Source organism: Bufo gargarizans, chromosome 7 (assembly GCF_014858855.1).
Source record: "Bufo gargarizans isolate SCDJY-AF-19 chromosome 7, ASM1485885v1, whole genome shotgun sequence".
NCBI classification, from domain to species: Eukaryota; Metazoa; Chordata; class Amphibia; order Anura; family Bufonidae; genus Bufo; species Bufo gargarizans.
In genome coordinates, this window is record NC_058086.1 from 23,925,487 (window position 1) to 24,044,519 (window position 119,033).

Below are 119,033 nucleotides of genomic sequence, written 5' to 3' on the forward strand. Positions count from 1 at the left end.
CCTTGTGTGTCCCCCCCCCCTCGCTCAGCTCTCTTCCCCATGGATATAAAGACACAGCACTTCTGACTCGCTCATTATGTAACAAGTCAAAATTAGCTTTTTTTTGTTCCTTTTTGTTCTTCTTTTTTTTTTTTTTTTTTATACCCTGTTGGCGAGAAGTTCGTAGCGATCAATGTACATGTAAAAATAACCAATAAATAGTTTTCTCGTGGCCCCCGCTGTACAAAAAGCATCTGCTGAAATCATCAGGCCCGGGGGGGGGGTGCAGCCAAACGCCAGTCCGCAAGGTATGTACAAAGTTTCAATTCCCATAGTAATGAAAAAAAAAAACCCCTCATTAATTTCGGAGGAGGGGAGGTGGGGGGGGCGATGATCGTTAGAGGTATAAATGCTCCGATATATATATTTTTTTTTCTGTCTATACAAAAATTTCGAGACGTTTTTGTGACTGGTCCTTGCAGCAGCCGTATGAGCGACAAAGGTCCCGGCGGTTTCCTGTGGACTCCGTTACGTCCGTGGTCGCAGATGAGGTTAACGCCATGGCTGGTTATCACGTAGCCAAGGAAGGATCTCGGGGGGGCTCGTCGTGGCGGCAGTGCAGGCACCGTCTTGGTGGAGGAAGATTTCTCTTCAAGGCTAAGATGAAGATTTCACTGGATGGGGGGAGGGGTAGGGGGGGGGGGGGGTCAAGGCAGTGTGGCAGAGGATGGCAATACAAGAAGAGGGTTAACCATACCAATGGGGTGGGCAGCCTGGAGACATTCCTGCGTTGGTCGAGGGTATCATGGGACCCCCCGGGGGTTCATTTACTTTATGTCATCTGTTAAAGAAAGAAAAATAGGATTTTAGTGAAGAATGAAAATCACATCAAAGCGTCATTTTACGTCCGACTCATATAAATAATGGTGGTCGGAGCTTCGTTTTTCTGACGCAGACACATCACAGACGTAAATGATAAGATTCTCTCTGCCTGCAGCCACCACTAGGGGGAGCTCCCTACATCTAGCAGTATACAGTGAGTGCTTTACTGCCCATGATACACCTCCTCTTCTAATAGCTGCTGAACTAGGCAGATTTGCTATGCGAGGAGCAGCAGCGGCAACCAAATTCATTGTCATCCAGCTTTCCCAGGTACAGAAATAACATCTCGCCATTGTCACAAGCTGGCCGCAACGTTGTTTTCCCAAAGGCAACTATTGAGGTGACGCTACTGAATTGACCTGCAGAGGATTTAGTATCTGCACCGCGGGTCATTTTACATCGCATTACATTTTTTTGCAGCTTTTTCTTAGAATCTCATCCCAGATTTGAAGCGCGTTAATTCATAGTGACCAATCCGCAGCATGTCCGTCCTGTGTGAACATGACTTTAATGCCATGCAACCACATGGAGGGGAACGTTGTGCTATACCTCACCCATTTAAATCAACGCAGGAGCTAGTTCTCCAGAACTACAATGTCCAGGAAGGCTGGGGGTTGTAGTCCGCAGCAGCTTGAGAACCGCAGGTAACAGATCAGCGTTGCAGTTCGCCAAACTGGACGCTGCTCTGTCTCTTATATGGTGGGGGCGTCTCCTGGATGATGTCTTTTATAGGATATGAACAGGGGTTATGGGACAGGAGGGTCTACGGTCACTGCCTACGTCTACAGCTGGGTGCCGTGGAGTAAAATTCGGACAGTAGTCAGATGTGGCAGCAATCTATCATCAGACTATAATGCTGTAACTGTGATTCCCTAACTAAATCTTTGCTAAAAACCTAGAATCTTGAGCGACACAAACATAACAGCATCTTTAAATGTAAAGTAAATGAAGAAAGCCGGAGACAAGACAACATGCCCATGGGGTGACTTCAGGACAAACTCTACCGCACTAGAAAAGGAAATCTGCAGGGTGTAATACACACGTCTGGCCACCGTGGGGCACTGTTACTTCAAGTGCTGAAGCCATAATCAAGCCTGCAACGGGTCTCAGGTATTTTCGGTCCCTGAACCTCCTCCTTAGGCCTCTTTCACACGACCAGGTTTTTTTTTTTTTGTTTACGGGCAGTTTTTTGCGTTCTGTATACGGTCCGTATACGGAACCATTCATTTCAATGGTTGCGCAAAAATAAAGGTATGTACTCCATATGCATTCCGTTTCTGTATTTCCGTTTTTCCGTTCCGTTGAAAGATAGAACATGTCCTATTACTGCCCGCAAATTGCATTCCGTGGCTCCATTCAAGTCAATGGGGCCGCAGAAGATGCAGACAGCACATGGTCATGTCCATTCCGCGGCCCTGCAAAAAAACATAGAACATGTGCTATTCTTGTCCGTTTTGTCAGTTCTACAGAGGGCAGGATGTTCCGTTCCTCAAAATGTGGAACGCACGCGGCCGGTGTCCCTATCCGCAATACACGGGCGCCGTTCCGTGGGCATTCCGCATCACGGATGCGGACCCATTCACTTGAATGGGTCCGCAAATCCGGATATGCGGAATGGAAGCACTACGGAATGCTTCCGTGGGGTTTCGTCCCGTACTTCCGTTCCGCATAAAGATAGAACATGTTAAAGTGAATGGGTCTCCAATCCGCTGCGGCTGCCCCACGGTTGGCGCTCGTGCATTGCGGCCCGCAGAACGGCCATGGCGCACACGTTCGTGTACAAGAGCCTCGAGGCCTCATGCAGAGATTACTATATGCTGTACCATTACATATTGAAATTGTGCATACTACAATTTAGACACATTTGGTGTCAGTATATACTGTACTTTTTTGCATGCTATTTAAAATAATACAAATTGAATATTTTTTTTACTGTGCAATCAACTTTCATCTCTTTTCATGAACTATGTATTTCCTTCATGAAATGCACGTCTGGTTTTACATTGTAACATCTGAGGGCGTTCCACCAGCTGGACTTGATGGCAATATGTTCCCCATAGAAATCAAAATCAATATGGGTTTATGGCGTGCACTTCCCAAGCTATGGGAGGGTTTCCATGAGCTGGCCCCACAATGATGGGCCCCCAGCAGATACACGTGCTGCCTCTATAGGATGTGAACCCTTGTGTTTGGGATATTTTTTATCTCCTTACCTTTGTTGTCTGCTTTAAGCTCCTCAAGAAGCAAGTCGTTCTGTCTGTTACCCAATACGAAGGCCAGGAAGGAGAGAATAAGGGCATTCAGGATCCCAATAATTGCCAATATGTAGGCCCAGCGCACGGAGCAGTCTCCCAGGGAGTACTTCCCAGTCTTGTCCCCGCACATGTCCCTGATTGTCTCTGCATCCCATCCATCTGGGAATATCATGCAGGCGAGCACCAGGCACAGGGCTGAAGAAAGGAAATAGAAGGAAACTGTTAGGAAGCAGATACTGTAAGTGAACACTGGGGATCTCACAAAAACATCATTATATCCTGTATTATACTCCAGAGCTGCACTCACTATTCTGCTGGTGCTGTCACTGTGTACATACATTACTTATCCTGTACTGATCCTGAGTTACATCCTGTATTATACTCCAGAGCTGCACTCACTATTCTGCTGGTGGAATCACTGTAGATACAGTCAGGTCCATAAATATTGGGACATGGACACAATTCTGACATTTTTGGCTCTATACACCACCACAGTGGATTTGAAATGAAACTAACAAGATGTGCTTTACCTGCAGACTGTCAGCTTTACCTGCAGACTGTCAGCTGTAATTTGAGGTATTTACATCCAAATCAGGTGAACGGTGCAGGAATTACAGCAGTTTGCATCTGTGCCTCCCACTTGTTAAGGGACCAAAAGTAATGGGACAGAATAATAATCATAAATCAAACTTTCACTTTTTAATACTTGGTTGCAAATCCTTTGCAGTCAATTACAGCCTGAAGTCTGGAACGCATAGACATCACCAGACGCTGGGTTCATCCCTGGTGATGCTCTGCCAGGCCTCTACTGCAACTGTCTTCAGTTCCTGCTTGTTCTTGGGGCATTTTCCCTTCAGTTTTGTCTTCAGCAAGTGAAATGCAGCTCAATCGGATTCAGGTCCGGTGATTGACTCGGCCATTGCATAACATTCCACTTCTTTCCCTTAAAACTCTTTGGTTGCTTTTGCAGTATGCTTTGGGTCATTGTCCATCTGCACTGTGAAGCGCCGTCCAATGAGTTCTGAAGCATTTGGCTGAATATGAGCAGATAATATTGCCCGAAACACTTCAGAATTCATCCTGCTGCTTTTGTCAGCAGTCACATCATCAATAAATACAAGAGAAGCAGTTCCATTGGCAGCCATACATGCCCACGCCATGACACTACCACCACCATGCTTCACTGATGAGGTGGTATGCTTAGGATCATGAGCAGTTCCTTTCCTTCTCCATACTCTTCTCTTCCCATCACTCTGGTACAAGTTGATCTTGGTCTCATCTGTCCATAGGATGTTGTTCCAGAACTGTGAAGGCTTTTTTAGATGTCGTTTGGCAAACTCTAATCTGGCCTTCCTGTTTTTGAGGCTCACCAATGGTTTACATCTTGTGGTGAACCCTCTGTATTCACTCTGGTGAAGTCTTCTCCTCATGGTTGACTTTGACACACATACACCTACCTCCTGGAGAGCGTTCTTGATCTGGCCAACTGTTGTGAAGGGTGTTTTCTTCACCAGGGAAGGAATTATTCGGTCATCCACCACAGTTGTTTTCCGTGGTCTTCCGGGTCTTTTGGTGTTGCTGAGCTCACCGGTGCGTTCCTTCTTTTTAAGAATGTTCCAAGCAGTTGTTTTGGCCGCGCCTAATGTTTTTGCTATCTCTCTGATGGGTTTGTTGTGTTTTTCAGCCTTATGATGACTTCACTGATAGTGACAGCTCTTTGGATCTCATCTTGAGTCGACAGCAACAGATTCCAAATGCAAATAGCAGACTGGAAATGACCTCTGGACCTTTTATCTGCTCATTGTAATTGGGATAATGAGGGAATAACACACACCGGCCATGGAACAGCCGAGAAGCCAAGTGTCCCATTACTTTTGGTCCCTTAACAAGTGGGAGGCACATATGCAAACTGTTGTAATTCCTGCACCGTTCACCTGATTTGAATGCAAATGCCCTCAAATCCATTGTGGTGGTGTATAGAGCCCAAAATGTTAGAATTGTGTCGATGTCCCAATATTTATGGACCTGACTGTACATTACATTACTTATCCTGTACTGATCCTGAGTTACATCCTGTATTATACTCCAGAGCTGCACTCACTATTCTGCTGGTGCAGTCAGTGTGTACATACATTACTTAGGCTACATTCACACTTGCGGCAGTGTGATCCGGCGGGCAGTTCCGTCGTCGGAACTGCCCGCCGGATCCGCCGATTTGGATGTTACTGAAAGCATTTGTGAGACGGATCCGGATGCGGACTGACGGATCCGTCTTGTATTTTTTTTTCAGGCTGGAAGGACGGATCCAGCATTCCGGTATTTTGAATGCCGGATCCGGCACTAATACATTCCTATGGGGAAAAATGCCGGATCCGCCATTCAGGCAATTCTCCAGTTTTTTTGGCCGGAGATAAAACCGTAGCATGCTACGGTTTTATCTTTTGCCTGATCAGTCAAAACGACTGAACTGAAGACATCCTGAACGGATTACTCTCCATTCAGAATGCATAGGGATATGCCTGATCAGTTCTTTTCCGGTATTGAGCCCCTGTGACGGAACTCTATGCCGGAAAAGAAAAACGCTAGTGTGAAAGTAGCCTTAACCTGTTCTGATCCTGAGTTACATCCTGTATTATACTGGGGCGACCATCTTGCCTGAGCTGCTGTTAACAGCATTCAGAGCGTTGCTTTACAGTAGCCACACTGTAAACCTGGAGGCCGGCTCATTACCTTCTATGGTAGATGTTGTGGGCATGCTCTGAGACCTGTGCAGAGATCATTGTGCAGGGAGGGGGGGGGGTATATAAGCTGTGGTATCACCTATTGTAAATGGTGGATCCTCCATTATCTATACAAAGGTGTTTCCTGTCATTGTAATCCTGCCTGCAATGATTATGAGAAGGCTGCTGAGAAGTGATCTCTACAGAGCAGGAACTGTCAGGCTATTATGAGGTTCAGAGTGAAAACTGCAAGATTTCAGGATCATTTTTCAACTTTAGATAATGATGTGGCAAATTAAAAATAACCAAAAAGTCTTAAAAACTTTATTTATACAGTAGGTGACATCATTTAGGCAGCTCAGACGTGTCTCAATGCAAAAGCCTCGTACAGGGGCTGTATAAGGTTAAAAATATTTTTTTTTTCCAGAAATAGCGCCACCCTCATCTGTGGGTCGTGTCTGTGCTGCATTCACAGTTTGTAGAAGAAAGCAGCCATGTTTATCTAATCTCATGTCCTGCAGGAAGTTGAGCTATGAGATGCTGTTTGATGTGAAACTACTGGTCTCCAATGCATATTTAAAATACTGCTACCTCTGCGCCTCCTGCAGTTACTCCAGACAGACACATGCTCCTGTGTAGCATTGCACTCATCCCTATTCACTTAAAGGACTTGCAATACCAGACACAAGGGGGGCTCTGTTTCGAGAATGAAGCTGCAATGCTTATTATTATATCCTAAAGCTTTGATTTGCAATTCAAACTGTAGCACAATAACGGATGGAACGTTCTGATCTTTTTTTTTTGCACACCTCCACTCCATGTATAGGGAGGAAGAACCCTCCGGGATATCCAGACGTCTTGATCTGCATATGGAAAACAAGTCGAGCTGAGTTTGGTTGCAGGTTTAGTTAAAGCTCTGTTCCTCTGCAGCAAATTAGCAGCAGCGGCCAACATTAGGCTTAATGAAAAGCGCAGTCCCCAGCCGCTCACAAGGACCGGCAAACACTTTCAATTTTAAGACTCGCTGCCTCCAAGACAGAATCTATTTACCTTTAATATATCTCTCTTAACATCGGGCTCCATTGGGGTCCGGCCGCCGGAACGTGCTCGAGGAGGAATCGCTTGTTCCGTGTAAAATCAAAGTTTGGTTCAAGGAATGCAGAATAATATAGAAATTATCTCCCCGCAGCCCCGGAATAAATTACTGCTTAAATTAATATCTCTCTCTCATATCTATCTATCTCCTATCTTCTATCCATCTCATATTTATCTATCTATCTCTGCTATCTATCTATCATCTATCTATCTATCTATCTATCTATCTATCTATCTATCTATCTATCATCTATCTATCTATCTATCTATCTATCTATCTATCTCCTATCTATCTATCTATCTATCTATCTCATATCTATCTATCTATCTATCTATCTATCAAATCAAATCAAATAAGCTTTATTGGCAGGACTAAATACATTGTAACATTGTAGCATTGCCAAAGCAAGTGGGAAATAATTGGGTAGGGTAACAGGGTTGGGGGATGGGGACACGTCCAGGGTGGGGATATAGGAGTCCATGGTATATCAGGCTCCTCTCAGTCTATGGCAGGCAGTAATATATTGTGCTGCTATCGCCGCTGTGTTCTCCTCTTCCCCCAGCAGTATGGAGAGTCTCTCTTCCTCCTCCATGGAGGTGAAGTCTGGGCAGAGATCAGACAGTCTCCTGAAGTCAGTCTCCCTCACTGCTGAGTATTTGGGGCACCGCAGCATAAAGTGATCCTCATCCTCCACGGCCTCCTGGTCGCACTGCGGGCACAGTCTGCTCTCCCTGGGCTTGTACTTCTGTCAGTGACGCCCGGATTCAATGATCAGGCTGTGGGCGCTCAGTCTGTACCGGCTCAGGGTCTGTCAGTCTCTAGGGTTGGGGAGTTTCTCCAGATATGGGGCAGTTTGTACTCCCTCTGCAGGCTCTGGTATACTGTCAGCTTCTGGGATGTTCTTATGTCGTTCCTCCAGACGCTGATATACTCTTCTTTGCTCTTGTGTATCGTCCTCTGGATTTCCCCCTTTGCCAGGTTATAATGGTTGGTGGCTTGGGCAGGCTGGGTGTGGGTGACTTGTTGCAGGGTGCTTTGTTTTTCTGGGGCTTCTTGTTGCAGCAAGGCTTTGTGATGGTAGGAGCTGTAGATAGTATCTATCTATCTATCTATCTATCTCATATCTATCTATCTATCTATCTATCTATCTCTCATATCTATCTATCTCCTATCTATCTATCTATCTATCTATCTTATCTAATATTAAATACAGAGATGTGAACAGCACAGAGGTGCCAGCGGTTGTGGAAACGATTCGACCTCCAAAAATACAAAAGAAAAAATTACACAGCGCTTCCCAAATGTGAGTAAAAAAAAGTATATTTCAATCACCAAACAGCTGTGGAATTTTTTTCTTTTTTGTCTTATCTATCAATCAATCAATCATCTATCTGTTTATTTAATATCTATCTATCTATCTATCTATCTATCTGTCCATCTATCTCATATCTATCTATCATCTTATTTGTTACATTTTTATTCCCCTCATACTTTATAGCTTTCAGTGCTGTACTGACTCCGGGGTTCCTCCTTATCATCAGTTTTTTATACTTTTTGCTCTCCTCTTGCAGCGACTTCCAAGGTCATCCTCGTTCTGTACCTTCTGTCTTATTTCCACCTTTGTGGAGCTTCAGCTTTGGATTTGCAATGTCGACTAAAACCCCCGGCTTCATTTATCACAGCCCATAAAGTGATGCTCTTTTAAGGGGCTGCACATTTCTGCGGATCCTGATTAATGATGGCAGTAAACGCCCGGCTTGTACCCTGCACACTCGTCCTCAGACGCTCCAACAGATTTGTCTTGCTCATTTTGGACTTGGTAACGCCAGTTGCCCCCCTCCTCTTTCTCTGGGGAGCTTTAGCAATTATTTGTGGTCATATCCTTTGAATCTCCTCTTTAGAAATCAATAAGTAACTAAATTGAAGGGTTTTTTTTGCCCAAGGAAACACATGGCGCCCCTGCTGGTCACTGCAGGAATTACACCTACCCACCTGCACTTTGCAAAAGATGTGATTACAGCCACACGATCGGATGTCCGCAAAACAGAGCAGAAGTTGTATCTGTTCTGTTATAATCCACTACTGATTTTGGCTTCCAAAACTGCATGCAGAAACCTGACCGTGTGACCATACCCTTAGACTACATGGACCCAGGGCTGTCTTTAACGCAAGGCAAAAGGGGCAGCTGCCCCGGGCCCAGTTGCTCCTGGGGGCCCAAGCCAACTGCCTCTTGAGCCCCGCTGGCCACTGGAGGACCTTTCATGGGTGCATACTTTATAAACTAAGTAGCAGGACATGTAGGGCATATATGGGGGATGATGTCCCAGCACTTAATATAATTTCTGGGCGCCACTCCGTTGTGCGGCTGTGGCCCCCGTTACATTCTCCCGCTCTGTAAGCATCGGAACACCAGGGAGGAGACATCAGCTTTTCTCTGTGGGCGTTCCTTCTCCCTGTAGCGCTGTCCAATTGCAGCGCAGAACGTCACAACCAGGGAGAAGGAACGCCCACAGAGAAAAGCTGATGTCTCCTCCCTGGTGTTCCGATGCTGTTACTTAGCATATAACGCGGGAGAATGTAACGGGGGCCACAGCCGCACAACGGAGCGGCGCCAGAAATAATAGTAAGTGCAGAGACATCCCCCATGTATGCCCTTCATGTCCTGCTACTTAGTTAATAAAGTATGGACCCATGAATGCGGCAGCGGCACTTGTGTTCTCCCTCTTGCCCAGGGTCCAATCAATATTAAAGACGGCCCTGTATGTGGACCACATTTTCCTATGTAAACCCTGCCCACACAGTGACCTAGTGATTAACATCGCCCTCAGGGTGCCCCAATAAACAGTACTGCCACTAGGGGGAGCTCACTCCACACACTGACTTTGTATTGAAAGCACTGCAGCTAGCTCCACCTAGTGGTGACTTTCAGCAGAATTTCTAGGAGCTTTGCCTGATCTGCAATCAAGATTGCATTACTATTCATTATATAGGGAATACTGAGATCGGAGTACCCCTTTAATGCCGCCACCAATGCTGTAAGGGTGATGTTGTAGCACTGGACTGGTCAGATCAGAGCCATCCAAGCGCAGCCCAATGCTGAACGGATTAACAAGTAAATCTCGCAGATACACATTATAGATAAGCCGGAGTTTTGCAGCCGCCGTCTTCTGCTCTGGGATCCACGCTCTATCCAGCTCACTTACTCTAATGATCTGCAGTGGTTTTTCTGCTATACGCAGAGGTCCTGCGGTCATTTATTGTAAAGGAGCAGATATAACTTTGGCTGGAGGAGGACAGAGCAGAACATACATCAGAGGAGCAGGTCATTAGCTCCACCATTCCTTAAAGTAACTGTATTGGCAGAGGTTTAATGCAGATGGAGTGAGAAGAGGCTCCGAACATCCATTACTCTGCCTGAAAGAGACACTTCATTGCTAACCATACAGAACATGCCATTAGCGTTAGGGAGGGATATACCGTGGAGACGCGGACTACAGACGAACTCTGCGTTTGTTCTTGGGGTTCACAAAAAATACATTTTTTTAATAATCTCCGCCTCCTTCTGACATGTAACTGACAAACAACTAAAATAGTCTTGTCAATCAACCTTAAAGGCTGTGTACACCTTTGGGATCATTTTTTTGTATTATTGCATTGTACTCATTTTAAGCTAAAAATATATTTTTTTTAATTGGTCTTTATTAAAAATATTGAACCCCTGTCTCTGTGCAGCCTTGAGTTTCTCTAGTAGCAAGCTCTGAATCTTTACTCTGTTCCGTCAGGCAGCTCTGCTGATGGCTCCTTATCTCTTATCTATCATTACTGATAAGAATGTGGCTTATATAAGTGTTTATGACCTTTTAGTAATTTAGAGACAAGGGTTATTAGATGACCGGCACAAAGTGAAAGCACCATTCACACAGCTAGACAAACAGTTAACTCCATGTGACAAAACAGCTCAATATATATATATTTTTTTTTAAATAGCAATTTAAAAAAGTATTTTTAGCCCAAAGAGAGTAAATTGCAATCATAATAAAAGGTGTACATAGCCTTCAAAACCACATTCCCTTCAAAACTGCATTGTTTTGTCATGAAATCGATTCATTTCCTAATATTTCTCTGTAGTAATTGAAGCTTCAAAACACCCCTGCATAGACATATAGAGTTTGGTGAAAACATTCTAGCTTCCTGCAGCCACCACTAGAGGGAGCTCACTGCACACTTTTTCTACCTCGAGCGCAATAAGGACTCTGTAAGTAGTGAGCTCCCTCTAGTGGTGGCTGCAGGAAGTCACAGTGTTATCTCTGAATGCTCTATGCAGGGGATTTGCATTTCTGTGTCAGACAAATGGAGTTTTGGGTACTATAAATATATATATATATATATATATATATAACAGATAATCTGTTCAGATGTTGCCTATTGGCAGATTTCAAGCAGTGATTGTGTTTAACCTGTCATACAGTTAATGCATCATTTTTTTACACCGTTGTATGGAATAGCATATTCTAAGGGAGTTTTGTGGCATGCTGATGTATACTAGACACTTTTTTTTGGCCTCCATCAGGATAAGGTAACACATTTAGCAAGCGCGTCACAGATGTGATGTGACTACACCCTAACTTTGCCTCCTCCTCGCCTTCCAGCAGCCTGTATTGCCCCTTTTCCCTGTTTGCAGTCTGTCTAAAAATTCCCAGAAACCTCTGCAGTCACCAAAACATCCAGAGCAGGCATCCTCAAACTGCGGCCCTCCAGCTGTTGCAAAACTACAACTCCCACAATGCCCTGCTGTAGGCTGATACCTGTAGGCTGTTCGGGCATGCTGGGAGTTGTAGTTTTGCAACAGCTGGAGGGCCGCAGTTTGAGGATGCCTGATCTAGAGTAATACAGTAAATGGGGGAGGAGGGGGATGCAGCTGAAGAAATCTCTGTGAGTGTAAGCCTGAATGCTGTGAGAGGGGGGAGGGAGCATCCCTAACGTTACACTACCATGATCTAATCCACTCTGCAGACACTAGGAAGAGAAAATATGCATTTAAAGGGACATAAGTGGTTTAATTTTTCTTCATTTGAATAAAATCTATTGTCATTTTTCCTTCTTATCTTCATTTCAGGCTTCGTTACAGAAATCGTTACCTATTAATTCTCAGAACACATCCCCCGTTCATAAATTACAGTCTTCTAATCTGGGCTGTAGTGGTAGGGAGCCGTCCTGTCAGTGCCCAGAAAAGGTCACAGTTGGAGCCGCATTGATTATTGTCATACCACGGGATGGATATATCACTTGCCCATTCCATCCAAGACCTGAGAATGAGATGTCTACCGTCGTCTCCGGCCTGACTTTTATAAATAATTAGAGCAAGGAGCCTCAGGAGTCAGCGGCCTGACAGGCATAATTATCATGTAATTATCTTGGTTCCTTACCTCCAGTGACCAGACCTCCCCTGTAGAGCGGGGGCCGGTATATCCGAAAGAATGTAATCATTTTTTTAACTATAAAGTTAAAACATGGACTCGCTAAATTAGTAGCGCAACCGTTCTATGGTTGTATCTGAAAGATTGGGGGGGAGACCAATACGACAGTTATTACAGCCCCCACAGGGGGTGGACACTCAGGTCAGTCTGCTCAGTTATAATGGGATGCAGCCAAGGCTCCTATAGGGCACTATGCTTGCTAACAGCCTTTTGTTCATACCCATATAATTAGATCAGGCGGGTGGTGCAGCATCTTCTAAGTACACCCCCCAATATCTCAAGACCTGGCTGCATCCAGCCTACAGGGACGGATCAGGAATTTAAAGGTCATGTACACCTTTGGTGGCAATTTTTTTAATTACTGCCTTGTACTCATTTTGAGCTAAAAATTATTTTTTTATTTGGTCTTTATTAAAAATATTGAGCCGGTTTCCCTGCACAGTTTTGAGTTTACCTAGTAGCTGGTTCTGAATTTACTCTCTGCTCCGTCGGAAATCTCAGCTGATGGCTCCTTATCTCTGCTCTTATAAACACTCATTAAAGCTCAATCCTTATCTTACTGATAGGAATGTGTTTATGACCCCTTATTGGATAACCGTCACAAAGTTAAAGTGAAGGTAGCACTCACACAGCTAGAAAAACAGTTAACGCTTTGTGACAGAGTGGCTCAATATTTTTAATAAAGACCAATTGAAAAAATGATTTTTAGGCCAAAATGAGTAAAATGTAATCATTAAAAAAAATTGCCCCCTAAGGTGTACATAGCCTTTAAAAAGGTTTTCTGTGATTTTAATACTGACGACCTACCCTCAGGATAGGTCATCAGTATCTGATCGGCGGGGGTCCGACATCCGAGACCTCCACCGGTCAGCTGTTCGATAAGGCACTGGTGCTCCTGTGAGCGCCGCTGTCTTCTCTCAGCTCACCAAGCACAGCGCCATACATTGGATAGTGGCTGTGCTTGGCATTGCAGCTTAGCTCCATTCACTTGAATGGGACTGAGCTGCGTCTAGGCCACGTGACCGAGGAATGTGACCTCCATGGCCTCTTCGTACTGCTGATCGTTAGGGATCCCGCAAGTTGGACCCCTGCTGATCTCATATTGATAACCTATACTGCGGATAGACCATCAATATGAAAAATCCGGAAAAGCCCTATAACCTGTCCTCGTATCAGTGTATTTCTCTAAAATCTTGCTGTCAATTATCCACTGAAGGGGTAAATACACCCTCTATAACCTCCCCAGGTAGACCTAGCACCCCCTCCCCAAAAATCCCACTTTGAAATTCATTTATTTAGAATTTTTTGCATTTCTCCTGCACGTTCAGGGTCTTCCGTTCTACTTCGGCCATAGCTCACCGCGGCCGCGCTGTATCTTGCATAGTCATACATCTATAAGCACAGGAGAGCAAAACTGTCCCAGCTCACAGGGATGCGAGGGTCGGAGAGCTGAGTACTTAGTAATCTGACCGTGCCTCGCGCCTCTCCATCCAAGGAACTAAACCCCATAAAACAGCACGGCTTAATAACGTAGATCAGTCAGCCTGTCACAGGAGCTCGGTCTGTGAGGAGTCCTACGAGGCAGGCGCTGCCGGATAACTGGTACGGAAGAGATAAGACCTCATTTTATTGCAGCCCGATGAACGAGCCAAAAATATATTAAAAGAACTGCCGCTCCACCCCCGACGCTGATTTATTTTTTTTCATCTAAATTCTGTGTTGATTTATTTCTTACTCCATCTTTAGGGTTCATGCACACGAACGTATTTTTTGTCCGTGTCCGTTCCTTTTTGTGGCCAGTATGCGGAACCATTCATTTCAAAAGGACCGCAAAAAAACCCGGAAATGACGTGTGCATTCCATTTCCGTATGTCCATATGTCCCGTTCCGAAAAAAAAATCGAACCTGTCCTAGTCTTGACAAGGACATGCAATGAATCCCAAAAAAATGAATGCAACACGGACATCTCATGGATGTCATCCGTTTTGTTTTTTTGCGGGTCCGTGTTTTGAAGACAGCAAAATACGGTTGTGTGCATGAGCCTTAATAGTAGTTAAAGCTCAGATTTTCTGATACAAAGCTCCAAATCCCCTGCACATTGAATTAAAGGGGTTTTCCTGCTCAGGATAGGTCATCAATATCTGGTGGGGGTCCGACACTAAGCATCCTCCACCGATCAAATGGTTTCGGGCAGCTGCCTATGCTGGAAGCAGAAGGATCCGATTGGTGGGGGTCCGACACCCAGCACCCTCCACAGATCAGTTGTCGGCCACAGCAGAAGCTACAGACTGGATGGTACCTTGTACTTCCAGTACCATCCACTGTATAGTCTCTGGCCCAGCCGGCTGCCCAAAAGAGGTAATCAGTGGGGGTGTGAGGTGTCTCCCCCCCAATCTGATTAATGAGCTATCCTGAGGACAGTGGATCAATATCATTAGCCTGAAAAACCCCTTTAAATGGTCACTAACTTTTCACACAACTTTGCATAAATGAATAACGCAGCATACGAAAGTTGGCAATATATTGTATCAGAGTAAAATCCTTCTTTCTCCACTTATCTGCTCCTTTCCAACATTTACTCGGAATTCTCTGTTACATCTGTCTTGGTCTCAAGACAAACAGCTCTCTGAGGAATCAAATTACAGCTGCCCACAGAAGTCTATGGAGAGGGAGTGGAGGAGGAGTTAGCTGCAGTGAGACATAGAGGCAGCAGCAACAACTAATAGTATTTAATATCTGTATGCAGTAATTTCCTGAGCTCCCCTAGTGGAGGATGTATTTAAACGTATGTAGTAATTTCCTGAGCCCCCTAGTGGTGGCTGTATATATCTGTGCGCATTAATCTCCTGAGCTCCCCCTAGTGGTGGCTGTATATATCTGCATGCAGTAATCTCCTGAGCTCCCCCTAGTGGTGGATGTATATATCTGTATGTAGTAATCTCCTGAGCTCCCCCTAGTGGTGGCTGTTTATATCTGTATGCAGTAATCTCCTGAGCGCCCTCTAGTGGTGGCTGTATATATCTGTATGTAGTAATCTCCTGAGCTCCCTCTAGTGGTGGCTGTACATATCTGTATGTAGTAAGCCCCTGAGCTCCCTCTAGTGGTGGCTGTATATATCTGTATGTAGTAATCTCCTGAGCTCCCTCTAGTGGTGGCTGTATATATCTGCATGCAGTAATCTCCTGAGCTTCCTCTAGTGGTGGCTGTATATATCTGTATATAGTAATCTCCTGAACTCCCTCTAGTGGTGGCTGTTTATATTTGTATGCAGTAATCTCCTGAGCTCCCTCTAGTGGTGGCTGTATATATCTGTATACAGTAATCTCCTGAGCTCCCTCTAGTGGTGGCTGTATATATCTGTATACAGTAATCTCCTGAGCTCCCTCTAGTGGTGGCTGTATATATCTGTATGCAGTAATCTCCAGAGCTCCCTCTAGTGGTGGCTGTTTATATCTGTATGTAGTAATCTCCTGAGCTCCCTCTAGTGGTGGCTGTATATATCTGTATACAGTAATCTCCTGAGTGCCCTCTAGTGGTGGCTGTTTATATCTGTATGTAGTAATCTCCTGAGCGCCCTCTAGTGGTGGCTGTTTATATCTGTATGCAGTAATCTCCTGAGCTCCCCTTAGTGGTGGTTGTATATATCTGTATGTAGTAATCTCCTGAGCGCCCTCTAGTGGTGGCTGTTTATATCTGTATGCAGTAATCTCCTGAGCTCCCCTTAGTGGTGGTTGTATATATCTGTATGCAGTAATCTCCTGAGCTCCCTCTAGTGGTGGCTGTTTATATCTGTATGCAGTAATCTCCTGAGCTCCCTCTAGTGGTGGCTGTATATATCTGTATGCAGTAAGCGCCTGAGCTCCCCCTAGTGGTGGCTGTATATATCTGTATGCCGTAATCTCCTGAGCTCCCTCTAGTGGTGGCTGTATATATCTGTATGCAGTAATCTCCTAAACTCTCCCTAGTGGTGGCTGCAGGTCAAAAATTCATCATGGACACTACACCATATTGACTTCCGTGGCCTCCTTGCCACCAATAGTATGAGCTTGTCATTCCTAACCATTATATCTGAGAGGAACCCCCCTCATCTACACTGGAGTATAGAGGTTCTTCCACAGACCGGTATTACACATGTATTATCCCTTCATGCTGCAGTACACGCCAATCTATTGCATGGTCTTTATGAAAAACGCAATGAGAAAAAAAGAATTAACCTTTTCACTCGGGGATCAGGCCGTATAGATTTGTTAAGCAGCCTCTGCCTCCTCCCTGACAGCTGCATTGTCAGAATCTCAGAACACAGGGTTTGTGCCTTCCCAATGCAAGGATTTTATGTCCATCTTGGAAACATATAGAAGACACGTACGTTACATCCGCTCCTCGGAAGCTGCAGTACGCCAGGTCTTCTTAACCCCATAAAGCCCTAAGATACATTAGATTAATGTCAGCCAAACCGGGTGGGACCGACAATCTAATGTGTATGGGGGTCCCCGGACTCTTCCCTAATGCTGGATGTTGGTGGGAGAGAAGCTGGTTTTCTCTGGAGAGATGTCTAGCGGTGGCTGACTCCCCTCTTCAGTCTAAACTTGAGTTACTGTAAGGGCTCATGCGCACGAACGTATTTTCTTTCCGTGTCCGTTCCGTTTTTTTGCGGACCGTATGTGGGACCATTCATTTTAATGGGTCTGCAAAAAAAAGTTGCTATTCCATGTGCATTCCATTTCCATATGTCCGTATTTCTGTTCCGCAAAATAATAGAACAGGTCCTATTATTGTCGGCATTACGGGCAAGGATAGGACTGTTCTATTAGGGGCCGGCTGTTCCGTTCCGCAAAATACGGAATGCACACGGACATCTTCCGTATTTTTGGCGGACCACATGGTCGTGTGCATGAGCCCTAAGGAGGGGACGGATACTGACACTGAAATCCGTCTGTCGGAGGTTGTGGGGGGGTCGCTGTTACCTTGTGGCTGTTATTCATTGTTACAGGAGAGGATGGCGATATATCAAAGCCGACAGACAGGGACAAGAGGGAGTCGGGCTCGCTCTCCTGTATAATCTGTCCTCCCTTCTGTCACATAGAAGACGAGAAAGGGAAAACCAAAGCTCCTCCACCGTCATAATAAAGGTCTATCTGCAATGTGCGGAGCTGAGCTGCAATACCAGACACGGCCCATGGACAAGGGTGGCGCCGTTTCTACTCCTGATCAATCCCTTTCAGTGATTAAAAATGTATTTTGTGACTTGATCTGTGTCTGGAAAAGCTGGGTGATGAGTAATAAGGTTACTATTACAGCTCCTCTATCACGCAATGAGTGTTTCTAAATGCCCGCTGGTGAGACTTCCTGCTCCAAATCAATCCTTTCTGGCTCCCGCCACTTGAACGTTTAGATATGAGAATAAGGGTTCATGCACATGACCTTATGTACTTTGCAGTCCGCAAAAAAAATGGATGACATCCATATTGTATCCGTTTTTTTGCAGATCCATTGTAACAATGCCTGTCCTTGTCCCCAAAACGGACAAAAATAGGACATACAAACACGGAATGCACACAGAGTCATTTCCGTTTTTTGCGGACCCATTGAAGTATATAGCTCCACATACGTACCTGTAAAAAAAAAAAAAAAAAAATGAACGGAAACGGAAAAAAAAATACGTTCTTGTGCATGAGCCCTAAGGCTGATATGTTGCCGAAATAATAATGTACCACAATGACTAAATAATATCGCCATACAGTGCCAAATTATAGATTACTATAGAAGCCAAATAGAAGTACCATAGAGCCAAATAATACCGCCAAGCAGAAGTACTATACAATATCCAAACAGTAATGGCATACAGTGCCAAATAGGATTAAAGATCCAAATACTACTGCCAAACAGAAGTACTATAGAATATACAAATAATACTACCATACGGTGCCAAATAAAAGTTCCACAGAAAATCAAAATGATACTCCCATACAGTGCCAAAGAGACGTACTATAGAATATAAAATAATACAGCCATACAGTGACATATAAGAGTACCATAGACAATCCAAATAATACTGCCAAACAGTGCCTTTATAGTGCCATAACTTTAGTTGTAATGTGCCTATAAATACCATAGTTGGTGCCATGATATCTGTCTGAGACAAGAGAGGACGATGAGATTACGACCCTGTGTCCCTACTATACTGTCACCCGGTGCCACATGCAGGACTATTGGTGTGTAAGGCACCCGGCAGGCGGTTTTAGAATATAATATGGAACTTGCTTTATACATGTACAATTATCCGTTTGTCCCTTGGATACGGCATAGAGCTGCTCTGTGCAGCCAGTTATGGCCATTGTGCACCAGAAGCCAATGCCACAAGGTATTATTTGCGCTGCGGTTACCCCGTAGCATCTGCGATTATCTACTGTCATGACTGGGAAGACAACGAGCCGCATCTCCTAAAGTAAAGTCAAAAGGCGATCGATATTAATGAAAAAAATTGTCAGTTTTATTACATTCTATTGATTTCTTCAAAGTTATGTGAACGTGGACTTACCCTTTAATTACAGAGACAGTCTTAAAGGGACATTACACCTAAACTCTAATGTACATTAAAGGGGTTTATCCGGGACTCACATTTTGATAGCCTATTCTGAGGATAGGCTATCAATATCTGATTGGAGGGGTCCGACTCCCGTCACCCCGTCTGATCAGCAGTATCAGCAGAGGGGGGGATTTTGAGGTTTTATGTTCCTGTAGAGCAGTGGTCTCCAACCTGTGGCTCTCCAGCTGTTGCAAACGACAACTCTCATCATTCCCTGACTTCCTTGTGTGTGATTTGCAACAGCTGGACTCCTCTCTGCCTGGGACTCTTGCAAGCAGAATTTGTATTGACAGATAGATTTAGGGTCCTACCTTCCAACATTTCAGTTGTGGTTTTCTCCAACTGTTACAAAAATGCAACCCTCAGGGCATGCTGGGAGTTGTGGTTCTGCAACAGCTGGAGAGAGCCGCAGGTTGCGGACCAATGCTATAGAGCAGGCATCCTCAAACTGCGGCCCCCCAGCTGTTGCAAAACTACAACTCCCAGCATGCCCGAACAGCCTTCAGGTATCAGCCTACACCAGGGCATTGTGGGAGTTGTAGTTTTACAACCGCTGGAGGGCCGCAGTTTAAGGATGCCTGCTATAGAGCAACGTATGAATTAAAGGGCATCTGTCAGCAGTTTTGTACCTATGACACTGGCTGACCTGTTACATGTGCGCTTGGCAGTTGAAGGCATCTGTGTTGGTCCCATGTTCATATGTGCCCGCATTGCTGAGAAAAATGATGTTTTATTATATGCAAATGAGCCTCTAGGAGCAACGGGGGCGGTACCATTACACCTAGAGGCTCTGCTCTCTCTGCAACTGCCGCTCCCTCTGCACTATAGGAGAAGTCAGGGCCAGGTGTGATGATGTTTTCACTGTCTGCTCCTGTTAAAGTGAAGAGGGTCTGGCAGTTGCAGAGAGAGCAGAGCCTCAAGGTGTAATGGTAACGCCCCCGTTGCTCCTAGAGGCTCATTTGCATATAATAAAACATCATTTTTCTCAGCAATGCGGGCACATAGGAACATGGGACCAACACAGATGCCTTCAACTGCCAAGCGCACATGGAACAGGTCAGCCGGTGTCATAGGTACAAAACTGCTGACAGATTCCCTTTAAAAAGGAGGCCCCATACAATGGTCTATGTTTATTTAATTAGGGACAGGTCCCCCTTAAGACTGACAACCCTTGTCTTTGGTCTCATGGTCTCTGCGGCCAGTTGTCAGCAGTGGTTCTCTTGTATAATTGGCCACGCTGCTTCACAGTGAAGCCGAACAAAGCCGGGTATCAGAGGGCTCCTTCAGGTGCGCTGTAAAGTCCCCCTTTTAATGCACAGTGTTAATGAGAGGAATTTTCTATAGCATCCTGCGATTAATCCTGCACGTAACCACTGAGCCGGTTCTGCTGGGGCTGCGAGGTTCTCTGTGTGCCTGCAAGATAAAAATGAATCCTCCTCACCCACTGCGAGAGGAGAAAAGGAGGCAAAGCTTCCCACGCATGGCCAATCTCAGGCAAGGCTGAATGCTCCTGGCATCAAAGCCTGGGATTAGATCCATGAACGCTCCAAATCTATATGAGCCTTTTGCAAAGCGTTCTCCAAAGATGATGATTAACCCTTTGGCAATGCAAGTCTCTGGCAGAACAGCCTGTGACCTCCTGAGGAAAGGGAGAGATCCCTTGCTCCCTTTAGCCCAAACATTCATTAAAGTAGAGGCGCCAAGGAAGATGGCGCAGTAGACAAGCGCTGTGCAACCTGTCGCCCTCTCGTGGCTGGAAAGCACAACTGCCATCAACGCATGCTAGCTGATGGCTCTCACGGCATCGTAGAAGTCAGCTGGGGGTCCACAGACTGCATGCTACCGCCCTACTGTAGTATCTGGAGGCGAGGTAGACAAACCGGGTGCACCTGGCAGACATCTGATGTGTTCTACATCAGGAATGCTCAACCTGCGGCCCTCCAGCTGTTGCAAAACTACAACTCCCAGCATGCCCTTATAGCTGTAGTCTGTCCAGGCATGCTAAGAGTGGTAGTTTTGCAACAGCCACAAGTTGGGTATCTCTGTTCTACATTATGCCACTTGCCAAAGGGTTACTGCTTTTTGGGCATTTATCTATAATATATTAGTCCCACCTCTGGAAACTGCACCTGAGCCCCATCTAAAGCTGCTGGGGGGAAAAAACATTGGCCGGACACACGGGGCTCTCTCTGTTCCCTCTGAAAATTCGGGAGTAACTTCGATATTTCGGGAACTCCATAGAAGTGAATGGAGATGTCTGCACATGCACGGCCACCGCTCCATTCCAGGCAGCGCGAGATGGGGGCCCCAATCTAAAGTTCGGCGGATGTGACATAAATGTCCAGATAGCAATAACCCTTTAAAGGGGTTGTCCGGATTTTGATGGTATATCCTTGAAACAGTAAGTAGATGTATTAAGAAATTACTAAACCCAGACAGAAAAATTCAAGAGTTTTAAAAGTGGATTTTTTACTTACAGGAACAAACTGGAAAAATACAAATCAATATTGCAAAATGCGTACTGTTCGCAGCTCTGGGTTCAGGGGTCCTGTATGGCTAAGCTCTTCTATCTCCAGTCCTTCAAATTCTCCAGCCATCGGGTTACTTTACTTATTCCACCAACTACAACTCCTTTGTTGCTGCGGAGCCTCACCCCGGGGAGTGACAGTATCCAGGTAGGAGCACCGTGACACAAACTATTAGGGCCACAACACACCACTCAGCATTCCTAAACACAGGGACCTGAGTGCACCTGGGGGGCCGCCTGCTGCAAATATGGAGACAAAGGAGTTTTAGTTGATGGAATAAGTAGAGTCCAGACTTGGTGAAGTTAAATGGTTTTTAATTGAATAAACTTGCACTAGACTTGTGTCATCCTAACAATGTTTGCTCTTTCTCTTGGCTCCAGCAGGCTAAGAGTAAACTGGAAGATGAACTCGAATACTTTGCTTTCTCTTTCTCTACTGGTCTAATCTCTGGCTTCAGTCTGGTCACTGGACTTTCTAGCAGTTCGGGTACCTTTAAGTGGGGTGCCTTTGGCTGTTGACCCCCTCTGAATACTCAGTCTTTGAAGTGCCTGGAGCCGGGGTGCTCCGCAAGCTGCTTCCCCAGGGCTTCTGCAACAGGAGGGGGGAACGCTCCCCTCACTACGCCATGTCTGGTCCCTTTGAACTCTCAACTCTACTCTAGCTTCCTGCAACTCTTCCCTTGGTGGGAAACAGGACTTGCCCACTTCTGCCCAAAAAAGGGGCGAATGGAATGAAAAGTTCCATTCTATCTAAAGATACTCTCTGCTAGATATACTGCCACCTACTGGACAACCAGGGACATTACATATGATAACAGCTGCATAACAATATTATTAAGGCACAGTATCAGAGGACCTGGAATTAAATATATAGATGACATTCTCTGCTAGCCATTAGAGATAGTAACTAGGAGTAGGAATGGTAGTACTACACCATTACACCATGAGGCTCTGTTTTGTTTGGAACTGATGCACCCTCGGCACAGGGGTGCACCTAGCCTTTCTGCTGCCTGAGACGAAAATTGAAACGGCGCCCCAAGCCCCCACAAAGCCAATTTCTTAACCTAACCCCTTTGCCACAATGAAAGCGCTCATTGCCCATGGCCCTTCCGCTGCCCCCTTCTGGTGCTGCCTGAGGCGATCGCCTCACCTGGCCTCATTGGTGGTGCACCCCTGACTCTGCCCTTTGATTGACAGGACCAGGTGTGATGATGTTTTCACTGCCTGATCCTGTCAATCAGAGGGCACAGCAGTTGCAGAGAGAGCAGAGCCTCTAGGTGTAATGGTAACGCCCCCGTTGCTCCTAGAGGCTTATTTGCATACAGTATATATGCCCTTTAAGAACTGATATAAAGGAGATTCCAGTGAGCGAATATAAAGCTGCGCACACCACACTGTAAATTAATTTAGTCCCCAGACCAGACCAGACCAGACACAAGTCCCATATCACCTAAAAAACACAGACCTCCTCAAAACACTGTCCCCTGACCAGACCATCTAAAAATTCAGACCCCATAAATAATATGCAGCCCAGACCTGACCCACTAAAAAGTACAGACCCCAGACCAGACCCCTAGAAGTGGGATGGCCAACCTGAGGCTCTCCAGCTGCTGCAAAACTACAACTCCCAGCATGCCCAGACTACCCACAGCTATCAGCCTACAGCGGGGCATGGTGGGAATTGTAGTTTTACAACAGCCGGAGAGCCGCAGTTTGGCCATGCCTGCCCTAGAAGATACACCACCCAAACCAGATCCTCCTGTTTCCAGACCCCAAATCATCTCTTGGACCAGAAATTCAGATTTTCCTCCACTCCCGGGCTGCAAACAATGTCCTCACACCACTTGATGCCAGGACGTCGCCTGCGGTGGAATCTGGGAGGAGAGGGATTTGGTAAGTATTCTCTATGACCCTCATGCTCTTGGGCTTAGGGGTCATTGATCCCTCCCGTGACCAGTTCCCGCCATTGTGCACATCCCACGTGAAGTATCGGGTTTCTGTAAAATCTCTGCCTGAAAGATCTAAACTATTACTGAAATCTACAGAAACAAATAGCAAAAAATGATTTGTTTGGCGACTAGCGGCGTTCCCTGCGATACGTTGCTTCGGCCCCTGCTTCCAAAAGCACATTATTATATAGATATCACTTTATCTTCTTTCTTTCTATGGTTTTATTTTGCACCTTTAGAAGAAGATGTCTATTGGCGTTGCCATGGATACGGCACAGTGAGAATTCTCGAGCTGGATACAAAGGTATCACAAGAGCGATCAAAGGCAACAAAACGATACTGTATAGCTGCCAGAATTTTTAGGGGTCAGCCTGAAAATCCAAAGTAGTTGTTATTATAAATTTTTTATAACATCATCATCTTCCATTTAGAGTTGACCCAAAGTTTGTGAAGACCCCTGGCATCCATGAAACATGTGGTGGTCATCGCTCCTATTTCTTTGCAAGGAGTAATACTGCCATATTGCTTCTAAATAATACCACAATACAGCTCCATACAGTAGGTACATATAATACCACTACAGAGAGCTTACAAGTGAGTACTTTATAACAGTGCCACATAGTGACCATGTAATAGCACCGTACAGCTCCTAAATAATACTAAACCCACAGCCATCCACAAGGAAGAAAGTTTAGGCACAAAATACTGTCATACAATGTTACATTAGTACCCTATAGTGAACATAATACAGTGCAATATAGTACTCAAGTAATACCACAGTATCTAAAATATACTACAACCACAGCATCTACAGGGAAGACGTTTAGCCATATAATACTGTCATACAGAGCTTACATCTCATTACTAGTGATGGACGAACATCGGCCGGGCTGGTTCCCGAACGCGCGTTTGCGGTGGGCCCCTTTGACTTTAATGGCAGGTGAACCTGAAAAACCTTCAGGTCATATTTGCAGCCACCAAATACTTACTAGAAGAGCACAAATAGTCCCACAACATGGACAGTGACATACCAGAGGGGGATCAATGGCAAAAATTCCCACAAAAAATATGTATTTTAATCAGGGGCCATTTTTATGCATCTTAAAGGGATACTCTCAAAAATGTGCCCTGCTGGAGCCTAGAAAAATGTTATTTTAGGCCACGGGAGTACAGGTCACAAAAATTAGGCATTTACCTGACAGAAAAGAACTTGTGATTATGTGGCTGGAGGTACATTAGGTGGTCACTGAATAAAATTTTTAATGTAGGCCACTGGAGTACAGGACCCAAGAATTAGGCATTCACCTGACAGAAAAGGCCTTTTATGCCGCTGTATATAAAAAAGACAAGGACCATTCTTTGTTCTGGGTGGTGGCGGATATTTGTGGGCTGGCATGAGGAAATTCAATTACACGTGGTCGTCACAGGTGTTGAATTCGTCCAAGATCCATGCCTCATTCATTTTGAGAAATCTGAGGTAGTCCACACTGTCGTGAGCTAGGCGAGTGCGCTTATTGGTCACGATTTCCCCTGATGAGCTGAACGTCCTTTCGGACAGGACACTCGACGAGGGGCAAGCCAAGAGTGCCATGGCAAATTGTGCCAGCTCTGGCCACAGGTCAAGCCTGCACACCCAGTAGTCCAGGGGTTCCTCGCTTCTCAGAGTGTCCACATCGGCCGTTAACCCAATGTAGTCGGACACCTGTCGGTCTAGGCGTTCCCTGAGGCTGGATTCGGAGGGCGGCTGTCGATGGGTTGGCTGCAAGAATGATCTCATATCCGAAGTGACCAACACATCTTCAAACCGCCCTCTTCTTGCAGGCGCTGTAGAATTGGTACCCGCACTTGTTTCGCTGTGGGTGGAAGTTCCTCTGCCAGCGCCCGTAACAGCAGAATGCAAAATCTCTCGCAGCAAGGTCTGGAAATGCTGCATTCTGCCAGCCCTCTGTGATGCTGGTAACATGTCCGCCATTTTGTGTTTGTATCGGGTGCCTAAGTACGTTGCCATCCAGTACTGGTCCTTGCCCTTTATGCTTTTTATACGGGGGTTCCTCTTCAAACACTGGGGCATGCAGGCCCCCATTTGCACTAAACTGGAAGCGGTGGAGCGCCCTGGCTCCTGCTCATCGCCCAGGAGAATGTCGTCCTTGGTCTCCTCCCCCCAGCCACGGAGAACACCAGGGATCCCCGAAAAGTTTAAAGTCCCCCTCAAACCCTGCTCTTCTTGCTCCTCCTCCTCCTCCCCCCAGACACCATCCTCCTCTGACTCCTCTTCAGACTCCTGCTGACTTGTCTCAGATGGAGTAGCCCCCCCTGGGAATTCATCCAGCATTGCGACTTCCTCATCTTCCAGCTCCTGCTCCTCGACGGCTTGATCAATGACACAACGCAATGCACGCTCCAGAAAGAAGGCGTAAGGTACGATATCACTGATGGTGCCCTGGCTGAGACTGACCAGATTGGTGATCTCACCATGAGCAGCCACTGGCGCGGTGAAAAGAAACCAAGCTCCCCAGAACCTGTCCTGCCGCAGAGTACGTACAGGTAGTCATTAACGGCACGTTTCTGCTGGAGCAGCCTATCAAGCATATACAAGGTGGCGTTCCAGCACGTCGGGCTGTCACAAATCAGACGTCTGACGGGCAAATGGTGTCACCGCTGAACGTCAACAAGGCGAGCCATGGCCATGTAAGATCTTAAGCCGGAGCCCTCAATCAGTATTTTTTGGGGGCAACACGTATATCACACACGTTGCAATTAGTTGTTCCAATAGTGTTTGTCCCTCTATATACCTGCAGTATCGCAGCAGAACCGCACACAACTGCTGCACAATACAAATGCACTATAATATACTTTCTATGTTATAAAGTATATTATAAGTATATAACACCCCTCAGTATATCACACCTATCGATAGCACACCTATACCAGTCCTTAAAAGGACTTTTGTGGCCCTATTAGCTAGCGTTTGGTGTCCCAAACAGCCTGTCCCTGCTCTACACTGGCTGCCAGATCGGGTTCTATTGCAGGCCTCAATCAATATTTGGTGGAAGTAGGTATATCGAACCCCTTAATCAGTATTTTGTGGAAGCAGGTATATAGAACCCCTCAATCAGTATTTTGTGGAAGCAGGTATATAGAACCCCTCAATCAGTATTTTGTGGAAGCAGGTATATCAAACCCCTTAATCAGTATTTTGTGGAAGCAGGTATATCAAACTTCATAATCAGTATTTTGTGGAAGCAGGTATATCGCAAGCCCCAATAATTTATTTTGCCACAACAGTAATATCACACCACCTGGTTTATTTGGGGCAACAGGTATATCATAGCCCTCAATCAGTATTTTGTGGAAGAAGGTATATCACACCCCTCAATTAGTTTTTTGGGGGGCAACAAGTATATCACATCTGATGCAATTAGTTGTTCCAATAGTGTTTGTCCCTCTATATTTCTGCGGTATCGCAGCAGAACCGCACACAACTGCTGCACAATACAAATGCACTATAATATACTTTCTTTGTTAGAAAGTATATTATAAGTATATTGCACCCCTCTGTGTATCACACCTATCGATAGCACACCTATACCAGTGCTTAAAAGGACTTTTGTGGCCCTGTAAGCTAGCGTTTGGTGTCCCAAAAAACAGCCTGTCCCTGCTCCACAAAGCAACCTCTCTTCTTTTATAGGGTGGGGGGGGGGGGGGTGACCATGTGCTGAAACGTCTCAATTGGCTGTCCTGTCCCACCTGATGGATTTGTCATGGGTCAAAGTTCGGCGCAATGCAAAAGAATATGGTGCCGGCGGACATCGCCATATGTTCGCATGTTGGGCGAATCGCGAACGCCGGGCGAACCGCAAGGCCACCTCTACTTATTACCCTATTGTGAACATTTTATAGTGCAATATAGTACTCAAGTAATGCTATATAGTGTAAGACTAGAACCAGAACATCCTTCAGGAAGTAAGCTGAGGGTAGCACATGGATCGTGGTGGAGCCCCAGGAGCAGCTGCCCTTTTTACCCGTGCTCAGTACCAGGTCAATATTTGTGAAGGCCTCTGAGGAAAACGGGGGCAATTCTCAATTTTTTGAATGAATGGTAGGAAGAAATGTAAAAATGTATTATGCAATGTTCACTGTATTAAAGGAAAAATACATTAAAAAACACATAAAACACATAAAATAGTAGCATACAGTGTATAAAACAATGCCACCACAATACCCATATAACAGGGCAACTTAGTGCCTATTACCACCACAATACCCATATAATACAGCTACCTGGGTCTCTTGGGGGTACTAGTACTCATTGTGAATCGGCTGGAATAAGGTAACTTACAGACAATGCTCCATCAATATTTAAGTCCTGGAAATCCCTTTAAATGACACGTGGTGGGCAGGGGCCCAGTTACAGATTTTGCAGATATTTCCACACTTGTTGCTTATTTAGCGCCAACATTTTCTGCAGACATTTCCATATCTCAAACACAAACCATGGCCTGGAAGCCATCATTATGATTTTGGGATGGTGGATGATACCTGCAAAAATATGGGGAGAACCTACAAACTCCATGCAGACTGCTCTGGCCCAATCTGAACCCAGGACAACAGCGCTGACATACCGTGCCGCCACATAGATTTCTGGGAGGGAACGAGAGGGTTAAGTGACGGTGAGGATGAAGATCTGACCAGGGATGAGCGCACTCTACAATGTACGGGATCGTCTTGTGCCGGAGAAGCACTCAGCACATTAACAGGAAAGAAATATCCATTCCCTCCCCCCTCCCGGTACCAAGACTTGAGCGCACAAGTGGTCCCTGAGTGGCGGCCGCATCCTGCAGGTAAGTCTGGTTGTTTCCGCTGCGCCTCCTCTTGGGCCGGGATCGGGCAGATGTTGTTGCTCTCTTAGCTTGAAGTGCAGCAAAAAGCTTTTTAGAATTTCCGGACGTAATTGTGTTTCGCCACACAGGGACGGCTAAGAGCAGGCAATTGTTGGATGCATCTCGACAATCAATTGTCTGTCCCAGACACATTATCTGAACCTGAGTCCTCCCGGCACGAGGGAAGATTTCAGCGCGGCAGCACTTCAGCCAAACTTTTTTTTTTTGGGGGGGGGGTGGGTCAATGAACAAACATCTTTTAAGTTTCTCCACCGAGGACTAAACGCAGGTGGAGTGGAGTTTGTTACAGTCATGGCATGCTGGGGGCAGGATTTCTGCTTCTCTTATATTCATTTATTATATTCTTGGGGGGGGGGGGGGGGATTTCTACTTTTTCTAAAATCCTCTGTGCTGCTGGGAGCCCTGCTTCTTCCCCGTCTCCATTTTGCTCATCACACTGCCCCTTTTTACGATACAGAGGGCACAGTCACACCTAAACCCTGGTGTCTGAGGAGGCCCAAAAGACCATTTTCTATAGAAGAAGACACCAGTATTATAAACGGCGCATGGTCGGCGGGAGCTCTGCTATAGATTTTGCATGGGGGCCCAAAAACGTCAAGTTTCTGGTATTTGGTGGGAGACTTATAACCCCCGCTTGGCAGGTCAACTTAACTGTGCCACAGAAAGAGACCAAATACATACTTATCTCGGCCCTTCCTCCGCCGCCCCCCCCCCCCCCCCCAGGTTAACTCCAGGGCCGCGATCGCCTCACCTCGCCTAATATGTGCTGCGGCCCTGCTCTAAACCCACCCGAGGGTTTGCAACAGAGCCCCATCTACCACCTATAATAATGCCTTTATAATGCTGGTGTCCTCTTAGGTAGTGGAGGGGCACTGGCGCCAGGTACTGAGTGCTACCTTTGCACCCCCCATAGCTATGCCCACCAGACATTTAAGGCATTTTACCATATATATTTTCAGTCCCCTATAGACCCGCAGCTTCTTCTGCTCCCCATAATGCATCCTGACCAGTGAAGCAGAAACTATTCCGTGCAGCCCAGAACAGCACAACCTACCATCAATAAATAATTAGCCGGCCCGGCTCTGGATTGTTCTCTACAACCGCTGGACGTTCCCTCTAATTGTAATACTTGTCGGAAACTCGAGTGTGCCTGTAATGGAAAACGTCTCGGCTGAAGCTACATTATCCAAGACACGAAACTTAATATGCCCTCCGTAATAACCCTCACAGGACTAACTGACCAGTAGAGTCAGAAGAGATGGGAACTGGGGTCTTAAAAGCACATTGATTTCAATAGCAACTGTGCAATGCTTCATGTCCCCAGAGGTGGCGCTGCAGGTAAATGAAACACCTGCTACTAGGTCCAAGCCACAGGACACCCTGTGATCTTGTGGATGGATTACCCTTCTAGAAAAATACGATTGTCCACATAGGGATTACTTCCTTTAGTCTGGGACTCAATGGGGTGGCTGCAACCTCACCCACCCACAGTGACCAATGGCTGCATGAATTTGCAGTAAATGAAGTGTTACCTTCAAATTACCGTTACCATTGACTGCATCACCACCGCCCTGCGGAGATCCACCCTCAGCATCGGGACAGTCAATGCTCTAAATGAGTACCATGTGAATATCAGCGTTCGGATCACGTACAACTGGAAACTCCACCGATCATCTGGCTGGGAGAGACTTGCACAATTCTGCTGCAGTGGCCACTACAGGCAACATGTGGTATTACAAGGAACCTGTTTAAATGGGTTTTCTGGGTGTTTAATATTGATGACCTAACTTCAGTATAGGACATCAGTGTCTGATCGTTGGAGGTCTGACTCCTTGCAGCTCTGCCGATCAGCTGTCTGAAGAGAGCATGTGGCCTCTTCCTAGGCAGTGATGTCACGTGGCCAAGGTGAGCTGCAATACCAAGTACAGCCACTATACAATGGATGGAGCTCACTCACTAGAGCGTCATCATGACGGCTGATCGGTGGGGTCCCGGGAGTCAGACCCCTAGCTGATCTAATATGGATGACTTATCGTGAGGACAGGTCATCAATATTAAAGGGTATTCCCATCTCGGACAATGGGGGCATATCGCTAGGATATGCCCCCATTGTCTGATAGGTGTGGGTCCCACCGCTGGGACCCGCACCTACAATGAGAACAGAGCGGGGAGAGCTGTGGCTGGAGGATTTCCTGGGGTCCGGATTTCCTGGGGTCCGTCCACCACCAAGCGCTGCTCCCATAGAAGTGAATGGGAGTGCACCGCACACGCGCGGCCCCTGCTCCCATTCATTTCTATGGGGCATGCGGAAATAGCCGAGCCAGTGCTCGGCTATTTTCGGCGGCCGCATAGAAATGAATGAAGTGCGGCTGTCCATGCGCAGTGCGCCCTCCGTTCATTTCCCCGCTCCGTTCTCATTGTAGGTGCGGGTTCCAGCAGCGGGACCCGCACCTATCAGACAATGGGGGCGTATCCTAGCGATATGCCCCCATTGTCTGAGATGGGAATACCCCTTTAAACACCTGGAAAACCCCTTCAAGTGACTGGGTGACCATGTGTAATAAGTGATGGGGGTCCCAGACAGCCTGATAGGACAACCCCTTTAATAATAGATTAATTAAAGATGAGCCTGTACTGTACCCAAGAGCGGCGCCGGGCACACTAACATTACATCTGATGCCACCTAGCAGCGTCTTCATGAATCTAGCTCATTACGATGTTTCCCGGATCTCCGCTCCCTTTGTACTTTTGTAGTCGTCACCATTTAAAGCGATGCGCAAAACAGACAGGCAATGGATGTGCATGTGAGCCGGAGATTAAGAAATCGCTGCCATTCTCCTCCCAGATCTCAGCAGAACTTCAGCCACGGATGTGAATCAAGGTGAACGCGACGTTTTCTTGCACGGATCACGGAAGGAGCTTTGTTTCTGGAACACAAATGTTGATTTCTGTGGATTGCGACCCGCCGGCAGAGCTCGCTTATTTGGATGCTCTGCTGCAGTATTTTGCATAATAGTATCACTCCAAGATACCAGGCGGAAAGCGGGCATCGCTGGCGCGCTCGGATTAGAATACATTACACAGGCGGCTAACGCCGAGCGCGGCGAGGAGCAGAAAGTCTCCCATTACACAATTAATTTCTGGGAGTTAAAAAGCTACCGAGACACTTTGTCGAACCTCTTAACTTGTCGAATGCCTGATAAAAGACATTTAAAAGCAAATCTCCAAATTTGGGTTCTTTTAGCTTGAAATGGGGCGTGTAGATTTTTTCAACCAACTTATTGCTCCAATGCGTCTAACGTAAAAAATGAAGCCCCTTAACAAATACACTTGATAAAAAATTCCCCCCGTTTTGCGTATACAGCCTATGCAGACTGGACTTTCAGTCCCCGTCCGTCAACTTCTGGCACGGATGGGGTTGCATGTGAGTCTGCAGCCAATGACTAGCCTTGGCAGTGACTTGCGCCCGAATGGCATGTCAGGGGTCATGTGCTGCTTGTGGACACAATACCGCTGAAGCCATTGGCTGTAGCAGAGCATGTGACCCTGTCCATGTGGAATTTGACAGATGGGAACTGGAAACCCATAGACTGACAGATAGAACAGGCTGAGGGGGGGGGGGGGGGCATTTGGGACACATAAAAAAATAAAACAACCCCTTTAAATGGTTTACGTCTGGGGGAAAAGAGCACAAATTTTCACATAGGGTCAGAGAGGGGTATTTTGCGGTATTTTAGTTGGATAGGTGATAACTATTAGATTGATGGGGTACTACTGCTATGACCCCTACCTGCCATGGGAACGGGGACCTTGTACCCCTCAAGACCCCCAAAATGAATGGAGCAGCAGGTCAGGCATGCACGCTGCCGCCACAGTGATCTCTGTGGAAGTTCTGGAAATAGCCGAGTGCTGTACTCTGCTTTTCTTAGGAATTCCCATAGAGATGAATGGAGCAGCCGTGCACATGCCTCACCTGCCACTCCGTTCATTTCGGGGAGCCCCAAGGAGCACAGGGTTTCCAGTCTCAATCTGATAGTTATCCCCTATCCGACTTCTCACAACTGGAATATCCTTTTAATAGAAAAGATTGGGCCACAATTCTGGCGTAAAAGTCTGTTTCAAACCAAGCCAATCAATAGTCGATAAGAAGTGTCTATCCTCGCACCCTCCTTATCATCCAGCCTTAAGCACTGTGATAAACTGGGTGCAGGTCTAGACAGCCTACCGCATCTATAGGATTAGTAAATCTGGACCACTGTATGCAGTAAGCTCACAAGCTCCCTCTAGTGGTGGCTTCAGAGAGCAAGAATGTCGTCATTTATCTCCATGTCCATTAAGGGGATCTCGAGCTGAGTATCAGATAAATAAGTTAAAAGGTAGACATTTACTTTCAGGGGTTTGATGTTCTAGGAAGAAACGTGTGCAGACCTGAGACAACAGGAGCCGATTTTTCATTCAGTCCGACAGAAGATTAAAATGTAGTGTGAGGCTATGTGTGTGAAGCTGTTTGGCTTTGCAGATGACAAGAAGAATGACAGAATGAAAGTGATTACATCAAAGGTGTGTGTACAGATGACTTGTAAGAAAAGCCAAGGACAAGCTTGGCTTCCAGCTCTTGATACCTTCCTATTTAATCCACATGTGATTCATGTGCCGGCTTCTGATGCTCAAGCTGAAATGTCTGGTAGATAATGATGGAGATCATAAGACTCCCGCCCCATAGGATGGCCCGCTCTTCTTCCCGCATGGAAAGGCTCTATATCACAACTATATGCAGTCATGAGAAAAACAAAGTCCACCCTCTTTGAATTCTTCAGGACACAATGAAAAAACATCTGGTCCTTAGAAGGTCTCACAGTTAGGTGAATACAACCTCAAATGAACAACCACACCCAACAGATTTCATAATTAAACAAAAATGAAGCCTAAGATGAAAAAGTCTTGTGTAAAAAACTCTGATGACCCAAGAGTTTGTAGAACCACCTTTAGCAGCAATAACTGGAAGTCATGGTTTTCTGTATGGCTTTAGCAGTTTCTCACATTGTTCTGGAGGAATTTTGGCCCACTCTTCTTTACCAGGTCATTGAGGTTTGTGGGCATTCATTTATGCAGAGCTTTGTGAAGGTCCCCCCACTGCAATTCAACTGGGTTGAGGTTTGGATTTTGACTGGGCCACTGCAGCCATTTAGTTGTAGATTTGCTGGTGCACTCAGCACCCTTGTCCTGTTGCATGACCCAGTTTCGGCCAAGCTTTGGATAGATGGCCTCACATCTGACTCTAAAATACTTCGGTATACAGAGTTGTTTATGGTCAACTCAATGACTGTAAGGTGCAAAACAAGCCCAAATTATGACCCTTCCGCCATCATGGTGGACAGGTTGTGTTTGGTTTTCGCCAAGCGTACCGATGTGCGTTATGGCCAACCTTCTCTACTTTGGTCTCATTTGTCCAAAGGACACTGTTCCAGAAGTCTTATGGCTTGTTCAGATAAAACTTAAAGGGGTTTTCTGAGACATTATAACTGATGTGATGACCTATCCTCTGGATAACCCATCTGTTTCTGACCTGGAACCCCTGCCGATCAACTGTTTGAGAAAGCACTGGCGCTCCTGTGAGAGCTGCGGCCTTCTCTAACTTTCCCTAGGCCAGTGATGACACGTTCATTGGTCATGTCGTCTAGGCGCAGCTCGGCCCCATAGAAATAAATTGGACTGAGCGCGATACCATACACAGCCGCTATACAATGGATGGCGGAGTGCGTGGCAAGCTGCGAGAAGGCAGCAGCACTCAGGAGCGCAGGTGCCTTCTCAAACAGCTGATCGGCAGGGTTCCTGGGTGTTGGACCCTCACCGATCAGATACTGATGAGATGACCTATCCAAGAAAACAATTGCATCTTCAAGATCATTGCTGTGTATTAACACACTCCTGAATGCTCTAGACCAGCAAACTGCCCAAACGTTTGCTATTATAGAAGTGGCCCCACTTGCTCATCATTCAAGGACATTTGATTAGCAGTACCTGGCTGCTACTTATCTTTTTTCTCAATTCCTATAAAGCAGTTGGGGTACGACCACAAGGAGCGGTCATGGCGCGGCTGCAACATGGCTGTGCTGCGGTCCAGTACCACGCGGTCGTACAGGCTGTGGTTGGCTCTGGGTTATGAAGACTCCACTGTGGGTCTGCATTGTTAATGGCCTCCCGGTATTGAAGCTACGGCCACATGGTACTCAACCACAGCTTGGCCACGTCACGATCATGAATAAACTGTGGTCGTATGACCGTGTGGTCGTAGCCGAAGGGAGGACTTAATTTCACACACAGCTTCTGCATTGTGGCCTGGTTTTTCTGGAATCTTTTGTGTGTTGTTGTACATCTGAGGATGTACTTACCTAATTGTGAGGACCGCCTTCTAAGGAGCAGGTTTTTTTTTTTATTATGTCCTGATATGTAAAACCATAGCGTTCACAGGGGATGGTGTTAGGAAGAGATTGTCATGTACTATATGACGTCTGACTTTCATTTTTAACATAAATTATGCGATAACCTCTTTAATCACTGATCGTGATCCCATCTTTTCCAGATTACTGAATGGAAAACAGGAGTGAATAACCAAACAGATTTACCATTCAGGAGTACGGGAAAGGTTGTGATAACCCCGATGGGAGTACCTGCATTACCAAGCTTTTTCAAAACACCTTCTAGTTATGCACACATACAGAAGTAATGTCTGTATTGCTTCATATCTTTACAAATTTGTCTTGCAGGAGTCTGGGAAAGATAGGACAACCCTGCTGGGATCTGTAATGGTGAGGATATTACTATTCATCCAGCTTTCCCCAAACCCCCTCAGAAGGCCCTCTCTGCCGTAACCTAACACTCACCTTTCCTCAAAACCCTTCTGAAGACCATCTCTGCCATAACCTAGCACCCAGCTTTCCTAAAACCCTTCCGAAGACCATCTCTGCCATAACCTAGCACCCAGCTTTCCCAAAAATCCTTCTGAAGACCATCTCTGCTATAACCTAGCACCCAGCTTTCCCAAAAACCCTTCTGAAGACCATCTCTGCCATAACCTAGCACCCAGCTTTCAAAAAAAAAACTTCTGAAGGCCATCTCTGCCATAACCGGGCACCCAGCTTTCCCAAAAACCCTTCTAAAGACCATCTCTGCCATAACCTAGCACCCAGCTTTCCCAAAAACCCTTCTGAAGACCATCTCTACCACAACCGGGCACCCAGCTTTCCCAAAAACCCTTTAGAAGGCAACCTCTGCCATAACCTAGCACCCAGTTTTCCCAAAAACCCTTCTAAAGACCATCTCTGCCATAACCAGGCACCCAGCTTTCCCAAAAAACCTTCTGAAGACCATCTCTACCATAACCTAGCACACAGCTTTCCGAAAAACCCTTCTGAAGACCATCTCTGCCATAACCTGGCACCGAGCTTTCCGAAAAACCCTTCTGAAGACCATCTCTGCCATAACCTGGCACCGAGCTTTCCCAAAAACCCTTCTGAAGACCATCTCTGCCATAACCTGGCACCCAGCTTCCCCCAAAACCCTTCTGAAGACCATCTCTACCATAACCTGGCACCCAGCTTTCCAAAAAACCCTTCTGAAGACCATCTCTGCCATAACCTGGCACAGAGCTTTCCGAAAAACCCTTCTGAAGACCATCTCTGCCATAACCTGGCACCGAGCTTTCCCAAAAACCCTTCTGAAGACCATCTCTGCCATAACCTGGCACCCAGCTTTCCCCAAAACCCTTCTGAAGACCATCTCTACCATAACCTGGCACCCAGCTTTCCCAAAAACCCTTCTGAAGACCATCTCTGCCATAACCTGGCACGGAGCTTTCCGAAAAACCCTTCTGAAGACCATCTCTGCCATAACCTGGCACCGAGCTTTCCCAAAAAACCTTCTAAAGACCGTCTCTACCATAACCTGGCACCCAGCTTTCCCAAAAACCCTTGTGAAGACCATCTCTGCCATAACCTGGCACGAGCTTTCCGGAAAACCCTTCTGATGACCATCTCTGCCATAACCTGGCACCCAGCTTTCCCCAAAAAACTTCTGAAGACCATCTCTGCCATAACCTGGCACCAAGCTTTCCCCAAAACCCTTCTGAAGACCATCTCTGCCATAACCGGGCACCCTGCTTTTCCAGACCCCTGAGTGATGAACCTATGGTCTTGCATTATACTGAAATTCTGTCTGTCTAGTGTTTGATGGATTTGGAGCTGCCAGAAAAGCGATACACGGCAGTTGGGGGAAATGGCGGTGACGCCGGGCGATCCCCAGGAAATGCATTCATCCTCTCTCATGTCTGGAAATATTATCTTTGTGATAATTGAATTTGTCACAGATCCATAAACTCGCATTTCTGGTAATGACACGGCTTCATTCTCATCAGAACGTGACTCACACACCGCTATCGTCACGGCGGAGAAATACGATCTGGCAATTGTGATATTATTATTATTATTTTTATTTTTATTAATAATAATAATAAAATTGTGATGGAACTGGTTTACAGCAAATATGAGCATTCAGTATTGTGATGCCAGCCGGTGTCACCCAGCTTTCCTTGAGTCCTGAAGAGTAAATATGAGCTTATGGGAATAGACACATAGTACAGCCGGAATACAGAATTATACTGGATAATATCGGAACAAAGAGAATATAGAGCAATGCTGCAGTATAAAGCATGGAGGATTACATCTATAATACACAGACATCATAGTCCAATTGATTTCAATGGCAAACCAGTTATGTAGACATAGCATCCCATGCTTAGTACTGCAACTCAGTGCCGTTCCCTTGACTGCAATACTTGACGCTGCCCATGGACAAGAGTGGCGCTGTTTCTGGAAGAAGGTGGCGATGTGTTTGTAATCTCTTACAACTACATATGAAACCGAAGCTCATGGCTGTGTCTCTATGTAGTACGGTATATCCCCCACGCCCACCGCGAGGAAAGTCTGCAGTGACTGGTTCCAGCATTGCCGGGAGGTCTATTGATCAGTCTATCGGGACGGCACATCTTACGTATCAGCTCCAATTTCTGTTGTGGCCGAGAAGCTGCAAATATCTAATTTATATTCAAATTGTTCCGTGTAGCAAGGTCACTGCATGACTGCTGCAGGGTGGGTGCAATTGAGTTGAAGTGTATTTGTGGCAGAGGTGATTGGAATAGAGAATGAGGGAGAGAAGGACGAGGGGATTTGGAGGGATGACGATAGATAGATAGATAGATAGATAGATAGATAGATAGATAGATATGAGATAGATAGATAGATAGATAGATAGATATGAGTGATAGATAGATAGATAGATAGATAGATAGATAGATAGATAGATAGATATGAGTGATAGATAGATAGATAGATAGATAGATAGATAGATAGATAGATAGATATGAGAAAGGTAGATAGATAGATATTAGAGATGATAGATAGATGGATAGATATGAGTGATAGATAGATAGATAGATATGAGATAGATAGATAGATGGATAGATAGATATTCGATAGATACATCTCCCCTGCTACATGTCTGCTAAGATTCACATTGGTGCTGAAACTTCTATAGTTCTGGAATTATGTTCATGAACCAGGAGGAACAGGCTGAACAATGGAGGATATAACTGTATTTAAATGTGGTTTTCTGGCACTTAGATGTTGATGACCTATTCTCAGGATAGTTCATCAACATCAGGTGACTGAGGGTCTGACACCCGGGACCCCCACCAATCAGCTGTTTTGGTCAGACGCTGGAATGATGACTACACTGTAGATGGAGCCTTCTGACTCTGTCCTCAGTAAATTGTGCAGGGGCGCCATCTGCTCAAAACAGCTGCCTGATGGAGGTGCCTGGCGTCGGACCCTCACCAATCTCAAGATCTATCCTGAGTACAGGAAAAAACTGAAAACCCCTTTAAGGGTCCATTCAGACGTCCGTAGTGCATTACGGATCCACAAAATGCGGATCCGCAATACACCCGGCCGGCACCCCCATAGAAATGCCTATTCTTGTCTGCAATTGCGGACAAGAATAGGACATGTTTTATTTTTTTAAGGAGCCGCGGACCAGATGTTCCAGGGGTGCGCTCCGGAAATACGGATGCGGAGAGCACATAGTGTGCTCTCGGCATCCATTCCGTCCCCATAGAGAATGAATGGGTCCACACCCGTTCCGCAATGTTGAAGACCCCTAAAGGTTCTGTAGTCTGGAACTGAGAAGAAGCCGAGGGAGAAATGAGAAAGGAAGATGATTCGAATGGTGGCAAGGAAAGGAAACAGTGAGCGTCAGACTTCCGGGAGGACGCAGCTTCTCTTCCGTTATTAATTAATATTATGACATTATGATTGCTGTGCCCGGCAGGTAGGCGTCCGCCTCAGTAGGGTGGGCACTGGGAATTAAAAATAGCAGAATCTTCAGCTCCTGTGATAACGGCAGGAGGATGATTCACAGAGATGATTCCGGAATCTCCACTGCAGACCTTCATCTCCCGCTGTGCATAATACACGAGCCGCTCTCGAAGGCAACATGTGGCAGTGCCCAGGGGCGGCTCCGAAATAAAACGGATTCAGGCAGCTGCCTATAGACACAAGGCGGGCAGAGGGCGAAACAAGCGGGTACAAAAGTATAGGAGATTTATGTTAAAAATGTGTTTGTTTTTTACAATATATCAATCATCTATTTATCATTCATTGCGTCATCTATCTATTGTATCCATCAGGACGTGGCTAAGAAGCTGGGAGCCATAGCAAATTTTTGAACAGGCCCCACCCTCACCCGACCAACTTTCCTGCAAACCCTCCTCCCGCGGCTAGTCAAGACCACCCATGCTTGCCATACAATCCCATGCCCTTAGTGCCCCCACACAGTAATGATGCCCCCCTAGTGTCCCCACACAGTAGTTATGCCCCTTAGTGCCCCCACACAGTAATGATGCCCCCTCAGTGTCCCCACACAGTAAATATGCCCCCTTAGTGACCCTACACAGTAGTTATGCCCCCTTAGTGCCCCCACACAGTAGTTATGCCCCTTAGTGCCCCCACACAGTAAATATGCCCCCTTAGAGCCCCCACACAGTAGTTATGTCTCCTTAGTGCCCCCACACAGAAGTTATGCACCCTTAGTCCCCTACATAGTAGTTATGCCACCTTAGTGCCCCCACACAGTAGTTATGTTCCCTTAGTGCCCACACACAGTAGTCATGGCCCCTTAGTGCCCCCACACAGTAGTTATGTTCCCTTAGTGCCCACACACAGTAGTCATGGCCCCTTAGTGCCCCCACACAGTAGTTATGCCCTCTTAGTGCGCCCACACAGCAGTTATGCCCCCTTAGGGCCCCCACACAGTAGTTATGCCCCCTTATTGCCCCTACACAGTAGCTATGCCCCTTTAGTACCCCCACACAGTAGTTATTTCCCCTTAGTGCCCCCACACAGTAGTTGTGCCGCCCCCACACAGTAGTTATGCTGCCTTAGTGCCCCCACACAGCAGTTATGCCCCCTTAGTGCCCCCACACAGTAGTTATGCCCCCTTAGTGCCCCACACACAGCAGTTATGCACCCTTAGTTCCCTACATAGTAGTTATGCCACCTTAGTGCCCCCACACAGCAGTTATGCACCCTTAGTCCCCTACATAGTATTTATGCCCCCTTAGTCCCCTACATAGAAGTTATGTCCCCCTGAGTGCCCCCACACAGCAGTTATGCCCTCTTAGTGTCCCCACACAGTAGTTATGCCCCCTTAGTGCCCCCACACAGTAGTTATTGCCCCTAAGTGCCCCCACACAGTAGTTATGGCCCCTAAGTGCCCCCACACAATAGTTATGTCCCCTTAGTGCCCCCACACAGTAGTTATGTCCACTTAGTGCCCCCACACAGTAGTTATGTCCCCTTAGTGCCCACACACAGTAGTTATGTCCCCTTAGTGCCCCCACACAGTAGTTTTCCCCCCTTAGTGCCCCCACACAGTAGTCATGCCCCTTAGTGCCCCCACATAGTAGTTATGGCCCCTTAGTGCCCCCACACAGTAGTCATGCCCCTTAGTGCCCCCACACAGTAGTTATGGCCCCTTAGTGCCCCCACACAGTAGTTACGCCCCTTTAGTGCCCCCACACAGTAGTTATGGCCCCTAAGTGCCCCCACACAGTAGTTATGGCCCCTTAGTGCCCCCACACAGTGGTTATGTCCCCTTAGTGCCCCCACACAGTAGTTATGTCCCCTTAGTGCCCCCACACAGTAGTTAGGCCCTCTTAGTGCCCCCACACAGTAGTTATGCCCCTTTAGTGCCCCCACACAGTAGTGCTCCCCCTTACATTAGTAAAGCCCCTGTGGTATGAATAAAGATAACATTAATTGTCACTTATCCCCGTTCCCCCGATGAACATCCCGCTCTCCTTTATCTCTATCACCACAGGGGAAAGGAAGAATTACTCAGTTCCCAGTGAAATCAATGGGCTTTCTATGTAAAACATGGACACGTTCGGTCCTCCAAAGCCAGGGACGCTCTTTGTAGCTAATAGATTACAGTCCTGAAGATGGTGACTCCCGCTTCTTTTATTAACCTAAATTTCCAATATGTTTTCTTTAACCATCCAGAATGACTGTATTCAGGCCGTTCTTTTACATATCTGTCAGCGGCTGGTTAAGGAGGCATCTTTGCCAGGGATGGAGTGCGTCTCGCGTCCAGGTGACGGGTCTCCCTTATCTGATCTTGCCTCATATTGACCTTAACCCCCCCCCCCCCGGGATTTATTTTAATCTCTCTCCCCGCAGACCCTCTCCTCACCGAGACCCCAAACAAAGGGAGGGGAGAAAAACCACTGATAAAATAAGATGATCTGTCTGCCTAAGTTGGTTGATTCTGGATTCCAGTTGCCATGGAAACTATCGGTAGCAGCGGCGCTATATAATCAGCTGTGCTCTCTGGCCGACTCCCGCTGCTGCATTCACTCCAGCTCCCTCCCCGCCTCCATTTATCTTCGGTCCATGTCTCCTCTCGCTTTGCTCCGATCCGCTTTTATTCTTCCTATTAATTCTCTTTTCCATTTCGGTTTTGATTGAGAAGAAACCATTCTGTCAGCGATCAGTGTGCGCCATGTAAATGTCAGGCTACCGGGGAAATAAATTCATCACAGGTAGAGGAAGCGCGCAGGTGACATGTCCTAACCACGCGCGAATACACCGCAATATATGGCGTGATGTACGCGCATACCGCTCAATATTCCGAATATATTAATGCTTAAAGGGGGTGTTCCATAGTGTACATTAGGGGCATATCGCTAGGATATGTCTGATAGGTGGGACCTGCACCCAACCCTGCGACGGAGGGCGCACCACGGACGCGAGGCTCCTCTCCATCGCTATGGGACTGCCGGAAGGCCCATTAAAATGAATGGGAGGCGCACCATGCAAGCGCGCCCACCGCTCCATTCACTGACGGAAATAGCAGAGCCAGCGCTCGCCTTTTTTAGGCGCTCCCATAAAACTGAATGGAGGGCGGCCGCGCATGCGCAGTGTGCCCTCAGTCACTTTGCGGGCTCCGTTCTACCATCAGACATTGGGGGCATATCCTAGTGATATGCTCCCAATGTCCAAGATGGGACAACCCCTTTAAAGGGGTAATCCGGTTATATCAGGGGCTGACTGGCAACTTTTGGCCCAGGGGGCAAGTAACACCCAGAGGCCCACTGAGCCCCCCCCCCCCCCCCCACTTTCGTCAGCCATGTAAATTACAACACAGTAAAACAAAATAAACTAGGCATGCTCCGATATATCGGCCGCCGAAACATATCAGCCGAAAATTGCATTTTTGGTATAATGCGAAAGTGTAATTTTCTGGCTGATACAGTGTTGCATCCGTGTATTCTCTCCTCCCCGCTGGGCGCTGCTCTGTGTCCCCCCCATGACACTTGATGACTTTTGCAGGAGAAACTGTATATTGTGTGGCACAGTGTAGGCTATATGTGTATAACATAAACATATTTTATTTGAAAACTTACAGTTACTTGACCCTTGGGGATCTCGGACGCCACTTCCACACTTTGGCCGGGGGCTCGGCGGAGCTGATGTTGTGTTTTATCCTAATGAGAAAGATTTCATAATAAGGATTTGGAGAAGGGGCAGAGGGATAGCAGAGCAGGGAGAGGCTGGTGCTGCTACTAGGGGGTCATACCATGGGGGAGTAATAAAACCCACCATAATGACCCCCCCCCCCCCCCGTAGAAATAATTTTCCTTATAATAGACAGTGCACAAAATACCCCCTTGTAATATCCCCAGTTGAGCTAATGTCCCCATAGTGCCCCCTATAATGTGCTAGTAGCCAGATAGGGCCCCCTATAATGTGCCAGTAGCCATATAGGCCCCCCTATAATGTGCCAGTAGCCAGATAGGGCCCCCCTATAATGTGCCAGTAGCCAGATAGAGCCCACCTATAATGTGCCAGTAGCCATAGGCCCCCTCCACTATAATGTGCCAGTACCCAGAGAGGGCCTCCCTATAATGTGCCAGTAGCCATAGGCCCCCCTATAATGTGCCAGTAGCCATAGCCCCTCCACTAATGTGCCAGTAGCCATAGCCCCCCACTAATGTGCCAGTAGCCATAGCCCCCCCACTAATGTGCCAGTAGCCATAGCCCCCCCACTAATGTGCCAGTAGCCATAGCCCCCCCCCTAATGTGCCAGTAGCCATAGCCCCCCCCACTAATGTGCCAGTAGCCACATAGGGCCCCCCTATAATGTGCCAGTAGCCATAGGCCCCCCATAATGTGCCAGTAGCCATAGGCCCCCCATAATGTGCCAGTAGCCATAGGGCCCCCATAATCTGCCATCAGCCCATAGTCCCCCTATAATCTGCCATCAGCCCATAGTCCCCCTATAATCTGCCAGTAGCCATAGGCCCCCCTATAATGTGCCAGTAGCCATAGGCCCCCCTATAATCTGCCAGTAGCCATAGCCCCCTTATAATCTGCCAGTAGCCATAGGCCCCCCATAATGTGCCAGTAGCCATAGGTCCCCCATAATGTGCCAGTAGCCATAGGTCCCCCATAATGTGCCAGTACCCATAGCCCCCCCCCATAATGTGCCAGTAGCCATAGGCCCCCATAATGTGCCAGTAGCCATAGGTCCCCCATAATGTGCCAGTACCCATAGCCCCCCCATATAATCTGCCAGTAGCCATAGGCCCCCCACTAATGTGCCAGTAGCCAGATAGGGCCCCCCACTAATGTGCCAGGAGTAGCCAGATAGGGGCCCCCCTATAATGTGCCAGGAGTAGCCACTAGCCAGATTGTGCCCCCCATCCCCCTCATAAAGTGCCAGGCCCAGGGCCAGTAGCCAGATAGGGACAGAAATAAAGAAGAAAAAAAAAAAAATGTCAGTCAGACTTATACTTACCTCCCTGCTTCTCTGGAATACTCCGGTCCCGCCTCCAGCCAGCACAGATCTAATCACTTTACGGCAGCGCAGCGGCTCAGTCAGGCCGCAAAACCAGCGCAGGTGACGCGATGACGTCATCGCGCCGATGACGTCATTGCGCCGCCTGCGCCGGTCCGGCGGCCTGTCTGATAGGCTGCCGGCAACACGCCTCCCCTGCTCCCCGTCTCCCTGGCTTAAAGTGGCAGTTCATTCCGGCCCGGCCGGCCGGCCGGGACAGCAAGCCAGGGAGGCCCGGGGGGCAATTGCCCCCCTGCCCCCCGGCCCAGTCAGCCCCTGGGTTATATCAAGTTACCCCCTAACTGGATAACTATTAGATTGATGGGGGTCCGATCGCTCCCATACAGATGAATGGAGCTTGACCTTGAGGGTCTCTGCGGAGTACAGGGTTCCCCCCGCCCCCCCCCCCCCCCCCCCCCAGGTCTCAGTGGTCGGATCACCACCATCTAACATTTATCCTGTGGATAGCGGATACCGTGATATGACTGTAATAGCCCTTTAAATGTAGTTATTTTTGGAAATGCTTCCCCTTTGGAACTATTGCTATTATTACTGTAATCACATACGAAGCTGCAAGAGATTTTTAATTTCCTTGGGTTGGTCTGCAGCAGGGTCGTAGCTAAAGGCTCATGGGCCCTGGTGCAAGAGTTCAGCTTGGGCCCCCCTTCCCTCAAACCTTTGTGCTGCATGAGGCAAAAATTGAAACTGCACCCCCCCTCCTCCATACCAAATTCTTAGCCTAACCCCTTCTGTCCAGCCAGAGGTGTAAATTGCATACACTTTCTATAATACCAGTGTCTTCTTATGTGGCACAAGGGTCTTTGGGCCCCTCAGGCTCCTGGGCCCGGTAGCGACTGCTACCTCTGCACCCCCTATAGCTACGCCCCTGGTCTGCAGATCTTCTGGGTCTGTTTATAATAGCCAAAAGTCTGCTGGCCAAGGGCGCACTATCCATGAGGTTAGTTGGGCACTCCACCTTAGGCTGTACTGTTCCATGACTACAGGGGGCAGCATTTTGGTATTAATACCATGTGTCGGACAGAACCGTATCAGTACTATACCGTACGCTACACATATTATCATCATAAAGTGCAGGGTTTGACCAGACGTATTTAAAGGGACTCTCTCATACAACCTCATTTTAGGTTGAAAGAGGCCCACTGAGCACCTGAAGCCAGACCTGCGCCAATCAGGTGTTCAACAGCCAAACATGCATTTTCCCTACAGTGGCCTCTACAGGGGAAATGTAGTATTACATGCTGGCTATTAAAATCAATGGACTGCCATATAATAGATGAAGGGTGTGTGTCCTCAGCACTGGCTGACAGCGGAGGACCCTGAGCCTCCACATATATATACTGTATAGAGACTACAATTATCGGGCAGTATATAGGAATCCAGAGACGCTATTCCTCACTGTAACAGACTTGCTACCCCTGACCCGGGTGCAGAATGCGTTATGTGTCAGCGAAGGACACATATTACACCACGCGGTGATCGTTTTATTCTCTTCCAGAGATATTATAACGTATTATAGTTTTGTTAGATTTTTTTCTACAAGGGATTAAGTAAAGCTCGCCTGCAGCTGTGCCCGCTGTATCAGAAGATTATGTATGTGACAAGCTGTGCACCCAGAGGGGTGACTATGCTGCTGAATATAATGCTATGGAGAGAACTGTGGGTGATGTAACCTCTTGGTCAGGTCAGTAAAGTAGCCCATACCCACTGCACCATCACAGCTGAAACTAGTGGACTAATATTCTGGAATGACCCATAGGCAAGGGAGTGTCATTTACCCTGACAGGCTGAGCACTCGGAGCTTTCACCCCAATCCCACAGTGGTTTCCAATAGCAACTAGCAGAATTATGAGTGCAGCTCTGGAGTATAATACAGGATGTAACTCAGGATCAGTACAGGAGAAGTAATGTATGTACACAGTGACTGCACCAGCAGAATAGTGAGTGCAGCTCTGGAGTATAATACAGGATGTAACTCAGGATCAGTACAGGAGAAGTAATGTAATGTATGTACACAGTGACTCCACCAGCAAAACAGTGATTGCAGCTCTGGAGTATAATACAGGATGTAACTCGGGATCAGTACAGGAGAAGTAATGTATGTACACAGTGACTGCACCAGCAGAATAGTGAGTGCAGCTCTGGAGTATAATACAGGATGGAACTCAGGATCAGTACAGGATAAGTAATGTATGTACACAGTGACTGCACCAGCAGAATAGTGAGTGCAGCTCTGGAGTATAATACAGGATGGAACTCAGGATCAGTACAGGATAAGTAATGTATGTACACAGTGACTCCACCAGCAGAACAGGGAGTGCAGCTCTGGAGTATAATGCAGGATGTAACTCAGGATCAGTACAGGATAAGTAATGTAATGTACGTACACAGTGACTCCACCAGCAGAATAGTGAGTGCAGCTCTGGAGTATAATACAGGATGTAACTCAGGATTAGTACAGGATAAGTAATGTAATGTATGTACACAGTGACTGCACCAGCTGAATAGTGAGTGCAGCTCTGGAGTATAATACAGGATGGTACTCAGGATCAGTACAGGATAAGTAATGTAATGTATGTACACAGTGACTCCACCAGCAGAATAGTGAGTGCAGCTCTGGGGTATAATACAGGATGTAACTTGGGATCAGTACAGGATAAGTAATGTAATGTATGTACACAGTGACTCCACCAGCAGAACAGTGATTGCAGCTCTGGGGTATAATACAGGATGTAACTCAGGATCAGTACAGGATAAGTAATGTAAAGTATGTACACAGTGACTGCACCAGCAGAATAGTGAGTGCAGCTCTGGAGTATAATACAGGATGTAAGTCAGGATCAGTACAGGATAAGTAATGTATGTACACAGTGACTGCACCAGCAGAATAGTGAGTGCAGCTCTGGAGTATAATACAGGATGGAACTCAGGATCAGTACAGGATAAGTAATGTATGTACACAGTGACTCCACCAGCAGAACAGGGTAGTGCAGCTCTGGAGTATAATGCAGGATGTAACTCAGGATCAGTACAGGATAAGTAATGTAATGTACGTACACAGTGACTGCACCAGCAGAATAGTGAGTGCAGCTCTGGAGTATAATACAGGATGGTACTCAGGATCAGTACAGGATAAGTAATGTAATGTATGTACACAGTGACTCCACCAGCAGAATAGTGAGTGCAGCTCTGGAGTATAATACAGGATGGTACTCAGGATCAGTACAGGATAAGTAATGTAATGTATGTACACAGTGACTCCACCAGCAGAATAGTGAGTGCAGCTCTGGGGTATAATACAGGAAGTAACTCAGGATCAGTACAGGATAAGTAATGTAATGTATGTACACAGTGACTCCACCAGCAGAACAGTGAGTGCAGCTCTGTAGTATAATACAGGATGGTACTCAGGATCAGTACAGGATAAGTAATGTAATGTATGTACACAGTGACTGCACCAGCAGAATAGTGAGTGCAGCTCTGGAGTATAATACAGGCTGTAACTCGGGATCAGTACAGGATAAGTAATGTAATGTATGTACACAGTGACTGCACCATTAGAATAGTGAGTGCAGCTCTGGAGTATAATACAGGATGGTACTCAGGATCAGTACAGGATAAGTAATGTAATGTATGTACACAGTGACTCCACCAGCAGAATAGTGAGTGCAGCTCTGGGGTATAATACAGGAAGTAACTCAGGATCAGTACAGGATAAGTAATGTAATGTATGTACACAGTGACTCCACCAGCAGAACAGTGAGTGCAGCTCTGTAGTATAATACAGGATGGTACTCAGGATCAGTACAGGATAAGTAATGTAATGTATGTACACAGTGACTGCACCAGCAGAATAGTGAGTGCAGCTCTGGAGTATAATACAGGCTGTAACTCGGGATCAGTACAGGATAAGTAATGTAATGTATGTACACAGTGACTGCACCATTAGAATAGTGAGTGCAGCTCTGGAGTATAATACAGTACTTAACTCAGGCTGACTACAGGATTCACTGATCACAAGAACGTGAGTCCCCTGGTGGATAGGTGACAACCCCTTTAGTGCTCAACACTAAGATCTCATTATCACCTTTATTGAATGCAATCGGCATAATCTCCATTTGGTCTCTGTGGTTGTTCGTGCCTCCCTTCCCCCTCAGATAACATGACATTATTATCTCAGAGACCTCATGCATATTTGTAATCGCCGGATTTCGTCTTCAGTCCATGGAAGACTTCTCCTGGATTTTTACAGACAATGCAGGACCCCCTCCCCCCTCCCCCCTTCCCCCGGGGCAGATAGAACCTAATTAAATTTGATACATTATTTTGTCTATTCAACTTGTAGTAGTGAAATTGTACCAAAATATTCCTTGATGGAATTTGAATAAATTTGCATATCATTATTTTCCCTTTGGGAAATGCCCCTCCTCCACCACAACCACCATCAATGAGAACTTTAGAAGATGACGTTGGAAATAAAGTAATGACATTATTTTACAAAGAACCGTAATGTATCTTGTTACCTAGCAACAGTTACTATTCGGTGTAATGCAGCCAGTGGTGCTCCTGGCCCCCAATACACAATCAGTGCCAGGGGCATCAGCCGCCATGTCATATGGTAAGCCGACTTGTGGCAGAGAAGTATTTGGTCCACCAAGACCCAGGGGTGACTGCAACCTCTACACCCAGCTACATATAATGGAAAGGAACCCCCCTCTGATGCTGGTTCCTGCCCCCTAATTCCAGACTATCAGGACCCAGCAATTGTTGCCCCCCACAGTCTTGTAGCCCTTGGACCATTTTTCCCTCTCTTGGTGAGGGGGCTTCTCTGGTCACATACCCTATGAGGAGGGGTGCAGGGGACAACCTCAACCTGCCCATAGAGGCAGGGCCGGCTCCAGGTTCATGTGGGCCCTCGGGCGGTAAAGCCTCAGTGGGCCCCTTGTGGCATTTTGCACAACACACGAGGCAATAAAACTGCCTGTATTGCTCAGCATCCTAGGACGGAAAGAAAACCGCAGCATGCTCTCCGGTCTGGGAATGCAACTGAACGGAATGCATTTTGGAGCGCTCCGTTCTGTTCAGTTTTGTCCACATTGACAATAAATGGGGACAAAATGGAAGCGTTTTTTTCCGGTATTGAGACCCTATGACGGATCTCAATACCGGAAAATATTAACGCTAGTGTGAAAGTAGTCTATTACTGTATATGGTGCCAAATACAATAGACAGAACACGCTACAGAGTGGATATATGTGAATCAATCCTTATGCCTGCCTCTCATTACTGATTACCACCGGACTGTACTGGTAGAGAGTATGGCAGAGAACTACAAGGCTCAGCATGTCCAACCTGTGTCATTACTGATTACCAAAGAACAGTACTAGGAGGGAGCATAAGAGCAAAGAACTACAAGGCTCAGCATGTCCAGCCTGTCATTACTGATTACCAGAGGACAGTACTAGGAGGGAGCATAAGAGCAAAGAACTACAAGGCTCAGCATGTCCAACCTGTGTCATTACTGATTACCAAAGAACAGTACTAGGAGGGAGCATAAGAGCAAAGAACTACAAGGCTCAGCATGTCCAGCCTGTCATTACTGATTACCAGAGAACAGTACCGGGAAGGCATATAAGGGCAGAGAACTACAAGGCTCAGCATGTCCAACCTGTGTCATTACTGATTACCACAGGACAGTACTGGGAAGGCATATAAGGGCAGAGAACTACAAGGCTCAGCATGTCCTGCCTGTCATTACTGATTACCACAGGACAGTACTAGGAGGGAGCATAAGATCAAGGAACTACAAGGCTCAGCATGTCCAGCCTGTCATTACTGATTACCACAGGACAGTACTAGGAGGGAGCATAAGAGCAGAGAACTACAAGGCTCAGCATGTCCAGCCTGTCATTACTGATTACCAGAGGACAGTACTGGGAAGGCATATAAGGGCAGAGAACTACAAGGCTCAGCTCAGTACGGATGGATAGTATAGCAGAGATACTATCCACCAGTATTTTCCTCTGGTAATCAATAATGACAGCCTTGACATGCTGAGCCTTGTAGTTCTCTGCCCTTATACGCCTTCCCAGTACTGTCCTCTGGTAATCAGTAATGACAGGCTGAGCCTTATAGTTCTCTGAGAAAACTACAAGGCTCAGCATGTCCAGCCTCAGCAGCCTGTCATTATTGATTACCAGCAATAGCATGTCCGTGCAACTAACGATCAGCAAAGAGAGAACTACAAGTCTGTGTCTTAAACCAGTTACTCGCCACTTCCTTCCATCACAGGCCAGCTCTGCGCCACACACTGCCAAGCCCCGCCCCCTCATGTGACTGGTCACCTGATCATAAAAAAACTCCTGGTTTCTTCGGCTCCTATGCTGTCCTCTGCTGATAAGCTCCGCCCCCGCTGTAATCTGTCCTCCTTCTCAGTATGTAATCTGTCTGTGCATGTAAATTACTGCTGATCCCACTGTACTCATGCACAGACACTCCGCAGGCCTGGAGATCCTGTGCAGTGACATCATGCGCAGGAAGCGCAGCAGCAGTATGTCTCCGCCCGGTGATGTTTAAAGGGACCACGGCCACCGCAATTTTGAAGTGAGGAAACGAGTGGGCCACCTAAGCAGCAATTGCCCAGGTGTGTGCTGACGCCGGCCCTGTACAGAGGGATCTCATCACCACCAATGCTCGTTCATACAATCAGGGGCGGATTAAGTGCACGATAGGCCTGGGGCTGTCTACCCAACTCGGGACCCTGCCTCCATTTCTGTATGAGAGGCTGCAGTGCTTCGTGAGCGTCACAGTCTCTTCCTAGGCCATATGACATCACATTCATCGTTCACATGGTCCTGGTGCAGCTCTGTCCCATCTGAGAGATTGGGTCTGAGCTGCAATACCAGGCGCAGTGCTATCAAATGGACAGCGAGGTGCTTGGTAAGGAGCAAAGAGGCTGCGGCGCTCACTGGGACATTGCGGTCTCCTCAAACAGCTGATTGGCGGGGGTGCCAGGAGCACAGATGTCATAGATGTTATCTGCAGTCCTATGTAACACCCCACATAACACAGTGAACTATTATGCAATGTGGGGTGTTACATAGGACTGCAGGGAACATCTACTACGTTATCTGTACACAGAAAGTTATCACCGTTATCTGGGCTGTTACATAGGACTGCAGGTGACAAACAAAAATTTTAGTTTCCAAATGTAAAATACATATGATTATGATAAAAAAGACTTGGAGGAGAAGATGAGATGCAGGTCACAGCAGTGAGCAGCTCTACATATAGGGGAATACAGCACCACATACCTCTTACATCAAGGAACATCTCCTGTCATGTAGACCTTCTCTTTCCTCCTCTCCTCCGTTTGACCCAGACCACCATGACTAATGCAGCCGCATCTAGTGTCTAACACAGACACATTCGATTTCTCAATTTTTCCATCAACCTCCCCATCCTGGTGTCCCGACAGTGTCATCCTGCTGCCACTCCCAATACTGTGCCCGTTGTGCCCCCCAATGCCCCAGGTACTGTACTGCTGAAAAAATAGTGACCCTAATAGACATAATTGGGGGTCATTTATCAAACTGGTGTAAAGTAGAACTGAAATTCCAAAAGAGCTGTCAAATAGGAAAGGTGGAATCTGATTGGTTGTTATGGGCAACTAAGCCAGTTCTACTTTACACCAGTTTGATAAATTACCCCAAATGTCCCTATAGTGTCTACAGCAGCTCTAATGTCCCCTAGAGTGCCCCCAGTAATTATAACACCCTATATTGTGCTCCAGGTAATAATCCCTGTATAGTGTCCCCAGAAATAATAGAATTGCCCCTACAGTGCCTCCCCAATAGCAACGCCCCCTCGCTGCCAAATATAGTAATTTTCCCCCCCACATAGTAATTTCCCCCACATAGTAATTTCCCCCACACTGTCCCATATAGTAATTTCCCCCACACTGCCCCATATAGTAATTTCCCCCACACAGTAATTTCCCCCACACTGCCCCATATATTAATTTCCCCCACACAGTAATTTCCCCCACACTGCCCCATATAGTAATTCCCCCCACACTGCCCCCATATAATAATTTCCCCCACATAGTAATTTCCCCCACACTGCCCCCATATAATAGTTTCCCCCACATAGTAATTTCCCCCACACTGCCCCATATAGTAATTTCCCCCACACTGCCCCATATAGTAATTTCCCCCACACAGTAGTTTCCCCCCACATTGTCCCATATAGTAATTTCCCCCACACAGTAGTTTCCCCCCACATTGCCCCATATAGTAATTTGCCCCCACATAGTAATCCCTCCTATAATAATTTGCCCCTACACAGTAATCCCACCATAAAAATTTCCCCCCACATAGTAATTTGCCCCCATACTTCAATTTCCCCCTGATGTACTGTCTCTTCGCATGTCCTCCTGTGTGTCCCCTCCCCATGTCCCCCAAAGTTGGCACATAAAATAATAATAAAAAGAATAAAAAACTAAAAGCTAAATACTCACCTATGTCCAGGTGCGCGATGGCAGTCGTGCACACTTCACTGGGCTGTGTCTCGGCACAGGCGCGATGACGTCATCATGCACGCCGCCGCCGGGATTTCACTACAGTATAGGTCTCAGGCCTACTTGGCCTGAAGACTATGGCGGTGATTGGCGGCGGGGCAGGGAACTATGCGCTCCTGTGCCCCGCCGCAGTATGTGGGTGCTGGGCCCGGGGCTGCCGACCCAAATGTCCCTATTGTAATCCGCCATTGATACAGCCATTGTTGGGGTGTATTAATGGGGAAAATAAGTACGTGTTATTTGCCGTTCTGCGGTGAATTATCATTGTCATATAGACATTGTTGCGCTGTATTAACCCCTTCAGGACATATCCATTTTCACCTTAAGGACCAGGCCAAATTTCTGACATGTGTCACTTTATGTGGTAATAACTTTGGAACACTTTTACTTATCCAAGCCATTCTGATACATTATACTTCATGAAGATAGTAAATTTGAGTCAATAAAAATTACCTTTATTTATAAAAAAAATCCTAAATTTACAGAAAATTTTGAAAAATTTGCAATTTTCTAAATTTTTATTTCTCTGCTTTTAAGGCATATAGTGATACCTCACAAAATAGTTATTACTTTACATTTGCCATATGTCTACTTTATGTTGGCATCATTTTGTTGAAGTATTTTCATTTTTTTAGGACGTTAGAAGGTTTAGAATTTTTGCAGCAATTCTTAAAATTTGTAAGAAAATTTCCAAAACATTTTTTTAAGGACCAGTTCAGTTCTGAAGTCACTTTGCGGGGCTTACATAGTGGAAACCACTGATAAATGACCCCAATTGAGAAACTACACCCCTTAAAGAGGACCTTTCACTAATATACAAACTAAAAACTAACTATACCTGTGGGCAGAGCGGCGCCCAGGGGTCCACCTGCACTTACTAGTATGCCTGGGCGCCGCTCCGTTTGCCCGGTATATGCTCCGGTGTCTCAGCTCCGTCTGTTGTATTGGACAGATTTTTTTGTAGGAGGCGTGTCCCTTGCTGCAGTGCTGGCCAATCGCAGCACACAGCTCATAGTCTGGCTATGAGCTGTGTGCTGCGATTGGCCAGCACTGCAGCAAGGGACACGCCTCCTACAAAAAAATCAGTCCAATACAACAGACGGAGCTGAGACACCGGAGCATATACCGGGCGAACGGAGCGGCGCCCAGGCATACTAGTAAGTGCAGGTGGACCCCTGGGCTCCGCTCTGCCCACAGGTATAGTTAGTTTTTAGTTTGTATATTAGTGAAAGGTCCTCTTTAAGTTATTCAAAACTGATTTTACAAACTTTGTTAACCCTTTATGTATTTCGCAAGAATTAAAGTAAAATGGAGATGACATTTCTAAATTTCCCTTTTTTGGCAGATTTTCCATTTTAATAAATTTTTTCCTGTAACACATCAAGGGTTAACAGTCAAACAAAACACAAAATCTATTACCCTGATTATGCGATTTACAGAAACACCCCATATGTGGTCGTAAACTGCTGTAAGGGCACACGGCAGGGCGTAGAAGAAAAGGAGCACCGTATGGTTTTTTTAGGCAGATTTTGCTGGACTGGTTTTTAGACACCATGTCCTATTTGAAGCGCCCCTGATGCACCCTACAGTAGAAGCTCCCAAAAAGTGACCCCATTTAGGAAACTATGGGATAAGCTGACAGTTTTATTGATACTATTCTGGGTTACATATGATTTTTAATCGCTCTACATTAAGTTTTTTGTTAGGCAAGGTTACAAAAATGTCCGTTCTGGCACAGTTTTTAATTACATTTTTTTACAATGTTCATCTGACAAGTTAGATCATGTGCTATTTTTATAGAGCAGGTTGTTACAAATGCAATGATATCAAATGTGTCTACTTTATTTGTTTGTTTCACTTTTACATAATAAAGCATTTTTTAAACAAAATCATGTTTTTGTGTCTCCGTATTCTGAAGGACATATTTTTTTTATTTTTCTGCTGATTGTCATGTGCAGGGGCTCGTTTTTTGTGGGAAGAGTTGACATTTTCATTGGTCCCAATTTTAGGTACATAATATTTTTTGATCATTCAATATTACACTTTATTGGGCAGGTAGACATTAACCATAGGGGGTAGATCATGTGATATTTTTATAGAGGAGGTTGTTACGGATGCAGCGATACCTAATATGTCTATTGCTTTATTTTATTTCAGGTTTACACAATAAAAAAGCATTTTTGTCTCCATTTTCTGAAAGCCATTTTTTGGACGATTGTCTTAGGTAGGGTGTTATTTTTTGCGGGATGAGGTGACGGTTTGATTGGTACTATTTTGGGGTACCGGTACATATGACATTTTGATCGCTTGGTATTACACTTTTTGTGATGTAAGGTGACCAAAAATTGCTTTTTTGGCACAGTTTTTATTTAATTTTTTTGTGTTCATCTGAGGGGTTAAGTCATGTGATATTTTTATAGAGCTGGTTGTTACGGACGCGGCAAAACCCGATATGTATACTTTTTTTTATTTATTTCATTTTAACACAATAAAAGCATATTAGAAAAAACAACGTTTTTGTATCTCAATTTTCTGAAAGCCATATTTTTTTTTTATTTTTTTTGGCGATTGTCTCATGTAGGGGCTCATTTGTGCGTGATGAGGTGACCGTTTGATTAGTACCATTTTGGGGTACATACAACTTTTTTGATCACTTTTAATATCTTTTTTTGGGAAGTGAGGTGGGCAAAATTTCAATTCCATCATAGTTTTTCTTTTTTTTTAAATTTTTTATGGCTTTCACTATGCTGGGAAATTAACATGACCCTTTCATAGATCAGGTTGTTGATATCAAACATGTGTAGTGTATTTAGTTTTTAATCAATTCTAAATGTGCGGCTATAAGAAGAAGTTAGATTTTTTATTTTTTATCTTTTTACTTTTTTTATAGTGTACTGCAGTGTATTGTGACTTTGCACTTAGGCCTCCTCCACACAAACGTATTGTCATTCCGTTTCCATTCTGTTTTTTTTTGCGGACCGTATACGGAACCATTCATTTAAATGGATCCACAAAAAAAAAAAACGGAAGGTACTTTGCAAGAGGCCTTAGCCTGATCAGGCTCCTGCCGTTAGCAGGCTTAGCTATACCATGGCAAGCCGGAAGCCTGTGAAGGTGTCCGGTTGCCATGGTAACCATCGGGACACTGCCACAACAGAGCAGCAGCCCGATGGAGAAGGGAGGGAGCTCCCTCCCTGTTAACCCTTTCCATACAGCAGCACTGATGTCGGCCATTTCAAGCAGAGTGTCAGATGTATGCTGACACTCTGCCAACCGCTCCGGCCATCCTGAAAATGAGGGAAGGGGGGGGGGGGGCGGGGGATCGCGTGCCCACTCGGCCATCCTGAAACGGGGCACATCAGGAGCTGAGGGGGGGGTAGGGGGGTGAAGTAATAAAATAACATTATATATATATATATATATATATATATCTACTGTACATATTTAACAAGGCTCTGATCCCCACAGTCACGGACTGTGGAGATCAGAACCTTTCAGCTGGCATTAGGATCGTGCGATTGGCTAGTCTGTACAGACTAGTCAACCAGAGCAATGAGGGCGGTCCCGGGACGGTTAGCTGAGATCCCTGGCTGTGTGTAACAGCCGGGGTCTCAGCGCTGTCACCATGTCTGCAGACATGGTGACAGTTTAATGCCATGACGTGTATACTCGTCATGGAGCACCAGGTAGCAGTGCTCCATGACGAGTATACATGTCAAATAGCATTAAGGGGTTAATAGCAAAAGTAAGTATATGTTATTAGCCGTTCTGCTGTGAATCTACATTGTCATACAGCCATTGTTGGTGTCTATTAATAGGAAAAATAAGTACTTCTTATTAGCCGTTCTGCAGTGAATTTACATTGTCATTGAGTGGTGAAATTTGTTTGTGATACAGCCTTTTTGGGGAAAATTGGTCGGTAGCTGTAACTATGGGCAAGGAGAATATATGTCCTTTACGGTCCACTGGGTAAATGTGGTTCCTGCCCAGCCACACCAGCAACTTGGCCAAATGACACTGCAACCGCCTCCATGTTCTCACGCTGTTGGCCCTGCGACAATGTCCGCCTCTGCCTTCTCATCCTCCCCCATGTACTCATCCTCCACTGCAGGGACAATTCACAGTGCCCCTCCAGCATACCATATGTGCAGGACACGGCGGTGTCACTCGGCTCTGCACCTTGTTTGCCTGTGCGAACGGAGTCACACAGGGGAGGAATTGCTCCGTGTCCTTCATCAAGAAATCAAATCCTGGCTTTCTCCGCAACAACTCAAAATCAGAACCATGGTCACCGACAACGGGAAGAACATGGTGTCGGAGCTGTGTCAAGGAGGGCTCAGCCACTCGTACATCGCCAAGCACACCCTCCTTGAGCTGCAGTGGCAGAACGGCGTCCCCCAACATAGGCAACGTTTCCACCGGTTGGAATTCCACCCTCCATATGTTGGGCCGACTATACGAACAGAGAAAGGTCATAAACAATTTCTTGATGATCCAAGCAGACAGGAGTACTCCCCTGTGTAACTTCGATGTCAGTCAGTGGCAGCTCATGCGTGACACCTGCCATTTGCTCGTGCCCTTTGAGGAGGCCGCTTTATTTATCAGTCGCCAGGACTACGGTATAAACAATGTCATTCCACTGATTAATATCCTGGAAAAGATGCTGGTAAATCTGTCTGGTCAGGGGACTGGAGACGTGGCGTCTACATCTCACGTCAACATGAGCCCTGTGGGGGCTGAACTGTAGGAGGAGGAGGACATTGGAGCACAAGCAATGTGTAGCGAAATGGGTGGTTTTTCTACACAGGTGACGGGAGAGGAGGAGCAGGAGCAGCTGGAGGAGCAAGAGGGAGATGAGGAAGACGAGGCAAAGTACCCAGACACACCGTGGCACTATGCAGTGGAGATGGAGGCAGGGAGTCCCTCCGAGTCACTTGCGCAAATGGCCCGATGCATGCTCACTTGCTTGCGTAGTGACAGCCAAATTGTCACCGTTCGCCAGAGGGATGACTACTGGCTCTCCATCATGTTAGACCCTCACTACCAGTCCAAAATGGGGGCCTTTTTTACACCCACTGAGAGGGAGGACAAACTGAACTACTATAGAGACATCCTATGTAGTCAGTTGGCCGCTGCCTATCTGCACCATCGTCCATCCTCTTGCACGTCTGACCGGTGGTGCCCTCTGCACTCAAGTTCCTCTACCATGGCTGTTGGGGGGGGGGGGACAGGAGCAGTACCAGCGCCATCAGCAGCAGCCTGAGTCTAGAGTCGCTGATGAGCAGCTTTATTCACCCGCATAGTGAAGAAACTACTCACCAGCAGCTAGACATAAAGCAGAACCTGAACTAGCAGGTGGTGGCATACTTGGAGTGCACCCTGCCACCCGTCATCGAAGATCCGCTGGACTACTGGGCAGCCAAACTGGATTTGTAGACGCAACTGTCCGAGTTTGCCCTGGAAAAGCTGTACTGCCCGGCCAGTAGTGTGGCTTCAGAGCGGGTGTTTAGTATGGCGGGGACCATAGTTACCCCCAAGGAGAACTCACTGCCCACCCAAAATGTGGAGAGACTGACCTTTGTCAAGATAAATCAGGCGTGGATCAGCCAGGATTTCCACCCACCATTGCCTGATGCATCAGATTAGATCATCTTTGCTGCCTCACTCAAACCTTGACAAAAGAAACCGGTTTATTCTGGCTACCTGCCTCAGCTACTATTCTGATGCTGCCACCCGCCTGATGCCAAGTGCTCCTTCTTACACCCACCATCGTCAGCGGGTCCTGTTATTGTCACCCACCTCCCCCCTCTGTCACTGGGTCACTCTGTGGTCTCCTCATGCTGCTGCTGCTGCCACCTCTACACTATGTCACCTTGCCACTCTCTGGCCTCCTCATGCTGCTGCTGTCACCTTCACACTGTCATTGTGGCATTCTGTGGCCTCCTCATTCTGCTGCCACCTCACCACTATGTCACTGGGCCACTCTGTGGTCTCCTCATGCTGCTTCCACCTCACCACTATGTCATGGGGCCACTCTGTGGACTTCTAATGCTGTTCCCACCCTTCCCACTCCATGACTGGGCCACTATTTTGCCTTTTTGGCCTGGATGACATCATCATTTATTTGACCTTTCTTCTGATCTGTCAGAAGGAAGGAAAATTGAGACGCACAACGAATCCTGTCTGTGTAGCAGCTGTAAGGCCTGTTTGGTCCCATCAGAATTGGCTTATGATTTGGTAGACAAAAGCAGGAGTGGGTACAAAACACAGAAGACTTGCAAATATTCCATTCACGCGTCATCTCTGTTTTGGATCCACTCCTGTTTTTTTTGGCATTAGCAATACTGATGGATTACTGACCAAATGCTGACAGAGTGAAGGTGGAAGCTCCACAGACAGGATCCGTTTTTTCTGGGTAATTGTTCTGACGGATCAGAGAATGTAGAAAATTAATCAGTGACGTCAACACAAACTTACCGCTGACACCCTCTCCACTCTGTCGGGGGGGGGGGGGGGGTTCTACTTGTATAAGCATTTAATAGAACAGGTTCTGTAGACATCTATGTGGAATTAGCGGACGACGGTGTAAAAGGAGTGCGCTTCTTCTTGACGCTAACATCGACCTGTAAGGCTGAGTTCATACTTGAGTTATTTGGTCAGTTTTGGCCCCGTGACTCCCTAAATAAGTGATGTGTGCAGTGATTCTGAGAGTGACGCCTGTCATCTGCGTGTCATACTGACTCACAGTATTATTTCACTACCACAGCAGACTCCCTATGCGTGTTACTGCAAGGCACAGCGTTCTACACCCCTATACAGGCTCTCTGCAGCCATGAAATAGCTGTTTTTTAACGCGATTCGCCGTGAATAAATTTGGATCGAATCATTTCGGATAATTCGGCAAAACAGGCTGAATCGAATTTTTTTTAAATTTGCTCATCTCTAATTATGAGAATTTCAACACCATATATCATTCAATCTGTGATTCCTACTCTCCTGAGAGCTCATATACTGTGTCCTTCAGTATTTTCCTGTTTGTCAGACATGTCACAGAGCTGGAGAGAGGATTTTCCTATGACACCTATCATCATTTCTCAAAGTAAATTCAATAAATTACCTAAGGGCATATCCATTACATCTGGGATTTTACGTGCAACTTGTGTCGCTAGGGAAATGAGGATAGCGAGTTCACTATCTTCCACTTCTACTTGTACAAGAAATTGCCACTCACACTCATCAGGCACACTGGTGGCAGAATTGTAAATTTGCCCCCCGCTTCTTTTGCAGAGCTACATGCAGCACAGATAGAACAGAGGTAAATCTGTCATGCAGCTCCTTTCAATTGCACTGGATCTGAGTTAAGAGCCTGCAGTCCTATGTAAAAAAAGATATAATGCGCCATCTCACAAGGAGTTCTGACAAATGGTAAACTCAGCTCGGCTACAGTCGTATCTGTGCTAGTATCTTTATTTTTAATTATATGATCTCAATAAAATCGCAAATATCTGGGCTCCGGTGGAAGCCGCCATATGTAGAGCATGTCTGTCTGGCAAACGTGCTATAGCTGAGGGGCAGTGTGTGTGGGCGGATAAACATAGGTTCAGCTATATCCATTTATAGTAGACTTTCCTCCCTCTGATTCATTCTAATAATTCCTCTGCTGTGCGCAGCCATCTAAATGAACATCCCTTTGTTCCACTGGCATTGCCGCTTCCATTTTAATTGTCCTCTTGACTGGGAGCCTCTGTGTAACAATAGTGCGGGACATCTTCATTTGGACTACAGCATACCGCCATCACAGATTGTATATGCCATGCAGTTTTTAAAGGGTTCTTTTATGGTACACTGCAAATCCTTCATAAAGGGGTCCTCTGTGAATAAAAACTATACAGACGCTGCCTCTCCATGATAAAGCTTCTGTCATATATTCCGATGCTTCATCCAAAGTCCTCTTTGTTCAAAACTTCAGAATAATACTAGCCGAAGTAAGTTATTCACGAAGTCGCGGGTGACTTCGTTGAATAACTTCAGTAGTTGATTTTTAAAGTCGAAAAAAACACTTTAAAACTTGAAACCAAACTCGGCTGTCTGCTGCAGCTGGTGACAGCTAAAGGATGGAACTGAGCAGGTGTGTCCACCTTAGTGAGGTGGACAGAGAAATTAGAAAAAGTGCAAACAGCAGGTGGCGCTATACAGATACATTTAATTGAATAAATCAGTGGCTGTGCTAATTTTTTTATTACATGCAATGACGAAAGTATTCAGATCCAGGTGTAGAATATTGTTCATGAAACAACCCCTTTAAGGGTGGGTAGGTGTGCATGCCGCAAGAGTCTATTACTGTCTGAAAAGTGCTGTTCTTACACCACTGAGTGCAAAGGTGCAAACTAAAGCCCAGTGCAAAATTTGTGCACCCCCCCCCCCCCCCACATTTGCAATATTGGAGTCTTCTCATTTAGCATAAACCCCATTAGGACCCGGGTGTCACTGCTACCTCTGCATCTTCATTACCTGTGCCCCTGACTGAGCTCTTCACTTTGGTGCTCACTGCATAGCTGCCAACATATCCTGGCACAGTTAAGCCCCGTCCCTAGGACTACCCTAAAATGTTTGGGAAACGCCCATAGACTGCCCACCGTTACATAAATGGCACCCTTTCCTCCTTGACGTTGGGTCCCACCTCTGTTAGCAAATATACCATTGGCCCCCTGCCCCCCCCCCCCCCAACCTGCAGCATTATTGGGCACGAGCCCCTTAATAATTTTGATGCATATTTTGGGAAAATGAAATCCATGGCAGCAAGGGAGTTGGACAAAAAGGGGGAAAAGTTGCACATTTTTGCACTAAATGGGACAAAAAGCGTACAAACTTGATACATCTCTCCTCCACTACTGCGACTTTGCAAGGTATTTTGTGCCCTAGGCAGCTGCCTGCTTGGATCTACAGGGTCTACGTCATCACTGCTGCTATTTAGGTGGACATTGACGTGGACACCAAGGTTGGAAGCACTTTCCTGATGGACCTCGCACAGAACAGCCTCTCGTAGGTGGCCTATAGATTCTTGGCCTGGGGACCTGGCACAAGTACAGTATACGGTATACGGGGTTTACGCAGAAAATGTCGGAATGTTGCTTTAAGTCCTTAGATCCCATAAGATCACATATTCATTCTTCCAGTACTGCCATAACGGTGTCTCTCCAGCTGTTGCAAAACTACAACTCCCAGCATGCCCACACTGCCTACAGCTATCAGCCTAGAGTAGGGCATGGTGGGAGTTGTAGTTTTACAACAGCTGGAGAGCCTCACGTTGGCCATCCCTGCTGTAGAAGATCGCCTGATAGAACAGGGACAATCTTCATTTGGCACAGAGCGCAGGAGCCACCGCAGTCCATGATTAATCGGCACGGCCGGATAATAGGCTCGTGTTTGCTCCAGCAGAGAAAGCTTTATCTTAGAGTTTGAAGCCCCGCTGACTCTGTGTCACAGCATCTATTCTCAGGAGCTGCTGCTGCTTCGCTGTAAATGCTGACGACAGCTAATTCCGTTAATTCTTTCTTAAAGCTTTCCCAATATAATGTAAAAAGTGCTCAAGTGTGCGCGCTGACAATACAGAGCCGCCTGTGCAGGGCTCCGGGCGTAGTGCAGACTCAGAGCCGCCTGTGCAGGGCTCCAGGTGTAGTGCAGACTCAGAGCCGCCTGTGCAAGACTCTGGGTGTAGTGCAGACTCAGAGCCGCCTGTGCAGGGCTCCAGGTGTAGTGCAGACTCAGAGCCGCCTGTGCAAGACTCTGGGTGTAGTGCAGACTCAGAGCCGCCTGTGCAGGGCTCCGGGTGTAGTGCAGACTCAGAGCCGCCTGTGCAGGGCTCCAGGTGTAGTGCAGACTCAGAGCCGCCTGTGCAAGACTCTGGGTGTAGTGCAGACTCAGAGCCGCCTGTGCAGGGCTCCGGGTGTAGTGCAGACTCAGAGCCGCCTGTGCAAGACTCTGGGTGTAGTGCAGTCTCAGATCCTCCTGTGCAGGGTTCCGGGTGTAGTGCAGCCTCAGAGCCGCCTGTGCAAGACTCTGGGTGTAGTGCAGACTCAGAGCCGCCTGTGCAAGACTCTGGGTGTAGTGCAGACTCAGAGCCGCCTGTGCAGGGCTCCGGGTGTAGTGCAGACTCAGAGCCGCCTGTGCAAGACTCTGGGTGAAGTGCAGTCTCAGATCCTCCTGTGCAGGGTTCCGGGTGTAGTGCAGCCTCAGAGCCGCCTGTGCAAGACTCTGGGTGTAGTGCAGACTCAGAGCCGCCTGTGCAAGACTCTGGGTGTAGTGCAGACTCAGAGCCGCCTGTGCAGGGCTCCGGGTGTAGTGCAGACTCAGAGACGCCTGTGCAGGGCTCCGGGTGTAGTGCAGACTCAAAGCCACCTGTGCAGGGCTCTGGGTGTAGTGCAGACTCAGAGATGCCTGTGCAAGACTCTGGGTGTAGTGCAGTCTCAGATCCTCCTGTGCAGGGTTCCGGGTGTAGTGCAGCCTCAGAGCCGCCTGTGCAAGACTCTGGGTGTAGTGCAGACTCAGAGCCGCCTGTGCAAGACTCTGGGTGTAGTGCAGACTCAAAGCCTCCTGTCCAGGGCTCCGGGTGTAGTGCAGACTCAGAGCCGCCTGTGCAAGACTCTGGGTGTAGTGCAGACTCAAAGCCTCCTGTGCAGGGCTCCGGGTGTAGTGCAGACTCAGAGCCGCCTGTGCAAGACTCTGGGTGTAGTGCAGTCTCAGATCCTCCTGTGCAGGGTTCCGGGTGTAGTGCAACCTCAGAGCCGCCTGTGCAAGACTCTGGGTGTAGTGCAGACTCAGAGCCGCCTGTGCAAGACTCTGGGTGTAGTGCAGACTCAAAGCCTCCTGTGCACGGCTCCGGGTGTAGTGCAGACTCAGAGGGCCTGTGCAGGGCACCGGGTGTAGTGCAGACTCAGAGGGCCTGTGCAGGGCACCGGGTGTAGTGCAGACTCAGAGCCGCCTGTGCAAGACTCTGGGTGTAGTGCAGACTCAGAGCCGCCTGTGCAAGACTCTGGGTGTAGTGCAGACTCAGAGCCGCCTGTGCAGGGCTCCGGGTGTAGTGCAGACTCAGAGACGCCTGTGCAGGGCTCCGGGTGTAGTGCAGACTCAAAGCCGCCTGTGCAGGGCTCTGGGTGTAGTGCAGACTCAGAGATGCCTGTGCAAGACTCTGGGTGTAGTGCAGTCTCAGATCCTCCTGTGCAGGGTTCCGGGTGTAGTGCAGCCTCAGAGCCGCCTGTGCAAGACTCTGGGTGTAGTGCAGACTCAGAGCCGCCTGTGCAAGACTCTGGGTGTAGTGCAGACTCAAAGCCTCCTGTGCACGGCTCCGGGTGTAGTGCAGACTCAGAGGGCCTGTGCAGGGCACCGGGTGTAGTGCAGACTCAGAGGGCCTGTGCAGGGCACCGGGTGTAGTGCAGACTCAGAGCCGCCTGTGCAAGACTCTGGGTGTAGTGCAGACTCAGAGCCGCCTGTGCAGGGCTCCGGGTGTAGTGCAGACTCAGAGCCGCCTGTGCAGGGCTCCGGGTGTAGTGCAGACTCAGAGCCGCCTGTGCAGGGCTCCGGGTGTAGTGCAGACTCAGAGCCGCCTGTGCAAGACTCTGGGTGTAGTGCAGACTCAGACCCTCCTGTGCAGGGCTCCAGGTGTAGTGCAGACTCAGAGACGCCTGTGCAGGGCTCCGGGTGTAGTGCAGACTCAGAGCCGCCTGTGCAGGGCTCCGGGTGTAGTGCAGACTCAGAGATGCCTGTGCAAGACTCTGGGTGTAGTGCAGTCTCAGATCCTCCTGTGCAGGGTTCCGGGTGTAGTGCAGCCTCAGAGCCGCCTGTGCAAGACTCTGGGTGTAGTGCAGACTCAGAGCCGCCTGTGCAAGACTCTAGGTGTAGTGCAGACTCAAAGCCTCCTGTGCAGGGCTCCGGGTGTAGTGCAGACTCAGAGCCGCCTGTGCAAGACTCTGGGTGTAGTGCAGACTCAGAGCGCCTGTGCAGGGCACCGGGTGTAGTGCAGACTCAGAGCCTCCTGTGCAGGGCTCCGGGTGTAGTGCAGACTCAGAGCCGCCTGTGCAAGACTCTGGGTGTAGTGCAGTCTCAGATCCTCCTGTGCAGGGTTCCGGGTGTAGTGCAACCTCAGAGCCGCCTGTGCAAGACTCTGGGTGTAGTGCAGACTCAGAGCCGCCTGTGCAAGACTCTGGGTGTAGTGCAGACTCAAAGCCTCCTGTGCACGGCTCCGGGTGTAGTGCAGACTCAGAGGGCCTGTGCAGGGCACCGGGTGTAGTGCAGACTCAGAGGGCCTGTGCAGGGCACCGGGTGTAGTGCAGACTCAGAGCCGCCTGTGCAAGACTCTGGGTGTAGTGCAGACTCAGAGCCGCCTGTGCAGGGCTCCGGGTGTAGTGCAGACTCAGAGCCGCCTGTGCAGGGCTCCGGGTGTAGTGCAGACTCAGAGCCGCCTGTGCAGGGCTCGGGGTGTAGTGCAGACTCAGAGCCGCCTGTGCAAGACTCTGGGTGTAGTGCAGACTCAGACCCTCCTGTGCAGGGCTCCAGGTGTAGTGCAGACTCAGAGACGCCTGTGCAGGGCTCCGGGTGTAGTGCAGACTCAGAGCTGCCTGTGCAGGGCTCCGGGTGTAGTGCAGGCTCAGAGCCGCCTGTGCAGGGCTCCAGGTGTAGTGCAGACTCAGAGATGATGGGGATTTCCTTCTGTCGTGAGGTTCGCATTCCTGCTCCAGGTGCTGTAGTTCTAGGATCCTGACTATGGAGGGCACCACCTGTACACCTGCAGACAGCGCATCATAATACTGGGCCATTGCCCATTTTCTGTTACTTTTTTAGGAACTGCAGATCCATATGCATTGGGTGGGTATTGAAAAAAACACAATTTTAAAGGGGTTATCCCACCATTAATATAAAAAAAATGCATCATATAGTACATGAGAATCTCTAACAAGGCTAGAACCAGCCCTGTACCTCACATGGATCCAGAGATCTCCCCATCCATTGCTCTGCTAGATTTATATCAAGCTGATAGCTCAGGGGTGTGTCCTTTTTACTCCAGCTCATGGGTGTGTCCTTTATGCTCCCTATTGCAGCTCAGGGGGAGCATCCTTTCTACTGCCACTCTCTCCCTATAACAGCTCAGGGGTTGTTTCCATTCTGCTGTGGCTTTATCCCGTATCATAGCTCAGAGGGCATGTCCTTTTTGATGCAACTCTCTCCCTATCACAGCTCAGGGGCTGTGTCCTTTCTGCTGTGGCTCTCTCTCTGTCACAGTTTCTAACAGTAGACACAGCTGGTGGCAGCTAATGGAATTGAGCATGTGCAACTAATGAAAAGATGAAACAGTAGGTTTTTAATTACATGCAATTACAAAAGTATTCACATCCAGGTGCCAGTCTGAAAAATGCTGAGTAATTTTCGTGAGAAAACCCCTCTAATCTAGGGTGGTGGTATTCCATGGGCACTATGTTATATCATGTAGTTAGCATTTTGGGCATGGTTGATAGGAAAAATCCCAGTTAAACCGAACCTCGAACAATGACCATCTTTCCTTTATTTTTATTACATAGTAATTTCTTAATTTCTCTTTCTAGCGGTCGGTGCTTCTAATACACAGACCCAAAGCCACCGCTTAGAAATAGAGTAGAATGGCATCATTTGTCCTGCCACCACAAGAGGGAGCTGAGGAGCACCCTGCATACTGATTTAGCACTGAGTTCAACAGAAGAGCTGTATGCAGCAAGCTCCCCCTAGTGGTAGCTGTAAGCAGCCAGAATTTTCTCCCTCTGATAAATGTATTTCATTGCAAATTAGGATTATATTAGGATTATACAAAGGGATACTTCTGTCACATATGGTAAGCAATATCCATTCATTTCAGAGGGGTGTAGCTGACACTGGGAACAGCCTGTTTTTAGGGATTGTGAAGGACATTTTCACATTATTCAAGGTGGGGGGGGGGGATCTGTAGAAGGCTTGTCTGGTGGGGTTAAACATTTTATATATGGGGCAGAATGGGTTAAAAAGTGCATTACTCATTACATATACTGTACATATATTCTGATAGTTAAAAAATAGTAGGAAAAATAAAAGGGGTTCTCCTGTGGATTTTAATAATATATTTTTTACATATGGGGCACAATGGGTTAAAAAATAAAGAAAATAAATGCAATACTCATCCGATCCCCGACGCTGCCATTCAGATGCATAAAGGGTTCCTGCCGCTTTCTACTTCCGGGTCCTGGCTGACGCTCAGAAAATGCCTGCTGAGCCAATCAATGGCTGACACTGCTCCCAGCTGCAGCCAGTGAATTCCTGTGTGGGACCAGGAAGCGGTGAGCCGCAGGGACCAATAAGCGTCAGAATGTGGGTTGGGAGATTGGTAAGGTTAGTAAGGCTTTTTGTAATAAATTTATATAAACTTAATTCTGCTGAAGAACCCCTTTAAAGGCTAAGTAAACCTTTTGGGGCAATTTTTTAATTATTGCATTGTATTCACTTTGAGCTAAAAATCCTTTTTCCAATTGGTCTTTAGTAAAAATGTTGAGCCCTTTTCTCTGTTTAGGCTTGAGATTCTCTAGCAGGCTGCTGTCTGTTTTCACACTGTTCCATCAGGCAGCTCAGCTGACGGCTCCTTATCTCTGATTTCTGACCTCCTAAACCCTCATTACAGCTCAATTCTTTACCATTAAGTAATTTAGAGATAAGTTTTATTAAAAGACTGGCACAAAGCAAAAGTAAACGTACCAGTCACACAGCTAAAAAAAAAAAAAACTGTTAACCCTTTGTGACAGAATGGCTCAATATGTTTAATAAAGACCAATTAAAATATATTTTTTTATCCCAAGATGAGTAAAATGCAATCATAAAAAAATTAAACCTAAAGGTTTAATAGCCTTAAGGTACATAGCCTTCAAAATTTATTTTTCAAGTTTTTTTTTCTATGTAAGAAAGATGGCCGCAGCCATTACAGGCAGTGAAACCGTTCGTTTCCTTAAAGGTAATTTCAGTTCGAGTTCAATTAGATAATAATTTAGACGCAGGTCAGCCGTGATTGCTAAGCAGACCCCAGATGGGTTAACCAGCAGTTAGGAGGGCGAGCGGAGCACGTACGGTGGAGTAACAGCCTCTCATATCTAACCTTTGTCAAACGTTGGGCTGCTGTGCTGGGAGAGGGCGGCAGGCGTCTGACGAAAGGTCACCCATGTAGAGGAAGTGGCAGCTGATGATCTCCCAAAGCGACTGCGGAACATGTCCTGACCTAACACGTGTCACATGTGCTTTGTTGTTTGTGTTGCATAAGTCTTCACGCCTCAGTCCTTTCATGACCCCCCGACCCACTGTGCCAAGACGAGGAAGGACTGACTGACAGGAAGTAATACCCCGAGAGCAGAGAATGATGGACGTGGCAAACGCATTCTGTCCGATGTGCGATATTCTGATTATATAAATGTTAGCACCGACTAAAAGGGAATTAAACGAGGACCCACCCCCTGCTCTGTTTCAGTAAGTACTTGTATTCCCCCTTAAAAAAATTAATCGGGAGAATCTCTGCTGTTCCTCTGTTATTCCTCCTGGAAGTTTAGGAATAATTCGGCAACTAGGTGTTACCATTCCGTTGCCAGGTGACTAATGTGAGCGAATTCAGTTGCTATGTATACACAACCTAGCAACAAGTGCGGAGTCCCTAGCAACCAGTCTGTGTCAGATCGCTTAGATGGACATGAGAAAACTCAAATCGTGCTAGCTCTTACTGTCGTAGTCGATGGATTAATTCTTTAACAAATTACATATTTTTCATAGATGGGATTTTCTTTTCTCTTATCTCTTAACACGCTAACGAACAGTAAGCCAAAGAACTGCCAAGTGGATCAGAATGACATCACAGGGAAGGGAAGTGCAGGGGAGACATAACTGGGCCTCTTTATTAAACCTAACGCCAAGGCTATTTGTTGGCCATAGCAACCAATCACAGTTCAGCTTTCAATTCTGAAACTGCCCTGGAAAAATGAAAGCTGAGGTCTGATTGGTTGCTATGGGCAACACAGACTATCTATTATCTATCTATCTATCTATCTATCTATCTATCTCATCTCTTTGAGGGCCCTGAATGTGGGGCTCGTCCCTCTATGAACTCATCCCGACTTATAGAAGGTCGGTTTGCTGACCACGGGACGCCCCTCATTATGAATCCTATTAGCTTCACCCAATAAACCCCACAGCCCAGGGCTGCCCATAACAGAATAAGCGGCGGAATAAAGGTGTCAGGGCCGCAGTTAATGTCATTGATTTGTAGAATTTTATTCGCCGTCTGCGCTGACTTTCCACATGGACTCATCTTTCGAGCTATTGATTGCCTCACCTGTAAATGATATCCGGTAGCGATTTACAAAAAGATATGTTTGAACAGAGGTCAGGTTTTCGGAGCGGCCTGCGTGCTCACAGCATAGCAGCTAATCAGCTCCAAAGAACAGGGAGGTTTTAAGGACTTTTAGGCCTCTTGCACACGACCGTATGTATTTTGCGGTCTGCAAAAAACGGATCCGCAAAAAATACGGATGACATCCGTGTGCATTCTGTATTTTGCGGAATGGAACAGCTCTCCCTTCATAGAACAGTACTATCCTTGTCCGTAATGTGGACAATAATGGGACATGTCCTATTTTTTTGCGGAATGGAAATACGGACATATACGGAAACGGAATGCACACGGAGTAACCAGTTTTTTTTGCGGACCCATTGAAGTGAATAGTTCTGCATACGGTCCACAAAAAAAACTGAACGGACGCGGAAAGAAAATACGCTCGTGTGCAAGAGGCCTTAAGGCTTGTTCACACGAACGTATGTGTTCCGTTTCCGTATTGCGGAACTGCAATACACGGACACCGTTCCGTGTGCATGCCGCATCACGGATGCGGACCCATTCACTTCAATTTTTGTAATAAATTTATATAAACTTAATTCCGCTGAAGAACCCCTTTAAAGGCTAAGTAAACTTTTTGGGGCAATTTTTTAATTATTGCATTGTATTCACTTTGAGCTAAAAATCCTTTTTCCAATTGGTCTTTAGTAAAAATGTTGAGCCCTTTTCTCTGTTTAGGCTTGAGATTCTCTAGCAGGCTGCTGTCTGTTTTCACACTGTTCCATCAGGCAGCTCAGCTGACGGCTCCTTATCTCTGATTTCTGACCTCCTAAACCCTCATTACAGCTCAATTCTTTACCATTAAGTAATTTAGAGTTAAGTTTTATTAAAAGACTGGCACAAAGCAAAAGTAAACGTACCAGTCACACAGCTAAAAAAAAAAAAAAACTGTTAACCCTTTGTGACAGAAAGGCTCAATATGTTTAATAAAGACCAATTAAAATAAAAAAAATTTATCCCAAGATGAGTAAAATGCAATCATAAAAAATTAAACCTAAAGGTTTAATAGCCTTAAGGTACATAGCCTTCAAAATTTATTTTTCAAGTTTTTTTCTCTATGTAAGCCCTGAGTAGAAAGATGCGGAACTGTAGTAAATAGTTCCGCATACGGTCCACAAAAAAAACTGAACGGACGCGGAAAGAAAATACGTTCGTGTGCAAGAGGCCTTAAGGCTTGTTCACACGAACGTATGTGTTCCGTTTCCGTATTGCGGAACTGCAATACACGGACACCGTTCCGTGTGCATGCCGCATCACGGATGCGGACCCATTCACTTCAATGGGTCCGCAAATCCAGAGATGCGGAACGTAAGCACGGAACGGAACACTACGGAAGCACTATGGAGTGCTTCCACAGGGTTCCGTTCCGTACTTTCATTCCACAAAAAGATAGAACTTGCTCTATATTTTTGCGGAACGGAAGGATGCGGACCCATTCAAGTTGAATGGGTCTGGATCCGTCCCTGAGCCTGCACGAACGTTCTCCGTGCATTGGGGACCGCAAATTACACTGCCCAATGCACGGAACGGAACACATACGTTTGTGTGAACAAGCCCATATACTGATGGGCTATCCCTAGAATAGGCCATCAATATCTGATTGGTGGGGGTCCGACTACCAGCAACCCCATCGATCACCTGTTTTTCAATAGATCAGGTGCCGGAAATAGGCAATGGAGCCACACAGCGCCACTGACTGTGCAGTGGACAGAGCTGGTTACTGCAGCATCCAAGTGAACAGGAGAAGGCAGCAGTAACAACCCTGGAAATTCCTGGAAAACCCCTTTAATTATCTCATCTCCTATTTTCACTAATATCATTGGATTTTTTGGCAGATACGGGCGAAACATGAATAACCAACCTGTAAAATAAAAAATGCAAACAGGCGGATAATTGAAAAAGTTAAGAAAAATGTATTCATCCATGTGGACATGATGTTTCTGCTCAACGTTAGAGCCTTTTTAAATCTGTAAAATAGTGATCTGAATAAAAAAGTGTCATTATTTAGAAGGTTGATGTAGCTGTCTGCCAATAAATTATCTATCTGTCTAATTATCTATATCTATCTAATTATCTATATCTATCTATCTATCTATCTGTATAATTATCTATATCTATCTATCTAATTATCTATATCTATCTATCTAATTATCTATCTATCTATCTAATTATCTATATCTATCTATCTATCTATCTAATTATCTATATCTATCTATCTAATTATCTATATCTATCTATCTAATTATCTATCTATCTATCTAATTATCTATATCTATCTATCTATCTAATTATCTATATCTATCTATCTAATTATCTATATCTATCTATCTATCTATCTAATTATCTATATCTATCTATCTAATTATCTATATCTATCTATCTATCTGTCTAATTATCTATATCTATCTATCTATCTATCTAATTATCTATATCTATCTATCTATCTAATTATCTCTATCTATCTATCTATCTATCTATCTGTCTAATTATCTATATCTATCTATCTATCTATCTATCTATCTATCTAATTATCTATATCTATCTATCTATCTATCTATCTACAGACCTTTATCTGAAAATGTTAACACTAGTGAGTTGAACTTGAAAAATATGGGTTTATACCTTAAAAGCGATTTTACTCCAGCAATAGATCATCCTGCCATTGAGGCTTTTGGTCTCGCAGTCAAACGCGACATTGAGAGTCTCAAACAGGAAACATCTCAGCAACCACTTAAATTTGCCAATATGACCTCAGCAGAGATGACAGCACTTAGAGATCTGGCTTCGGACCGCAACCTCACCATCAAGTCTGCGGACAAGGGTGGTGGGGTTGTGGTCATGGACACCAGATCCTATGTGGCTGAAATCAGGCAGCAACTTGCAGATACTAAGGTATATGAAAGGATTTACAATGATCCGAAGTTTGTGTTACTGAGAGAGCTCAAAGAAATACTGATTGGAGCTAAGGAAAAAGGCATAATTAATGAACATATTTTCTCATTTTTGTATTGTGATAAGCCGGCTACACCTATTCTATATACTTTACCTAAAATACATAAGTCCCATCGTCTCGGGGATGGATTCATTGTTTTGTAAAGCAGCCATTTTCCTTGAAAAAAGTCCTTATGTCCTTTCGCCTTGTCAGCAAGATCCCATATTAGAGACACTAATGACTTTTTGACTAAAATTGATGATCTATCTATACCTAAAGGGGCACTGTTGGCTTCATTTGATAGTGGTAAGCCTATATACTTCTATAGAACATGAATTAGGCATGCGAGTCATTGAACAGGTCCTGCATAAGACACAATACAGTATTGACTGTCAACAATTTTTGAGTTCTTTGTTAAGGTTCATCCTGACTCAGAATTATTTCTTGTTTCAGGATGACTTTTTTCTACAATTACGTGGGACCGCGATGGGGTTCAATGTGGCGCCGACCTACGCAAATCTTTACATGTCCCATCTTGAGGAATCTGTCATCTATGTGTGCCACCACTTCATGACAGAGGACCTCATGGCTTTCCACTGCTTTTTGAATACAATTGATCCCAGTGTCAAGTTCACACTGACACATTCTGATGAAACTATACAATTTTCAGACACTCAGGTTAGCATCCAGAATGACAAGTTAGTGACGGATTTATATGTAAAACCCACAGACAAAAACACTTTATTGCGGTTTGAGAGTCATCACCCAAAACCTATGATAAGGTCACTTCCGTTTAGTCAGCTCCTTAGAGTGAAGAAAATTGTGCAAGACCCATCAAAAATAGAGGATAGATTACAAGAAATGGGGTGTAAGTTCCAGACACGTGGATACCCAAAAAAACGTATTCGAGAACATGTTAATAGAGTCAAACCTCTTACTAAAGAGACCATTAGGGGGGGACTAGGTGACACCAAACGGTCCCAGTCTCGGATACCATTTGTTTCAGAGTTCAGCACTAATAGTGCGAGTATTGCTGCCATAATTAAAAAGCATTGGCGAATTTTAACCAGTAATTTTGAGAAGGTTGAGGAATTTAAATCTCCACCCCTTTGTTCATATCGACGCAGCCGTAATCTGGGTGATAGACTAGTGAAGTCTGACTTTGGTTCGTCCAGGGAGACGTGTGAGACATATTTTGGGTCAATCAGGAAGGGTTGTTACCCGTGCTATAATTGTGTTAATTGTAAGTTGATGTTGACTCATTTGTTCACCCGGTGTCAGGGCAGAGGGTTACGATCAGACAATATTTAACATGCGATTCGTCTTATGTTGTCTATTTGCTGGTCTGCCCCTGTAACCTTTTATACATCGGTGAGACCACATGGGACGTCAAAACCCGTCTCAATCAACATCGATATTCCATTAGAAAACAAAAAATGGATCTTCCTTCACCGAGGCCAAACATACACAAAATGATTTAAGGTTCAGAATTCTGGAACAAATATCCCCCCTCAAGACGAGGTGGGGATCGGACGAAACTACTAAAGAGACGTGAGCTCTATTGGATTTATACTCTTGGCCACAGGGCTTGAATGTGGAATTTAGGGTTGTCTAATGTTTATCCTCTTTTGTTCTGATTGTGTATATGAAAAACAATATGTGCCATATATTAATTTGTTTTTCTCTCCTCCTTTTTCCTATATAGGACAATATTATGAATATATACCATGAATGGACATATATGGTGAAGACAGGAGGAACTGTGTCGGCGATCCTTCTTTATATAATTTTATTATTATATTTTGTTGAGCAGGTCAGTGACAGCCCCTGTCTGTATTTGATGTGACTCCAGCCCCCTTTTGGGACTTGGGTGACATCTTACCAGACGGGTTGATTGCCACGTTTATTGTTTTGATATCATGAGCACCGATGCAGTGAATCCGTGTATCCCCTACCGCTGTGTGTGATTGATCCACAATTGTGGACCCCATTCATACCGTGGTATAGATTGACACGGTGCGAATGTGCTGAGAATTCTGGAGAGCAGGGTGGTGGTGTGACAGCCGTACCCCCCTGCTGGCACAGATGCCTCATTGGTGACCGGCATTGAATCGCTGGTCCCCGATGTATGGATCGGCCTCTTCTGCTATCTACTGCGGTGTTTTTTGACACTTCTTGTGTCGTTAATTCTGTATGGGCGTCCTGATGCAATGTTTCTATAGCGGCCATCTTTGTTGTGGTCTTCATTGCTGCTCACTAGTACTATGTGTCTCGCGATAATAGATTGAGCGGCGCATGCGCCAATGCTCCTTCCGGACGCCAGCAGTCTCCACCATGTCTCCTCGGCCAATAATGATCCATTCAAAGGTTTTTAATTAGATTTTCTACTTATGTATCATTTTAATGCACCTGTTCACTTTTACACTGATTATCAATTATGTAAACTTTGATGGTTTTTGCACTGTACGAATTATGCTATGGAATTTTTATGTTCATACCCATGTTTTAATAGATTTAATTCATGAACACAGATGAATTACACTACTAATGTGATTGTACTATTCATGCATTTGCACTTTATTGTATTATGAATTAATTTGTAATTTTGTTAATCACTGTCACTATTTATGTATGTTACTTTGCACATGTTGCTCAGCTGGACAAAGGCTCCATAGAGAGAGCTGAAACGTTGCTGCTGGTTGGGTGAATAAACACCTGCAGTGCTGCCTTCTTTTTGCTCTTTATCTATACTTGGGGCCTTGGTCTCAGGTCCTTCAGGAGGATTTTTTTGCACCCGCAAATTGTTTCTTGTGTGCTGCTTCTTTTCTTTTTTCTTTTATCTATCTATCTATCTATCTATCTATCTATCTATCTATCTATCTATCTATCTGTCTAATTATCTATATCTATCTATCTATCTATCTATCTATCTGTCTAATTATCTATATCTATCTATCTGTATCTATATCTATCTATCTATCTATCTATTTATCTATCTATCTATCTCACATACTTCTCTCCATATCATTTCTTTCTTTCTTTTCTCTGCTACACCTTTGATGCTCTGTGTAGGGCGCTTCGCCGTGTCCGCGCCGCCGTGTCCTGCAGACCCCTCTAATCTTCTTGTAGTTTCTCTATTCTATAAATATGAATGAAACCTGCAATTAATTCCTGTCTCCACGACATCTGATGGTCGGTTGGAGGAGAGCCCTGTGTCTGGTAATTACATCTCACGGAGGCCGGATGCTTAATGCAGTAACATTACCAAGAAGAATCCCAGATATCTCATCATTGTGCATGAATTATTCCTGGGGCAGAACGATTAGTTTTATCATTTTTGCAAATCCTTTAAATCAGTCGTTTCCACTTAGCAAGTGCAAGGTATATTGATGAGGTAATGAAGTGAATGCGGCGGCCAATTAGAAAACATTTCTTTTTTAATTTCATCGCTCCCTGCGACATCTAATAGCTCAGCACAAAATGTCCTCTCCGAAGCTGGGCCCCAGCCATCATCGTCGCTTTTTGGGGGCCGAATTGTACTTGGAACTGTTTTGCATGCCTTGGGTTAGATCATTCATAATTGTGCAGACTACAATGTTATCTGTGAAACCCTTTAAATGTCGGATCTCAGGGGCGCAGCTAAAGGCTCATGGGCCCTGGTACAAGAGTTCAGCTTGGGCCCCCCCCTTTCCTCAGTGCTTATTTCGCACAAGGGTCTTTGGGCCCCCTCAGGCTCCTGGGCCCGGTAGCGACTGCTACCTCTGCACCCCCTATAGCTACGACCATGTTGGGCCTGTAAGGGAACAGGGTGACAGTTGTGTAATGATGGCAAGGACACGCTCAATGCAGCAACAAGTATATGGTACAGGCGTGTGCAGCCAACTCACGGATGGGAATGGTGATAACAGACATTGTAGTTGCTCTCCTTCTCCCTCTGGCAGTCTGTACATGCTCCCTGATATAGGGGTGCCTCCTCACACATCAGCTCGGGATCTCACGTGCATTCCCAGGCAACTTAACCCACTGCTCAGGCACTTTTTTCAGTTCTGTTTGTGGGGAGACCCCCGTCTCCACCCGCAGCCACACTAACATGGAGAGCCACCCTCTACACCTACCTGCGGCCTCTACTACTGCTCGGCCAACTCTTTGGACCTGGCTTATCTTCTCTGCTTGCCAGCCTACTGCTCCTGTTGGCAGGAGTACCCCTTAGAGGCGTTGTCCCATTCAGACCTTTATTCACCGGATATTGGTTGTGTCTGATCAGCATAGTTCCGACCACTGGGGCCCCCCACCGATCACAAAAATAGGGGCCATGATTTTTCATTTGAATGGAGTGGTGGTCACGCATGTGCGCTGTCGCACCATTCAGCTCTATGGGGTCGCAGATAGCCGCGAGCTTGCACCACTCAGCTATCTCCAGCTTTCCCGTGGAGATGAATGGAGTCGCGGTCACGCATGTGCATCTGCAGCTCCATTTAAAAGGGGACCACAGGCCCCTATATTTGCAGTCCGCAGGAACCCCAGTGATCGGACCCTTGCCGTGGATAGGGATAAGCTGTCTAAATGGGACAACCCCTTTAAAGGGACTTTTCTGGGAATGATTTATAATCAGTGCCAGCAACTTGTCCTAGAATGTGAGCAGGACTGACTGCCTCTATTTGCAGAGCTGCCTAGGTACACACTACATTCTGGTACTTGCATATTACTACATATTGGTGAGCGCTCCTGTCAGGCTGCTCAGCCATAATGGCATATCGTAGGCAGGATCATTACTATCTATTGTAGAGCAGTGCAGTGTGTAGTGAGGCCCCTCGTCCCCTTAGGCAGCTCTTTAATTGGTGGCAACCAGTTCTGCTTACAGGTTGCTAACGGATGTCTTGAATCATTCCCGGAGAACCTCTTTAAAAGACGATATGATCCACCTAACATGGTTTCCCTATGCCTATGTGTCCTCACGCTTCTAGGGCCCATGTACCTGGTTGCTCACAGCCAATTATGGTGCATCTTGGATTGGGTATGGAGTGAACTAACACCAGGAGACCCACCAAAACAAGAGTACGGCCATCGGTGGAAAATCTGCAATATTTACAGCAAAGTATATGAGATGAGAAGGCGGCATTCCTGCAACAACCAGATACCCTATCCAATGAATAGGGGCGAACTGTTAGATTAATGGGGGTCTGCCCACTAGAGCTGCCACCAACCATAAGAACGGGGTCTCATGTCCCACTGCATTGGGACAGTGGTCGAGCAAGCACACAGCGACTCCATTGACACTCTATGGGTCTGCCAGGGTCCATCGGGAGCTGCATCCCATAGACTTTCTCATCCTTCCCTTTGGCATCTGGGTTACCGTCCTCGCCGCAGAGCTCATTACCAGACACTTGGGAAATGATCGACATAAAGTTTCAGAATAAATATTCACGGACATCGTACGGAATAAACCCCCCCCCCCCCCCCCCATGTATTATAATCAGCCCAGGGAGGAGGAGGAGCGTAGTGGTGCGTGATTCCTGGGCGAGCCAGTTGGCGCCTCTGCAGTACTGGTTTAGGTTTCTTTATGTATATTAAGCGCCACACCACACACAGCTAATGAGCCGCCATTCCCACCGGGGAGAAGAGGCGCGAGAGCGGGTTCAAAGGGAGAATCAATATGTTCAAGAAATTCATGAGCAAACAATAATATTCTTGCTGTTGAAATGCAAATCCCAGTAGCTGGGAACGCACCTTTGAACGACTGCCATTGTGTGGAATCAATGTTATATCACTATGGGCCCTTAAAGGGGTTTTCCAGGGCCAATATATTGATGACTGACATATTGATGACCTGGTGTCGGACCCCCGCTGATCAGCTGTTAAAGTAAACGATGTATGGAGGCGGAAAACTCCACAGCTCCATATACCGTGTAGTGCTCATTCTTAGGTACTGCAGCTCCGCTCCTATTCCAGTAGTCATAGATTGGGTATTACCCCTTTAACCTTAGCGGATGATGGGCACTGTTATCCATGCTTTTTTTTTCTCCATGTCTGTTGTGCAGATTCTGAAATAGTTATAGTTATTCAGGGTAAAGGCCATGTCAAATAGCACCTCATGTCTCAGCTTCCTCTATGACTTAAAGGGCATCTGTCAGCAGATTTGCACCAGTGACACTGGCTGACCTGTCACATGTGCACTTGGCAGCTGAAGACATCTGTGTTGGTCCCATGTTCATATGTGCCCGCATTGCTGAGAAAAATGATGGTCTAAGATATGCAAATGAGCCTCTAGGAGCAACGGGGGCGTTACCATTACACCTAGAGGCTCTGCTCTCTCTGCAACTGCCGCACCCTCTGTACTTTGATTGACAGGACCAGGCAGTGAAAACATCATCACACCTGATCTTGTCAATCAAAGTGCAGAGGGCGCGGTAGTTACAGAGAGAGCAGAGCCTCTAGGTGTAATGGTAACGCCCCCGTTGCTCCTAGAGGTTCATTTGCATATATTAGACCATCATTTTTCTCAGCAATGCGGGCACATTTGAACATGGGACCAACACAGATGCCTTCAGCTGCCAAGTGCACATGTAACAGGTCAGCCGGTGTCGTAGGTGCAAATCTGCGGACAACCCCTTTAAGTTATCATCAATTTCATTTTAGCAACATTCATCAAACTTAAGTCTGTAGAAAGAAACAATGTGTTAATTTTTTTAGGTTGTAGCAATTTTTATTTAATTAAAAAAATAACTTTGCTGGGGAGGCCATATTGGAGGCACACGCTTCCTTTCTGTATACACAGAATCAGTTGTCTGATTTATGGAAACTGCAATAAATGGAAGCAGATGGACAAAAAAATGTCCATATCCCCCCATCCCGGGAAGTGACAGGAGAGCTGCATACAGATTTATGGCTGTGTGTACAGAGTTATTATTCTACTTTATCTTGGCTCCTGCCCTTCCATTCTAAAGAGATGACTCTGCTGAGCCTTGCAATGATCTTGACATGACTCTGCTAATACTGTCCCAATCTGCACAGCAAAGCTGAAGGGTGAGTTACAGAGAACAGGAGACGTCAGCCTTTTGTGTGTGCGATTATTGATCAGGGTCTTGTATAGGATTTGAAAATCATGGCTGCTTTCTTCTTGAAACAGCGCCGCTCTTATCCAGAGGCCGTATCTGGTACTGCAACATTCAAATGAATTGAGGCTGAGCTGCCATAGCAGACCCAGCCTATGTACCAGAGTGGTGCCCTGCTTTAACCCTTAGTGAAAACAGATGATTTACACCATATCCTAGGATTTCTATTCTGAGAATATAAAAAATAAATAAAAAAATCACAGAAAACACAGTATATATATCTTCAAACTAGATTGTGGAAAAGTGCAGTTTTATTGCCCCGACTGTAATAAATGGAATTAGCCTCGTCGTGCGGCTCATCACCGGGAGGAACCAAGGACCATTACGCCACCAGAGTCATGTCTTAATGCAATGATGTGGGAGACAATTCAATTATCTGCATTGTTCAAGATGAATAAATGTATTTCATTTCTCATGGAGCAATAAATATACCCCCGATACCTCAGACCTGTGGGGATAATATCAGCACAATTTCATATATATATATATATTCTTTGCGCTAGACTTCATTCAATTCTCCTAATGTGGACGCTTATTTAGTTTCTACAGCACCAAATGTCCCGTGACCTTGTCTTAATAGGAATGGGTGGTGGGGAGTCTCCCACGAGAGTGTCCGTCGGGGGCCACGCCCTTTGGGGCCCTTGTCTACCACAACACTGGCTTGGGTAGAGCGTATGAACTCATATTGCCGCGAGTCCCTTAGGCTTGCCCAGCCCTGAGGGCTCCGTATCCGTTTTCGCGGTCCCCAACTTGCGGATTTGTAAAACACAAATTTCGGCTTAGCGCTTGCCGCCATTTTTTATTTTTTTTTCTACTGCAGAAATGTCCTATCCTTGTCTGCAAAACCTGACAAGAATAGGACCAGTGATGCCAGTTCGCCGTGTTCGTGCGCGAACACATGCGGGCTGCCATCTTAACTCACAAGTCCGGCGATGCACAGGTAAGTCCGAGTCACAAGTCTGAAATCAAATGCGGTCTCCGGGAGCAGGCAGTTCTGAGAACAGCCGCCGGGGGCCTTCATCAGGCTGTTCTCAGAACTGCCTGCTCCCGGAGACCGTATTTGATTTCAGACCGGCTCGCGCACAGGCACAGGTAAGGGCTTACCTGTGCATCGCCGGACTTGTGAGTTAAGATGGTAGCTCGCATGTGTTCGCGGGCGAACCGGCCATCACTGAATAGGACATGTTTTATTTTATTTTTCATTGGGATGAATGGGTCCGCATCCGATCAGTAAAAAACGTGGATCGGATGTAGACCAAAAATATGGCCGTGTGTATGAGCCCTGATGGCGATAGTTTTGTACTATGCTCCCTACGCCTGTGATGCCTAACCTCCGGCACTCCAGCTGTGGTAAAACTACGACTCCCAAGATGCACACTTGCTTGGCTGTTCTCAGAACTCCATAGAAATGAATGGAGCACGCTGGGAGTTGTAGTTTCACCACAGCTGGAGTGCCAGAGGTTAGCCATCACTGCCCTACACTAATTAGATCCTCACTGCTATGTCACTGTGTTCCTGATGAGGGTTGTAGTTATACAGGACGCAGAAGTAACACCCAGTCGCACCCAGGTCCTGCTGCCCGATGGGGCTCAGAGGTCCCTATGCAACATGACAAGGCACATGGTAGGTGGGGGAGCAGTTACGGATTTTGCATTGGCGCCAAGGAGCTTTAGATATACCTCTGGTCCTGACGTAAAATCGTGTAAAAGTGGAGTCCGTACCTGAGTGACGTGGATTCGCTTTTTTTTTTCTGGATCCCACTTAGGTCAGGGCTTATGCATTGACATTTGCAGCTGCACTACGACTCAGTGCTAACCTTTCGGGAAGATGACTTTGCAACAATCCCAAGAATGTAGGATTTATTGGGCTTGTCATGTGGTGTTTTTCCCAACTGAAGTTGCTCAATGGTCAGATCAACCGAAAATCTTCCTAAAGTCCTTCTAATCTTAAATACATGAGCGGGATTAGGTGCTGGATTACAATCGCACATTGGTCTTTAGCCAGAGATATCAACCAGCCTCCTCATGTTCTGTACACTGTTAAAGGAACACTCCAGAAATAAGTGCTCAGTGCGGGGCTCCATGGAGGATCCTCGTGTCATGCTCCGCCCCCTCGGCTCTGCCGCAGGCACGGCGCACAGAGTTGCAGCTTGGACTGTAGCGTTGCTTCATTCAGTTTAGAGATTTGCATTCTTCATTGTACAGCGTCCGCTGCCTTTTCTCTACATTAGGTTTACTTTAAGAAACACTAAACAATGATTAAAGGCGCAAAACACAAATTCAATTTATAAATTTGAGGAAGCCCGAGAAAAATGTTGGAGGCGTCCGGCCTGATAAGCGCCATGATTAAAATGGAAGACGCCATTGTGTTTTATCTCAGCTCTGACAGACATTTGTAATTTTAATTGGGAGCAGGTTTATCAGGGGAAAACGGGTTTTTGATAAAAATAGGTAATTGAAAAAAAAAATGCTCTGTCAAAATACAGAAGGTCGACTTCAACACCATACTTATTATTAACTGTTTCACAATCGTAGACCACCACCAACCCCTCCACTAACCTATATCTCCAAAAACCTTCCACTACCCTAGACCACCTGAGAACCAGACCACCTCTGGGAAGGAGTCATTAAGCCTCTCCAAAACCCTGGACAATTAGTAAAGCCGTCAAGAACCCATCTACTACCCTACATTACCAGGGTATCTTTCATTCAAGGGGTTGTCCAGGATTAGAAAAACATGGCTGCTTTCTTCCAAGAACAGCACCACCCCTGTCTGTGGGTTGTTATATTGTGATATTGTAGCTCGGCTTCATTGGAGTCAATGGGCAAGAGCTGCAATACCACGTACAACCTGTGTACAGGGATGGTGCAGTTTTTGGAAGAAAGCAGCCATGTTTTTCTAATTCTCTAGACCACCTGATAGAAAGACATCAACCTGTACACCGCCCTAGACTACCAGGAAAGAAGGCAATAACTCCTCCACCATCCCAGGTCCCTAAGGAAAGAGACTTGAGCATTACACCATCCTAGATCACAGGAAAGCAGGCAATAAAACCTCTACAACCCTTGACCATCAAGGGAGCAAACATGGATTGCTCTACAACCTCAGACAACAAATAAAGCAAACTTTAATCCTTCCACTACCCTAGACCACCAAGGATGAAGACATTAATCTCTGAACCGCCATAGACCCCCTAGGGAATCACATTTAGTCATCTATAATCTTTGACCGCCAGGGTAGCCGACTTTCACACATCCATCACACCACACTGCCAATAAAGAAGAAATAAGCCCCTCCACTACCCTAGACCACCAAGGATGAAGACATTAATATCTCAACCACCATAGACCCCCTAGGGAATCACATTTAGTAATCTATAATCTTTGACCGCCAGGGTAGCCGACCTTCACACATCCATCACCCTAGACTGCCAATAAAGAAGAAATAAGCCCCTCCACTAACCTAGACCACCATGGATGCAGACTGCTACACTACCACCATGAAATAAATAAAAATTGCAATGTCTCACCCTAGACCAGGGATCAGCAACCTCCGGCATTCCAGCTGTTCAGAAACTACAACTCCCAGAATGCTGCATTCACTTCTGTAGGAGTTAGAAAAACAGCCGAGGATGTTTGCATGCTGGGAGTTGTAGTTTCACAACAGCTGGAGTGCTGAAGGTTACTGATCCCTGCCATAGACTCTCAGGGTAGCAGACATCAACCCCTTCGCTACTCTAGGTCACCAGAAAATCAGGCAATAACCCTCCACTATCCAAGGCCACCATGAAGCAGCAATTAACCCCCATACCTACCAACATTTGAACCACATATAATGGGACATTTTAAGTCCAGTCATACTCTGCCCCGAAGCGCTCCTAAACAATCAAAAGTTAGACAATTTTCCCCTATACTTTCTGTAAAAAATTAAAATAAAGCTCTTGACTGTCAAGATCTCTGATTGCTGTCAATTAATAGCAACCTTCATCGCAATGCAGAAACTGTACAGGCCTAGCCTAAAGGTTCCTACTGGATGACAGCAAGCAGAGAACTTGAAAAATTGATATACTGTCGACTTGTATAACTTTTTATTCCACGAAGAAGAACCTTTTTGCTGTAATACCCCCTTCACCTGCACTTTTCTACAGTCACAGAGATTATTAATAAGTAACATATTTGCATTTGCAGCTTCAGCTAAGATCTCATCATATAACAAATTAATTTTCCCGCATTCAAGCAGGAGCATCACTTCCCCAACCTCCCTCGGGGCCACTGAGAACTGGAACCCAGAGCCACCGAGACTTTAGAAGTAGCGAGATTGATCTTGCATTCAATAGCTTCATTTACCCTGCCACCTAATTGCCATAAAAGCAATATGCTCACTGTAATTAGCTACCTGGCGCATTCCCCTGGCTGGGTCCTCCATGATTTTCACAGTCAATTGTATCACGTGAAGTTTAAAAAAAAAAAAAAAACTTTTACAAACTTTTCTCCTTGCAATCCTTACCCAAGTGCTCTGCCCAGGGACCCAACGCCGCAGCCTCCTCCCAACCTTCTCTCCAAATCACTCGATATAATCACTTATCCCGGCAGACGGCGCTCGGCTCATTACGGCGGACACATCTTCCAATCGCTCTGTTTACTGGCAGGTACGTTTCCAAAATGTAATTTATCTTTGCATCCTCTACGTAAGTTCCCATAGTGTTCCGATCTATCAGGGCGTACGTGGAGAACGGGCACTTAAAATGCCAAGACCAATTAAGATGGAGTAGCTCAGCGGCTTGATTACCATATTCTGCGATCAGTTTGTGACCGGCGGATAATACATACGTCTCGTTCTTGTGTAGGGAGCCCAGCCGGGATCTAGAATGATGCGTTGGGAGATTTATTTCGATTTTGATCAACAGACTGTAGAGCGCCGCTCAGAAGCCACTTACAGAGCCGTCAAAGGTGATCGCAGAACTTAGGATCAGTCTTAAAGGGGTTATGCCATGAATAATGCAAAAAATTCTAATCAGACAACCTTTTTCTAACTAGAACCAGCCCTGCAGATCACATGGATCCAGAGATCTCCCCATTCATTGCTTCAATTGTTCTGCTAGATTTATTTCAAGCTGTGAGCTTAGGGGACGTGTCCTTTCTGCTGCAGCTGAAGGATGAAACTGAGCGGGTGCTTCTGTCTCAGTGAGCAGGACAGAGAGATTAGAAAAAGAGCAAACAGCAGGTGGCGCTATGCAGATAGATTTCATTGTAGCAATACTACATTTTTAATTACACGCAATTACAAAAGTATTCAGATCCAGATGGTGTTTGAAAACTGTAGAATATTTTCCATAGGACAACCCCTTTAAAGGAAAACTCCAGTCATCCAGGACATATGTGTATGTGTTCCTTGTGCCCCCAGTCTTCCATGTAACAAAATGGTTTATACATTGTAGCAACTAGTGGCTATTGACACATAGTTTTCCACAACATCTCACCATGTGTCAAGCTCCACCCCCTCTTCCAACACAGGTTAAGGGCTCGCTCACACGACCGTTGGTGTCCCGTTCCCGTATTGCGGATCCGGAATACACGGACACCGTTCCGTTGTCACTCCATATCACGGATGCGGACCCATTCATTTCAATGGTTCTGCAAATCCGGAGATGCGGAACGGAAGCACGGAACGGAACACTACGGAGTGCTTTCTGGGGTTCCGTTCCGTGCCTCCGCACCACAAAAAGATAGAACATGCTCTATCTTTTTGCGGAACGGAGGGAACGTGGACCCATTCAAGTGAATGGCTCTGCGATCGCCATGCGCCTGCCCCACGGAAGGTGCCCTTTCACAGCACGGGCACGGGACACCAATGGTCGTGTGAACGAGCCCTAATGCTGCAGGGTCCACCCAAAACAAGTGATGCATCATGGGGACAAAAAAACTAAAACAGAGAGCATAAGGCCTTATGCACACAACCGTATGCATTTTGCACTCCGCAAAAAACGGATCCCCCCAAAAAATACGGATGCATTCCGTATTTTGTGGAACGGAACAGCTGGCCCCTAATAGAACAGTCCTATCCTTGTCCGTAATGCAGACAATAATAGGACAGGTTCTATTTTTTTGCGGAACGGACGGAAACTAAATGCATACGGAGTAACTTCTAGTTTTGCTTTTTTTGCGGACCCATTGAAATGAATGGTTCCGCATATGGACCGCAAAAAAAAAGAACCCGGAACGGACACAGAAAGAAAATACGTTCGTGTGCATGAGCCCTAAGTGTGAATTGGGTTCATCCTTCTCCTCTAGGGGCGTTCTGAACCTGCCCAGGTCTCTGCTCTTATAAAGTACTAGGGAACCTAGTTAGACCAATGATTTCTCCTACAGTTGGGTACGGAGGAGGGGGGTGACCAAAAATGGGCTCTATTGTCTCAGCATGGGGCATAGGGAGTGATAGTAGTTGCCACTTCTGTGTTTATTATCAAGTGAATAAGACTGCGCTGCAGTACCAGAGACGGCCTGTAGATAGGAGTGGTGCTGTTTCTGGAAGAAAGCTGCCATGTTTTTCTAGTTTCATACAATCCCTTTAAGCACCATGTCCTTTATAGTATATTGCTTCTGCCTTTTGCCTGGTCACATGAGTCCCTCTTATATTTGGTAATAACTCTATATTTTATGTGTTTTATGAAGTCAGTAAAAAGCTGAGCCTGGGGAATTATTCTGCGCTGCGATGATCTTCCTGGTTATTGTAAAAACTTGTAGTTATTAACTAACTTTGCTCTGCAATTAATTTTCTCTATAAAAACAATGGGGGTCATTTAGTAAGACTGGCGTTTTAGACCTTGCGCTGGTGCACGATACACCTAAGTTATGTAGAGGCGCCGTTCTCTCCATAACTTCGGCGCATCCACCGCCGGCCTAGATTTAGATAATTTTCTACGCCTCAAACAAGCGTAGAAAATGATAAATGAGACAGGCTGGCCAGCCCGTCCCTTTCCCTGCCCACGTCACGCCCCCATTTTTAGACCTGGCGTGAGGCGGGGAAAAGTCGCAGATTTGGCGGTAAATCCCCTTTGTGACTGAATCTGTGTCAGATATACGCCAAAAACTGACATATAAATGGTATAATAAAAGACCCCCAATAGACCTATAGCTAAACCAGCAGAAGTAGAGGGGAGGGGGATATGCTCAGGATGAATATTGGGGCTACACCATAACAAAGGGGTGACCAGACAATGGCCGTGGCCTCTGATCAGCAGATAACCCCTCATCGATTTGAAAGCGGAGTATAAATTGATATATTTTTGCAAATGTAAAGCTCCACCTTAAAAAAAAATCCTCTGATGCTACCACAGACCTCCCATGTAGAGACTGTAATTTGATCCCTCAGACCTTCTGAGCAGTCCCTTTCCTTTCCTTGTTGTCTACTGTTCCTCAGGGGTGGGGCAAGATTTCTTATTGGCTTAAAGAGAAGGTTCCTTAAAGGGGTAGTCCCATCTCATAAAATAATGGTATGTCGCTAGGATATACTATCATTTCAGGATTGGTGCTGGTCTGCACCTCTGGACCCCCCAATGATCCTGAGAATAAGGGGGCTGCATCTTCCTTGAAGGGGAACCCCAGCACAGCTCCATTCAAGTGAATGGAGCTAGTTGCTGTTCCCTGCAGCTGGAAACATGGGAACCCTGCTGTGCCGGAACATGGTAGTGGTCCCAGAGCGTACCCCCACCTATCATAAAGTGATGGCATATCTTAGCGTTCACTTGGGATGGGTATGCCGCTTTAATGCCTTCTTCCTGCTGGCTGCGTCCGCCAACCCCCATGGATCTCTAGGCAGCTGCCCGTTCTGCCTACCCTTGTCCCAATCCTGTTATTTGGACAGGGGGGAGTCCTTCCTACCTTCACAGCACCCACAGAGAAAGAATGGTGGGACCCCCATGATTTGGGCACCCCATTGTAGGATGCCACAGAACCCGTAGTAGGTATCTCTATGGTATGTTTACCCTTGAACTACGTCTCGCTAATGAATTTGGGCTAAGTCCCTGAAACGTCAGGCTCCGGTAACAGAAATGACAAGGATTTGCTCATGAATGTTTTACACCCAGAACGGCGTATTTTTGATGTTGCCTGCAGCTATTAATAGTGAGCACGAAAAGTGCGTCTCACAACGCATTAGACAGAGGAACAGATGGCAAGTCAGACGCAGCTGATATTTGTGAGCCAACATATCTGTTTGGCGGATATTTCTATACTAAATTAAATCTTTAGCCAATATGATAGAGAGTCATTTCCCCCCATTAGAGGTTGTCTGGGATGAGACAAAAGGCTCTGCTTTTTTGCCTAGAAACGGCGCCACTCTTAGACAAGAGGCTGTGTCTGGTATTGTAGGTTTCAAGAGAATGAAGCTAAGCTGCAGTACCAGTCTCAACCTCTGGGGAAGGGGGGCGCTCTTTCTAAAAATAAAATTATATATATACTTTTCTAAATCCAGCTAACCCATTGCCATTAGTGTCTTCTTCATGTTCAGTAAGATCTTCCAGATAATACAAAGAACATGATAGATGGTCTGTAATAACGTCCTCTATGCCTTTCCATGCATTTTAGAGGTGAGGATAAGAGGTCTCAATTCCTCCCAGTTCAAGTCTGACTGCTTTAACCCCTAATTAGGCTTTTCTCAGCTTCTCTGGTAATACGTGACTGAACTCTGCCCCTTTGGTAATCATTTAGCTTTAAAGGGGGTTATCCCATGACTGAGGCAAATAATTAAAATCGGGCATCATATAATACATGGCATTCTCTTTCTAACAAAGCTAGAACCAGCCCTGTACCGCACATGGATCCAGAGAGCTCCCCATTCATTGCTCTGCAATTGAAGATTTAAACTGGCAGTTGAAGATTTAAACTGAGCGCGTGCGACCACCTCAGTGAGGTGGACAAGAACTAAGGAAAAGAACAAACAGCAGGTGGCGCTATACAGATACATTTTATCCAATAGCTCAGTGGCTATGCTAAATTTTTAATTGCATCCAATTAAAAAAGTATTCAGATCCAGGTGCTGCTTTGAAAAATGTAGAATGTTTTTTTGTGGCACGACCCCTTTAGGATCAGCTTCTGCTCATATATGGAGTCGCAGTTGACTGCAATAAAGTGTGTCTTCCAGGATGCGAAGTGAAATGGGTTGTGTTAGATCTTCCCTCATGTCCATGGGTCGTACCTGCTATCGCCGCTCAGTCCCATTCACTGGAATGTTGTAATGCCACAGACAACCTATGGACAAGAGTGGCCATTTTTTTTCTAATGTTAAACAGCACTTTTAATTTTTTTTCCATTTTTAGAACTATTTAAATTTTTTAGGCAATTCCTGTTTCTGTAGTCTATTTCTATTTTTTTGGGGCCACTTTGGACAATTTCGATTTGTTAGAAATGTTTCTTTTTACAGTAAGCAGAACACTAATTGTTTCCCATCGATCAGCTATAATCTGCGGGGGAGCCTGGCAGTAAGTGTTCAATTTCCCGACAGCGCCACCGCAGGGCCAATGAAGTATTACACAGTTCTCTATCAAATCAATGGGTTCTCTATGTGATGCAGGACAGGTCAGGTCCTCCAGAGCGAGAGACGCTCTTTGTAACCACTCTGACCAAGAGGATCCTGAACAGAGAACCTCCCCCCCCCCCCCCCGCTCTAACAAACTTTACCTATGGTCCTACAAATAGGTCCTACCACCTCGTACAACACAGGAGAGTATGAAGAAGAGAGCTGAGCGGGGGCTGAGGTTTAGGTGGTGGACCCCAGGAACTTTCAATTATGTCTGTGTCCTCCTCCTCTACTAGTCTCCCTTACCGGCATATACCAGGCAAATAGATGCCAACCCCTCCCCCACCCCACTCTTTCGGCATATATTTAGCCAATGATAGTCTATGGACATGTCAGATGTATGGTTCCAGAGAATCTCCCACCATGGAGCCTGGGATAGGCTAAGGCATGGATGGCCAACCTGTGGCTCACCAGCTGTTGTAAAACTACAACTCCCACTATTCCCTGCTGCAGGCTGATAGCTGTAGGCAGACTGGGCATGCTGGGGGTTATAGTTTTGCAACAGCTGGAGAGCCGCAGGTTGGCCAGCCCTGGGCTAAGGGATTGGACTGTAACACGTCATGCCATCTAAGAAGGGAACAGTTTTGACAAATCAGGGAACTGCTAGCTATGCAACTCAAATGTTTCCATTCACTGACAGCAAGCAGAGATCTTGAAAACAGTGAGGATTATTATTATTATTATTTTTTTAAAGTGTATCAGAAAGCTGTAGATAATATCATGCATGAGCTATGTATGCCTAAGACCCTATTCAGATGATTGTATGGCCGCCGTGCCCGTGTTGCGGTCCGCAGTACATGGGCATTGCGGTGTGGACTCATTGACTTGAATGGGTCTGCAATCTGCAAGATACTGCAAAAGATAGGACATGTCCTATTTTTTGTGGTGCGGTGGCATGGACCCGATAGCCAATGGAAGGGCTTCCGAGTGTTTCCATGGGCTCCGTTCCGGGCCTCCAATCCGCAAAAGATACATGTCCTATCTTTTGCCGTATCTTGTGGATCGTGGACCCATTCAACCCAATGGGTCCGCACCGCAGCACGGAGTTCACGCGGCCAGTCCACAAAACGGGCGTGTGAATGGACCCTAAATCCCTTTTCATACATGATGATGTACCGCAGAGATCAGCTGCCTCCCGTAATCCAGCTGTTCTCAAACTACAACTCCCAGAATCCTTCTTTCAATTCTATGGAAGTTGCAAGAACAGCTGAAGGTGTTTTACTAGTTGTGGTTTCACAGCAGCTGGAGTGCTGAAGGTTGCTGATCCCTGGTGTACAGAGCGCCTCATGCCTCGTGCCTCACTAATACCTTGCTGAATATTGAGTCATGGCTGACTGCATACACAATGGGGGTGTGTGTGCGGGGGTTATTAAAAAAAATGGCTAACTTGCCCATTGCAACCAATCAGATTCCACCTTTCATTTTCCAAAGGAGCTCTGAAAGATGAAAGGTGGAATCTGATTGGTTGCTATTTACATCACTTTTGATAAATCTCCTTTTTCACGGCTTTGAGAAAAAAAAAAAATCCTATAATTAAGGACTCAAGATTCATACATACTTGTAGCTACCTCTATGACTCAAGATTCCACAATGGGGGGGGGGGGGGTACGTTACACATTGCGGGTGGAGAAGAGACGCTCGCTAGCTGTTACTACGCCTGGATTGTGTGTGACACGGGAAGCATTTGAGGTGCGAAACAATTAACCCTTCAGTGGCCTGATTTATCATTACACAATATGTCTCTGCCGTTAAAGCTTTCAGTACAACATCAAGTAAAATCGATGAAAGCTGTGAACCTACTTGGTCATAAAAAGTGGAATGGAAAGGGCTGCCTTTTGTTTTATTAATAGGTTTGTTTTTATATATACTTTTTAGGCTATATAGATGTCATATAGAGGGGGGGGGGGGGGTCCCTCCATGGGATCTCTTCTGTAAGCCACAGGGAAGAGCTGCTCTGGAGGACACAAGCCATCCATGCATTACATAGTCAGCCATTCATTTGAAAAAGAATTGCATGTAATACCGCATTTACCCTGTAGTGGCCACTGCAGGGGAAATGTAAAGCTGGCCAGACAATAACAGCTGATTGACTCTGATTTCTGAAAATGGGCCTGCAGTAAGTTACAGGATTAAGAGGCTGGCTTCAATTAAAAATAGGGGTGCATACATGAGATGGCCGCTCTAACAAGAATGTAGTCATTTTTCTGTGGCATATCCCTCTAAACAGGGTTGTACTAGCCCATCGGAGTTTCACAGGATCCTCCAGTGGGCCCAACCATAGTGGGCCCCAAACGTCCAGGAGAAAAATCTCATTCGGAGCTGCCTTTGGAGCTAATCACTTGCCACTAGGGTCAGAACCTTTATTGAGTTTATTGATGATATAGCAGTTGGGCCCTAAGAATAATTTCCAATGGTAGGCCCAAGGAACCCCAGTCCGACACTGCCTCTAAATAATGCCCACCTGTCAATAATGACATCATGTCCTGTCTCTGTGACCACAGAGTTTCTTCTCCTGTCGTGGTCATGCACAATAATCCACATAAGGGCCTAGGAGAGAACAGGAAAGATGACGCCTAGGAGGATGGGATGCAGATAGGTAGAAGAAAAAGAGGTGAAGGGTTCTGGTTGTCCTACCACAAGGACATATAGATGTCATGGGGGGTGTCCCCCACTTGAGAACCTTCTCCTATGGGACAAAATAGGAGAGTTGCTGCTTCTTCTCTGGTGGTTCCAGTGTAGTCATGCATCATATGGATTAGGGCTGAAACGATTCATCGATTAAATCGAGGTAAAAAATGCCTTGATGCAGTTTCCCTGCATCGAGGAATCGTTTGAGTCACATGACCACGGAGCGAGAGTGAAATGAAGCTTCTCACTCACCGCTCCGTGGCCTCCCGAGTTCCGACTGGGCACCGCGCTGCAGGGCCTTGCGTATATACCCATCGTCAGCGCGCTAGCTGCCGATGTGTGTGACGTCAGGTCCCAGTGCATGCTGGGATGAAGACTGCGTCTCCTGCGGACTCCATGTGCCAGCGCACGCCGCACTGCCATTAAAGTTAAGTATAAAGTTAGTAGCAGCAGCGGCGGGCCTGGGGGGAAATGGGGGCACCTGTGAATTGGCAATGGCATGTTATTGGCGGCGGGGGGGCGGGAGGATTAATTGGGGCACCAGGCTGTGATTTGGCATGTATAAAGAGATATATGAGGGAGGTGGGGGATGGAGAGGGGTTATTTGGGGGCACCTGTGATTTGGCATGTATAAAGGTATTGGTTTGGAGAGGGGTTAATGGGGGCACCTGTGATTTGGCATGGAGGGGCTGATGTGGGGGAGTGGGGGACATGATAGATGTCATGGAGGCACAGGGGAAGGGGGACATCATGGCAATCTGGATGGCATGGAGGGGCTGATGGCAGTGCCATCATGGGGGCACTGGGGGACATGGCATGGAGGGGCTACTGATCTGATGACACTGGGGGAGTGGGGGACATGGCAATGGAAAGCATGGGGGTCTGGCTCTGATTGCACTGCAGCATATGGGGGTCTGATTGCGGGCTTGCGGCATGGGGGGGCTGATTTGAGAGCAAGGCTGACTGACTGGGGGGGGGCTTATCTGTGGCTGAGATCTGTGATAGTCTGATTTGGGTCGGAGGGTGTAGTTTGATCTAATGATCTGTGTTCTGATGAAAATGAGAGGTAATAAATAAAAATATTGTTTTTATAAAGCAATACGTTATTTTAGGCAAGGTTTTTCTTATTAGATTACTCGATTAATCGTAAAAAATAATCGACAGAATACTCGATTACTAAAATATTCCTTTACTGCAGCCCTAATATGGATGGACATTCATCTCGATGGCTGGCATGTAATCCTATATTTCCTCTGTGGAGGCCATGGATGACCACATGGGGTGGACACCAATGGAAATGATGGAAACCTATGCCTTCTCCCACCCTGTGCTGACAACAATCATTGAGATCAGCCTATCCAGGACATCATCATAATGGGGGTCCCAGGTACCAAAGCTTCACTGATGAGACCTCCTGATTTCTAGCTCTAGACTCGACTGGCCAGCAACCATCTATACGTCCTGTGTGGAGCAGAGCACAGCTACGTAGGATCTTCAGCTTTATTTATAGACCAAGTGACCTCATTTTTCAGTGTGGAGATTCCCTGTTACTGCTCTTCATGCTTTTACGCTCGATTCTTATACAATTATCTGATTTCATAAAACGACTACACGCGTAGATGTTTAGCAACGGTGGACAGAAGAGTGGAGGCTAAGCTTTCCTTCTCCAGGACAAAAATTCAGGTTCCTACTACCCTTGTATCTGTAGAGCCGGGCAATGGCCGGTTAGGGATTTTCTGATGACAAATCAGGAGCCACAGAACTATCTGCATGATGCTTAAAGGGGTTCTCCGAGACCAGGAACTCCTTTTTTGATATATCCAGGCAGGGTGCAGGAGTTTAAAAAAAAGTCACCTGTCACCGGTGGTCCAACTCCAGCACGAGCTCTCTTCTCTGCAGAACCGAAAGTGTGATGTGCCATCTACATACATATCACCAACTCTGGCCTCTACGGTGACATGACTGCTCCACCGATGAGGCCACCGATTGACCGGCATCTTATGAAAAGTCTCGGAGAACGCCTACAAGGGGATGGTCAGAGTTAAGAAAAAAAACTTCTAAATGGCAGGGAAGGTGTGAAAATAATAAAACAAGTCATACTTACTGGTAGAGATCCCCTCGCTCCTGCAGGGGGCGACGTGCCCGTATACTGCACAACGCGGGCATGTCACCCCCTGCTGGAGCGGAGGGGTCTGTGCCAGTAAGTATACTTGTTTCATTATTTTGACATCTTCCTTGCCTTTTAGCAATTTATTTCTTTTAACTCTTTGGACAACCGCTGAACAGGCAGATGGGGAATGGTATCTATAGGCAGTGCCACCAATAGGACCCATCACCAGGGGCAGGGGTAAAACTATAGAGCATGGTCAGCAACCCCTAGCTGTAGTGAAACTATGGATCCCAGCTTGCCTGTTCTCAAAACTCCCACTGAAGTGAATGGAACATGCTGGGAGTTGTAGTTTCACAACAGCTTGAGGTTTCCGACCCCTGCTATAGAGGGTGCAGATGCAGCGGGCACCCTGTGACAGATTCTGCTTTCAAGTTACGCCTTTGGTCGGGGGACCAGCAATTTAACCATGAGTTGTCCAGAGTAGACAGTCCCTTTGAATTTCAGCCTTCGCTGCTGCCTGTAGAATCCATAGTGCCACAGTCTTCACATTACATGTTAGTAAACCATGATTGCTTAGAAGGTATTCCGCCCATAGAACAAATGCAAAACCGATAGATTTCCATCCTAGAGATGCTCATTGCTTCAATTCTACATTAAATATGCATGTGCTTATATACGCTCCAAATGAGTCATTAAGACACGAGGAGCCTTAACACAAAGAATTATTCATGCCGTATGGATTGCGAGAGTCCATCGTACGTGCCTCTAATGCAACCTTGTAAACAGCAGCTCCGTAAATCAAGCAATATCCATCTGCAGCGCGGCTACATCTGCATATGGTGGTGTCCACCCAATGCATTTTCGGAACTATGGGTCCCTCAGACATAATGACTATGGGTTGTCATCAACTTTCCACACGACAAATAAGTCTGATTGTGAACTGCCAGTCTTTACTGTAGTCTCTGCACTCTATTCACGGACCAGGAAGAATTGGAGTAGGAAAATGTTTTCCAACTGAGCTGGAGAACCTTTGGTTTAACTGCATTGCTTGGAAACCCTACGGGTTCCGATTATTATTTTTTTTAGGTAAACTGAGCTCTTATGGAAAAAAAAAAAGTCCAGGGGTTTACATAGGAGCTTGTCAACTGCAGCACAACTGCAGTATGACTAAGATTGAAAAGACGTAATTCAACAAATGACAAGGTAAGATGTCGTTACTAGGTCGGCGAAGATTCTCAAAGGAACCTAGACCCCATGGATGGTCCTATACGTTGCATGTGCGTTTTTCTGCACTTTTAATTTCTAAGCCACCTTATTTCACCATCTGAATTTCTGTGACTAATGGCTGTTTCCAGACACAAGAAAGGGCTTTGCTAGAACGCTGCACCTTGTCTCTATACCAAACCTCCTGTAATGAGAACCATCAATCACCGCCGTGCATGCTGCCACTCAACTTCCAGCCAAGTGACTCTTTGTAGACTCAACTTCGCAGATGGATAGACGCAGGCACGTCTCACAGACAACCAATAAATGGTATTAACACTGGCCAGCAGGATTACATGACCATTCCGCTGCCAGACGTTGCATTTCTGTTAACCCATCACTGAGAACCCGTATACATCCCACGAATGCTCCCACTTTGCATCTGATCCCCATAACCAGGGAACCGCTGCCTCCAGGCACATCCTTCACACACCACAGCAAAGAAGTAGATGATCCAAACCTTTAAATCGGCGGGACCATGGAAGAAGCCACCATGAGGGCTCCTCAATGAGTATTGAGACTTCCTGCGTCCAAGCAGGACAGAACAGCATTAACGTTGGGGGTTATCTTTGGAAGTCATGACCAGTCGATTACTTTATTATGGAGGTCCCCACTGCCAAGTGAACTTTGAGTCGAAAAAAGCCAAACGTGGTTGATTCTGGTCAATAGAAAATTTGCGCTTGATGTTTATGGTCATTTCCCTTGTATGTTCTGTAGGACACAATAGTTTGAGGAACCATCTTCCCAATGATGACCATACACTCATTCTATTTTAACCAAATCAGGAGCATCAATCCTAAGACTATGGACAGAGCAGAAGGATACAGAGAATGCAGAATTGGATCAGTATTGGATTTACATTCAAGACTGAGAAATTACTAAGGAACCCCCCCAAAATGTCTCAAACATGTCAACCTAATCTAATCCATAGACACCCTTAACTGAAGAGACTCCATAGCCCTGTCACTTCCACTGCACATTAAGGATAACCCCATAGCCTGGTGCCTTCCTCTTTCCATTGACCACTATGGTGGTGGTCTTCTCTAGTTCTACCTTCTCCATGTCTACTTCCTTACCTGCAAACAGCTGCATCCAGGCGCAGATCTTGTACACGGTGGCCGTGTTGCAGAAGAAGAAGAGGGCAAAGCAGGTGATGCAGCCCAGGATCAGCACCATGGACAGCAGCACAAAAAACGCAGCCGCCTTGAAGGCTCCTGAAGGAATGGTGCTGAAATCTGTGAAGGATCCCCGGCAGGTGAACTCTCTGTTGCCTGCTCCATTTCCTACACAGTAGTGGAAAAGCCCAAAGTAGCCAGGCTTAGGTGTGTTGACACTGTCCCCTATCCAGTAGGGCTGGATGAAGACCACCACGTTGATGATGGCAAAGCAGATGGTGAAAATGGCCCATAGGACGCCTATGGCTCTGGAGTTCCTCATGTAATTGTCATGGTAGAGCTTAGAGGCTTCTTGGGAAGGGAGCATCTTGGCACAAGCTGAAGACAAAATACAAAAACCTTTGTTTTTAGTTTTTTTTAGGAACCCTTCTTGCAAAAAAAACCAAAAACAAAACAAAAAAACCGTAAGACAAGTGCCTAGGGAGACTGCTGCCCATGCACTAGATGCCAGGAGAGGATGTAGTGAGAGGTTCCCCGATGCTCTGCCAGCTAATCAGACATAGCAGAGTCCCTGGAAGCAACATTTGCCTCTGAAGCCCAAATGAGATATACCCAGCAGATGCCCTGGGTGGCCAAGTAATGCAAGGTGATGCCACAGACCCTTGCCATCTGTGAAAGGGAAGGGGGGGTGGAAGAGGAGAAAATAGCAGTGTCAATGAAACGGCAGAGACTTGGCTGACTCCATCCCTCCCTGCAGCTGCTGGGACTCCATCTTTGCTGTGGCTCCTTCTGCTGCCTGCTGCTCGCTCCCGAGCCTGGGCGCGCCCCCGCTACAATGCAGATTTGGGCAGGAGAAGAAGGGACCGCTTTTCCCAGGCAGCTCTGATCTCATCTGCTTTCCTGATCAAATCACTGGCTCAATCAGAGTGCAAGAAGAGAAGGCTGCGGCCAGAGCAGAGACAGTCCTGTGTGCACAGAGAGCAAGCACAGCAATGCAGAAGGATTAGCTCCTGGCAGGAGGAGGCATGGAGTCTCCTACAAGGATTCCTACAGCTGGAGACAGCAGTGCCAGGCTGGGGATGTGATGTGGCATGTGCCCACTAGGGGCCAGGAAAGACCACTCATCCTATTCATCTTCATTAGACATAAATACACAGGACTTCACCCCATCTGTAGTCATCTTCCAGCATAATATTTGTACATCTCATTATCTAAGAGGGGGTTGGCACAGCTTTGATTTATGCTTTTTGGATGGCAAGAACATTTTTGCCACTGGGGGGTGGATGATGTGGTCGCCCGGGAGCATTTCCACCCATAGGTAACTGTGGAACTAACTAGGTTAGCCCAAATTCTTAAGCGGACCCTAAAGGTCTTGTATGTCTCAAATTCTTGACCATTGGGTCATAGGCCGACCTCCCTGTCTAGTGTGGATCTTCCACATGGACAGGAAGGATATCCTATAAACAGCGGGCTCCAGCAAAGAAAGAGTAAAAATGGCTATAGGGGTATGTTCACACTTAGTTTTTCTGTGCTGAAAAAAAATAAATGATGTGGAATATGCTCTCGGGATTCCTCATGGTTTTTTTAGGATGTGGAATGCATTTTTGAGGTCGTTTTTATGTGGGGGTTTTTCGTGCATTTTTTGCAGAGGTTTTTCCTGTTTTTTTGCAGCAGTTTTGGCGTAGTTTTTCTTGCTTTTTTTCAGTTTTTGTGTGTTTTTCATGCATTTTTTGCAGTGGTTTTGACATAGTTTTTCATGCATTTTTCGAGCGGTTTTGGCGTAGTTTTTCATGCATTTTTGAAGCAATTTTTATGTCGTTTTTCATGCATTTTTTGCTGTGTTTTTACGTGATTTGTCATGCATTTTTGCCGTGGCTTTGACATAGTTTTTAAAGTGTTTTTTGAAGCTGTTTTGACATAGTTTTTCATGCATTTTTTGCTGTGGTTTTTGACGTAAGTTTATGTGGTTTTTCCTGCTTTTTTGCAGCAGGTAGTTTTTCAAACTTTTTTCAGTTTTTGTTTTTTGAAGCTGTTTTGACATAGTTTTTCATGCTTTTTTTGCTGCGGTTTTGACATGGTTTTTCGTGCATTTTTAAGTGTTTTTTATGGACTTTTTTATGCATTTTTTCTGTGTTTTTTGCAGTGGTTTTGACATGGTTTTTCATGCATTTTTGAAGCAGTTTTGACGTAGTTTTCCATGTATTTTTCCTGTGGTTTTGACATAGGTTTTCATGCCTTTTTTGCAGAGGTTTTGACATGGTTTTTCATGCATTTTTTAAGTGGTTTTGTCATAGGTTTTCATGCCGTTTTTCATGCTTCCCCTTTTCATAGGAACTTTGGACGCGGTTTCTGCATGGAAACCGTCCCATGAATGGACATGTCATTTATCTTTTTCTGTGGCACAGTTTTTAAAACCGCAAGTGGATAAAAGCGCCATAAGAATGAACAAGCAGTTTGCCATTTTTATTCAATGGAGATGAATTGCAATTGTTTCTGATCGTGGAATCAGCACCAAAATCCATGTAAAAAAATATTTAGATTTCAGTTGCCCAATACTTTTGCTTTTTGGGGGGATACGTTTCTGGCGGAGGCTGCATCCTTTCATTCTACTGAGAACACACGCATGCTCAGCCAGGTCGAGCATGCACATGTAAGCGGGTGAAACAGCCACCATTGCTTAAATATGGTTTCTAATACTATTGATGTGAATTTTTACTTGTTAGAGTTGTCACAGCTCAGGAGGCAGTTGAAGGATGAAACTGAGCATGTGCGGCCATCTGAGTGAGCAGGTCAAAGAAATAATAAAATAAAATAAAACAGAAGGTGGCGCTGTACAGACACATTTTATTGAATAACTCAGTGGTTCTACTAAATTTTTAATTACATGCAATTACAAAAGTGTTCAGATCCAGGGGCTGGTTTGAAAACTGTAGAATATTTTTCATGGGACAACCCCTTTAATGCCAGAAGGTCCTGTTGGGCACACAGTGGACAGTGCCTACAGGGAGAGATGTGAAGAGACATGTCCCCTTCCATCCTCTCTATAGTCCTCCTATGCCCTCCCAGCACTTACTCCATATCCATGGAGGCGGCCAGCGCCAGATTCGTTAATGTGAATGAATCTTACCGCGTACCATCATGTCAGCATTTTATACGGCTCAGGTGGGTCTGAGGCAGGATGATTATCATTGATTTCCGAGCTCAAACATGTCCTCTACATGCAGTGGTAATGCAATAAGATCAATCGCAAAGGACAATGGAAAATCCCCAAATTTCGCACATTCAGTAATCCCTTAAGCGGTGTGTATAGGGGTTTAGCTTCTCTTAACTCCCTCCAGGACCGTGCAATTTTCCGTTTTTGCTTTTTTATTTTTTTCCTCCCTGCCTTCCCAGAGCCATAACCTTTTTTTCCATTCACATAGACGTAGGAGGGCTTTTTTTTTTTGTACTTTCTAATGGCTCCGTTTCTATTGCATATGATGTAGTCAGAAGCCGGAAAAAATCCAAATGGGGCATCCGTTGCTCCGTTCCGTGGCCCTGCAAAAAAAAAATATATATAGCATGTCCTATTCTTGTCCGTTTTGCGGACAAGAATAGGCATTTCTACAATGGGCCGCCCGTTCCGTTCCGCAAATTGCGGAAGGCACGCGGACGGCTTCCGTTTTTTGCGGCTCCGCGGTTTGCGGACCGCAAAAAATGGCACAGCTGTGTGCATGAAGCCTTAAAGATGAGAAATAAGCTGTGCATCTATGGCGGATGTCAGGAAGAGGTTAAAGGAAATCTGTCACCAGCGAAATCCTCTTGACACAAAGCTGTGGTTCCCTTGATCAAACTGTGTTTTTTCTTTTGTTGATCCGAGGTTCAGTTTCAAAGTTCTGATACTTTTTCTTAATATCCAAAGTAGGCATTTGGTGCAATGAGGGTGTCACCATTGCTCTTGTTGCACCCAACCTCCCCTCATTTCTGTGGCCAGCCCCTCCCTTGCTGCTTTCTCGCTGCCTGGCCCTGTCAATCAAAGCAGCCAGGGAGGGGCTGGTCACAGAAACAAGTGGAGCTTGAGTGTCACAAGAGCAACGGTGACACCCTTGTTGCACCGAAGACCTAATATGCATATTAGGAAAAAGTATCATAACTCGGGAACGGAGTCTCGGATCTACAAAAAAAAAACCTGTGTTTTAATCAGGTGAACCACAGCTGTGTGTTTCTCTATAAGATTGGGTAAAACAATATATTTTTTTTTATTGTAATCATGGTATAAAAATTTATACTTTTTAAAAAAAAATTATTTATTTTCGTGTTACTTATTTCTATAGCACTGGAATATTCCACAGCTCCTTACAGACGTTGGGATTCATTTTTCAAAGACCAGCTTTTTACGTTAGTCTTTGATGGCCCCTGCGCTGCCATGCATCGCCATAAAGTAGGCGCATCCTCCGGCAGTCCGTCCACCTAGACTGAAATCAGCTCCAGTCCCTAAATGGAGTAGATTTCAATAATCATCTATTCCTGGAAACAAACATAAACATTAAAGGCGTTATCCAACCCTTGAAATGTTGCACTATAAGCTCGGGCCCCTCACACACCATATACTTACCTTGCTCCTCGGCACCCGCGTCGCTCCTGGTCCCAGCACGGCCGCCGCTGCTTCTCCCCGTGCGCGGATGAAAATATCCGGTGTGGGGGTGGGTTAGTCAATAGTGGCGACCGGGGCGAGGCCTCCCTAGCATCGCTGCAACTTTGTCATGGTCATCACTCACTGTCCCCAACAGAGCTCACAATCAGTATGTCTTTGGAGTGTGGGAGGAAACCCATGCAAACGCAGGGCGGACAAACAAACTCCATGCAATGTTGCCCTTGGTCGGCCTTTTGCCGATTGCGACTCAGAAGGTCCACCAGGGTTGGTGGTCAGATACTCCCCAGTAGATCCATCCCAGAGCCTGCATCCTCTTGTACATGGGTGGTGGATTGACTCCGCTATAGTGCGGGATTTTTTTTTTAAATAATTCCAGTTCAAATACTGCTGCCCGATCCTCTTTAAATATCAACAAATTGGTCCGTTTTGGGTCATTGTTTGCAACTCTAATTGCTTCCAATTTGCTTGCCATGCATGCATTTGTGCCAGTCCACTAATATACAAAGGATTTTCTCTCTGTATTTTTGGTCGGGGGACTCCCCGCTGACTCACCGCCATGACAAAGTCATTTTGATTCTGGGTAAAGACACAAAGCCGACACGAGACGAGCCGTACGGTGCAGACTGCAGGGGAACAGAACTGGACCTCGGCCAATTACATCTGATCTCCTCTGCTCTGCTTTATAGAGCCCGCTACTCACCGCAGACCCTGTGTCAGCAACTTTGTCGCACAATTTTTAGTAATAAGATTACATTCTCTGCTCGCTCTGACTGCCCATGTTAAATGAGCTGTTACATTGATATCTTTATATAACGAAAAACCGGTGGAGGCACCACAGGCCATTACACTGCTGCCAACGCCATGCTGTAGACGTGCCAGGCAAAGCAGAATTTTGGGGAAAAATTAGGTTCTGAACTGCCTTAATTGGGATGCTCATTCGGCTGACAGTTATCTCTAGTGACACCTTTATACACATGCATGCTTAGCTGGGCAGAGCATGCATGTGTTGTGAATGCCTAGACATTCAATGGCAACTGCTTATCTCCCCAAGAAAAAAAGAATCAAGCATGCTGAAACCCAACATGCCTGATCCTTCTCTCCTGCCATCGAGGGGCAGGGGGCCCCACCAACTATTGACATGGTTGACCGGTCCTGCTGAAATTGAGTTTATAACTAACGTGGCTCTCGCTCCCAGCCCACGTGGTCAGTTGCAGACTAGGAGTTATAGGCTTGGAGGTTGCCCATTTATCCCACTATAACTTCTATAGGGAAATATCATGTCCCTTATAAGTGGAACCAGCTTTTAAAGGGGTTATGGGTGGTCAACTTTGAACGATCTCTTATTTTTTTGTTACAAGGGTCCCCTTTATGATATGCTGCTTACATGGAAATCAACTGTAACCAGTGCGAGAACCTGGCAACAAGTGCTTAATTTCCCTACAGCACCCCCGGAGGAGAAATGAGGTATTACACAGTTCCAATTAAAATCGATAGGCTGGAAGCCCCGGGTCCTCCAGAAAAATAAATGCTATTTGCCACCTGAATCAGTGGGTGGGTGGTGGTGGTGGTGGGTACCCTCTATTAGCTTTATAGGAAATTAAAAATGGTAGGCTGGAGAGGAGGCATGGGGAAGCTGATGCCGGTCCTGGAAAAGCATTATTTTCAGAACAGTACAGAAGATGGAGCCCCGGCTAGAGATTCTCTTTAAGAACATTAGCACATTACATATGAAAATGTCTGCAGGAAGGAACTACAAAGGTAAAGCAGATGTGGGATATGAGTCGGGTCGGCCTGCGTGCATCACAATATAACATTTCTAGTGCAGATTGTATTCTCCAGAATTAGCCAGAATACGCAGCTGCATTTCTAGAGACCGGTAACTCCTAACGGGATCCTCTCTTCAGTGTGGCGGGAGTGAAAGCCTTCAAGACCGGGTCAATTTAATAACCTGAAGGTGAATACTTCTAAGAACGTGAACGATGTCCTGCTACTTGAAATGTATTTCATGATAAATGATGTAAAAGGAGAACGACCAGAAGTGATATGTGTATGTATATATATATATAAAAGACTCTATTGTGTACATCGGGGTTGGAGCTATGGGTATACCGTGCTGGCCTCATTTATAAAGGGACACCAGGGAGAGAAGCGATGTATGAAATGGCGCACACGTTATTTAACAATCCCCACCCTTTTGTATAGGATGTGCCTTCAACCTAAGATATTTGTATCCCAAGTAGTGTGTATCACCATCCTTCATAAGACCCCAAAATGAGTACAGATAACAGACCAAACCTTCTAAGCCAAGAATGGCCAATATGAGGCTCTCCAGCTGTTGCAAAACTACAACTCCCAGCATTCCCAGACTACCTAGAGCTATCAGCCTACAGCAGGGCATGGTGGGAGTTGTTGTTTTACAACAGCTGGAGAGCCGCGGGTTGGCCATGCCTACTCAAAGCAAATACGGACTGCAGACTATACCCGTAAACAAATACAGAGCCAAGAATAGACATCCCTAAAGAAATACAGACCTCGGACCAGACCCCATAAACCAGGGATCAGGCAACATTCGGCACTCCAGCTGCTGTGAAACTACAACTCCCAGCATGCAAACATGCTTGGCTGCTCTTCTAACTCCTATAGAAGTGAATAAGCATTCTGGGAGTTGTAGTTTCTGAACAGCTGGAGTGCTGGAGGTTGCTGATCCCTAATCAAATTCAGACCCTTAAACAAATAAAGAAGACCACAGATCAGACCGCCTTATTAAATACAGACCTCAGACAAGACCCCCTAAACAAATACAGATCCCAGACAAAAGGTCGTAGACGCATGTCTACCAGTCAACGATCTCTCACCAAGAGGTACACTTCCCAAAAGTAGCCTCTGAGAAGCAGGGGAAACACTTTTACGCCCTCTAGTGGCAAAACCCAGTGTCTCACCTGTAATCATTTACATACCTGCCTGAGACATAACTGCATGCCAGGTTTTGCAGCAATCCAACATTTTTATTTGGGTGCGTTTTTTTTTTTCCTTTTTGTCAATTGTAATTGATGGCAAGAGTTGCCGTAAATTATAGCGCAAATCTATGACTGCTTGTAGCAGCCTGATGAAAGTGACAATTGTTTCCTTGATGTCACACTTTTCTATAGGATCTGGGTCTTATGGCGGGTTTCAAGTCATCAATTGCACAGGGCTGAGATCTCATTATTGGGCTTATGTGACTACTGCAGAAAACATTATAATCGGGGCGTATCTATAGGGGGGGCTAAGGTGTTGCACCTGGAGGGAAGTCTCACTCCGCCACGTCACACCAGTGGTATAAAGGCCACATTGTATGTGTCACAGATTTTAATACAAAAGGAATAGTGCAGCATATATGGCGGTAGAGGTACTGGCGGGGCCTTCTTACCCTCTGCGTTGCAATTCATAATACTAGCTGACCATAATATAAAACCAAGTCTCAGTGGTGTTCTGATGAAGGATGTAGCAGAGTTGAGTTTTTCATTTTGCATGTGATATTGTAATGTAAGGGTTGATTTACAATAGGACTACTTGACAAACAAACAAAAGAAGAATTTAGAGGACAAACTCAGCTCTGCTACATCTCCAAACAATGCTAACAATGTTGGGCCCTCTGCTGGTGGAAATCTTGTATTGCAGATCAGACATGGAGATTCCAGGATACACATCCGTGATGTGTTAAAACCCCAGATACTCCAGTCTAGGAACACGGGCGAGTCCCAGGCGTAGCAACAGCGATGAGACGGAAAAGATCACCGTCAGCAGGACACGTGTATATGACCTGTGCCTGGCTGGGTTACACACCGACATTCATATTCAAAGCACGAAGCATAGTTGGCATTCTCTTCTTGGCATCAAGCTGTGCTATAAAGGAGAAGATTAAAATGATTTAGCACAATAGGGTGGTAGAAAGGGGTCCTGTGCTGGGGGAGTGGGTGGGGGTCATAAAATGCATATTACAAGAAAGGCAGTAGTTATGCCCTCCTTGTTCTCCCCTCACAGTAGTTATGCCCATAATGTGCCCCCTCACAGTAGTTATGCCCTGATTGTGCCCCTCTCACAGTAGTTACACCTTATTTGCGCCTCCTTCAGAGTAGTTATGCCCTCATTGTGCCCCCCTCACAGTAAATATGCCCATAATGTGCCCCAACACAGAAGTTATGCCCTCATTGTGCCCCCTCACAGTAGATATGCCAACCTTTCTGTCCTCTCACAGTAGTCATACCCTCTCTATGCCCCCTTCAGATTAGTTATGCCCTCATTGTGCCCTCTTACAACAATTATACCCTTATTGTGCCTCCCTCACAGTAATTATACCCTCTCTGTGCCCCCTTCAGAATAGTTATGCCCTCATTGTGCCCCTCTCACAGTAGTTACACCATATTTGCACCTCCTTCAGAGTAGTTATGCCCCCATTGTGCCCCCCTCACAGTAGATATGCCCATAATGTGCCCCAACACAGAAGTTATGCCCTCATTGTGCCCCTCACAGTAGATATGCCAAGCTTTCTGTCCACTCATAGTAGTTATGCCCTTATTGTGCCTCCCTCACAGTAATTATACCCTCTTTGTGCCCCCTTCAGAATAGGTATGCCCTCATTGTGCCCCCTTACAGCAATTATACCCTCATTGTGTCTACCTCACAGTAATTATACCCTCTCTGTGCCCCCTTCAGAATAGTTATGCCCTCATTGTGCCCCCTCTCACAGTAGTTATACCCATTGAAAGGCATCAATATAATAACTGGAAAAAATGGTTGTATGAGATTAGAAAAACATGGCTGCTTCTTTACAGGAACAGCGCCACTATAATCTGTGGTCTGTGCCTGGTATTGCAGCCCAGTCCTATTGAAGTGAATGAGGCACGTGGAAAGGAGTGGTACTGTTTCCAGTAGATTGAAGTCAAGACTTTCTTATCTAATTAACGCCTTAAACTTCTCATTTCCCCATTTATTTTGTCTGTTTAATGGCTCATACACACGACCATATGCATTTTGCAGTCCGTAAATAGCGGATCTGCAAAATACAGATACAGTTCGTGATGCATCTGCATTTTTTGCGGCCCCAAATGGGTCTGTGGTCCGCATTTTGCGGCCGAGTGTAGGACATGTTTCATCTTTTTGCAGAACAGACATACAGTAGAGGAACGCGCACAGATCATCCATGTCCTTTCTGCATCTGTATGTCTGTTCCGCAAAAAGATAGAATATGTCTTTAAAATGCCCACCACGGACCCATTAAAGTCAATGGGTCCACGAAAAAAAAAAAAAAAAAAAAAGACGGCACACGGATCGTATCTATATTTTGCGGGTCTGCTGTTTGCATAGGGCCTAATATACAATGGATATAGTATCATATTTGGTTGGTCCTGGGCTGAGTCTTATCGGTCAGATTTAAGGCATGCCCATGGCTAGGCCTAAAGGGGCATTGATAACCTGCTATGTTATATATCTTGCAGTATAGTACCTTGTATTACAACAACATATATCTGACAGATTTCCTGACCAATCATTGGTCAGATTTGTCTGATTGGACAGATATTGGTCAGATAATCTGTACAGAGTGAGTATGGGTCCATAATACAGACCCATGGGAATTTCAAGGTGCAATCATATTATCTAACTTGTAAAATGGAAAAGACAAGTTCTGATGATTTGGGGCGGTATATGTTCCAACCAAAAATGTAGGTATTTTAAACAGTAAATAGATAGGAGATGGACAGACACACAGACAATCTGGTTGCACAGGTTTTCAGAGGGAACATTTTTATAAATGTGCCCCAATGGGACATTGTGAGAATCCTCTCATGAGGGTAATTAATCACCCAAATTGTTTTCTTTCCTGCAAATGAGAATTTCATGGCCGAAATTACCTGAAATCTCTTGGGGAGGGTGATAACTCTCGTAACCCAATTAAACCTGATAGACCCAATTAATCACCAGAACCTAATGCAAAGCCATTAGATGCAACATTCGGAAGGAAATTGTCATAATGCAACCAATCGGCTATTACTGACTGGTGGCTAAAGCACGATTGGATAATAAGACAATTGGGCTGCTAAGCGGTTGCCAACCATTCATTCTACTGGCAGCTCTCTAAAGCGAGTGGTCTCCAAATGTCAGTGCTCTGTGAAAGGCTGCAGACCTTCAGAGCATGATGGGAGCTGTGTGATGGTGTGATGGTCTTGCAACAGTGAAAGAGTATGGTTACAAATAACCCAGTATGTCCCGTATGCAAAATAACATTACTATAATACTGCCCCCTATGTACAAGAATATGACTATTATAATACTGCTCTTATGTACAAGAATATAACTACTATAATACTGTTCCTATGTACGAGAATATAACTACTATAATACTGTTCCTATGTATAAGAATATAACTACTATAATACTGCTCCTATGTACAAGAATATAACTACTATAATACTGCCTCCTATGTAGAAGAATATAACTACTATAATACTGCTCCTATGTACAAGAATATAACTACTATAATACTGCTCCTATGTACAAGAATATAACTACTATAATACTGCTCCTATGTACAGGAATATAACTACTATAATACTGCTCCTATGTACAAGAATATAACTACTATAATACTGCTCCTGTGTACAAGAATATAACTACTATAATACTGCTCCTATGTACAAGAATACAACTACTATAATACAGCCTCCTCTGTACAAGAATATAACTACTATACTACTGCTCCTATGTACAAGAATATAACTACTATAATACTGCTCCTATGTACAAGAATATAACTACTATAATACTTCCTCCTATGTACAAGAATATGACTATTATAATACTGCTCTTATGTACAAGAATATAACTACTATAATACTGTTCCTATGTACGAGAATATAACTACTATAATACTGTTCCTATGTACAAGAATATAACTACTATAATACTGCTCCTATGTACAAGAATATAACTACTATAATACTGCCTCCTATGTAGAAGAATATAACTACTATAATACTGCTCCTGTGTACAAGAATATAACTACTATAATACTGCTCCTATGTACAAGAATATACCTACTATAATACTGCCTGCTATGTACAAGAATATACCTACTATAATACTGCCTCCTATGTACAACAATATAACTACTATTAAGTACCGCATATGCCACTATACTTTGTGCCTTTGTACTTTGTACCATGTATATTTGTGTTGTGCACATTATTTTTCATGTTGTGCAGATTCTAAAAGAAGTTGGATCCTTTTTGCATTTATTTCTACTGCTCAATAAAAAGAAATGTGCCAAAGAATATAACTACTATAATACTGCCTCCTATGTACAAGAATATAACTACTATAATACTGCCTCCTATGTACAAGAATATAACTACTATAATACTGCCTCCTATGTACAAGAATATAACTACTATAATACTGCCTCCTATGTACAAGAATATAACTACTATAATACTGCCTCCTATGTACAAGAATATAACTACTATAATACTGCCTCCTATGTACAAGAATATAACTACTATAATACTGCTCCTATGTACAAGAATATAACTACTATAATACTGCCTCCTATGTACAAGAATATAACTACTATAATACTATCTCCTATGTACAAGAATATAACTACTATAATACTGCCTCCTATGTACAAGAATATAACTACTATAATACTGCCTCCTATGTACAAGAATATAACTACTATAATACTGCCTCCTATGTACAAGAATATAACTACTATAATACTGCTCCTATGTACAAGAATATAACCACTATAATACTGCTCCTATGTACAAGAATATAACCACTATAATACTGCTCCTATGTACAAGAATATAACTACTATAATACTTCCTCCTATGTACAAGAATATAACTACTATAATACTGCTCCTACTGTACAAAAATATATCTACTATGATACTACCTCCTATGTACAGGAATATAACTACTATAATACTGCCTCCTATGTACAAGAATATAACTGCTATAAGACTGTACAAGAATATAACTACTATAATACTGCCTCCTATGTACAAGAATATAACTACTATAATACTGCCTCCTATGTACAAGAATATAACTACTATAATACTGCCTCCTATGTACAAGAATATAACTACTATAATACTGCCTCCTATGTACAAGAATATAACTACTATAATACTGCTCCTATGTACAAGAATATAACCACTATAATACTGCTCCTATGTACAAGAATATAACCACTATAATACTGCTCCTATGTACAAGAATATAACTACTATAATACTTCCTCCTATGTACAAGAATATAACTACTATAATACTGCTCCTACTGTACAAAAATATATCTACTATGATACTACCTCCTATGTACAGGAATATAACTACTATAATACTGCCTCCTATGTACAAGAATATAACTGCTATAAGACTGTACAGGAATATAACTACTATAATACTGCCTCCTATGTACAAGAATATAACTACTATAATACTGCCTCCTATGTACAAGAATATAACTACTATAATACTGTTTGCTACAGCTATGAATAAGGCATGATATGTTTTATATCTGAAGCGGTTATATGACAGACAGATTGGTTTATTATGGGTAAACGACGCCTTGGATTTGACCTAATTAACATGTAGAGATATTCAAGGTCAGTACAAAGAATTGTCTGATGAAATTTTCATATCCGTCACTGTGCAATTGACAAGAAGAAAGGAGACGGATGTCGAGAAGCCTCGTCATCTGAATAGGAATTGGGATTTCATTATCATTGTAGTCTGGGGACAGAGCGGTCTGCTAATGGAGGTACAGGGAGCGGGGTTACTGGAGGAATCTGGAGACGAGCCGCCGTCATTTTGTTCGCTGCTTTGAAGGCTTCATAAAGGAATTCATCAGTTTGTCATTTATACTTTCAATGTGACGGAGGCGGCGGGAGGGGAGGGGGGGAGGGGTACAACTACCATCACATTATTGAAAGGGGTCCCATTACAGATTTAATGGCTTCTTAATGTGTGATAGACAGGGGTCAGATCCCAGGACATCCTCACTGATCTTCAGAAGAGTGACCTACGCCCCTTCAATGTTTATAGAGAACCAGTGACCTCTATTCAGGGGTGCACCTAGCCTTTCTGCTGCCTGAGGCGAAAACTGAAACGGCATCCCCCCAATGCCAATTTCTTAACTTAACCCCTTTGCCACAATGAAAGCGCTCATTCCCCATGGTCCTTCCGCTGCCCCTCTCTTGCCCCAACCTGGTGCTGCCTGAGGCGATCGCCTCACCTGGCCTCATTGGTGGTGCGTTCCTGACTAGGTGGTGCTGCTTGAGGCCGTCGCCTCACCTGGCCTCATTGGCTGTGCGCCCCTGACTAGGTGGTGCTGCCTGAGGCGATCGCCTCACCTGGCCTCATTGGTGGTGCGCCCCTGACTAGGTGGTGCTGCCTGAGGCCGTCGCCTCATCTGGTCTCATTGGTGGTGCGCCCCTGACTAGGTGGTGCTGCCTGAGGCCGTCGCCTCACCCGGCCTCATTGGTGCTGCGCCCCTGACTAGGTGGTGCTGCCTGAGGCCGTCGCCTCACCTGGCCTCATTGGTGGTGCGTTCCTGACTAGGTGGTGCTGCTTGAGGCCGTCGCCTCACCTGGCCTCATTGGCTGTGCGCCCCTGACTAGGTGGTGCTGCCTGAGGCCGTCGCCTCACCTGGCCTCATTGGTGGTGCGCCCCTGACTAGGTGGTGCTGCCTGAGGCCGTCGCCTCACCTGGCCTCATTGGTGGTGCGCCCCTGACTAGGTGGTGCTGCCTGAGGCCGTCGCCTCACCTGGCCTCATTGGTGGTGCGCCCCTGACTAGGTGGTGCTGCCTGAGGCGATCGCCTCACCTGGCCTCATTGGTGGTGCGCCCCTGACTAGGTGGTGCTGCCTGAGGCCGTCGCCTCACCCGGCCTCATTGGTGGTGCGCCCCTGACTAGGTGGTGCTGCCTGAGGCGATCGCCTCACCTGGCCTCATTGGTGGTGCGCCCCTGACTAGGTGGTGCTGCCTGAGGCGATCGCCTCACCTGGCCTCATTGGTGGTGCGCCCCTGACTAGGTGGTGCTGCCTGAGGCCGTCGCCTCACCCGGCCTCATTGGTGGTGCGCCCCTGACTAGGTGGTGCTGCCTGAGGCGATCGCCTCACCTGGCCTCATTGGTGCTGCGCCCCTGACTAGGTGGTGCTGACTGAGGCCGTCGCCTCACCCGGCCTCATTGGTGGTGCGCCCCTGACTAGGTGGTGCTGCCTGAGGCGATCGCCTCACCTGGCCTCATTGGTGGTGCGCCCCTGACTAGGTGGTGCTGCCTGAGGCCGTCGCCTCACCCGGCCTCATTGGTGGTGCGCCCCTGACTAGGTGGTGCTGCCTGAGGCGATCGCCTCACCTGGCCTCATTGGCTGTGCGCTCCTGACTAGGTGGTGCTGCCTGAGGCGATCGCCTCACCTGGCCTCATTGGTGGTGCGCCCCTGACTAGGTGGTGCTGCCTGAGGCCGTCGCCTCACCTGGCCTCATTGGTGGTGCGCCCCTGACTAGGTGGTGCTGCCTGAGGCCGTCGCCTCACCTGGCCTCATTGGTGGTGCGCCCCTGACTAGGTGGTGCTGCCTGAGGCCGTCGCCTCACCTGGCCTCATTGGTGGTGCGCCCCTGACTAGGTGGTGCTGCCTGAGGCCGTCGCCTCACCTGGCCTCATTGGTGCTGCGCCCCTGACTAGGTGGTGCTGCCTGAGGCCGTCGCCTCACCTGGCCTCATTGGTGGTGCGCCCCTGACTAGGTGGTGCTGCCTGAGGCCGTCGCCTCACCTGGCCTCATTGGTGGTGCGCCCCTGACTAGGTGGTGCTGCCTGAGGCGATCGCCTCACCCGGCCTCATTGGTGGTGCGCCCCTGACTAGGTGGTGCTGCCTGAGGCCGTCGCCTCACCTGGCCTCATTGGTGGTGCGCCCCTGACTAGGTGGTGCTGCCTGAGGCCGTCGCCTCACCTGGCCTCATTGGTGGTGCGCCCCTGACTAGGTGGTGCTGCCTGAGGCCGTCGCCTCACCTGGCCTCATTGGTGCTGCGCCCCTGACTAGGTGGTGCTGCCTGAGGCCGTCGCCTCACCTGGCCTCATTGGTGGTGCGCCCCTGACTAGGTGGTGCTGCCTGAGGCCGTCGCCTCACCTGGCCTCATTGGTGGTGCGCCCCTGACTAGGTGGTGCTGCCTGAGGCGATCGCCTCACCCGGCCTCATTGGTGGTGCGCCCCTGACTAGGTGGTGCTGCCTGAGGCCGTCGCCTCACCTGGCCTCATTGGTGGTGCGCCCCTGACTAGGTGGTGCTGCCTGAGGCCGTCGCCTCACCTGGCCTCATTGGTGGTGCGCCCCTGACTAGGTGGTGCTGCCTGAGGCCGTCGCCTCATCTGGCCTCATTGGTGGTGCGCCCCTGACTAGGTGGTGCTGCCTGAGGCCGTCGCCTCAGCTCACCTCATTGGTGCTGCGCCCCTGGCTCTATATGATTGTGGCTGTGGCTGGTAATGCAGTGAGTGGGGCCGCAGTACCAGTTACAGCCACATTTTTAGGGGGGGTCACTCTGCCTGGATAAACATCCGAAGGTGGGGCTGAAAAGCTGGATCACAGGAGTGTGGGAAAGCTGGTGTAATAAGAGCCATATTGGGCACATTCCTGACGTACTAAATGCTTTTTAACTACGACCAGTCCCCTCTCCTGACATTTTAGTAAATACTTGCATTCGTCATGAAATTACCATGCTGAAACATCTTCTATTAGGACGGTTGTTCCTCTGCTATTCCTCTCGGACAGCTGGCTATACCATTCCCATGGTCCAGTAACTTATCTTCCCACAGTCAGCACCAGTGGATGGCTTGTAAGGACCCGCCTCATCGACAAGGGGAATGGTGACACCCAGTTGTATTTATACATTACCAGGAGGAATAACAGAGGGACAGCACAATGCAGGTGGATGCCACAGAATTGTTATTTCACCGGGAATGCGAGTATTTGCTAAAACAGAAATGTCAGTAGAGGAGACAGCAGGTCCTCTAACATTTCGGTGCCTCGCTACATCACAGTCTCAGCAGAATGACTCCGTGATCCCCAGGGGAAATCTTTTTTAAAGCATATGCAAAATGTTCTGCTTACTTGCACAGCAGATTTCGGCAGTAAGCAGAGCCGCGTGAGCCCGCGCAGCAGTATACAGCTCGATACTGCACACGGCAGGCGCATGGAGATGCCACCTGGAGCGCTTGCTGGCAGCACAGTCCACAGTGGATGGGTTTGCAAGGTTATCCGTATGGAGATTGCATCATGGGCACACATCATGCTGCAGCAGCCATGGTGGCACTGGGAGGACCTGATCACCCAGAAACAGCGCCCCTCTTCTCTATAGGCTGTGTCTGGTATTGCAGCTCATGCGAGTCGCTGTAACAACCTGCTTCGTTAACTGAGACTAGAGATGTTTAACTTCTGACTCTTGAGCTATTGCAAAGCCTTTCCCCCTCCACGATGGGAGTTGTAGTTTTAGGCTAGGTCTATGCGACATTTTGTCGCACTAATGTCACGCGACAATTTTTATAATGATAGTCTATAGTGTCGCACTGCGGCATGCTGCGACTACGACAGTCGCAAAAAAATCCATTTGAGATGAATTTTTCAGCGACTGTCGCATGCAGTTGCAGCATGTCGCATGTCACATTGCGACACCATAGACTATCATTATAACAATTGTCGCGTGACAAATGTTGCAGTGTAGTTGTGCCCTATCTGTAGCGCGACCTTATTTTCGCGCTACACATGTTGTCATGTAGACCTAGCCTAAGGCTAGGTCTACACAACGACATTTGTTGCGCGACATTTTGTCGCACTAATGCTGCGCGACAATTTTTATAATGATAGTCTATGGTGTCGCAATGCGACATGCTGCGACGCAACAGTCGCAAAAAATCCATTCAGATGGATTTTTCTGCAACTGTCGCGTCGCAGCATGTTGCATGGCGACACCATAGACTATCATTACAAAAATGGTTGCGCAACACTGGTGCAACAAAATGTTGCAGTATAGTTGTGCCCTATGTGTTGCGCGACACATGTTATCGTGTAGACTTGGCCTTACAGCTGGACAAGCCACAGGTAGGTGATCGGAGACTGTACTGACATCTACATACAGATTGGTGGCTTTAGCAGCTAGCATGACCATAAAATAGAAAATAGGTCAGCCCTGATATCATATCCCAAGCAAATGTCTAAAGTGACAATTGATTCAAATTATAATATTGTGAATACTTGTAGCCGCTACTAGGGGGCGCTCATTGCTCACAGCTAAATACAGCACTCCTTAATGGGCTTGTACCACAGCAGAAAGCATAAGTGATCAGTGGGGGTCTGACTGCTGGGACTAGAATGGGAAACCTGTCTGGTGGTCCAGCATGCACTCTGACACTCTATGCAAAGTCTATGGGACTGCCGAAGAGAACCATGCGCTCTACTAGGCGATCTTCCGCAGTCCGAAAGAGACTGAATGGAGTGGCGGCATGCTTACTCAGCTGATGGTCCATTCAAACTGGGAGAGGCGACAGCTCTCTCTCCTGACCGCTCCTAACACGTGCATACTTGGCTAAGCAGAGCGCATACTTGGCTCGGCTGAGCATGAATATGTCCTAAATGGGAGAAAACCGCAACGAGACTGCTTTGGTGGTCGTTTATGTCAAAAAGAACAAAAAGATTGGGCATGTTGAAGTACAACTGTCCAATCCTAGTTTCCCTGCCATTGGGGGAGAGCTGGGAGCCCACCATATAAGGCCTCACGCACACAAACTTATTTTGTTTCGGTGTCCGTTACGTTTCTTTTGCGGATAGGATGCGGACCCATTCATTTCAATGGGTCCGCAAAAAATGCAGACAGCACACAGTGTGCTGTCCGCATCCGTATGTCCGTTCCGTAGCCCCGCAAAAAACATAGAACATGTCCTATTCTTGTCCGTTATAGGCATTGTTACAATGGATCCGCAAAAAACAAAACAAATGGCATACGGATGTCATCCGTTTTTTTGGGCGGATGCATTGTAACAACAAAACACATACGGTCGTGTGCATGTAGCCTAAATCAGATGGTCAACCAATCCTGCCGAAATAGCTAGGTTCATGGGGTTCACAAGCCACAGCTCAAATCTATGATACTGGATATACCGTATATCGTGAAGCTGTGCAGAGCCTAGACTGACTCCCTTGATTAACCCGACACCACAGGCGGCAAAAAATTATGGGAATCATGTAATTTTAATGCAATCAGGAGCTTCCTGATAAATACAGAATATATATAAACCCGCCATTCTGTCCCCGGCCTCCGACAGATCAGGTCAGGCCGCCTGCAGGCATCAATGGAAGGGACTGTGAGAAGGTCACAAAGCAGAATATTACAGGATCCCCTCCCCTCTCCTGACATGTTGGTTTTACTGACGACTTGCATTCCCCATGCAATAACAATTCTAAGGCAGCTATTCAACATGTGATGTTGCATTTCTCTATTTTTCCTACTAGAAGCCATGAATGAATCGCTAGCAGTTTACAAAGAAGGGGGTAACCAGTTTGGGGGGCGTTCTTGCACAGTCTGACACTGGCAGCACGGATTGGATAATGTCAGACTGTGCAAGGACACACCCTCAACTGGTAACACCCATCTGGACCTTTATGGAAAACTGCTAGTAATTCATTCATAACTTCTAGCAGGAATAATAGAGGAATGGGACAACATAGAGTGATAAGAATAGATGCTGGAGAATTGTTATTACATGGGGGAAGCAAGTAGTTACTAAAACAGGTGCGTCGGGAGAGGGGAGAGGTCCTCTTTAAAGATGCCCTGAGATGTCTGTTTAAATGACTTAGGACTCTGTGTTGTGCCATTTCTCTGTTATTCCTCCTGGAAGTGAATGAAAATACAGCTGGTCTTACCAATCCCCCTTGTTAATAAGGTGTTCTCACCCAGTATGACACTGTCATACCAGTGGCAGGGTGCACAGTGACCTGCCCCATTGACAAAGGAAATGGTAACGCCCTGTTGTCAATTTATTTATGCATTTTCAGGAGGAGTAACAGAGGAACAACACAGAGTTCTACCAAAAAAAAAAAAAAAAACAGCCCCTACATGTAAATAAAGTTATCAAAAAGGGTACTATCGTGGTACTTACAGTAAGTGCCCTGAGTCTGGGTGACCACTACAGAGTGCACCACGTGCCCTGCTCAGCAGTGAGACAATGGTGCACCCAGTACTGGCCCTCATCTGACTACAATGGGACCCGACAACCACCCAAATTCCCAAAATGTGAACATGGTCAGAGGTGCATCGCCCCTCCCAGCTGGTGCCACCCAACACATCCAGGAGCGATCCTGGCATGGGTGATGTCAGAGGGACAGCAAATGCTGGGACCCCGCTGCCCACATGCTGGACCATGTGGTGGGTGCACGGGAGCACCCAAACAGCCAGCGCACTGCCCAGCCTAAGAGGAGACCGCCAAAATTCAGCGGCATGAGGCCAAAACAGGGCCAAGAAAGCGCTTGACACCACAGAGGGCAGCAAAGGGTCTGGACTTGGGGACGCGCCTGCGCAGGGTGCTGTTCAGCGGGGGTAATAAGACATACACATGATTCGGAGGCGGTGGGAATTAATTTCATACTTTAGATTTCCAGAACTTCATTGTTATGCTGCAGACATTGTGAGCTCCCTTCATGAGAACATCTCCTCTGCTGCGGAAAACCGCGGTCCTGCTATGTGACGGGCAACGCAGTGTCATTGGCATGGACGAGGGGGGGCATGAAGTGGGGCATCAGGGGGTGTCTGTGGATGACACCCAGAACTGAGAAGAACCCTTACATGAGCAGATGTCTTACTACACGGCGTTTCCGTTTTAATGAACCTCCTCCTCATTAGAGATACTCCGGTCAATATATTCAGGAAATAATCCTATAATATAATATTTGGATGGGAATAACGCTCGTGGCGGGGCAGAGTGATTGTGATAATAATCCATTCCCCACCGCTACCTTTTCCAAATGAGGACCCGCTGGCGATCACCACTGATCAGGGAGATGAAAGGCGTGAAGAAGCTAATCTCTTGGACAGCGGCCACTATGGGGCAAATGTGGTATTACACGGAGCAGTGCCAACACATGGTGGCACTCTCAGAGTGAAAGGTGTTCTATTCAGTGCCTTTAGTGCTAGTAGACGGTGGCCTTGACAGGTCATGTTTAAAGAGGTTGTACTAATTACCACTAATACCAGTAAGACATTGTACATCCTACTGGTCCACCACAACATCGACACCGCATATACTACCAACCCTATATACTGTACTTACCATTCAGGGCTGGATTTCTCCATATGCCAAAGGAACGCTTGGCTTGAAGGGTGCCAGTCTAGAGGGTCAGCAAAATACAGGTACCGTACATGCTATGGAACCATTGACTTCAATGGTCCGTGGTCCCCATTTTGCCGCCAAGTGGAGGACATGTTTTATCTTTTTGTGGAACGGGCATATGGATGCGGAAAGCACATGGATCAGCCACGTGCTTTCCGTATCTATGCTAAAAGATAGACTATGTCCGCAAAATGCAGACTACGGACCATAGGAGTCAATGGGACTGCAAAACAAATGCAGCTGGTACATGGACCGCATCCAGATTTTGCGGATCTGAGATTTGCCAACCTCAAAATGGTTACAGTCGTGTGCATGATGCTGGAGACAGTAAGTAGCAGACAGTATGGATATTGTGTATATCACTATATCACCACTATCTGGATACTGTATATAGCACAGGGCGGCCACTAGGCGGGTACCATACACCAAGGACAGTGGGCACGGCTGAAAAGGGTTAATACCGTTAGTAAAACGGCACGCCTCATATCTCAATGACCTGTTGATAAAAAACCAAGGACTTTCCTCCCCTTGTGCCGCCATATACCCTTATAATGTCGCTGATTGGACCCGATAGCCCTGGGGCACTGCTGGGAGTGCGCGCCTGTCAGTGACTCCTTCCGATATTTTCCCAGTCTCCTCACTGGCCGCATCTAATATTGATGTGTCCAGATAAACGTCAGGAACACTGCAGTGTTTGCAACCAATTTATTTGTGCTCTGTGCCCCGAGGATATATTCATTGCTCAGTTGACTACTTAAGATGGAGTTCAGTGAAGTCTCTTCCTTCTCCATAATGGAAACAGACATAAGTAGGAACCCCGCTGACAGCATAGAGAGGCTGAGCCTGACAGTGCGGTGCCCGTGTGGTCTGGACGTATACAGGCGCAGGGCTGCTTCGTAGTGGTGGGCACCTCGGCCTGACTTTAGTCATGACAAAGCGGGCAAAGAATGGGTACATTTTTCTTATATAGATTTTCTGGTCTCCCTTCATTGCTCAGACCAAAAACACAATGGGAAATAAACTGGTTTCATACTTGTCTACTGTGGGCAGAGCAGGAGAATTTCCTGCAAAATGCTTCTGACAGGCACCACAAGGGGGAGCTCCTGCACAATTCTACTGGCAGCCACCATTAGGGGGTGCTCCTGCATAATGCTACTGGCAGCCACCACAAGGGGGAGCTCCTGCATAATGCTACTGGCAGCCACCACTAGGGGGAGCTCCTGCATAATGCTACTGGCAGCCACCACTAGGTAGAGATCCTGCATAATGCTACTGGCAGCCACCATTAGGGGGAGCTCCTGCATAATGCTACTGGCAGCCACCATTAGGGGGTGCTCCTGCATAATGCTACTGGCAGCAACCATTAGGGGGAGCTCCTGCATAATGCTACTGGCAGCCACCATTAGGGGGAGCTCCTGCATAATGCTACTGGCAGCCACCACTAGGGGGAGCTCCTGCACAATGCTTCTGGCAGCCACCACTAGGGAGAGCTCCTGCACAATGCTTCTGACAGCCACCACTAGGGGCAGTTCCTGCACAATACTACTGACAGCCACCGCTAAGGGGAGCTCCTGCACAATGCTGCTGGCAGCCACTATTAGGGAGAGCTCCTGCACAATGCTACTGCCAGCCACCATTAGGGGGTGCTCCTGCATAATGCTACTGGCAGCCACCACAAGGGGAAGCTCCTGCATAATGCTACTGGCAGCCACCACTAGGGGGAGCTCCTGCATAATGCTACTGGCAGCCACCACTAGGGGGAGCTCCTGCATAATGCTACTGGCAGCCACCACTAGGGGCAGCTCCTGCATAATGCTACTGGCAGCCACCATTAGGGGGAGCTCCTGCATAATGCTACTGGCAGCCATCATTAGGGGGAGCTCATGCATAATGCTATTGGCAACCACCACTAGGGGGAGCTCCTGCATATTGCTACTGGCAGCCACCATTAGGGGGAGCTCCTGCATAATGCTACTGGCAACCACCATTAGGGGGAGCTCCTGCATAATGCTACTGGCAGCCACCACAAGGGGGAGCTCCTGCATAATGCTACTAGCAGCCACCACTAGGGGGAGCTCCTGCATAATGCTACTGGCAGCCACCACTAGGGGGAGCTCCTGCATAATGCTACTGGCATCAACCACTAGCGACAGTTCCTGTATAACACTATTGACAGCCACCGCTAGGGGGAGCTCCTAAACAATGCTGCTGGCAGCCACCACAGTGGGCAGTTTCTGTACAATGTTACTGGTAGCCACCACTAGGGGGAGCTCCTGCACAATGCATCTGACAGTCACAACTTGGGAGAGCTCCTGCACAATGCTACTGGCAGCCATCACTAGAGAGAGCTCCTGCACAATGCTTCTGACAGTCACCACTAGGGAGAACTCCTGCACAATGCTTCTGAC

The 119,033-nt window shown here is 46.4% G+C and overlaps 1 protein-coding gene across 1 annotated transcript; it reads right to left on the reverse strand.

Moving 5' to 3' along the window:
• Positions 1-684: 684 nt before the first annotated feature.
• LHFPL4 (LHFPL tetraspan subfamily member 4) lies at positions 685-95,944 on the reverse strand. Its single transcript, XM_044302197.1, has 3 exons — positions 95,539-95,944; positions 3,075-3,311; positions 685-820 (listed from the first exon to the last, which is right to left on the reverse strand). Exons 1-3 carry the CDS (start codon positions 95,942-95,944, stop codon positions 807-809), a joined length of 657 nt encoding a protein of 218 aa, XP_044158132.1. The 3' UTR covers positions 685-806.
• Between the last annotated feature and the right edge of the window lie 23,089 nt (positions 95,945-119,033).

Coding starts and splice junctions, on each gene's coding strand:
- LHFPL4 (XM_044302197.1), bottom strand. CDS start 95,944: ATGCTCCCTTCCCAAGAAGCCTCTAAGCTCTACCATGACAATTACATG. Junction 3,312..95,538: donor CTGGATGCAGCTGTTTGCAG/GTAAGGAAGTAG, acceptor TCCTTTCTTCAG/CCCTGTGCCTGGTGCTCGCC.